The 142,657-nt window shown below is 49.7% G+C and overlaps 4 protein-coding genes across 5 annotated transcripts in view; 3 read left to right on the top strand and 1 right to left on the bottom strand.

Annotated features, from left to right (window-relative positions):
• The window catches only part of FAM53B (family with sequence similarity 53 member B), a gene marked incomplete at both ends in the record, with an annotated part of 29,173 nt that extends 668 nt beyond the window's left edge, over positions 1-28,505 (top strand). The window contains 3 exons of the mRNA XM_084264524.1: positions 2,448-2,499; positions 10,287-11,014; positions 28,173-28,505. Of these exons, the coding sequence (XP_084120650.1) occupies positions 2,448-2,499; positions 10,287-11,014; positions 28,173-28,505 (1,113 nt within the window). The remainder of the gene's footprint in view (positions 1-2,447; positions 2,500-10,286; positions 11,015-28,172) is intronic.
• A 4,554-nt stretch (positions 28,506-33,059) lies between these two features.
• LHPP (phospholysine phosphohistidine inorganic pyrophosphate phosphatase) lies at positions 33,060-114,597 on the bottom strand (the record flags this gene model as incomplete). Of its 2 annotated transcripts, XR_014617344.1 has the most annotated exons (8): positions 33,060-33,119; positions 34,432-34,647; positions 86,587-86,678; positions 95,149-95,241; positions 96,395-96,458; positions 99,754-99,907; positions 100,874-101,061; positions 114,482-114,597. XR_014617344.1 is itself a non-coding variant. In XM_084265039.1 (7 exons), 7 exons carry the CDS (start codon positions 114,595-114,597, stop codon positions 34,557-34,559), a joined length of 798 nt encoding a protein of 265 aa, XP_084121165.1. In that variant the 3' UTR covers positions 34,053-34,556. The 2 variants fall into 2 exon arrangements, 1 of the variants encoding a protein (XP_084121165.1); XM_084265039.1 differs by lacking the exon at positions 33,060-33,119 and having other exon boundaries at positions 34,053-34,647.
• Positions 114,598-118,027: 3,430 nt separating this feature from the next.
• Positions 118,028-119,842, top strand: NKX1-2 (NK1 homeobox 2; the record flags this gene model as incomplete). Its single annotated transcript, XM_084265116.1, has 2 exons — positions 118,028-118,259; positions 119,268-119,842. 2 exons carry the CDS (start codon positions 118,028-118,030, stop codon positions 119,840-119,842), a joined length of 807 nt encoding a protein of 268 aa, XP_084121242.1.
• Positions 119,843-132,190: 12,348 nt separating this feature from the next.
• Positions 132,191-142,657, top strand: part of OAT (ornithine aminotransferase) — a 13,863-nt gene continuing 3,396 nt past the window's right edge. The window contains exons 1-7 of the mRNA XM_084264491.1: positions 132,191-132,265; positions 135,261-135,487; positions 136,376-136,600; positions 136,716-136,811; positions 138,516-138,643; positions 140,695-140,817; positions 141,860-141,988. Coding sequence (XP_084120617.1) covers positions 135,289-135,487; positions 136,376-136,600; positions 136,716-136,811; positions 138,516-138,643; positions 140,695-140,817; positions 141,860-141,988 — 900 coding nt within the window. The 5' untranslated portion in view covers positions 132,191-132,265; positions 135,261-135,288. The remainder of the gene's footprint in view (positions 132,266-135,260; positions 135,488-136,375; positions 136,601-136,715; positions 136,812-138,515; positions 138,644-140,694; positions 140,818-141,859; positions 141,989-142,657) is intronic.

The raw sequence follows: 142,657 nt of genomic DNA, 5'->3' as shown, positions 1-142,657 counted from the left end.
GGGTGGGGAACAACCTAAATGATGCTGCAAGGGGTCAGTGAGGTCATAGGGGCTGAGTACTGGGAACTGGTGGGCAATGTGTTGTCTGTGGGCAGGGTCAGACAAGTGAGGGTGGGGTGGTGTGGGATGGTGGAGAGCACCTGAGGAAGCAACGTTGGCCTTGGACATTTGTTCCTCTGTCCTCCAGGAGAGATGGTCGTAGTCCAAGAAGAAATTAAAGCGAAAGGCTGTTCCTCTCAGGGTGTGCTGAGCGCCTCAGATAAGGGTGTACAGGAACACAGCAGGAAGCATCTGGCAGGATTAGCCATAAATGGGCATTTTGAGCATAAAGGAAATATAAACACCAAAGTTTGAGGATGCTGAACTGTCCAGCCAGGCTTCCCAGGCCAGACAGCACAGTGTGCCAGGGTGGAGGCAGGCAGCCCTGGCAGCGCGCAGCAGGGAAGAAGGTGAGCAAGTCAGAGGCAGGATTAAATTTTGGCTTAAAAGGGTGACATTTGGAAAGGAAGGGTATCAATACATCAGAAAAACATCCTTCCTTTAGTCTTGGCTCCTACCAGGAAGGCAGCATCTCCTGTGACCTCTGCTCGGGGTGGCAAGGTGGGAGCCCCAGCATCCGACACCGGCTGTGCCCCAGGAGGTGTGCGGGGCAGGCGGAGGGGAACTTGGTGCAGAGAGGTGGAGGAGAAGTAGTTTCTGCTAATACTACTACAGGAAGGGATGGAGCCCCGGGCTGTCCCATGGCAGGCAGCAGAGGTGTGGAGCTGTAATGTGAAACTTTGCCCTTTCGTGCTTGTCAGGTGCCTCCCACAGCTCTGGGGTTGGGTCAGTAGTGCAATGATAGTCCTGCTGACACAAGTCCAATTGCTGGGTTGTCCAGGCTGTTAAATTGGACAAGGTGTTCTCAAGATGTCTAATCTACCAAAGAAGGCAAGAGGTTTTCCATTGACTTCATGGGAAAAGTTAAAAAGTAAAACCTGAAGGGAATAAATGCCTGAGCAGAGGGACAGTAGCACCTACCCACGCCTGATGGGCTCGTTTGCTTCTCTTCCCAGCTTGGCCTTGAGACAAAATTCTTACAAAATGACAATTATAGTCAATAGGAGACATATGTCACCTAAAGGTGTCCCTCCCCTTGTGGCATTTGCGGGCAGTAGCTGGTCTCCAGGGCTGGCACACAGATGTGGCTTGCACATCTGCTGCCTGTCCTTGCTGTCTCCTCATGACTTCTACTGCCACTTCAGAAGGTGGGGCTTGACAGAAAGAAATAGCCTGACCTCACATAGAAAAGCAGCACATGCTCCTAAGAAGGTGACCAACCCTTCTTTACCTTCTCCCCATCTGCACCCCATTGCTGATTTCTGCCTCCACACCCACCTGTATCCATTACTTACAATACTCTGTATATAAAGTGAGATCCTTTCACTGGAGTGCTCTGTACAGGCAGGTGCCAGCAGTTGGTACATCATCATTAGTAGTAGTATTACTATTATTATTAGTGTTATTAAGTGAGCAGACACTGTGTAAAACATGGATCAGGAGAGGATATGTGAACATGGTGGCCTAACACCAGATAAAACTCAGCACAAATGAATGGGGAGGTCATGCTGGTGCTTCCCATGGTGATGTAAAGCCAAGGTCAGCTGGGATGGTGTTGCCAGGAAAGGTGCTTCAGAAGCAGAATATGGATGTTTTTGGGGGGAGAATAAAAGAACAATTAGTATGAAAGTGTGTTTTTTTGCTGATGTAGCTGAAATGGCATGTAGCTGCAGATGACATTGATTTATTGGATATAAAACTGTCCATGCCCATTTTTAGAAGTTTGATGATGTCTCTTACTCTGTCAAGAGCAAAATTCTTGGGGGGAAAAAAAAATAGAGAGTGCAAAAAGCATCCAGGGTTATTTTGTACCCATAAAGTGGCCTTTTTCCTATTTGTAGTGCAAGTCAGCACAATCTGAACACGGACTCTCCAGAAGCGCTGGGGTGAGGACGCCTTGCCTGAGAAACACACACTATATATAAAAAAATTAGTAAATAGCTGCTTTTTACCAGGATGGGGGGGCTTTAATGGGCTTGGATGGGGTTCAGATACCTCTGCTGCTGCTTTCTGGCCCAATCCAGAATCACTGCTGAATTGCAACTCCTGGTTTAGTTTCTCCAGTGTTTCGGGTCCTAGAGCTGGGGACCTTGCTGCAGCTCTCCCCGTGGGTGCAGGAGCCATGATCTGCAAGCTCAGCCCTCCACACCAACTCTCTGCAAAGTTTAATTAAATTTGATTTCACTGAGGGAAGGTGACGGTGTCTGTCCCCATGGTCCCCCTGAAACAGGACAGCCGTGGGCACCCAAGGCTCTCCTTCCCACCGGGTGCTGCATGGTTTTGCAGGGTGGTTTCTAGTGCCCTGGTTGAGTCTGGGAGAAGTGAATAGTTTTTCTGGTTGTTTGCAGCACACTCCAAAGATGAGTCAAGGACCTACCCTCTTCTCTTGTGGCGTGATGGGTAAGTAACAGAAGCTTCTGTTTACTCCACCTCTGCTCCTGCTTCCTTGTAGCGATGGGCAGGAAGATGTCTTGACTTGCAGGATCTCTTCAGAAATTGCTCCTCTGCAGACCCTGCTGCAGGTATTCACCCACTTGCCCTTGAGCTGGGATGGAGCAGCACCCACCACACCACCTACTAGTAGTGGCCATCACGCCCATGCCACCCTCCTCTTCAGCAGTTGTCCTGCCCTTGTTGCCATTACTGAATTAATTAATTGCTTATCTCCTTTCCCCTCCCCTTTGATATATTTCCTTATTTTTAGAGTCACTCATACAGTTGAGATTATTAGTGTTTTGGGTCTGAGACTGGGTTTGAGTGTCCAGCCCATGGTCTTGATTGTTTGCATGGTGCAAGGAATCAATATCAGTATTATAGCTTAAATGATCTACCACATGACATGTGTTTGGACAGCCCTCAGACAATAAGGAAAATGTGTGGGGTTTTTGTTTGTTGGGTTTTTTTGCCTTTGACAATAACCAAGGTCAGGGATGTTTAGTATCTTTCATGTCAGAGGTTGTCAGTTTTGATGCTGAGCGGCCACCAAAATTGATGGGGGCTTGGTGCCTTGGCTGGTGGGCCTGAAAAAGGGATAGTGCTGAAGGATGTGCTGTACTGTTGTGCTCTTTGGGTTTTGTTTGGGGTTGGGGCCAGTCACTAGGCAAAGTCTCAAAACTCAATTAAAATTGTAGGTCAAGTTTGAGCCAGGCTACTTGGTATGAAAGCCAATACTTCACAGACAAAGAGGCTGCTCCTTTTCTTCATGGACGCAACACTCATTAGTGTTAATGGGAGCTGAGCACAGGCATTGAGGGGAGATATTTCCCAAGCCCTCTGATAACTCCAGCCACTTGGAGTGGTGGGGGAAGATGGAAAGCATTTGGATTTTTCCAGATGAAAGACACAAGCTTCAAAGTCAAGAAGGTGTAGAGATGGCCCGTTTCTCCTGCCTGTCAAACATGAGGGAGGGACAAAGAAACCCAATCAGATGGTTTTGTCTTGCACTGTGGCACTGTCAGGCTCTTCAGATATTAAGAGTCTATGCCTAATTGAAAAGCAGCTTGTAATTGAAAAGTGCTTTTACAAAGCATCTTCATAGTGCTGCACTGGTCCTCCTCAGCTGCCAAATTACCCTCTTTCCAAGGGAACAAAGTCTCACCTCCTTGACCACAGCTTGCCTTTGTCACGCTCAGTCAAGAGAATACAGGCTCTCCAAGATGCAAGGGTGTTGGATGCCTTGGGTTTAATTTTCTCAGTGTCTCCAAATGTGGGCTGTGATCAGAGACCATTCCAATATCAAAACTTGCTTGACCTTTAGAAGATGTCCCGTGGTTTAAGTGGTAGTGAATGTGAAACTGGGGGAATATTTCCAGTCCAAGGGCCGAATCTTTGTTGGTGAACACTGAGATAAATGGACACAGTGAAGTTTGGACTGGCAGTGCAGCCAATGGGAGGCAAAGTCCCCTGTCTGATGTTGGAGGAGTGGAAGGAAGTTAGCTGAATTTTCTGAGGTTTGTTTTCAGAAGAGACTGAGGGTCCTCCCAGTTGCCTCTGGGATGATGACGGCTTTGGGCAGGAAGGCAGCCTGTAGCTGGTTCCTTTGGCTGTGTGATAGTGGTGCAGAGGGAAGCTCAGCTTCTGCCAGGCTACTGTGGAGACCATCATCTGAATCCTGGATCTTCCCATGGGCATTGGCTCAGGAGTGTTTATCTCCAGGAAGGAGAAGGAAGAAGTTGGTCAGAGCCTCAGGGGGTGCATAACACACCATGACCAAGCATCCCAGGATGCAAGCCCAGGGTCCTGCTTACCTGTGGTGTAATGTGGGGAAAAAGAGTCAACTAAAGTCCACGTTTTATGTGTAGATACCTCATAAGGTCCTAAACACCATGAGAATCTGAAATTGGATTACAACTTGTAATATCGTGATATATGAGTAAATGTTATTGAAGACTCGATATGTTGGATGATGCAGCATTAGATCCGCTTCTCAAGGTGCCCTCAATAATCTGCTGATTTTGAGATTGACAAGAAACACTCCTGCCAGTGTGGTGGCACTAAAAGATTGGGTTTGTCTTTATGTAGCTCTTCGCTGGGAAGCAGATTAAAGACGCAACGCCTGAAACTATACACGCAGCGATTTCTTTTCCCCCTCCTTCTTGATGGGCCCTTGAAACTCCTGGGAGCACAAGAACTGTCTAGTTGTTGGATAGACATCATTTGTCTGGAAAACAAACCAGTGTTTGTCCTTGTAGAGCAGGGTGATGGATGAAGCGTGCAGGCCTGCTCGTCCTTCGGCACGCTCCTCCAGCAGCGTGGTTTGGCACTGCCCAGCAGCACCACCAGTCTGGGAGGCGAGTGTACTGGGGAGGTTGCAGCCTTGGGTCTCGCCCTTGCACACCTCTTACTTGGAGGTGGCTTTTCTCTCTGCATGGGCAACGGAGGACAGCCAAGGAGCCAGAACAAAGGCAGGTCGACAGGGGGTGATGCTCCTTGATTGCATTCCTAAAGTAGGATTGCAGGGTGGTTTTGGAAAGCTGTTGGTGTAGGATAGCATCTCGGTGCAAACAGAGAGGGAAAAAGCCGCCCAGGGAAAGCCAACGAGGCGTAGCTGGAGCTGGGAGGCCTCGCCAGAGGATCATGTTGAAGAGCAGGGCACGTTTTGCTGTAGAGGTGGGGAATTTCCCTGCCCTGGTTGGGCTTTTGGCACAAGGAGCCCACAGCCCCCGGGGTGTTTGTTCTCCAGCAGTAGGTTTTGGGGGCTGTTGTTTTCCCGTTGAAGCGCAGCCCCCGCCGCATTGTGTTTTAATCTTGTTTGTGTGATGGGAGGGCTCTGTGGCACTGCTGTCAGCTAATTACAACCATTAAATTTGTTCCACATTTAGAAATCATCTCTTGAACATAAACAGGGAAGAGTGGAAAAATGCAGACTGCCTTTCCCCCCCCCCACCCCCCTCCCCGTGCCTGGAGACCAGGAGACCAAAATTCAAGCTTGAACAACACAGGGAAAAGAGAGAATTGGATGCGCCCCCGTGTGAAGAGAAATGTTTGGGTTAGGATCCAAACAGAATTTTCCCTGCCAAAAAGGAGAAGAAAAATTGATTGAAAGCCCCTAATTGCTTTACAAGTTGCCGTAATAAATTATGTATTAATGTAAATTATTTCACGGGGAAAGAACGTAGAGGCAACTTGAGCAGAAGGGTCATGCATTATGTATCAAAAAGGAGCTGTAAAAATATGATAGCAGCACATTTGTGTCGCTGTAGTTAAAAGTTGTGTCAGCCTTGGGATTTTACACCCTCCTCCGTGGTTACGAAGGTGGTCGTTACAATTTACTCCCTGTCACCAGAGGAGCACGGCACTCCTGCTCCTGCAACCCTCCTGCAGCTCCAAGGTACCTGGTGTGTCCGTGTGCTGCTCCTGCAAAGCCTGGAGCTCAGAGATTGGGAACCTGATGCTCTGAGGATGGATCCCATTCTCCGTGGGGCTGTGCAGACCCTTTGGGTATGTTTGGAGTACAGCAACCCTCTCCTTGATTTTTTTTTGGGGTGTGACTTCAGCCTGGGAGTGCTCCATGCCCTGGACCACTGGTCTTGTTTGATGTGGTGAAGGTTACACAGGACAGATGGATGTTGTAAGGGTTTGTGTTCACTCTTTAAAGTGAAGGCCTTGGTTTTGCCTGAAAGGGAATTTAGGGATAGATAGCGGTGCTGATGGTGGCTGAGCCTGCTCTCCATGGTCCCAGGGTGGGTTGAGCCCTCCTCACGTGCAGGCAGCTTCTGGTTTGTCTCTGGAGGTAGGAGAAGGGGGGAAAACAATCCAGGTGAGGACTGCCCAGCAGACAGGGCCTGGGACGAGCGGGGTCTGGCTGGAGCTGGTTGCCCATTGAGTCCTGCCAGCGTGTCCCGGCGCGGCGCTCGCCCTGTGCCTGCAGCAGTGACCGCTCTTCTCCCACACCCCGAAAGCTCCAACGGTTTGACACCCACCATCCCCCCACCAATGCACCCCTGGCAGGGCTGTGCCCCCCACCCTGGGGTCAGTGACACCAAACATGCCAAGAGGGTGGTGGGGAGGCGTGCGGGCTGGGGAGGGGGGTTGGGGAGGGGCTCAGATAGCTCTCTCCAGGGTTGAATTAGGGCTGACTATCTCAGCCTTGCTTGGGAGAGCAGAAATAGCTCAGGTTTGGGTCCCACTGGGGCTGGGCATCCTGAGAGCTTGCGGCTGTAACCTGAATTTCATGTGCTTCGCACCAGCCTGAGTTTCTTCCTGCTTCATGCATGGTTTGCTGGAGGGCTCAGGCTCCTGCTGCTGGGGCCAGAGAGGGCAGGACAAGAAATTCAGTCCTCCCTGAGCTGCAGATAACACCCCTCTGAGTCCTGGGAGCCCAATTTCACAACCAGAGAGATGCCAAAAAATTCAGTCCGTGTTGCCTCGCCCTGGAAATGCAGATTTGCAGATTGAAACGCCTCGGAAGAGAGTTGCTGGGCGTGCTCATCGGGTGACTTGAAGTGTTTAGCTTGGCTGGTTTTATGTTAAGATCCAAAAGCTCCAGATGCTGTTTCATCCTAGGACACTGTCAGCCAAGAAGGACCTGGTTAACCAAGGGAAGAGTTCCTTGTAGCCCCACTTAGATCATGCTCTGGTTGTAAATGTTCTCCTGTCTTTTTTCCAATAGGCAAAGGAGCACTTCCCAATGAAGCAGCTCACTTGAGAACTGAGGGGCTTTCTCAGGGTGGGTTTTATCCTGGAACATGCTACTGCCTCAGGGTAAACCCAGTTGAGGTTCATCATTTAAGAAAGTTAATACACACTTAACTGCAGTAGTATTAATGGCTCCACTGCAATTATTGTTATCACAGAATCACAGGACATTAGGAGTTGGAAGGGACCTGGAAAGATGATCTAGTCCAAGCCCCCAGCCAGAGCAGGGGCACCCAGACTAAATTGCACAGGAACACATCCAGGGAGGGTTTGAATGTCTCCAGAGAAGGAGACTCCTCAACCACTCTGGGCAGTGTGTTCCAGGGCTCCGACACCCTCAGAGTGAGAAAGTTCCTCCTTATATTCCCATGGAACTTCCTCTGCTCCAGTTTGCACCCATTGCCCCTTGTCCTATCACTGCCATCGCTGAGAAGAGCCTGGATCCATCCTCCTGGATGTCATTCTCAAGTCATCCATGGAACAGAAACCTGGCTGGTGCTCCTCTGTAGGGCTTTCCTGAGTCCTTTAATTACACCCTCAGCCTTTAGACCACCCTGCTTTCAATTTAGTTTGGGGTGAACTGTTTTCTTTCTGCACTGAAAACAAACCCCCAAACCAAATGCAAAACATTTTCTGGGTTACCCAATAGCTTTAGGACAGGTCAGTGGTGCTCAGGGGTTTGGGGGAGCCAGGTTGGACCAGGGTCCCCTCCCTGCCCTGCCAAAAACCCAACTCCCCCAGTGCAAGGGGGAAAGCCAACAGCCCCAAGCTGGTGCTGGGGGTAACGGTGCCATTACCCATCTCTTTGTGAGGTCTGGAAGATTTATAGCTGTGCTGAAGCAGTGTGTGGGGAGGGGTGGGGGTTTGAAAGAGGAAGGTGTCCCGTATCCTCCTCACCAAGGCCTTTTGCACAACGTGATGTCTCCAGCTGGAGGATGGTGGCAGCTTGCCATGAAAAATCAGCTTCTATTTCTGTTCCTTTTGTCTGCTGACCCGACCTGAGGAACCTCTCTGCTGGCAGCATGATATGGGGAGGGAAGTGTATGTGTGGGGGGAAATAATAAAGATCTAAACATAGATGTTGTTATTTAGTGCAGGTTTCTCACTTTTCGTTGTGTTTGTTAAAATGAGGACAGCAACAGTTAAAGTGCTGTGTGGTTATGGATTGCAGAGTTGTTTGTGGCCAGAGCTGTTCCAGCACCAGCTGGATGCAGGGAGGAACAGGAAAACTGGCCAAGGGTGGTGTAGGGAGCCCCAAATCTGACCTCCCTGGTTGAAACCAAGCACAGGTTGGAAAGGGGTTTTTTTTTTTTGCACCGTTTCATCTTGCCTGTCAGGCTGGTACCTACAGCTGTGGGCTGGGGGATGGCTTTTAATTCAGCCTTCAGTTGCCCCCAGTGGAAAAAAACCCCAAAACCCCTAAAAATTCTTGCCTGATTTAGATATGATCATGTGAAACTTGGCAGCGCCGGTGAGCTAGCACCGCTGCGCTTCTGCTTGCAGACAAAAACAGTCCCCAGCCACGCTCTGTTGGGTGATGACTTTTTTCCATTGCACACCCAGTGGGGTTGTCCTACCATGGTTTTCCTGTTGAGTGTTGAACGGTGTAGCTGCAGAAAGCCCCAGTTGCCTGTGCTGGGGAGCCAAACCTCGATGATGCTCTTTGTTTTCTTCTTTCATAGCAAGACTGAGTACAGGAATGATAGCATCACGCTTAATCCTCTCTTTCGACACAGTCACCAGTGGGATTTTTGACTGCAGCTGTAGCCAGGTTTGCAGTCTTTCATAGCTCTAGACATTTCAGCCCACAGGCTTTGGAGGCATGGGGGTCTTGGGGCTTTACCCAGGCACTGTGAAACCCATCTGATAAAAGGAATATCTTTATTCTGACCCCAAACCAACGCAACAGGTCACCAACCTGGAAGCCAAATTTGCAGGGAGAACAAATTCCTGTTGTACACAAGTGAGAGAGGCAGAAAATGTTTAAAAAGGTGTATTTAAAAAAAAAAAAAGGGAGGAATTCATTAAGCAATTTATTCCTTTAAATAAATGCTTTGATGTGTTCATTACAGACATGCAAACAGTTTGCTGTGCTAGGTACAGCTGGGATTTTCAAGGCGACCCCAAAATGATGCTCAGCCCAGGTTGCCTCAGAAGAGTAGGAGGGTGTAGGTACCTGCTGTCTCATAGCACGTTCCCCTCTGCAGGTAGCTGGGTGGGGTTTACCTGGGCCACAACCCCCAGCTGGCCTCTGGTTTGGGGGATGGAGGGGAGATGGGCTTTCACAACAGAGAGACTGAAGAACTGCATCTTTCAAAGAACTGCTGTAGGTTTTATCTGTTATAGCATCAGCCATCTCAGAGCTTGTTTTGTGCACCACAAGAAGCTTTCGTCTTTGGTTAGTGTGGGAGAGATGCTCAGAGCCTCCGTGGGGATAAGTTGGTCTCACTGGAGCGATGCTGCTTTAGCAGCAGCTGGGAGCAGGACAGCCCTGTGGCTGTTGGGATGGGGTTTGGTTTTCCACAGTCTTTCCTGACCTTGTTTGGATTTCCATGCCATGACAGGCAGATCAATGCCCTTTCTGTTAGGGCCATCCCAACTGCTACCCCATCTCCCTCCTGCTGTATTGTCCTCCAAGGTCCATCTTGCCCTGTCTACAGCTTTGTGCTCTCCCCTTCCAGTTTTTGGGAACATCTCAGGCAGTTGTTGATCATGGAGCCTAGGACAAACTACCTGCATCTCAGGCATGATTTATCATGGAGAGAAGGTATCTCAGCATTCAAAGGCGTGTTTTTCTCTCCTTCCCTTAGCAGTTTCGCTCCTGCTGCGATTATCATTTTGTCTCTCCCCATCTACACCACAGCAACCATTCTGCTGGCAGTTTGGAAAACCATATTCCAAGAGTTAATTAATTTGTGCTGGAAAATGCCCCATATGCTACTCTTGTTGTTTATGGACGTAGAAAGCGAATCGCCGCATTAATTAACGCTAATGCCTGTGCATGTGTGTTGTAGTTTGGTTTTCCCCCCCTCTTCTCCTTTCTGAACCAGAAAATGACAGATGGAGAGATCTCAGCAGGAAATGTCCACTTCAGCTCGAGCAGCCGGGCGCCAGCATCTGGGACTGCTTGTCGGACAAGGGCGAGGAGGGCTCGCGTTGGCCGAGGGAGACGGCCGGCACCTGCTTCGTCACCAACCTGATCAAAGACCTCAGCCTCAGCGACCCCCACGGCAACCCCGCCGCCCCCCCCAGCAAGCGCCAGTGCCGCTCCCTCTCGTTTTCGGATGAGATGTCCGGCTGCGGCACCTCCTGGAGACCCTTAGGCTCCAAGGTTTGGACCCCAGTCGAGAAGCGGCGGTGTTACAGCGGGGGGAGCGTGCAGCGCTACTCCAACGGCTTTGCCACCATGCAGAGGAGCTCGAGCTTTAGCCTGCCCTCGCGGTCCAACCCCCTCTCCTGTGAGCACCCCACCCTCAGCAGCCGCCTCGGATGCCAGCCAAGGAAGTTCTCCACTGGTGGGCACGGAGGAGACCGAGTGGACATGCAGAGGTCCCTCTCCTGCTCTCACGACCACTTCTCCTCCTCCTCGGAGTACTGCCCGCCCTCGGCAAGCAGCACCCCTGCCTCCACACCGGAGCTGGGGCGACGGGCCGGCGGGCTCTCCCGAAGCCGCTCGCAGCCCTGCGTCCTGAATGACAAAAAGGTTGGGGTCAAGCGACGGAGACCAGAGGAGGTTCAGGAGCAACGGCCCTCGCTGGACCTCGCCAAGATGACCCAGGTAAGTGCCGTCCCCACGGGGACCCTGCAGTGAGGTGACGCTGTTCTCTGCTTTGTGAGAAGATCCTTTAGCATCCTCTGTGGCACACAGGGTAAAGTGAGTGTTCTGGGGAAGCGCATCCCTCTGTCCCAGCTGGAAACCTGTTCCCCTCCAAGTGGATTTCTTTAATGAATTCCCACATTTCTCTTCTGCACCCAGAATCCACTGTGGTGGTGGTTCCTTCTGGTACATGGTTGAAACAGGAAAACATTAAACCCCATGTTTTTGGGTACTGGGGAGAGGAGCCCTGAGTGTGCCATGAGGAGGGGAAGGCAGGACCCCACGGCATTGCGCCCTGGCTCTCTCAGGAGCCGGATTCATACCACCACAGGCTGCACTTGCGCTTAGGCTCTGTAATTTTCCACTCTGGAGATGTTATCATGTTTCATTTTCAGTTGCAAACGCAGAGGACAACCTCCCTCTTCAATCTGCCACATGAAGGCAGATAACAGATCTGAAGTGTGAGTCGGGGAGCATTTTGCTCCCCTGAACCTCTCCCTGCGAGACCCAGTGACTGGACTTTAGCGAGAGGCTGTGTAACAGGACAGCACAGGGAGCGTTTCCACCTCATGCTCATAAAATTCTTCATTCTGTAGTTTTACCATTCGACATTTCCCACATCAATCACTTACAGCTGTAAAGTCAACAGCCCCACCAGCTCTGTGTGGGATGGAGATCATGGGGAGGGCTCTGAAGACCTCAGGGCTCTCGCTGTGGGAGTAGGGGGTTCTCCCTGGCCACCTCCCAGGGTTTGGGTTCAATGCCATCATCTGCTGTGCCATGCTGCTTGGCTCCATCAGAAGAGGGGTGGCCAGCAGGGACAGGGAGGGGATTGTCCCTCTCTGCTCTGCCCTCATGAGGCCCCAGCTGGAGTCCTGTGTCCAGAGCTGGGGCCCCAGTACAAGAAAGATGTGGGGCTGTTGGAGAGGGTTCAGAGGAGCCACAGAGATGATCAGAGGGCTGGAGCAGCTCCCCTAGGAAGAGAGGCTGAGGGAGCTGGGCTTGTTCAGCCAGGAGAAGAGCAGGCTGTGGGGGGACCTCACTGCAGCCTGCCAGTCCCTGAAGGGAGCAGAGAAACAGGAGGGGAATCAGCTTTTTAAAAGGTTAGATAATGGCAGGACAAGGGGGATGGAGGGAAGCTGAAGGAGGGAAGGTTTAAATTAGATATTAGGGGGAAATTCTTTCCAGAGAGAGTGGTGAGGGGCTGGAACAGATTGCCCAGAGAGGTGGTGGGTGCCACATCCCTGGGGGTGTTTAAGAACAGGCTGGATGGGGCCCTGGGCAACCTTGTGTAGCTCCAGGCCTGGAGGTTGGTGGCCCTGCCTGTGGCAGGGGATTAGAACTCTGTGACCCTTGGGGTCCCTTCCAACCCAGACCAGTCTGGGATTCTGTGTTTCATCCCAGAGGTGACCATGTTGGGAATGTCTCCCTATGTTTCTTCATACATGCAAGGTGTCCCAGCACGCTCCATTGTGTTGTTCACAGGGAAATCTCTGGCAGCATTTTGCAGGGTGGGATAGAGAAACAGCCATGGGGTTTCTCCCCTTGCTGTTCCCCAGCAGGATGACATCTGATGCTGTACGTGTGCTTTCCCCTCTCACAAGAACATGGTGTTTTACGGCATCTCATGCTTGGCAGTGCAGCATGCAGGAGTGCAGTGGTGTCGGAGGGAGAGATTAACTTCTCCTCCTCCAGAGGAGCTCAGAGGGTAGGAAGGGTGAGGGCGTCACGTGTTTGGGTGATTGCAGGGATAGAACACAAAGCATTGCTCCTGCCTTTTGATAAACCATGCCAGTAACTTCTAATGTGCTAAGCTTATTTTATTAGCTAATAAGCTGAATGTGCCATAAATCCAGGTTACATGTGTTATTGTATTTTACTGTCTGCAAGCTGGAGTAGCACAGTTTTCCTCTCTTAATTCTCTCCTTGGTTGCTTCATCCCTATGTGTGGTGTCCCACCAGCCTGTGCAGGAGTTTCCCAGCAAGCCAAGGGCTGTGAAAGACCCAAACTGCCTGAAAACTGGCAGCAGGGAGAGCGAGGTGACCCCTTTACTACCTGTCTTCCCAGGCACAGAGCCCACGAGCTGCTGCCGTGGGGAGGGGACAAAGGGAACTGTCCCCGGATCAGTGTCAGACCACAGAAGCAATGCAAAGTGATAGCCACGTCCCCCAGCTTGCTCAGAAAGTGGCTTCATTCCCAGGTGGTTCCTCACTTTAAACCCATCATGTTAAAGCTCCTTTTGCCACCAGACACTGATGACCGTGGTTTTCCTTGTCTCCATCAGTAACCCACCAGTATGGGAGGAGGTTCACAGCCATGGAAATGGGCTGACCAGGCAGAAAGCCAAGGAAAGAGGGGGAGCGATGCAGCTCCGAGCACGGGCACCGGGGCTGGGGAATGGGTTTGGTTGCCCACTGGGGTGTTTGCTTGCTGTGACCTGTGGTTTGGTCTCGCAAGGCTGAACATTCCCATTGTTATCCCGTTGTATCCCCCTGGACACGCTGCTCAGCACCTCAGGAGGAAGTGAGGTGATGATCCTCAAGACCTTTTGGGATGAGACCAAAGTGTTGACTGAGTTGCAGGGCCTTGGTATGACGGATCAGTGCACGTGTGCCCCAGCTGCATCTGCTGGAGGGCTCACTGCTGAGCAAAGGGAGGAGATCAAAGGAACAGGACTATTTTTATTCTCCTGGCTATTCTGAGAGCCTGCATGATGCTTACCCTCTCCGAGCAGCCCTTGTGCCGTGGTAAGATGAATGTTTCAGCAGCACTGGGAGGGCAGAGCAGAAGTCATCTGCTCTTCTTAGCTCATCGCTTCGTGCTCGGCGAGCTTGCAGGGGCACCAAAGGAGAGCACAGAGGAGCAGGGAGTGATCTTCCCTAGGCAACAGCCACGGCAGGCTCCAAGGCTTTGATCCCCCAGTAAAAGATTTCATGAGTTTATCTTTGCAAATGGCAATTAGCCTTTTTTTCCCTTTTTTATTTTTTCCCCCAAGGTTCCTTGTGATTTTGTGCTCTTAACTTGCCAGCCTTTGCAAACAAAGGCCATGGAGGGGTCCAGCAGGTTGGGCAGGCCCCCAGATGGACCACACTGGTGGGGATGCTGTCTCAGCACAGCACCGAGTGGATGGGGCTTCATGTCCAGCTGATCTTGCTGCCAGTGCAGGGGAATAAAGGCTTGCAGCAGGGCCAGCAAGGCCTCTATTGCAGCACTTCTTTCACCCTTGTGAAGCTTCAGATGCTCCTTCCGGCTCCCTTTGTGCCTATCAGGGGTTTAACACTGGTGTTAGCTCATCTTGAGCCCTTCCAGGTCCCTGATGAGATCTGCAAGAGGCTTTGCAGGCACAGCATGGCCATGAGCTTGGCTTGGCCTGTTCTCTGAGGAACTGGCCAGCCAACTGGGATCACATCCTGCAATTCTCAGCCCACCTCTTTGGGTTGGCCTCGGCCCCAGTGAAACATGGACTCTAAATGAGAGCAACCCCAACGGCCAAGTCCCCACCTGAGCTCCTCTGCTGGATGGCTCTCTGCCCCATGTCCCCTTGGCGAGGACTTTCTGGGGGATGGGGCTGCAAGGATGTGGCAAAAGGATCTAACAAATCTCAGCATCTGGCTGTTGGACTTATGTCAGGGGCTCCAGGAAGGATGCAGGTACTTTTTGTAGTGATGTAGGAGGTTCATGCCATGGATGGGGAAGGAGGAGAGTGCCTGGGCTCTGGTTTCCACGGTTGTCAGGGTGGTTCATTGTCTGTGAGAACCGATACCGTGAGGGAAGGGTCCCAAAGCCCTGTGCTGTGACACCCCAGCACTGTAGGAATGGGGAAGGGATTTCCTGGTGCAGCATCTCCTCCAATGCCAGTGGCAGTGAGAGCAGTGGGCACCCTCTCTCCCATCCCCTCCTCACCAGGCTGGGTGGCCAGGGACAGTGCCAAACGCTCTGCGGTTGCTAGCACAACCAACCAACAACACCATCACTGAGGAGCTCCACAACTGGCATCCAGCCCAAGATACATCCCATGGAGCATCCTGCGTTTCCCGGGAGAAATCCCAGCCAGGTTTGGGCAGGCATGGCAGTGGGTGGATCCTCTATCAGTGAAGCGTGGCTGGGTTTGGGGTACAAAGGCTGGAGCAGAGTAGGGAGAAGGCAAAGCCTGGAGTCGTGTGAGGGCCAGGGGGTTTTGTAGCTATTGGGTTATGGAAAGCAGCCCTGGCAGGCTGCTCTGTGCGTGGGAGGACTGGCACAGAGGGACGAGCAGGATTAGGCAAGTTATGGTGAGCATTCTTGCCTTTGGTGGGGCGGGCTCTTGGGGTGTGGGGGCACGGCCAGAGCCCTGCCCAGATGTGAACGCAGCGAAAAACCAGCTACTTCCACATGGTCAGTGGGAGACGGGGGTTAAACATGCTAGAGAAACCCCCACGGGTTTGCTTGCTGCTTTTAATGCCTGTCTAGGAGCTGGACTGGAAAGTGAGGGGATTCCAGATGAAGAGCTGAAATGATGACAGGGTGTCTGTGTAGCTGCACATGTCCTCTAGCTTGGTTTTATATGGGATAGAAATGGCTTGTGTGGTCTTCACAGAATCATCAAAGCAAAGGAGAGCCAGTGTTCAGACTGGGCTTTCCAGTGAGACCTCAAAGCATTCCCTTTACAGACTGGGAAACTGAGGCACAGGGCACGCCATGAGTCCCTGGGTGCTAACAGCAGAGCTGGGGACTGAGCTTGGGGTGCCAGGTGCTGGATTAGCATCTGGCTCTGGCAGTGGATCGGTTAATTTTTTGCTGGTAACCACATGTGTTTCTAGGCCTGAATCGTGGTACCATAATCAAAATCAAAATAATGTGACCTGGAAGAAATGTTTTGTTCCTACCAGGAGTGATATTTAGGCCAGGAGGGAGGGGAAGAGGCCACTCCTGGAAGCAATTACATAGCCACATAACTGGGCTAGTTAAGGAAGAGACCTAAATGTCAAAGTTCTGCTGGGAGGGAAAATACTTGTGAAAACATTGCCTTTAATTCCTCACAGTCCTGGGTTTGTTTCTACTCTCTGCACTTCCCGTAGCTCAGAGAGGGGAGGTGAGCCCTTATCGCTCCTCCTCTTATTTTTACTCACGTGGCACCAAACCAAAGATGCTTCAACTTTGGGCAGAAACCAAACCATGAATGCAGTTGTCGTTGAAATAGCAACAAATTTTTATAAGCCCCAGCACCATGAAAATCCTTCTGCTCATTTTAAATTCACACCAACGCTCCACTTTGTGCCTCTTCCACCTTCAAATGGGTATAAACCTGGTGGGTGGCACTCAAGCAAACGGGTGATGATGATGAGGTGTCATTTAATTGTCCCCAGTGTCCAGGTGAGATGCAAAGAGGCCAGGTTCTCAAGGAGGGTTTGGGTACCTGGGGTGCTGCCTCGCATCTCCGACCACCCCTGCACCCCTTAAAATGAGGGCATCACATGTCTCATTTTGGAGCAGGGCTTGGGCTTGCTTTTCAACTCTTTTTTCCTCTTTCCATGAGAAGCACAATCCTAAGGGGGGCAACATCCAACCCTTGGAACCCCGGTAGATATTCTGGCAGCATGTTAATTAATCTCATGGCGATGTGGTCATCTTCCTAGGCACAGTGCTCATGGTTTTGCAGCTCTGGGGATGGTGACCAGGATGTCATAAGAAATGGTCAGGATTGAATTTTTCCATGAACTGGAAGGTTTCTCAAGGAGACAATGTTCTTTTTTTCTGATGTGGTTGCACCTAAAAAATATGGGAGATGAGCAATGTCACAAGGGTGGTGGACTGGGTGGCTGGCCTCTTGGCTGGGCTGATTTTGGCAGGAATGGGTGGTTTCACCCTTTGTGAGGCGCTAGGAAAACCTGGCTGGGTGTAGTAAGTGAGAAAAAATTGATTTTCCTAAAAGAAAAAGAGATGCCAGAGGTGCTGTGTGGTGGAGAGACACCTGCTTGGTTTTCCTCTCCCATGGCCCGGTGCAATTCTTCTCCACTGGGGAGTGACCTGTGTGGTGACCCAGGGACTTGCCATCTCCCACCTCTGTGTCTGCTGCTTTCCGACATCCCCATGTCAACATTCCCTACAGGATTTGGAGTGTTCTGTGCCCAAACACCTCACAGCAGCAGCAACGCTGGTTTCGGTGGCTCGGCCTAGTCGTCTACGCTGAGCCAAGCCACAGGCCAAGGCTGGTGCTGGCGCATGTGTGCTGGCTGAGCAGATTGCCTCCCTTCACACAGGCTCTGGGGAGCTGCAAGGGTGACACAACAAGTCTGTCACGCTGCCATTTGAATTTGAAATCATCCCCAGCAATGGCAACGTGGGGCCTTCGCTATCTCTGGCCTGTTCTGTTTCCTGCCCTGTTACTGAGAGGTTTTAATTGGTGTTAACACACACCCAGCACGGCTCTCCTCTTTGCAGACTTTTTCAAAGTGAAACATTTATATATCTGTGTCTAAAATATAACTTCTTTATATATGTATTTGTTCAAGCCCAGCCACGCTCCCTGCAGGACTAACCAGGGGTTAGGCCCGGCTGGGAACGGAGGATGGTCTTGCAGGGGGTGGCACCATTTCTGATGGCTCCACAAGGTTTGGGATTCTCCAGGAGCTTTCAAAGCATTTGAAGAGCTACATCTCTCCTAACAAGCACTGTGCTACTGATGTCTTCTCCTGAGTTTTCTTTAACATGTGTTTCCTTCCCTGTGAAGGTTGTAACCATGGACACTGAGAAGTCTCAGACCAGCTGGTAAACTACTCCTCCATCAAGCTCCTTAGTGTATGGGACACAAAGTAGTTGCTATAGAACAAATAAGGCAATTAAAATACAATATGTCCTGGCATCTCCCCAGGGTTATGGAGAGCTTCCTGTGGTTATGAATTCCCCATAAATAGCTATCTGCCCTGTGGATGGGCTCTGAAGGGGATGAGAGGGGACACCAGCAGTGGCAGTGAGGATGAAGGACTGGGTGTGCTTGGTCAGGTAGAGTTATAGAGAAGTCTCTGTGCCTGAAAGACTCCTGCTATGGGGAGGGTGCTGAGATACTGGAGCTGGGTACAATGGGACTATTCATGTGGTGTTCTGGCTGCTGTAGAGAGACAGAACCATTCATGGGGTGACTTCACGTCCTCTGAGGAGCACATGCCTTCGCAGGATGGAGTCATCTGCACTGGGAATCACGAGGGCGTCCTCCTGAAATGTGGATGGGTGGTTCTTGAGTTTTCCTGGGTTAAAATCAACTTCAGCCTGTGCTGGAGATCCAGAGGAGCAGGGTGTGTAATGCTTTCAGTGCTTGGGAGCCAGGCTGTCCCTTGCCTTGTCTTACACCCAAACTAGGCAATAATGGCAGTTTCCATGAGGATTCGTGCACGGAGGAGCTCATATGCTCCCAAAACCAAAGTAAACAACCCACCAGCTTGGAAATGTTTCAGGCTGGCCTTCACACTGAGTGGGGACAAGTTTTAAACTGCAGGATGGGAGAAGCGACTTCTCCTCTCTGATCCCCCAGCTTTTTCCTCGAGGGATAACATTCTCTGAATTTCCACATGAGAAGGTTTTCCTGCTTAAATTTTGGCAACTTTCAGGCTTGCTGGTGGGGGTAAGGAGGGACAGCACCGATCTCAGTCAGCATCGGTACCCACTCGAGCCAAGCAGCAAATATTGCCAAAAGGTAGTGACAGGAGAAAAACAGGAGGTTTTAAATTCCAGACGTATCCCAGGAAATAGTTTGCTATTGATGTCATTTCTGAGATGGATTCCAGCTTCCAAGCTCCAGTGTTTTTTAAATAAACACGACTGAGAGCCTGCAAATGTCAATTTGTGGCTTGGTGGGAAAAAGCCTTCAGTTTGGGATCAAAAGAAAATAACTCTGTCCAGAGGGTGCAGAGGACCTTGGACACTGGCTGGATTTAACTTTGGTCAGAATATTACACATCCCACCATCGTTATTCATTGCCCTGGTATTCTTTTTATTTAAAAACACAAGTAGTTGAAGAAATTCAAGTCAAAGTTGGAAATCAGGTTCTTAATGATGTTTACTCCTGGGATGAACTGTTAATGTGGGTTTTTTTACCTCCCTGTTCCTTCAGCAAACAAGTCTCCCTGTGCATTGAAGTTCAGTGAACCTTGTCTTGGCTGGTGTCTCTAGGGCAGGGGAGAGAAAGCAGCACTCCTTGAGGTTGCCCACTGGTGCAAGTCCATGTTTTGTTGCCAGGGAGGATGCTCCTATGCTGTGAGGAAATTCACCCCTGAAATATTTCTGTTGCTTTCAGAGGTGTTTTGCATCAATATGGAGATGGGTGCTTTATATAGATATAAATATCTATAAATATATATAAAAATAAAAAATAATATGGTTCCAGTGTGCAGAGGGCAATATGTTAAGAGGAATGGATTATTTTGAAGTTATGGTGCCGGACTGGACCTTGTATGAGTCAGCTCCATTCCTGCCTCCTCTGCAAATGTCCTTCAAGCAGAGTTTCCCTGCCTCAGTTTCCCACATGGAAAAATGAAGGCAATGCATTCTTTTTTCACCCACTCCCATTCAAAAGCTCCTGAGGCCATGCCAGCTCGGGTGGGATGTAATTTGGGTGCTTCCCATGGCAATAAAACCTTGCTCCAAGCACTGGGCCATAGTGGTGTCAGAAGTAGCAGGCAAAAAGCGACCCATCTCCCTATAAAAGGCGGGTTGGTTGGTGCAGCTCTGGAGTGACCATTTCAGGCAAGGTACTTTGGTATCATTAGAGGACACTCGTAGGAGGTGATTTATGGTGCCAGGCTCTATTTTCATTACCTGACAGAGCTTTTAATAGCAATAATGTGTAATGCAAGGACACCCATTGTTTTGATTCTGCAGTTGAAGCGGTCCCGTCTGCCCCAGTTAGAAGTTTGTGACTCACCAAACACAATGGGCTGAAAATAAATTCTGCTGTGGAAGCAGAAACAGGCCACGACCAGGGATGTGGGCGTTTCAGCAATAAAATCACTTTTCCAGCTTGGGCTAGGGCTTGTGTGTATGGATGGGCTCCTCCATCAGCATCCCTTGGCTGGGTGGAGCGGGTCTGAGCGCTGAAGAGCTCTGTGGTACTCAGGACCATGCCCTCCCACCTCCTGATCCATCACACTGCGGGGTCCAGGGTTGGGGAGGGTCGGGTGTTGTGCCCTTTTTCTTGCTCACATGGGAGGACAGGGCCAGGAACACAAACAAAGCTTGGCAGTGTCTGTCCCAAACACAGACAAAATCCAATTGTATCCCAAAGATGCACATCTGATTCACCGCCGGTTGTTTAACCCTCCGGTCCCTGGGCTTGTGCACTACATGGACCCAAAGAACAGCTTTTAGAAAGCAGAGACTCAGACTCAAATGAATCAACATGCTCAACAGGGGCAGACAAAAGCATTGGTTCATGCTGCTTTTAAAACAAAGCACCCAAACCCCAGCACCCCAGGAGATGTCCAGGCTTGCTGTTCCCACCCATGGTTCAGGTGGTGGGTGCAGTGGCAGCAGGTTTTGCAGAGGGTGGTTGGGTTTTTCTCCCCTCTGAGGTGCTTCATGGGTCACACTTTCTGCCAGAGGATTCTGGAGGCATTCAAAGGATGGAGCAGGGTGCAGATTTTGCATCTGTGGCTTAGCCCAGTGCAGTGGTGGGAATGGCACCTCTGGGCACGAGGCAACCAGGCTGTGGCATCCTGGGCAGCCGGCAGTTTTGTAGAAAGTATTATTTTTCAATGCAGAATTTTAGTAGTAATGGTCAGAAGTTACTTGGGAGAGGCTGAGGGAGCTGGGCTGGTTCAGCCTGGAGAAGAGAAGGCTGCTGGGGGATCTCATTGCAGCCTGCCAGTCCCTGAAGGGAGCAGAGAAACAGGAGGGGAATCAGCTTGTTAAAAGGGTAGAGACTGGCAGGACGGGGGGGAATGGAATGAAGCTGAAGGAAGGTTTAGATGAGATATTGGGGGAGACTCTCACAGATGCCTTTTTATTTAAGATTTTCAATCAGAGAGTTTTTTGGAAGCTTGGTGTTAGTTTTTATAAGGTCTTGCCTTATAACTTGGGGCCCGGAGTGACAATAACATGATAGAAATGTTACTTCTCTGCTAAATATGATGCAAACAGGGGCAAAGTTCTCAAAAAAATTGGTTTTAAAAAAGAATAGAATATTACGGTTTTGTGATGTTTCACCCTAACTTGGGACAAGTCAAATCACCAGTATCTCTGAGTGTTGTCAAAGCTGAGCTGCAGCTCTGGGGACGAGCCAGGTTCAGGCTCACCCATGGCATCCCAGTAACATGACCAGGAGAGCCACCCGGCTCTGACACCACTGTCTCCTCATCCCTCAGCAGCACTGAGCATGTCAGGGTGCTCCAGAGATGCTCTTGCTGCAGCCCCTCGGGATGCAGAGGAGAGGTGGGGAGGCTGTGAAAGGCCAGGCACAGGAAGGGTGGGCAACCTGGGAAGAAAGAAATAGACAGTAATGGCTTGTGAGGTCACCTAATGACCTGTCTGAGCAAAATGGGTTTCTCCAGCTCATAGCCAAGGGCTCAGTGTCTGTTAGGGCAGGAAATGAGGATTTCCTCCAATTCTGGTTATGAATGGGAATGGATGGGGAGGCTGCGCTGGGTCCAAGTCCCTCTGTGTGGGATGCAGCACATGGGTGGGATGGCTGAGCCCTGGGCAGCGTCTCTGATTCCATTCATGGCTGTGCCTGCTCTATCAGGAATCCCTGTGATTTCTGGGATTCACAGAATCACAGAACTATAGGGATTGGAAGGGAGCTCCAAAGCTCATCGAGTCCAACCCCCTGCCAAAGCAGGGTCCCTAGGACAGAGATTCACCTCTCCAGCAGCTCCCTGGGGCTCTGTAGCACTGGGGGGTTCCTGACAGTGAGTCATATAATAGGTTTTTCTTTTGGGGAACCCACTACAAATCCTTACTGTTAGCTAGAGAGCTCCAAAGACAACAGCAAAACTGTGGGTAAAACCAAATTAACCCTACAGGACCCAAACGCAGCACTGGTATTAGTGACTTAAAGCCTCCCTCTTGCCTTCCTTTTGTGGTTGTTCTGTTTAATACTGTGGTGTAAAGTGACTCAGTAGGGTAATAGATAATTTCTGAGCTGTTTTTCACACCAAACAGAGTAAAAGCAAAATGATCTGGTAAGCTGTAGGCTTTCCAAGCACCATCTAAGTGCAGGTGCCTGTTGTTGCAAAGTCAGGATCGGGGCTGTGGAAATATTCCTCTTCCTGAGTGGCTGAGAAGGGGAAGAGCTGGGCAAGCAGACCCCGAAAACAAGGGCAACATCATGGTACCCCCTGGGAGCAGCGCAGAGAGCCAGCACCCCCTGCTAGGGCACCCCCCCCCCCAGCTGGTAACATGCAACTGTGCTGCAGCCCTTGGCCAAGCTCCTGAGATGCTCCCTGTGGTTTGAAAGAGGAGATGTGATTACCCCAGCCTCAGGACTGGGCAGTCCCTGAAGCACATCTTCCTCTGCCCAGCTCCCTCCTCCTCTCCTTTCCTCCCCTTCCCACTCACCTGGAAAAACTCAGGAGCACCAGCCTGGGGTGGAGTTGGAGGATATTATGAGTGCCTTGAAAGAGTGGGGAGAGCAATGGATGCGTGTGTGTGACAGCAGCTGCTACGGGGATGCTCTGCAGAGCTTTAAAACCCACAGAAACCCATGTCCCAGGAAACCCATGTCCCAGGCAAACCATTTCCCAGGCTCAGGCACCCAGCAGCACGGATGAACAGCACTTTTCCATGACACCAACACCAGGTAGGACTTAGCCGTGATGCAAACCACCAAGGTGTCAGACCCCAGCCTGGGCTGAAGGCATTTTGACAGGAGATATTTGCCTCAGAGCGTGATTGAAACCCCAGCTGGGCAGAGAGGCTGCTGGAGGAGGGGACATTGCTGCACGAGCAGCGCTGCTGGCTGCCCGCTTCCCCCTTTCCTTCTGACACCGGGTTATTTTCAGCTTTCTGGAGCAACTGTAGCCCAGTGTGCTCAGGGGAGGTGATGACAGCTCAGTAGGTAGGGCTGGTGGTGCTGACAGCTTGTAGCTTTCCACCTTCCTCAGGAAAATCGTGGCCATCACCTACCTGGCAGGCTGGGGCAGGGGGGAAAGCAAGTGTTGGAGTGAAAGCGGTGCTCCTCGTGGTCCTGCTCCTGTTTGTTCCAGCACAGCCACTGTGTTTGCAGAGACGTGTTGCAGGGAGAAGCTCATGACTGGGTGTTTTTATGAGGGGAAGAGTTACACGAAACAGTGTCGCTGAGGGATCTCTCCAGCTTGCTTGCTGGAGGAGCTGCCAGCATCCAGCCCCTGGTCCCTGCAAGGACACAGTGCAATGGGAGGAAAAGACCTGTGGAAACAGAGGGATTTGGGACATGAGTCAGCTCCTTCTCAAGCTTTTAACATTGGTCCCTGCACAGTGCAGAGCATCCCAAGAGACCTGAGGGAAGGAGATGTGGCCTGAGCTTGGTCACCACCACACAAGGGCTTTGTTCTGGAGGTCAGCAGGTGGCCCTGTGACTTGTTCTGGGTGGCTAAGGGTCTCTCATTTGTGTCTTTTGATGAGTTTTCAGGCACTTGCTTTAGTCACAGCTCCTTTTCTTCCTCTCCCTGGCAGCTGGATCGCTGCAGCTTTGAGGAGGGGGGGTGGTGGAGATAAATGGGCTCCTCACATGGTCGGAAACAGGTTATTGTGGTTGGGAGCAAACGGTGTTTTGGGTGGAAGGTGCGTTACAGATGGGCACTGGGTGAAGTCAGGGTGGTCACAAGCATCTCCCAAAAGCCACCAGTGTCAGCTCCAGAGGGTGCCTGGGGTTCCTAGGGTTTCCTTGAGAGCAGCAGCGTTGGAGATGCCCGGTAGCCCGTCCAGGCTGGCGCTGAAGGACAAGGCTGTGGAGAGGCTCCGAGGGGGCCCAGGGCTGCCTGGCCATGAGGAACAAGCGCCGCATTGTGCCACCAAACTGCTCTTTGGCCGGTATCAATAGAGGGCTTGACTGGCCCGTTTGTGCCAGCTCAGCACTTCAGCACATGCTGAGTTCACCCAATAAATAAAAAAGTGAGTGAAATCCTCTGCATGGGTTGGAAACAGGCGCTGCATTGACAGCGGCGCCTGATCCACCGCTGCTCCCCAGCCAGCACGGGTGCTGCTGGCTCGGTGTGCACCATCCCAGGGGGTCCCTTCCCCACAGCATTCACCCACCCCCCCTTTGCAGCGCTGACCCCGGCTGCACGGTGGCTGTTCCCCCTCCCACACTCTGGGAAGGTGAGGTGTGGGGTTTGCAGCAGCCAGTGGCTGTGAAAACTTGCTTCAGAGGGAAAGCTGCATCAGAGGGAGTGCCTCTGCCCGGCACCCACACGTGGCCTTCTCCCTGAGCAGCCACAGCAGCCCTGGGAGCAACAGGACCTTCAGAAAGGTGGTTCTGTCCTCTGACAGGGGAGGTGAAAATATTACCTGGTAAAAATATTACCTGGCCTGACTCAGGGCTGTTCGTGGAAAGCGCTGGGTTGTGGGATGTGTGGACTGAGCAGGCAGAATGAGGCTGCTAGCTTGATTCTCTTGCCAAAGTCCAATGAAATCCATCATTTCCCTGAAAGCCAAGTACTCTTATGGCTGTTCTCTGAGATGTGTCCAAGCTTGGACATGCTTTTTGTTTGGATGGGAAGAGTGTTCCATGGAGCTGTTCAGTTGCTCCCCAGGTTGTATCCTCCTTCATCCATCACGACAGGCATCCTCACCACCATCTCATCCCAGCATCTCCCATCCTCACAGGATGCTCTAGCCCACCTGCAGCAGCCAATCCTTCCTGCACCTTCCAAACTCAGGGAAACACCACAGCCAGGAGATGAGCTCAATTAGCAGCAAGGAGAAAAATTAACCTTCTGGGAAGTGCCAGAGTTTTGTTTGTAGAAGGGATTTGCATTTCTGAGAGGGCTGTTGACTTTCAGGAGGCTTCAGCTTTCAAGTGCCTAAAGCACTGTTGAAAATACTCATTTTTTTTTTTTATTAAGTGCTTAGAAAATATTTCTCCTGTGTCCTGGGGCTTTCTCCAAGTGCAGCAGTAATTGTGAGTTGTCCATTAACTACAGTGGGTGGATGGATCTCTGCGTGGAGCTGTTAGTGCATCCAGCACCGAGAAGACAAGGCGGTGTGGAGAGGCACAGCTCGTGTTCAGAAAACAGGGGAAGGGTGATGTGGGGACTGGGTGCAGTGGCATTTTTAGAGGACAAACGTCTGCTTTTTCAGGCAGGCTTGGGGCTTGTGGGGTTCTGGAAGGTTTCAGAGACTGAAGGCCATGTGAAATGTAGCTTGGGCAGGGTCCAACTTCCTCCTCGGGCAGCAGGAGCTTCTCCTTTCAGACATGGCAGCCTCTGCATCCATTGTCTCCTCTGTGTGCCACTGAGCCCAGCGCCTGACACATCTCAGCAGCGTGTGGTCGGTGGGGACCTCTGATTTCTTAAGAAATTATTGGAGTCTGAAGGAGGTGGGACTTTGACCTGCATCCCTTCAGGGGGTAATTACCCTCTCGTGGGGTGATCTTGCTTCATTTACAGTCTGGGGTATGTTCTTTTGGCAGAGCTGCTCCCAGCTTTACCTGGATTTGAAAGTAAAAAAAGACCTCAAGCAAACGTGGATAAAAATTCCCTGGGAATGCCAGCGGGGGTGTTTGGAGCAGGCTTGTGTCTCCAGGGTGTGTTTGGTCCCCAGTCGTGCTGCAGCAGGCGCAGGCAGCAGCCCTGGCAGCTTATGATCGAGGCTCTGTGGGTACCAATGGTGTGTTGGGTGCCCCAGCTTCAGCCTGGCCCAGGCTCCTGGGAAGGGTGTGATGGAAACACCCCCCTGGGTATGATAAGTAAGTGCCAGAGACCCAAGGATCTCTCCTACACCCTTCTGCTCACCCCAGGCAGCCCAGCATCCCCGGCAGTTTAATGACACTCACATAACCTATGTGGAACAGGTGATGAGCTTTGCAGCTCTCAGAAATCTGTAGCAGCACCCCAGGGTGTGTTGTTTGGACACACAGTACCCCCCCATGGCCCCGCTGGCTGTCTCCTAAACCCCACTCAGTCCCAAACTCTTCCTTGGAAGTCACCTCATCTGGACTCACCAACTCCCTACTGCTCTGGGCTCTCACAGAGCTGCTGGCATCTGTCTCTGCAGATTTAACCCTACCAGAAACCTTGGAAGGACTTCTTCATGGTGAGGGTGAGGGAGCCCTGGGACAGGCTGCCCAGGGGGTGTGGAGTCTCCTTCTCTGGAGATATTCCAGCCCCATCTGAACACCGACCTGTGTGCCCTATCCTAGGGACCCTGCTCTGGCAGGGGGGTTGGACCTCATAATCTCTGGAGGTCCCTTCCAACCCCTGTGATTCTGTGGTTGGTCAGGAAAATCCTGACCAATGCCAGATGCCCGTGAATCCTCTGGGGAATCCATCCCCCCAGATCCATATTTCCACCAAGATGAGCTACCCATAACTTACTACAGAGTGTAGCTTTTCTCCTTTAGAGCAGTTTCTCCTTATGTGCCAGTCTCCTGCAGCCTACAGACAAACCAGAAGCCACGTGCCCATGCGTCAGCCTTCTCATCACGGAGCTTTCAGCTGACACCAAAAAAAGCCTCCTCCAAGCCAGGGATCTTTAAAAGTGTGTGTGGGGGGTCTCCTAACCCAGCACCCCGCTTCCTCACAGATATGCTTTGGGGTTCACACTGCATGTAGCTCCCCGGTCAGGACAGGAGATGTCAGGAGGATGGGAGCACTGACACTCGAGTGCTCATTCACATCAACTTACTGCTGTGGTTTCAGAGGACTTGGGGGTGTAGATTGGGTGGGCATCTTCAGCTAGCAAGGGGGCTGCCTTGCCCCCATGTGTTTGTTGGAGGTGTATTCGGGGTGGGACATGGCTGGGCCTGGTGCCTGGGAAGTGAACTGACCCTTGCAGGCTCGCTTTGCACGCTGGCTCTGGGGAGAGGCTTGCGGGAAAGGCTGAGATGCTTCCCGGGCTTCTCCTGCAGCCAGTGGGATGGCCATGTTATTCCCATTGGCATTTGGTAGTTAGGATTTAGTTTGCTCTTTCAGCAAGCACCCCGGGTCACAGGCATGCCCTGTCTGGTAGGCACATCTGTGGTCTGATGGCATCTTGGTGAGGCTGCATCTGCTCTCCTCAGAAGGGCTCCTCAGCACTGCTGGAGCTTGAAGCTGTTTGGAAGGCCATGACAGCACAGAAACTGAACCACACTTCTGGCCCAGGCAGCCAGGCGTGGAGCCTCTTCGCTGGAGAGGCGAGGGACAGAGCACTGAGCTCGCCCTGTCACTGGGGAGGGCAGCCACGAGCCATCATGGTACACGAGATCCAGCTGCTTCAAGGAGGGGCTGAAGTGTCTCTGAGCTGGCTTAGCTCGTGGAGCTGCTGGAAACGCTCATTTACATCTGGCAGAACAGCCCTGTACTGCTGGGAGGGGCGCAGGATGGAGTTGGGGGGGGTTCACCTGTATTGGGCTGGGGGGGTGTTGGTGGTGCTGTCACCTGTTGTGAGGGCAGGGAGCACATCATGTGAGGAGTGGCTGGGGGTGTTCAGCCTGGAGAAGAGGAGGCTGAGGGGAGACCTTGTCACCACCTCCACTGACCTGACAGGAGGGTGCAGAGAGGTGGGTGATGGTCTCTTCAGCCAGGGGACAGGAGATGGGACAAGGGGAAATGGGCTCAAGCTGCACCAGGGCAGAGTCAGCTCAGATGTGAGGGGAAAGTTCTTCCCTGGCAGAGTTGTGGGGCTGTGGCACAGGCTGCCCAGGGAGGGGGCTGAGTCCCCATCCCTGGGTGTGTTTAACAGAGGGGAGATGAGGTGCTCAGGGATCTGGTTTAGCACAGGACAGGAGTGGTTGGACTCGATGCTCTTAAAGGTCTTTTCCAACCTAGGGATTCTGTCAGGAGCTGCCCCAGAGAGGTCAGGCTTCACAGGCAGCTACAAGCTTGGCGTTTCATTCCTGCTGGGATGTGGGGGTTCAAGGGGACTCTCAGCTCATCTGGTGTAACTTCCAGCCCTTCAGCACTTCAGGATACCCTCTGGTCCCTGCTCCCCGTCCTGTCTCAGCTCCCTCTTTCCCCTTGCCTTCGCAGAACCGACAGACTTTCAACAGCCTTACCTGCCTTAGCGCCGCGGCCAACGACGGCACCCAGCGGCTCTCCGGCCCTCAGCCATGGACCACAGCCCCCCGCTCCCCGGAGGTGATGCCGGGCAGGACCCCAGCCTGCACCCCGGTACCGGAACCGCCGCGCTCACGGGCCGACGAGGGTCGGGCCAGCAAGGATGACCTCTCCTGCGAGGAGGAGGAGGAGGGGGGCGTCGGGAAGGAGGAGGACAGGGCAGCGTGGCGGAGCAGTGGGATGGGTGCTGAGAGCCTCTTCCAGCTGGACGGCGAGTTAGATATCGAGCAGATAGAAAACAACTGAGGAGGGAGCAGGTCCTCTTGCCCCGGGGGGTCGGGGAGGGGGCTGCCAGCAGAGCCGTGGAGGGCTCCCTGCTGCCAGCACAAGGTTTGTGGGGGTCCTGCCTCTGCTCCCCTCCTGCCAGCCAGAGGGGCCGAAGCAGCTTTGCCAAAATTTCATCAGGTATTTAGAGTAATTCGTGTGCGTGCGTGTGTAAACCTTGACGTTCTTCGTTAACTACTGTAGCCAGACATCAGCTAGTCGGAGGAAACTGCCTGTCCGACTGGGGAAACCAGGCACAGGGATCACCAAAAAAACCCACCCCCCCAGTGCGTTTGGTTAGTCAGGGGCTTTTGGTCCAAGGGGTTGGCTCCCCTGGGGCCAGCCCTGCTCCCCTGGGGCCAGCCACGCTGCCCTGGGATCAGCCATGCCCCCCCTGGGGTGAACCACGATCCCCTGGCTCCCACCCGCGCTTCTTTGCGAGGGGATGCACAAGAAGCAGCCACCACCTGTGGGACTGGAAACAGTGTTGGGGGGGAGACCAGACCCCTGAGATGTGCTGGCTGGTGGCTGCGGGGGTGGCTGTGACTCCTATGCCTCAGCCTGCGTGGGCCCAGCACCACTTACCACCCCCTCCCCCAGCCCCAGCACCCCTCGCTCCCCGTGTCCCTGGCAGTGCCGTGAGAAGGAAATCACAAGTGAAGTGTTTCACTTATATTTACTAATGGTAAGAGCTGGATTTTTTTTTGTTTAAACTCTTTTTTGGGTTTTAATTTGAACATTTTCCTTTTTCCCATGAGGAATTAAAGGGACACTCTCCCCCCACCCCAGCCTGCACAGCTCCAATGCAGGGTGGCACCCACAGCAGTGCTCAGCAGGCGCTGCCCAAGGATGCTCCAATGCCTTTCTTCCCTATTATTTTTTCCCTTCCCAGTCCCCTCTCTCAAACCATGGGGAAAAAGCCCCGAACCCTCTCAGCTCTGCCCTCACTTGGGTTCCCAGCACCCAGCTTTGAGCAGGGCTGGGCCATTTCCCCACGGCTGTGCCCTCTTCGCTTCCCCAGGCACGGCTCCCACCCTCTTCTTGTCACCCTGTCTTACTGTGAAGGGGCCAAGGGACACTGTGGGGTTACTTGACAAAAAAGATCAGCTGGAGAAAGGCTGAAAATATCCCGGTAGCAGCACTGAAAGCTTCTCCTCTGCCTGTGCCAGTCTCAAGCACAGATGAAAGGGGTGACCGTGACGTTTGTACGATATGAATTCTCTTGGGGAAAAATAAGCTGTCCTCTTGCTAACAAGTTTAGAAGGACATGTGTTATTCCCCCTCCCCTCCCACTTTTGGGGCTTGTTCTTTGTTTAATTCTCTAGGAAAGCTGTACAAGTGGCTCCCAGCACCTTCTGCAGGCTCCTGCAAGCTCGGGGTTTACTTCCTGAGCGCTGCAAAGGTGAGAAAGAAAAGAAAAACCAAGAAGAAAAGTCATTGATACCAACAGCCATGGGAAATGTGACACTTTTAACAGGGTTTGGCATTCTCCTTGGCAAAAATGTCTGAAGTCCATAACACAGAAGGGGCTGAGAGCTGCTGGTACAGGTTGTATTCATCATTTCTGGTTATGTTAGTGCACTTTTTTCTGCGGTGGATTGGGATGCATGTGGCATCTCCCATCACAGTGGAACCCATCAGCTGTTATATAGCTTTATCCCTGTCCTGGCACCACAGCAGCCACGGCTGCTCCCTCCGGGCCGGGTGCTGGCAGGCAGGGCCAGCCCCAAGTATTTGGGGAAGGGATGACAGGGATGTCTTTTCATTTTTGGGGAACCCTCCAGCTCTTTTAAAGTGTTGCTCGATGCAGCGTTTAAAAGGAGGACACATCCTGGCTCCGTTTTTATCCCCCCTGTAGTGGAAGACGCTGCCTGTCGCAGACATTTCCAGCCACGGTTTTTGGCTTCGAGTCTTCCTGATGCTCAATACCCCTTCCCACCCCTTCACCCCTCTTCCCTGAGGTGTCCCCCCCTTTTGGGGTGCACCGCTCCCGCTGGCCACAGCCACTTCCTCAGCTGCCAGCTCCTGACTGACCGAAAAAAAGGGCAAATTCACCCAAATCCATGTCTGGCTGCTGCCGCAGAGCTCCGGGCTGGGCTCTGGCGTGGGCATCACCGGGGCTGTAATTCCGAAGGGCTCCTGTTTTCTTTCCAAGGGCTGCTACCGGTGCCACGCCAACCCCCCCCTACCCTGACAGGACTGGTGACCAAGGGACCGCTCCCCAGCTGTGCTCGACGTAGCCGTAGCATTCAGTTTACATACAGCACAACCCCTTTGCCTTACTAAAGACACTCCTCCGACGAGTCGTGGCCTTACACTGGGCACGTTAGCGTAGGCACAGACTACGGTCAGCGGCGGTTTTGCGGCCACGGTGGTGCTCTGCTGGGTATCTGGTTGTTGGGTTTGTATGATTTCATGTACTACTTCTCAGTTTAAGAAAGCCTTACTTTTTTTAAATGATTTTTTTTTTTTAATTTTAATTTTTTTTTCCTGTCTCTCTTTCTCTCTCTCTCTCTCTGTAGAGGTAAAACATTTGTGGATTTATATATATATAAATATATATATAAATAAAGTAATTAAAAATATTAAATATAATATAGTATGTGCCTCAGATTCAGGGGACATCCTGGTGATTGTAAAGTCAGAAGTGGCGTTGCTCCCCGGCATCAGGAGATCTGTACCCTTATACCCACAGCGGGGGGCATCCCCTACCTACCCCCTCTCCCCCCAACCTGGGGTCCTGCTCTGGGTTTGTCAAGGACTTCACCCATTATTACCCAGATGCTTTGGTTAAACCCCCTCAAATCCACCCCCTGCCCACCCTCAGCAAATTCCTGCCGGCTGCCAGAATGTGGTAATTAAAGTAATATGCAGATAAGGGATGTTGCTCCTTGCTAAGGAGCTAAACCAGGCTCCTTGTTGTGGCTGGGTCAGAGCATGACCCGGTGTGGCCAGCAGCTGTTTTGGGATGACAGCAAGCAGTGGCAGCACCCAGAAGGGTTCAGCAGTGCTTGTCCTGGGAAGTAAAAAGGATTTTAATAGGAAAAGTCTTAGCAGGCTCTTCGAGCCTGTTCTATGGGAGATTACCTTTAAAAATAAAAGGCAAAAGGAAGTAGTTGTAAAATAGATTGTGATTTTTTTTTCCACGTTCTAGTGTAGCCTATCTGGCTGATGAAGTTGTGTTTCAAGTGCATTGTTTGAAAAGCTCCTGGCTGAACAGGCTAACAGACTTACGTAGGGCGTGTGTAGGAGTGTAGCAGCGCTTTGCAGCGGCCACGGGCCGGATGGTCGAGGAATCAAAGGAAGAGGATGGCCAAAACCCATGAAATCATAGAAGAAAAACACAAACAGAAAAGGAAAAACAAACAAAAAAAAGCCTTCTGAAGCTTCAACCTGTAGTAGCCAAGTCTCGCTGGCAGTTGCACAAGCGCGGCGGGACGCGCGTGGCCCTGGGGAGGGGCTGCCTGAGGTGCCCCCACCCCAGGGTGGGCGAGGAGGCCGCCCGCTCGTCCCCCCTCCATGACTCGATTGCACTAGAGCAGCTCAGTCTCAGGAAATCGCTTGTTACTTTTACTGTGTAAATAAAGCTTCCTGGTTCAACAACCCCCGGCCCGCGTCTCGCCTCTCTGTGCTCGTCCTGGGGTTGGTGTGGGGACACCCAGAAATAAGGGAGGGGGGTGGGCAAGCCCCTGCTTGGGAAGCTCCATGGGGGTGTCTGTGTTGGAAGCAGGATGGGTGTCTGGCTGTGCCAGAAGAACAGGCAGCTTGTGGTGTTCACATAAAGGCAGACACACTGCATCCCATCGCCGTGGGGGGTCAATTTCCATGCTGCCCCCTCCCCAGCCCAGTGCTGGTGGTTATTGAGCTGTGGAGCAGCCCGAACAGCAATCAACATTTCAGTGCCAAGCAGCACCTCATGCTTTGTGTCTGGGGACAAGAGGTAACATCCCATCCCTTGAAATTAAATCTAAACCTGAGCAAGGGCAGAGCCACAGCAGGGTGAGGGCACATGGGTGTTAAATAAATTTGGGGGAGGAGCAGGGCGAGGGTAGATGGGTGTTAAATACATTCTTAGGGGTTCAGGGTCAGGGCAGATGGGTGTTAAATAAATTCTTAGGGGTTCAGGGTGATGGTAGGTAGGTGTTAGTTAAATTCTGGGGGGAGCAGGGTGATCATCTCCCTCCAGCCTTTGTAAAGCAGAGAGGAAAAGGGCTGCGCTTCCTCAAGCGAACAAACGGTTTCAAAAGTTTCATGACAGATGGCAGGATGTTTATCTGCTGAAACTCGATCAGATCAAGGTGGTAGGCTGGGTATAATAGAACAAAAAAAAAAGGAAGAATTGCAGGATAAAAAAGATTCTGGGTGATCTGTCACAGCCCTAACGCTGGGCCAGGGTTTGTGGCATCCCTCACGTGTGCACGGGGTGCGGTACACTCTGGCTGAACTGCTGCACAGAGGATAAGATGATACAAAAACAGCCCCCAACAAAAATCACACCAAGGTCATTTTCCCAGATGTGGTTTATTTTGTTAGAATTCAGTTCCTAGCCCTCTGTCCCCAAGGGGTGCTGTGCAGCTCAGCAGCCAGTCGGTAGCTCTGAAAAACAAGGGTTTCCAGCACTCACTGGCTGCTCCAGGAACAGGGAGCATCACTTCAGTGTCCTTCAGGGACCAGGGGCATCTTCTGCTACTGGGAGTACTGGAAGTGTAGCTGGAATCACTGTTTACCTCCCACTTGCAGACATGGAGAGCAGTAGCTCCTTGTGGACAGTGGCCAGAGCTCACTGCTCCAGTGTACATCCATGTAAATATATGGAGCACAGATGTACCCTTCCTTGGTCCCACAAGAGGCTTGAAGCAAGTTAAAGCCCCCCCCCCCAAAAATGTCTTGTTCCACTTGCTTGAAGCACAAAGTCTTGCCCAAAACCCAAAGGGATGCACAACTGCTGACAGGGGACTTATTCAATAAAGGGGTGACCCCTGCAAAGCCAGCAAGTGCTGGTGAAGGTGGGCACCCTGCATCCTTCCAGGGCACAGAGCAGTTCTCCCCCCATCCCCACCATGAGCAGCAGAGCCATGGGTGCTCCCAGGGCTGCCCTGAAAAGCTGGGGGGGTGTGAGGGAAGGGAAAACCCCTGGGATGTGCTGGAGTGCTGTGGTGCCCAGTGGCAGGCAGCGGCTCGTTTAGCCATGCCTGCTTACTGCAGATGGGGGTGGGTTTGGTACCCAGGAGAATTAAGGGCTGGGAAGGAAAGTGAGCAGCTCTGGGGGTTCACAGCAGGGCCACGTGTGCTGCTGCATCAGCCCATGATGTTCAACACACAACGTTCCCACTGTGTGGCCAGGATTTTAAGGGGCAGGGGTAGGAAACCTGTGGTGCCCCGACAGCCTGTGAGATCCCCCCCATGGAGAGAAGGAAAGGCCCATCAGTCCCATCACCCTCACCAGCTGATTCCAGCCAGGGAAAAGCATTTCAGATCCTGTAACCATCACAGAACATGCAACCAATGTCACTGAACACGACAAACGGGCCAGATCCTCAAGACAAGGTTTATTCCCAACAGGTCAGTGTGGTTATTCCATAATGAGCTGCAGCACTACTGGTTCCCCAAGCACTAGCCCAGAGTGGTGCCAAACAGGAGCAAAGCCTGGCAGAAGTGGGGTTACCAGCTTGCCAAGGGCACAGGGACTGCCCCCTCCCCAGGGTTTTCATGCAGCCCATAGCAAGAGGTGCACAGGGGACCCCACAGAGCAGGGCTAGGCCAGCAGACCCCAGCCCAGGGCTTGGTGGCCTCCATCACCCCTCAAGGACACTCCCCATCCCATCTCAAGCACCCCAAAAGGCAGAGAAAGGGTGAGTTAGACAGCAAAGCGTGTCTGCAAAGGGGTGCCAGGTCCCCTGCTTCCCACCTGGGCATCTCTGGGCTGGGTCCTTGGTGTGAGCAGAGTTTAACAGCTGGAGGTGGGAGAGGAGGAGACAACCTCGTGGAGGGACCTCAGCCCTCCTCCTCCCTCCTTTCAGCCCTTCATGGGCCCTACAGCTGCTGCAGGATAATGTCAACCGCTTCGGCGAGGTTGTTGACGTACGCGTCGGGCTTCACGTGGGGGTGGTTTTCATCACAAGGCCTGTGAAGGAGACAGACAGACACAGCTCAGCAAGGACAGACTCCCAGCCAGGTCCCATGTCCCCAGCTGTCCAGCTGTTGCCATGCTCACCAAGCCCAGAGCGTTACTGAGGTGGCCCCAGTCGGGGCACCCTCGGGTGAGCCTGGCTCACGCCTTCCTCCCTTTTCCCAAAAGCCCAGGTGCCAGGAGCCAGACAGGAGAGATCTGTGCCATACAACCTCCAGGCAAGCCCAAGGTGCCAGAGGATGGGTCCTTGTTCTACCACCCATCCCAGATTTCCCTGGGGAAGTTTGGGCTTTTTTCCCCCCAGGATAAACACCCAGTTACAGAGAGTTTTAAGACCCCCTGAAGCAGAGCACTGTGCTCTGCAGCTCAGCAGCTCAGCATGGATGTCTGGGTGTCAGAGCTCCCAGGACAGGGCCATGGGGCAAGGGTGAGAACTTCAGCCAGGAGCAGATGTGGTTCTCACAGTTCCAGCTCAGCTTCCCTTCCAGTGACTGTGACCCCTTCTGCATGGCACTGCAGCAGACATCACGACAGCAGGTCACAGAACTGACAATGAAAGTTTCTGTCCAGGACTTTTCCCTTTCATTTTCCATAAATAAATGAGAAAAAAAAAATAAACCTAAGACTATCTTTAATTTGCTGGTTGAAGAATAGACTTGCACTGAGCTCACTTCAAGACAAACTCCTCCTGATGACTGTTGGGTTTTTTTTCCATGGGACTCTGGTTGCAGGGAAGAACATAAATCAAAACAGAAAATTCTACTCTGCAGCTGAATACTGAGCTGTCAGCAGCCTTGGCCAGTGTACAGACTCACTGGTGAAAAACCAACTCCAGCCCTGGGAAACATTCCCCACAGTAAAGCAGGAGACCCTGGAGCGGTTCAGCACCGTGGTCTGGATACAAAAGGACTGTTTTCCATCCCAAGCTGTGAGATGTGGAGCTTCATTTCTGCGTCACCTTTTGGTGGCCACCTTGCTGGTACATGAAGCAGTTGGAGAAGGGAGTGGCTTAGCACAGGGACCCTCTGAGATCTGGAGTGGTCCTTCTTGGTCCCTAATGTTAGTTCAGGACAATGGCAGGAGAGGACATTCTCCAAAAGCAAGAGCCACCCAAACTTATCCATGCCTTACAACACAAAGACAGGGAATATCTTTAGCATCATGCAACTCAGGCAGAGGTCTTGAGCCTCCACAGCTACTCACATCCATCAAATCACCCTCAGGAGATGACTAAACATCCTCCTCTCCCAGGGACCATTCATCACTGCCAGGGCTGCAGAAGCCCAGCAGCTATCTATGGCCCCACGTGCTCTGATCCTCCGCCCATACTAGACTGGTTAGTTCAGATCAATGCTTTAGCCAGAGACATCAAGGGAGCAGCAGGGTGCTGCAGAAAACTGGCTCTGCAATTTTAACCCTTCACTCAGTCGCTTGGAAGGAGAAGCTCCAGCACCATATCAAGGCTCCTGACCAGTGATGGCTGCCTCCTGAAGTGTAAACCCAAATCCCAGATCACAAGGGGCTGTGAAAAATCAGCTCCTGTAAGAATTAGAAGGTTCCCCTTACTGTCTGAGTCAGATTTCCACCTGGATAGGTCTGTTCCAACAAGCTACGTTCCCCACTAGACTCAGCTGTCAGGAATGGTCTGGAGCTGACAGCCTGTAACTTGCTGCAGTGGCTCACCCACATGCAGAGGAACATCTGTGAGGGATGAAAGGATCTACACCAGCTTGCAAAGCCCCTCACAGGAACTACTAGGAGTCTTTAAATCAAACAGAGCCAAATAACTACCCACCAGAGAGAGCATTGCTAGGGACAGTGTAAGAGGATGCAGCTTAACCCACAGCCTTTGGGTAAATCCCTTCCTTCCCCACACCGGCTGGGATTCTGGGTTATCCTGGGGGTTGGGGTGGGCAGCAGGCACTGCTTGCAGCTGGCTCTGAACGATGCTCTCGCCAAGGACCTATTCCTCCTGGAGCTGCAGGAGGAAAACGGGGTGCAGAGGTGCCCTGTGGAGCCAAATGTCCCACCAGAAACAAGGAGGGGGTGTCTGAGCAGCAAACCCTCACGTCACGCTGTCCTGGGAAGCTTCACGTAGGGGTTGGAAGGACTTTCCCAGCGCCTCACGTGCGCTGGGTTTCAACAAAACATGCGGAGAACAGAAAGGAAACAGCTGGGCTGCTGCCTGGACAAAATGTTTAGCAGATTAAAGTCTTGAGCAGAGGTAGCCGACGTGGAGAGTCACGGCCACAGGGATGGAAACAGCCCCAGAATCCAGCTTAGCTCGAGACCTGCCAAGACTTGACTTCAGAGAACAGGCGCAGATGGAGCCCGATCAACACGTGATGAGCACCCCAGGTTAAAATTAGCTCAGCACCGTTCTTTCAAACCAGGGACGGGCAGGAAAAACACCAGGCAGGGCCAGAGCAAGGCAAAGGAGTGAATTTGGAAGAGACAAATGATCTGACATTCCAGCAGACAGAGCTGCAGCCCCTTGGCCAACCTCATCTGCAGTGCCGCACGTCCCACCAACGCTGACCTGCCCAGCAGCCTGGCTTTCTGGGAGACAGCACACCCCACCCCAGCACCCCTTCCTCTGTTTTGCACGAGGGACCTCCCTGTGTCACCACACAGAATAACAGTAGGAGTTGGAAGGGGCCTCCAGAGATCATTGAGTCCAACCCCCTGCCAAAGCAGGGTCCCTAGGACAGGGCACAGAGGTCGGTGTCCAGACAGGGCTGGAATCTCTCCAGAGAAGGAGACTCCACACCCCCTGGGCAGCCTGTCCCAGGGCTCCCTCACCCTCACTGGGAAGAAGTTGTTCCCCAGATTGGTGTGGAACTCCCTGTGCTCCAACGTGAGGCCGTTGTCCCTTCTACATTGCTGCAGAAGCCTCTAGAGACATCCTTGCCCTGCCATCCCCATGCCTGCAAGAGCTCCAGGAAATCAACCCCCCCATTGGAGACTCCCAGCAACCTCCGCCGCTCTTCCCTTGCCTCCCAGAACTGTGTGCACAGCTAATTGTGCTTAATTGCAGCTCATTTAAATTGACACATCCACAAACAGGTAGAAATTAACAGCCAAACTGTTTGCTAACAGAGGAAGGAAGCCCGTGGGCTCACCTCTTAATCATTCCCCTTTATGTGTGCAGTTTTAACTGAGGGGAACAAACCCCCTTCAGTACAACACTTCTCCAGGAGATGCACCTATACATGCAGGGAAATACTAAGATTGAGGGGAGAAGCTGTGACCTTTCTGCATAGGTTACCTTAAAATAAAGCCCAAAGCTTAGCAAACTGTCCCAAATAGTCTCAGGATCTTTTGTTTTTTGGAATTTCAATGCACTTCCTGGGGTGAACACCTACTTTGCAACCACACTTGTGCTCCAAATGACATTTAGAGGGTTGTGGTAATTTGTTTGGCTGGATGGTGGTGCTCTGCATACGAACTCAGGCCCCTGATTACAGAAATAAGTGCTTAGAAGAGCATGCTGAGAGCACAGGCAGGGCTAAAATAGGTACATGGGGGAGTGCTTGGTGTCCCTGCTACAGTTTGCTCCAGCAGGTTGTCTCCCAGGTCTTTTTAGGCTGGCACTGGCCAAGATCTGGTGCAGGACTTCACATTGAGGAGCAAGGAAGAGGCTGGAAATGGCAAATGCAGCTGCAGATGTGAAGATTCAGGGAGGACAAGTGGGGCTTTGTCACAATCCAGACATAAAAGGAGCAGAGGTGTCCAGGACGGATCACAAACTGGAGGCTGCAGCAACAAACCTCCATGGATATTACAGCTAAAGCTTGGGAGAGGATTAACACCAACATTTCCAACGCTTCTCCTTCCAGGCATAACCTTAACTTGCAGCTGGTGTGAGTAATCCCTTGAATAATCCCAATTCCTGCCATGCCTGCAGGATGCACCACGCCGCCCGGCCGCTGAGCGCGGAACGCTGAGGAAGCCGATGACGCAGGCAGCTCTTTTCCCCCCACCCATCCCTATTTATCTTCTCTCTCAGGAAATACAGTGCATGTGAACGTGCCAGATTAAGAGCTTCAGAGACTAGAAGTGCTGAAAGCCTTTGTCCAGGCTGCAGACAGGACACGTGTGGGTGCAGCTGAAGCAAGAGACAAGGCGTGAAGAAGTGCAGGACGGGGATGGGAGGGGCGATGCAAAGGGCTGTCGTCGGGACAGAGGATGCTGCTGGCTAAATGCTCTCGTGTGATTACACCAGAGCAAAAGGGTTTATTAGAAGCAACTTCTTTTCCCACCCATCTCATGCAAAAAACACACTGGAATGTCAAGCTGGGTTGAACCTTCAGAGCAGAGGAGCGGTGTTCAGGCATCTGGGCAGCAGTTTTTCCTTGTCAAAAGCAGAGTTCACTCTCCTCTTGTAAAGAAAAAGCAGTTCAGCAGCATCCCAGCATGGGAAGTGTGCCTACCAGCGTTATGGTGGAGGAGAGGGAGCAACACACTGGGCTGTCCTGGTTTTGGACTGGTTCCCAGCCAGATTGTTCCTCAACTCATTTGTCTTGGGCACAGCTGGTGTTGCAGGGAGAGATGAAACCTGGTGGCCATCAGGATGGTGAAACACTCGGCTGGCCCCACACAGGGCTCTGGTCCCTTCTTCTCAGCCTGTGCTGAAGGCAGAGAGTGGGCTCTGAGCTGGGACTTATTGTGGTCCCAACAGTTAGGTCATCATGGCTCAACAGCCAGTACTGCTCCACGCTTGGGATGCTGGATACTTGATCAGAACTCCTCAGGGAAGACTCAGGTGGAAGGGGGGGTACTGCTGCCATCCTTAGCCTCATGGAAACAGCATTAACTCACCTCATGGAGCCCAGGTGTGATGTAAAGGAAATACTGATGATACCTGTGCCACAAATCCTGTTAGCCCAGCTGACAGAGCTAGAAGAAACAAACATTTGAGAACAGAATGAGAAGCCTCTGCAGCAGTGCACCTCTGCTCCTTGGTCACCCAGGTGTCCCCCATCACGCTGCCCCAGCCCCATTTCACCCAGCACTGACTGTCCAAAACCAAGACACTGTGCCCTGAATCCAACATCCTCTCTGGGATCCTCCTTCTCAGGATGGACACGTCCCTCTGAGGGGAAAGGCGAGGGTATTCATCCCATGTTCATCCCATCTTCTCAGGTAACAAAGAAATGTAGGATAGGATAGGATAGGAAACATCCTCTGGAAGTGGGTTTTTTCCCTACCAACAACTTTAAAAATATCTGACAAGCTCATACCCAGTTCTCTGACAGCCAGGGTTAGGTGCAAAGAGTCTGGTCTAACTTTTAGACAAAGCTCCCAGAGATAGATCCTACCTCTTTGCATTCCTGCAGCTGGTGAGCACGTGCTGGAAGTGACCCCTATATGCCAGGCACCTTGGTGTAAGCACAACGGCCCCCAGGGCTGGATGGGGAGGGGGTGTGCCGGGGGGGGGGATCAGCAGCTCTGCCCTGTACATGCCTACTGCTGCAATGCAAGTACAGCACAGCTGTTTTCAATAGAAACAAGGCTCCTTCTCCCCTTGGAAAGTTAAACACACATTTGCTGCTTGCTGAGAAAACCTGAGACCGGCCCCTGCTCTGCCAAACGATCTGGTCTAACGGGGTGTTTGCAGGCACAGTGAGACTCTGCTCTGCCTGCCTGGATTCATTACTGATGACCCGTGTGGCTTTGCCAAATGACCTCACTCAATTCAGTAGAAAATAATTTTTAACACCCCTGAGCAAGAATTTGGACACAAAAGTATTCTCTTTGTGTGTGTGTGTGTGTGCAAACAGATGTGCACCTTCAGTGTGAGAGGTGCCTCAGCATCCCCGTTACCGGGGCTGAATGTGACACCAGAGTGGGAAGGGTGAATTTCAAGGGCTGAGTGTGAAGCTCAGTGGTGCTCAGGCATCATACTCTGTCAGGTGCCTTTAAAGGCCTTAACCTAAGAGAACATGCCACTGCTTTTCCTTTAATATGTTGCTTACAGAATCCATGTGGAATGTGTAAAACAAACGCTGGCTTCTGCATTTGCACAGCGCTGCGTGCAGAGGTGAGGTGGGTCTGGACACTGGCAAGAGAGCAGCTCTGCAGACTGTAAAAGAAAGAATCATGGAATGGTCTGGGTTGGAAGGGACCCCAAGGGTCACAGAATTCCAACCCCCTGCCACAGGCAGGGCCACCAACCTCCAGGCCTGGAGCTACACAAGGTTGCCCAGGGCCCCATCCAACCTGGCCTTGAACACCCCCAGGGATGGGGCATCCACCACCTCTCTGGGCAGCCTGTTCCAGCCCCTCACCACTCTCTCTGTAAAAAACTTTCCCCTAATATCTCATCTAAACCTTCCCTCCTTTAGCTTCCACCCATTCCCCATCGTTCTGACATTATCTACCCCTTTAACAAGCTGATTCCCCTCCTGTTTCTATGAAGTCTTCATTTCAGGTTCCAAAGGCTGTTTGGAGAAGCTCAGTTCAGCCACGGTTACACTGGCAGCGTCACCCTCCGAAGACATCCAAAGATATAGTGTTAAAAGCCCATTTCTCACCAAACAAGAATCTGAGCTACCCTAACAACCACAGTGTTTGTCTTCAGGTGGTGCTCACCAAAAATCAGTCTCTGTTTTAAAGGGTGATGAAAGTATGGGAGTATCTGTGCCACTCCCAGGAAACCCAAGCGGATGGGCAGGCGTGCAACCAGCTCTCCTTCTGAAGGGCAGGAAGAGCTGCTTCAGGCACGTGCTGGGAGCCAGCACCTCCCCACTTCAAAACCTCTCTCAAGTGAGGAGCCAAAAACACACCTACATTGGTGAAGCAAGGCATGGTCTACATCTTATGAGGAGGGGCTGAGGGAGCTGGGGTTGCTTAGTCTGGAGAAAAGGAGACTGAGGGGAGAACTCATCACTCTCTACAACTACCTAAAAGGTGGCTGTAGTGAGGTGGGGGCCGGTCTCTTCTCCCTGGGAGCCAGTGACAGGACAAGGGGAAACAGTCTGAAGTTGCAACAGGGGAAGTTTAGGCTGGATATCAGGAAAAAATTCTTTGCTGAAAGGGTTGTTAGATATTGGCCCAGGCTGCCCAGGGAGGTGGTCAGATCACCATCACTGGAGGGGTTTAAAAGAAGAGCAGATGTTGTACTTGGTGACATGGTCTAGTGTAGGAGCTAGTAGGGCTGGATAGACTGTTTGACTCGATGATCTTGAAGGTGTTTTCCAACTGAAACCATCCAATGATTCTGTAATTCTTCAGCTACAGATTTGCTTAGCCCAGGCAAGGCAACAACATGGTGATGCAGCAACCCCAGCACAGCAGGACTCTGACTCTCTGACTTCTCTTCCCAGACCAGACAGGACTATTACATCCAGCCTCACTGTGCTCAGGGATGTCTCAAACTCACCTGCTTCTACACATGCTCATGCTTTCAACTGATACAACGAAAGGGAATATGTTTTTGAACTAACCAGCAAGAGTTTGGCCCAAATTTTGAGTCAGTGCATTATTTCTGCCTTCTGAAAAAGCTCAGAGCCACCTGAGCACACAGGTCCTACCCAAATAACTCAGGGGTTCTCCTTGGAAACCACTGTGCCTTTTAAAGCATAAACCTTGCTAGTTATTCCAAATCATGGCTTGTTTGCTTAAACCACTCTGTAAATTAGATCTTCACAACCAGGATGTCTGCATGCTGTGAACGTGCCAAGCTTTGCATCCTTGCCCAGAGTGCCAAGGAGATGAGATGTCACTTGCCCAGGAAAAATTTCCACCTAATACCCACAAACCTACACACTACATCATCTTCTTTTAAATAACAAATTTCCATGGGTTACTCTGGACTCTTTCCAGCCTTTGCCAATAGGATGGCCTGAGATAGGAAACTTCTGTGCACATCACCCAACAGCATCTCTTGCTGGTCCTCTGGCACACGAGTCCCCAAAGGTGGCAGCCCACAGAGCTCTTCATTGTTCAGAGCCTGTGTCAGTGGCTCAGAAGGAAAGCTGAACAGCAACTTGCTTGTCATTCTGGTTGAGTGATGAGAAAGCCAAACCCCACCTGCAGCTGAGCAGGTAACAAAGTGAGCCTTGTGCCACATGCCCAAAGCCTCTGGGCAATGTTATGGGGCTGCTGGGGAGCGAGCTCCTCAATCCAGCAGCAGCAAGAAGCCCACATTGCACCCCTTTTGGTTCTTTAATTAGCAATGGTGATCCTAGGCTAGGCTGCCTCCCCCCAGAGAAATGCAGGATTGTGGTTCACAAAGGTGGGAAGCTGTTCAGAGAATGCTGACATGCTGCCTTCATCTGAGTCTCCAGAGCTCTTGGGAAGCTCAGCAGGAAACATGCAGCCTTGGAAACACACTCACTGCAGCCGTGCAGGGAGCCAGCAGGGACGGCCACAGCATCTTCCTTCCCCTCCTGGCTCTCTTCCTCCTCATCCTCAGGCAGGACATGGGAGGGAGCGCTGGGCTGAGGGAAGCCAGCTAGCACATTTCTCAACGTGTCAAACCACATCTACGTTTGTGCTTAAGAATGGATTAGGGGAAGTATGCTAAACTAACATTGTTAGTGTGAGGATTAAATCCCCAGTGCTCCTGGCACTCAGCCCTCTGCTTGGGCCAGGAGAACAGTCCGAGGTTTATACCCACTTCCTTCCAGCTCTGAGTTCCAGCTCCTGGGATGAAGGCTGCTGGTCTGTCCGACCTGGTTGCGTGCTACAGCACACGTTTAGTGCAGACTCAGCACACAGCCCCTGGCCCCACTGAAGTCTTCCAAGAGTTTTGTTAAATACTTAGTCCCAGTCAAGTCAAGGGGGATTTTTGGTCTATGTGGTCAAATAAATAATCCCTAATTTGAAACAACTGACTGATGAGCGCTGGGGCTTGAGCAGGAAAGCATTCAGGATGCTTGGTTTCAGCTTGGGGTGTTGCAGCCCATAAGCTCTGCATAGGTGAAGTGTGTGTCTGTTCCACAGGTGCCCAGGCACCACTTCCACATACTGTCTCCACCTCCAAATCCCTTCTCTACAAATCCCTTCTCTACATTAGGCTGTGTGGGACACTGTCCACGGCTGTTTCTTGCTGGCTGGTACTCACACGTGCACAGCCTGAAACCACAACATCCCCCAGGACCCTGACACTCAGAACAGCAGCACCACGCACCACCACAGCCATCACTTTGTTTTCAGACTATGCCACATTCATCCTCATAAGTCTAAGATGGTTTCTGAGTCTCCATGAGCTCCAAGACCTCAAAAACAAAGATCAGACTATGCAGTGCTCAGAAGAGCTGTGAATAGAAGGGGGCCCAGGAGGGATGGCATCTCCACCTCCAGTGCAACACAGGATGAAGGGTTTTTCCATTGCAGGTGTTCTACCTCTCCCAAGAGAAAACTGGAAGAGTCTGCAAGTCATGGAGGAGCACTAGAAAGGGCCTGAGAGACCTAGCAGGGCTGTAGCAGCACCTCAGTTTCCACTGCTGTACTACCTGCTCAGGGACAGTACTCCACACTTCTCAGGATCAGACAAAACTCAGTACATTTCTTAAACATTAAACCAATAAACAAACCATATAGGTATAAAACAGAGGAGAAAAACCCCAAATAAACAAGAGCACTGGCTTGGAGACTGTTTCACCTTCTTGCTATCTGTAGTTTTTGCTTCTGTCTGAGCATTTCTGCTGAGACCAGTTTCCTCTCTTTGCATCAGCTTCCAGTAAAGATCAGCCCTTCAGAGAATGGGAGGCCCATAATACTGGTTTTAGCTGTGGAGCAGCTGCTGCTGCAGCCCAACCTGGCTTGAAATGAAGTTTACTTACTTAGAGTGCCTGATACCTCTGCAAAAATCTCCTACTTGAAATACTTCAAAGGGTCACTTTGTACTGGAGGTGGACCAGCCAGGAAGACAACACTCCCTGTGCATATTGCTAAATTCTCACAAGGCATTTTAGGGTGGAGACACTTGCCTACAAAGTTAAGAACAACCCAACAAGCCTAAAGCCTTTCAAATTGCACTCATGCCAGCACAAAGCAATCTGTGGAGGGCTAATCAATCCTTCCTGCTGGTTCTTCCTGGTCTACAGTACCTGGAAATGTTGGCTCAGGGGTGCATGCTATGTGGGGACCTTAAGTACAGTAAGTATAATGAAGGAATGTTTGAAACAAGAATATGACATGTGTTTGGTATAACCTATGCAATACTCTGCAGGTTTTATGAGTGCATGTATCTGAAGTTAATAACTCACTAATACAGGTTGAAGATGCCCTACAGTGACCTAATACAACAGTGGGACAGGACATTATTAATTAACCCTCTTGTTTGCAGCTGAACAATATTCACATCCAAATACACGTACAAAAATCTTCCACTCCCAAACACAAGGTATTTCCTCCTCCAACCCCCAAGCCCCACCTGGGTCTCCCTTCTAGAACTTCTTGCATTTTTCAACATCACTTTAAATTAAAGAAAAAGGAAAAGATGCACATGCCCCTAAAAGAGCTACAACCCGGTGCCTGCAGGGAGAAGACACTGGTGGGAGCCACTTTCCTCCACATCCCCTCAAAGTCCAAGCCCTGACTCATAACAAAGTCAGGTGTGAAATCCTCTTATGGGGCACATCACTTGGAGCTAACTCCAACCCAGGCTGAAGAATCTCAGCACAAAGAAAAAGCACTAAAAAAAACCCCCACTGCCCAGGCATCCTTCTGCTGCAAAATCTCACAAAATATTGATTCAGCTTCCAAAGAGAAGGCTAAAACCCTCAGGCTGTGCAAATCCTAAACCCCACAGGTCTGGCAAGCTGCCTCCTGCATGACCCTTCACTTTGGTTAGGCTTCAAGAAGTCGTTTTCAAACCTTCCCCTGGTGGAGATCTCCAACACTGAGGTAAACCCCAAGTAAAACCATCTCTACCTTAAAATGCCAAAGCAGGGTCCCTAGGACAGGTCACACAGGTCAGCATCCAGAGGGGTCTGGAATATCTCCAGAGAAGGAGACTCCATCCTCCCGACACAACATGCCCGCAGAGACGTTTGTGGAACACGTCTGATGCTGCCAAGGGCTTTGTTTCCCCCCTACACCTCCTTCCCTGAGTGTAAAGAGCTGCAAGTGAAAAGTCTGGGTCCTCAGAGGGAGCCCTGGCTTTTATCAGATGGTAACGATGAGTACATCATGAAATCATTTAATACTTCTCATTAAACGCATTGCTGGAGAGGAGGCCTGGCTTACAGACGGGCCGCCGGGGGTATGAATAAGCTGCACTTTGCTTGTGACACAGCTGGTCAAGAGAATTAATGTTTTGTTTTCCATAACCTTTGTACCCTCCTTCCTCTGCTGCTATGGCACAGCTCAAGGCACGTAACGGGATTGCTCCCGGGAAGAGGACGCGCACCCCAATGCCTCACAAGGCCTCAACCCTTGAGTTGAGGAAGCAGCAGGCTCCCCAAACCCAGCCTGGCCCTCCAACCTCCCCCAAAGCATCTCCTTCACACACAGATGCACCTCCCCGTTTCCAAACAGAACCCTGAAGTGCTGAGAGGCAGAGCCGCCTCCTTTGCACGTGTGCTGGACGCGCTGCTGGGAACAGCATATCCTGGGAAGATCAGGTCCAAGAAACACTGATATATTTAGCCCTGCTGCATAACTTTCCAGCTCTAAGAGCCCAGCACTCCCTCTTCTTTTGTGCCCAGGGAATAGGACAAAAGCCACTCAAACCAGACGAACATCTGTCTTTGAGGGGGGAGAGGAAACACGAGGCCACCACGACACAGGGCAGTGGCCAGAGGCACCTTTTAAGGCTGATATTAACCTAATCCTAAGCAAACATTTCATCAGTTGCACTATGTTCTTTCCAAAAGACCTTTTAGTCCCAGCACAAGGTGTTCACTGTGCATGCTGGCTGAGGGGAAAATTTCAAGGTAGGCAGATGCTGAGGGAGCTTAAGAGAGGGTCGATTTGACCTAGGAGAGAGAGAGAGAAGGGCTTTGCAATCATATGGCTCACATCAGGCATGACAATTTTGTAAGCTTCTCCATAGAAGCTTAAGCAAGTTTTCATTGCTGCAAGAAACATCCTTGTGCACCTGATAACTTTACACAACTGCAGACCATGTCACAAAAAGGCAGCAGGGAGCTTGCAGAGCCAGGGAGGTGCACATGAGCACTTGTATCGCACGGGTATTAGAACACAGCATCTTAAAATCGAGGAGGAAGACCCAGTTTCAGTTTAGTTTACTCACAGCAAGCCCCTTCAGGTAGCTTTTATGAAGTGTAGATAGAATCAAAGAATTGTTTTGGTTGGAAAAGACCTTTAAGCAGATGCCACTTCTGACAGCTGCTCTTGGGATTGGACCTGATGATCTCTCGAGGTCCCTTCCCACCCCTATGATTCTGTGATTAAGGCCATCAAGTCCAACCTTTCTTCCCAACAACCAATTCCAGTGACCATATCTATTTCTTCTCTGGCTTAGACCAAGAAACCTCTTACCAAAACAACAATTTTTCACATATCTGTAATGCACAAGGCTATAAAGTAACTGCAAGAAGACATTCACAGGCATGAGGACTCCAAGCACAGAGACCAAGCAGAACAAAACAATATGAAAATCACCTCCAACAACAGCAGGAAATGCCTGATCTCTCTTCAGACTAATATTTTAACATCTCCACAGACACACAGCCCCAGCATGGGCACAGCCCTGCACATATTCCAGGCATTAGCTTTGCACACAGGCTCACAATCCGCCTACAACCAAGCCTTAGCTATCATCAAGCTCAGTTTAGCCACTAAGAATCCAAGCCCAAAGAAATTAAGAGCATTTCCTTGGGAGGCAACACAGATTTTGGCAACTGCTACTGAGCTTTTAAACATTTGAAAGCAATTGCTAAATGCACAAAGAACCTGGAATCGAGGAGAAGTTTCCCCAGGTTGGAGAGCAGTGTTGGTCTCCAGTCCAACAGCTATGGAAAAGTCAGGCTCAGGGTAACATGTCCTACACATATGTCAGCTCCATCCCCAAAACACAGATGCACGCAGACACATGTATGCATTAGCATTTCTGGTACTCATTTGTGTGTCTGTTTCTCTGTAGAAGAAGAAAGATTTATATTCAGTTATCTTCCTTTAAGCTCATACATAGAGCAGGAAGATGACTTACTTCAGGAAAACATCACTGGACTAATTTCTGGGGTGTATTTATTCATAAGACAAACTTTAGCTAGGTCTGGTGATGGATTAAGATGAATCTGACCTAATGACTCTGGTTCTCCTCTCCTACTAGTTCCTGCCTTGATAATTAAGAGGCATTTAATTATTTCTTGGAATTTAGTTATGCAAAAAATGTATCAATTATGCAGAGGTCATTAACTTCAGGGTTTCCACTGAGCCACACTGGCTCCACGGTTGATGTTGAGCTGATGCAGCTCTGAATCTCATTTTTCTTGGTATGAACCAGCATTTCATTTCATTACTGTTTGGGTTTGTAGGAAAGACTGGGAAGGGAGGACACAGAGAACTGACTTCTGCCTCTGCCGCTGGCCTGGTGTCTGACCTCAGGTACATCACTTTGCCTTGTACCTGAAACATGAGAGCAACAATACTTTGTGTAAGCACTTGGAAACTTCTTTATGACAAAGCCAGCTACAGAAGAGTGATGTGTTTCCAGTCCCTCCACGATTAAATGGGGATAAGATTCAGCAATGGATGAATCTGTGTCCAAGCCCTGAAGCAGGGGCCGGAGGATGGCTCAGTCACAAATTGTTTGGGATGATGCCCTGGCCAGCTGGGAGTTGCAAGTGGGTTTTGGCACTGACTTCAAGAACAGCAGAGCTTTACCTTCCACATTGCAGGGCCCCATCTGTAATCCAGAAATAATGGGATTTCTGTCTTTCCATTCCCTCTCTCCAGAACAGGTTTTGTGTTCTTCAGGCAGAGACTGTCTTATCTGAGCTGTTAAACTCAGTGTCTGTAGGAACCCAGAGGAATTACTGAAAGGCAGTGAAGCACTTTGAGTGACAAGACCAGCAGTAAGATGAAGAAGAGTGAGAAACCAGGAGGGTGAAGATGTCTGTGACTCAGCACTGAGCCCTTTTGGGCTGGAGCAGTCATCTGCAGGGCACACAGTGTGGGCACAGCAGCTTCACTGCTAAATTTGTCCATAAAACATGGGCCAAATTCTGGTCTCTACTACATATCAGTAGCTTCCTTTGACTTGAGTGGGAACCAATTCCACACAGCTGAGAGCAGGACTTGTCCCTTAATGCAGAATGCCTTGTACATGAACAAGAGAGGGAGGAAGAGACCTCTGAGACAAGCATTACAGAAATATTTGTGGCCTTTCTACCACCAATGCCAAGAACACAACTGATAAAAAACCCTGGAGCTGATCTCTGCCTCATCACTGGATTTGTGCTTGCATGCAGTTGGAAATCTGGGTTGTTCCCTTATGCACAGAGTTATTACTACATGTACACAGGAAAGCAATGGCCCTGCCTTCCTTCGAGTGCACCAAGTCTTGGGTCTGCAGAGCAGAGCCAACTGCTCGGCTCCATGTAGCAGTCATGGCAGCCCCACAACAGACTTTGGAATCAAAACCCAAAGATTTGTGCTTGGCATGTTTAATGGAGCCTTTGTGACCTCTCACAAGCCTATATTGCAATTTCAATGTGTATATAGCAGAGGAAACCCACCTGGCCTTCAACTACCAGGGACCTGGGCATGAAAAGCAGTGTGATGATGAAAGCAAGCTCTGAGCATCACCTCAGCATGCTCCAAGTCCCCCTTTCCCACCATTTGCAGGTACTCTCAACGTTCTGAGATGCTTTAGAGATGTCTGAAGCATCAGGATGACAATCACACAAGTTCTTCTTCTCTCCTTCCCTCTGGTTCACCTATTCCTGTGCAAACCCTTGGGCCAGCAACAAATTGGCTAGTTCCCCTCTGGACAGGGGGATGGGAGCAGCTACTCCTGAGAGCAAGCACTTACAGTCATCACCCCCAAGGAACTGAGCTGCTGCCAGGAATCAAAGGTAGCCAGCCGCTCCTTCCTTACTGTAAATATTTTGCAGGCAGTAATTACAGCCTGTTTCAATCCTCCACCCTGGAAAAAGCTCGCTGTTCCTTAAGCCAGAGGCAATCAAACTGTTACTGACTGCTTCTTCCAACACCTCCAGCTTCCCTTTGGAGTCCTTCTGGAGATCCCCTCCTTCTGGCATCCAAAGGACCATGACCAGCAGCCTGACAGTCAGGGAGGGAGGCGGTGGCTTTGGCTAACGAGATGTCCAACCCATGGGGACAACTGAACCCCAATAAGCAGATGCCTCAAAGAGTTAAACCAGAGTTCTGCTAACACTTAAGCATTACAAGCCTTTCCAGTTAAAATAAACTATTCAGGAGATGTCATCCTCCCATCAGCACCAGCTGAGCTACACTCTAGTAGTGCTGGGCGCTGAAAGTGTTCTGTCACAGTATCAGTGATCTCAAGGCTGCAAGACGAAGAAGGGGGAACACAAACACGCTGAGGAACATGAAACACTCAGCTGCTTTCTCTTAATGGCCATGAAACACATGCTGCCCAAGGCAGAGGAGAGATCAGGGATGTTGATTATGTTTCAGAGGAGTAAACCAAACAGAAATAACATGTCGACTTCAGGAATTGCAGGACTCTTTATCTTCCCCCTCTCTGCCCAACAGGTAACTCACCCATCAACTCCCACTGTCTTCAGTCTTATTTACCACAAATGTATCCACACTGCAACACCACTAGATTTTTCCAGGCATAAGCAGGAACCAGAATCTGCCCTCAAGGTTGCACCAGTATATAACTACAGAATGGATAGCCACCTGCTCCATGTCTCCAGGAATAATAAAAGAAGGGAGCCTTTCTCTCTGCCCCAGATGTTACATACCTGCCCACTGACCCATATATTCATTTATTTATCCAAATCACATACCACATGCAGAAAACAAATGTAACCAGAGACATCCAGAAGCAACTAGAGGAAATCAGAACTGAGCACAACACATAGGAGAATGTTGCATGAGTTCAATGCCTGCAATGCCCAAATTGCCCATGTACCTACAGCATGGACAATGGCTACAATGGTACTCTGGGGCATGACAATGAAAGTCTTGCTTGTGCTTGTAGACACCTGGTTTGCTTTGAGAGGCACACAATACTGAGGATGAAACTGTTCCATCTCTGTGGCTTAAATTGTCTTCCACAGTCAAACCTCCCTCCCTTCTCAGCATGGGTGGAGATCAAGAGTAAAGGATCCTTGATTAAGACAACTCATAACCCTTCCTTCTGCCTCTGCAGAGCTCTTACACACCCCAGTCACATGCCTCTGGCCAACCCCTCCTTCCTCCCATCCCCATTTCTGTCCCAGAACACAGATGAGAAAAAGAGAACCAAGTTTCCCACAAGAAAGGCAACCCCAAGAGAAGGGCCTTTTCTCCTACCAGACAGGGGAGATGAGCTCCTGGGCATATGAGCTGTTGGGGAACAGCTCCATTCTTCCACAAAGAAGAACAACTTTAACCCCAAAATTCCCTGCCTACAGCAGCCCCTGGTTCTGACTTTAACTAAATGGGAAGGAGACACAATGAGAGCAAATTGCTCTTGATTGGCTCTTGCCAATCAAAGGATGGAAAAGGGGTGGGCATATGGGTGATCCTGGGCCTCTTCCAGAAGCACTGGTGTCAGGCACACAAAGGGGCGCTTGGAAACCCAGCTTCTGAGGAGCAACCACCACCTGTGCCTGCTCTTGTCCTGCAAACAGGAACAGCTGTGAACACCAGGGTAGCAGCAGCTCACTAAGTCTGTTTTGCTCTTAGGTGTAACTCGATAAGGTTAATTGAGGGTGTTTTGCTAACGGGTAAAGACAGGCTGAGAACTAAGTACGCGGTGGCTGCTCAAGCCAATAAGGCAGCGTGGGGAAGAGGGAGAAAGGGCTGAGATTTGGCAGGGTGTATGGAAAAAATGAAGACTCGTGTTCATTGCTCAGAGGTAAAGAGGAGCAGGAGGCGTGAAAGAGCTCTGGATGCCTGCAAAACACTCCCACCATTCACCCGGCATCTCCTCGGGACTTGAAAGAATTCCGCCGAGCAAAAAAATGCTGCGGTCAGTGATGAGTGGGCTGGGTGGCTGAAGAGCAGCAAAGGAAACCCGTCCTGCGTGCCCAGGCTGGAATGAAGGAAATTCAAGTGCAAATATACTCAAGTATCGCTTGCAGAAGTCGAGTCCCCTGGGGAGAGGCAGAATGGACTCATGCCAATGCGGTGGTTTCTTGGGAGTTAAGCATGTGCCCAGAGTTGAACCGAGTGATGCCACCAACACCAGGGTGCCGAAGCCTGCATGTGCACTTGAACTACAAGCCCAGCTCACAGAATCACAAGGTTGGGAAAGACCTTTAAGATTGAGTCCAACCATTCCTGTCCTGTGCTAAACCAGATCCCTGAGCACCTCATCTCCCCTCTGTTAAACACACCCAGGGGTGGGGACTCAACCCCTTCCCTGGGCAGCCAGAAGGCGATGCTCTCCACTGTGTAAAAAGACAAGAAGAGCAGCACCCTGCCATAACCCCATGGCTGCTTCCATTTTGATTTATGACTATTTCCTCAGCTGTAAAACAGCTTAGCTCCACTCAACTACAGCAGGCAGGTTTCATCCACCACGTGTTGGTGTCTCAGAAGCTTGGACACGTCGAGGATGAGCCAGCCCCATGGTCAGCGACAGCGCGCTCCGTAAAGGACGCGCTGGAGAGCCGCCCTCCGACAGCAATCCATCATCCAGAGGGGAATGTGGAGGATACAAGTGTAGGCTGGAAGTCAGCTATTGTGTGGAGGAACCTACAGCGAGGGAACACTTGGAATAAGGGTAATGAGGAAAACAGGAAGCCTGAGCCTGTTTGTCCAAGGCCAGGGATTGTAATAGTGCCTATCTCTGCAGAAGTGGACATTCCTGCGGGACTGTCATGTGCCGTGGGGAGGAACATCTGGAGAAGCATCTTCCTTTGGACAGGCTGCCCAGGGGGTTGTGGAGTCGTCTTCTTTGGAGATATTCCAGAGCCTTCTGGACACCAACCTGTGTGACCTGTCCTAGGGACCCTGCTTTGGCAGGGGGTTGGACTCAATGATCTCTGGAGGCCCCTTCCAACCCCTACATTTCTGTGATACCTGGGAGGGTGGGGAACTTTCATCCCATTAAGTGTGAGATGAGTGGAGCACTAGGATGGAGAAGCAGAGCCAGGGTGAGGATAGGGGGCAGTGGGGAAAGCCAGCTGCCAGTTCTGGCAGTGGTGCTGCCTGAGGTATCAGAAGGTCATTTCCCTTATGTGCCTCCCAGGGAAAAACAGTTTGTTTTCTGACATTCAAGAAATATTAACTAAATTACTTTCCAGAACTACTAAACTAAACTACAGAACTACTAACTAAACTACTTTCCAGAAGTACCAAGTGATGGATCAGTACTGAGATCTGCTGTGAAGGATTAATTCTGTGAAGGACCTGGGCTTGGTTACGGTTACAATACTTCCAACAGCAGGAGCTGTGCTCTTTTAAGTGCAGTTTTTACCATGCATAAAACTAAGCCGCTGAAGTACTGATCTCCTGGGGAAAAGAGCTTTTCTGGGTACCCTCCAGAAAGCTGCTCCTCTGCCATGTTGTATTACCTCTGCTCACTACAGCGGTCCCGCTCCTTCCCTGGGAGGATGGAGTCAGCTCTAGGTATCACCAGACATGGTGTGTGTTAGTTTGGGCACTGGAGGAAAAAGAAACCAGCAGCCAGAGGTTCAAAAACACGGTGACCATGTGAATACTGAATGTGGGCCCCACCCAGAGCAGCTTGGGTGTTTGTGGAGACATCCTGAGGTGGCTGCATTAGGAATGAGTAGCCTCTAATGCAGGACATGGGTTTGTGAGAAGAGGAAAGCCAGGGCTGTTGAGCCTCCTTCCTTCCCTCAGCAGCCTCCAGATCACCTTTGGGCTCCTGGCACTGAAGGTGAGAGCATGATCAAAGAGGTGGGCTGGGGGGGCCTGGGGGTTTTATCTGTCCCTGGAAAGCACATGTCAGGAATAAAAAGGATGGGTGGGAAGATGACTGACAGCTATGGAAGCAGCAGGATTCAGAAGTATCAGCAAAGCTGGGGTCAGGGCCCAGCCTGCTCTGGCTAAGCCCTGTTTTTAGTTTAAACCCCTAAAATCAGCCAATCCCCTGGAGACTCTCTCAGGCCAGATTTCTGGATGGTATGAAACACTCTGACCCTCTTCAAGCCCCCCATGTGATGGCTGCATCAGTGACTGGGAGGGTCCCCAGCGCACACTGGGGACAGCCAGACCTAGGTGAGTGCTCCACAACCCCAGGAGATTTTGGGGTAACACCAGCCTGGCTGTCACCCTCCCACACTCCTGCCCCTGCCTGGGGAGCTAACAGCATGCAAAGCCCTTCCCCTGGGGGGCAGGTGATGCTCTGAGCATGAGGCGTGTGAAGCTATCGACACAGGAAGGGTTAAGGTAGCTGCAGTCCAAGGCTTGTTTACCCTGCACATTAGAGAGGGATAGTTTGCTGTGAACAGCTGATCAATATCTCCCAGCTGCCAGTTTAATCAGGATTAAGCGAGCAGCTATTAATTTTGCTCTTTTCCAACAACATTTAGCCACCGTGTGAAAATGTTTCCTCTATCACAAACAAATTAACTTCAGGATCATCTATCTGGGTGTTTGAAAGGGGCTTAAAAAAAACCCAAAACACCAACCCAAACGCTAACGAGAGGAGCCAAGGCCAATAATCTGGCTTTAATTAGAAGTTTTCCAGCAGATGAGTGGCTCACAGGAGAAGGATGAAGCAGCAGTGGGGGTGTTTGCTCAGAGCCAAGGCGTGCTTGCCCGGTGTGTGGAGCCAGGTGTCGAGACGAAGGCTGGATGGACACCTTGCAAAGTCATTTATGAAGACTTCAGGTGTGCAAACACAGCACCATGCAAGAATGGGGAGTGGCAACCATGTCCTCAATGCTCCTTCCCATGCCATGGGGGCTCCAAGGCCAATGGCAGAGCAGTGCCCAGGAGCAGACACCTCCCCGCTCTGACAGTATGAGGCCAGACGCAGAGGTGTCACCATGGCAGGAGAGGTTTGACTCCTCAGGAAAGCTCTTTTACTCCTAACGAGGCAAGACCTGCAGCCCTGGAGTGTCCATCCTCTCAGGAAATATCTTAAATTGGTGCAGTTGGTGACTTACCCACTGGCACCGAGTGTTTATACCCATGCAAACTGCTTCCCTTCTGACATGCATCCACCTTTGGCGAGGGGTGGCCGGCGGCCACTCAGCACAGCATGCAGCTACACATGGAAACACACTGAAGTAATTCAGTGTGGACTGTGCCAGAGCTCTTTGGGACTGAACTCCCCAGGCTAGAGATGACAGATGCTCGCAGATCCACAAACAAACAGCAGCACGACAGCCCTAAAGAGCTGGTTTGTCCTCTTTGCCCTAAAAACTACCTTATTTTCACTCATGGTGTGATGTGTGGAGGAAGACGATGCATCCTAGGAAGAAGGGAAGCAGGACACACAGAAGCCCAGCCCTGAGATTCATAAAAGCCCTCTCTCTTGGCTATTCTGCCCATTGCAAAGGCACCAGAAGTCCTCTGAAGAAAGAATGACAGACAGGATGGACTTTCTTTCCAGGCTTCCTCTGAAATCACACTTGGCAGGACAGCCCCAGCCTGTTGAAAGAGCATGGGAATGTGCGTGGCAAGGGCTGCTCTCATGTTGGAGCTCTCTTGGTTTTTCTAAGCCATCTGGGCTCTGGTTTAGCTTGTGGAATAAGTCCCCATAAGTCCCAAATGTTAAACCCTTCCAGTTAACAGCAGTGGGAAAGGGCCTTTGCCACCATAAAAGAAAAGTCACACGGTCCTTTCCTGTTCCCCAGACCCCCCCGACTCCACCGCCTCATCTAGCTGGAAAACTTCAGCTACTATTTCCCATCTGCTGGAAAAGGACCGAGAGACTCGGTGCAGGCAGAGCTCAGGCAGCTGATGAGTTTCCCAGCACTGGGTTATACAACTCTTCCTCAGGCCAGCCTTGCAAGGCAGAGCTTGAAACGATGGCGTCCTCCATCCATCCATCCCTGAACCTAAAATCCTACCTGGATTAAGTTTACCATCACCATGCCCAAGTGGCAATGATGAGCAGCCTTAGACTAAATGACCCCAATACAAACATCATCTGCTGCAAATCCCTCATCATTTATATAGCTCCAAAGCTTCATGAGATGTATGGACATCTCTCTCCTTTCTCTGTGTGGACTCAGAGAGGTCCCTGAAGAAGGACCTGGCCAGGCATTGGACCAGGCTGCCCACAGACGTGGTGGAGTCACCATCCCTGGAGGTATTCAAAAAACATGTAGATGTGGCATTCCAGGACATGATTTAGTTGACATGGTGGTGTTGGACAGATGGTTGGACTTGATGGAGGTTTTATCCAACCATAAAGATCATTCTAAGAGGGGAAAAACGTTGAGGGTGGCTTGCCATCTGGTGTGAATTCTGACTGCTCAGTTGGCTACATAAGCCACAAAGATGTGGCCATAGGGTGGAACTGCATGTCATTCTTGGTGACAAGTCCTTTCAGAGCAAACCTCAAAAGTCTTTCATTCCACTCTGGTCTGCACAAAGCATGGATGAACTGCAAGGCAACATTCCACTTGGATTAACAGATGTGGGGCACTGGGCCTTCACCCTCCCCACTTGTCATCATAGAATCATAGAATGGCATGGGGTGGAAGGGACCCCAAGGATCACACAGTTCCAACCCCCCTGCCACAGGCAGGGCCACCAACCTCCAGGCCTACACAAGGTTGATTCTGTGATCTTTGAGAGTTTTACAGACATTAGGGAGCTGAATGTCCTGGTGGGATGGACAGGCTGGGATGAACAGGCTGGGATATCCATTAGGGCAGGTTTAAAAGCCCCAACGACTCATTTGTTTTATTGAAAGGGAAACTGAGGCCTAGTGGGAACGGAGCCAACTTTTCCTAATGTGAACGCCTGATGTAAGGCAACTCATCTGCTTGAAGAAATTATGTAGAGGTGTTTTTTTTTTCCTCCTGTTTTTTTGAGCAGATTAAAGTATTACAAGGCTGATCCCCTTCCAGACAGCTTGGTTGGCCACATTATCTTTCGGCACTTGGATTTTTCCCACAAAAAACCACCATCAGTGTATTGGAGCACATGAGCCTGCATGTGTGCTCACACACACAGAGCCTGGAAAACAGCACCACCACGTATTACCCACAAAAATAAAACTTCTCTTTGAATATTAAAGCTTTTTACATAAAATACCTACTTACTACTGCGTAATTAAAAAAAAAAACCCTCTGCAACTTTAATGCCTATTGCCCTCGATCATGTGGAAGTGAGAGAGAACAAAATCATTAGGAGCTGAATTATTCTGCTAGCCTATTATCATAGAGTAATCTTATTAAAGAAAATTCATGCTGGTGTAGCCTCTTATCTTCACCACTTACAGAAAAGCCATGTGGAGTATTCCTGAGCGCACAGGGATAATGAAATTATAGTGAATTATAGGGCCTGTGTATGGGAAAAAGAGCCTAACTCTGTCCCTTTGAGGAGGGTGGGGGGTGCTGATTCCTCTCAGGGAGGCACAGCCAGCGCTACCCAGTCGCAGAGTATAAAGGGGCTATTCATTATTATCTGCAGACAGGCGATGGTGGGGAAGATCTCGGGGCTGCCAGTGCAGAAAGGCACAGCGTGCTGCCACGGCTGGGCCTGCAGCCAGTGTTGCGCGTTGGCGTCAAGGCCTTCAAGGCCTTGCGTCGCGTTGCTCAGCGTCGTGCACGCCTGGAGCCCTGTGCCCAGTGATCCCTTCCCCACGCTGCTGGTCCCAGGCTGATGAGCTGTTTCAGTGCATCACTTGGAGAGCTCCCTCTCCGTGACCATCCCCACAACGGATCCCGCTTGGCTGATGGCACTAATTGAATTCAGAGCTGTTGTGAACTCGTGCTAATTGGCGGGGAGGGTAGTGACCATTGCTCCGGCTTCCCCGCGGCTCGCCCACTAGCTGCTGCTGTCCCTGTGAGGTTTGGCTGGGCTACAGCAGGGTGCTGCACCAAAGCGGGGCCAAAGCAAGGTGTCATTAGATACAGGGGAACAGCCCTGCAGCTCAGGAGGCCAATGGGATCCTGGGCTCCATCAAAAGAGGACAGCAGGGACAGGGAGGGGATTGTCCCTCTCTGCTCTGCCCTCCTGAGGCCCCAGCTGGAGTCCTGTGTCCAGAGCTGGGGCCCCAATACAAGAAAGATGTGGAACTGTTGGAGAGTGTTCAGGGGAGCCACAAAGATGCTCAGAGGGCTGGAGCAGCTCCCCTAGGAAGAGAGGCTGGGCTTGTTCAGCCTGGAGAAGAGAAGGCTGTGGGGGGACCTCACTGCAGCCTGCCAGTCCCTGAAGGGAGCAGAGAAACAGGAGGGGAATCAGTTTGTTAAAAGGGTAGACAATGGCAGGACAAGGGGGATAGAGTAAAGCTGAAGGAGGGAAGGTTTAGATGAGATATTAGGGGGAAGGTTCTTTACAGAGAGAGCGGTGAGGGCCTTGTGTAGCTCCAGGCCTGGAGGTTGGTGGCCCTGCTTGTGTCAGGGGGTTGGAACTCTCTGATCCTTGGGGTCCATTCCAGCCCAGCCCAGCCTATGATTCTACTGCTCCACTTTCTACCAAAAACCCACTGTGCACATCTAGCCAGAGCTGGCCACACCATCATGGTCTGGACCAGCCCACCACAATGATTGTAAAGCCTCATCCAGGGGCTCCATCTTTGAGGAGAGCAACTCTGGGGTTTGGGGGTCTTTGGTCCATCTGGTGTCTTTCCTAACCAACCTCTACAAATGGAGTTTAGCCGATGATGAGTTAGGGGTGTACAATATAAGCTTGTAACCTGATTTAAAGATCAGCAGCCTAAGGAAGAAAGGCCTCACTTCCCTCCTCACCCGCTGTGAAGGACAAGCACGCAATTAAAAGTTTTCTGTGAATGTTAATTACAGTGGACTTACTTGGCTAATGACCAATTGATCTTTTGATTGTATTAAGTTTATAAGTGTAAATAACTTAACTGAAGTATGGATTACAATCTTGTTCTAATTAAAGCAAAACCCTTTAGCCATCAGAAAGGGTTCCAATGGCTGCTTGGGGTCAAACTGTTGAAAATATTCATGTGTTGTCTGTGGCCTACAGCACCTAATTAGATTCTTCATCCAAGAGGAATTCACATTACCTCATACCATGCGTCCAGATAAGACATTCTTGCGCACTCAGAAATAGCTGGAGCAGAAATCTGGACTGTCACTTCCATGCTATTCCTCCTCAGCCCTCCAGTTCTACATATTGACTCCCCCCGGCCCCTCTGATCCAGTGGCTCAGGGAAGACGTGAGGAAAACTTGTGTTTCTGAAGCGCTCAGTGCAAACACATTTTGTAAGAGCCCCTCACTGCCCTTTTGGGCACAGAGCGTGGGGAGACCATCATTATCTTGCAACAGCTTGATAGAGAGCACACAACACACATTGCTACTGGCAGCCATGGGGAGAAACCTTCATACATCAGTCGTGGCCAAGCAAAGCTCTGATCAGAAGAGGGAAGCAGAGCTGAGGAGAGCAGAGGGTTCAAGTGCCAGGAGTCCTGGGGGTCAGGACTGAGAGGGGAAGGGTTTGAATCTCTTGTCTGTGTCGGGCTCCAGCTCTGGCTCTCTCCTTTGCAGCTCCAGGAGCGACTGACCTACTTAAATCCAACTTTTTAATGCCAAATGAAGAGGACATTGGAACAGGACATTCTTCCTGGAAAGCTCTGGAGTTAATTTCTTCCACTCCTTTGGCAGCACCTGTTTCTGCTCTTCTGTAAGACAAAGCACACAGCCCTTTCCTTTTTTCCTGGATGCTGCCCGAGGCAGGAGAAAGCTCTTTGCTGTAGGTGATGTCTCCATCCAGATCCTACCAGAAGCAACATGTTTGCACAGTCAAAATGTCACTGCTCCTGAGGCCTCTCCAACCACCAAGAACCTACTTTAAAATACCTGTGACCCCTTTTCTCCCAGTCACAACCTTTGCCTGTCTCCAGTAACCCTTCCTACAAGAGCTTCTAAGCCCCATGGAGATGCTTGGAAGAGCACAGAGGAAATGCAAACTTTCCTCTGAAGGGGAGCAACGTCCCAAAACCACTGGGCAGCCTTGGCTAGTTAAAGCATCAATGCTGCTGGTGCATCATTTATTTCAATTTGGTGCCAGGGCTTGCTTTTTGAGAAACAGCCCCACCAATGTCGTTGCTCCAGGTATCTCCAGCGTGGTCAGGCCAGGCACACTGCTGGACACCCAGCCACTCGCTCCAGCAGAGGTGTGTCAGGCTGGAGTGAAGCTGGTGGAGAGAAGCTGCTCTCTAACCTGGCTTTCCCTGGACAGACAGATGGAGCTGCAGGGAGAGCTGGAAACATGCAGCTCTCTTCTGGTCTCCTGGCCAGGAGGAACAGTGGAGAAGCTCTTGTGAGAGCGGCAGTTCCTCAACGGCAGAGCTGGGGGAAAACACGCAAGCTCAGGAAGAGCTTGTGGTTGTGAGCCAAGGTGTTGCAAAGCAGGCTAAGAGGTGACACTCAGACCTGTCTGAACAAAAGGCTTCCTGCCATCAAAGTACCTCTCTCAGGTCACACCTGCAGCAAACCATGCTCCACACAGTCATGCAGTGACGCCTCGCCTCCAGCACACCACGGCTGCAACAAGGCTGATGGTGCAAGCCCTTCCAGTCCTGGTGTCACAGCACCTACCTGTCACCCACAGCCATACCCATACATCTTCCCCCAGACTGTGATACCACAGCTCATGAGTGTTTTTATGACCATTCTGGTCACCTCTCTCAACTCGAATCGGTGCCTGTACAGGGAGTGTGGGATCAGCAGAGTTCTCCTCAGCCACCCTGCCATTGCAGCATCACGGCATCTGTGAGAGTTTCAGTTCCCAGATGACCTCATTTTGGACAGCCTTAACTGGATGTTTTAACCCAGTTAGTAACTGGTGTTTACAGAATCACAGAGTCATTAAGGTTAGAAAAGACCTCCAAGATCATCTAGTCCAACTCTCCCCCTACCACCTGTATTACTCACTAAGTACCTACACTAAGTAGGTACACTAAGTAGGTACACTAAGTACCTACACTAAGGTCCCTAAGTACCTCATCCAACCTTTCCTTGCACACCCCTGGGGACGGTGACTCCACCACCTCCCTGGGAGACCCATCCCAGTGCCCAACCGCTCTTTCAGAGAAGGAATTTCTCCTCATTTCTGACCTGAACCTCCCCAGCACAACTCACAGCCATCCCCTCTTGTCCTGTTGCTGGTCAGCTGTGAGAAGAGGCTGAGCCCAGCTCCCCACAGCCTCCTGTCAGGGAGTTGGAGAGAGCAATGAGGTCTCCCTGAGCCTCCTCTTCTCCAGGCTAAACAGTCCCAGCTCCCTCAGCCATTTATCATGAGACTTGTGTTCCAGCCCCTTCCCCAGGTTCATGCCCCTCTCTGGACACGCTCCAGGGCCTCGATGTCCTTCTTGGTCCTTTGGGGCCCGAACCAGAACCCAGTACTCGAGGTGTGGCCTCACCAGCACTGAGCACAGTGGGATGATCACCTCCCTGGTCCTGCTGGCCATGCTCTTCCTGATACAAGCCACGATGCTGCTAGCCTTCTCAGCTACCCAGGCACACTGCTGACTCATGTTCAGGCAGGTGTCAACAACACCCTCAGATTCTTTTCCTCTGTATACCCAGAATACCAAGTCCTCAGCTGTGCACATCTGTCTGTGCATTTATAGAGGGAGGAGAGTTTACACCACAAATTGATTTAAAAACACTTGACTGGACTAAAAGTCCACGGCAGAGTGGGTTTGAGCCCAGTGAGGGCTCATCGCCTTTGAGAAGAGAGCTCCCCAACCGACTGACCAAGTTGAAGACAACACTGAGGGGAATACTACAGGGAGTAAACCTAATTACATACCTATTAGGTTGCCAGGAGCTGGAGGGACCAAAGATGTTATAAGGTGAACACATCAGCAGAAGATAACATCGCTCACGCTGGCAGCCCCAGTGAGGAGCCAGCCTGCAGCCAGAAGCAGCCACATCCAAACAACTACACAACAAACTAGTTTCAGGTTTTTAGCAAATTCATTGAGAAATAAAGGTGAGTTTAAGGAGAAGATGATTCAATCTAATCTGAGGACAAAGACAAGACTTCAAGCCAGCGATGGTCAGAAATGGAAGTGCCCAGCATCTGTTGGGAAGCACAGACACAAAAAGTCCAGCTGCTCCATCAGAGACAGGTCTGAACTGCCCCACGCAGAGGTCCAGCCCCCATATAGTGCTTTGACTTTGAAATGCCATTGCCAGGAGCAGAGGGAGAGGAGAAGAACGCTGCCCATGGGGTGCACCTCCAGGCACAGGCTGGGGTGACCCTTGCTGCAGGGATGGGAAGAAGGCTGGGAGTGAGGGTACAAAGCAGTGACCACTCTGCCTCGTAACGCAGAAAACAAACACACCAAAGACCTTCAGAGAGATAAAGCTGCTGGTGGAGTAGAGGGAGACCGTCCCCTCCCTGTCCCTGCTGGCCACCCCTCTGCTGATGGAGCCCAGGATCCCATTGCCCTTCCGAGCTGCAAGAGCACACTGCTGGCTCATGTTAGGTTTCTTGCCCACCAGAACCCCCAGGTCCTTCTCAGTAGGGCTGCTCTCCAGGAGCTCTTCTCCCAGCCTATATATCTATCTGTGATTCCTCCAGCCCAAGGGCCAGACCTTACACTTTGCAGTGTTGAACCTCATTAAGCTCGCCCATGCCCACCTTTCCAGCCTGTCAAGATCCCTCTGGATGGCTTCCTTTCCTTCCTGGCTGTACCCAGGCATGCGTGTACCGGGGCACTGGCAAACAACAGCAGGCAAGAAGAAAGGAAACACTGGCTTAACACCTCCCTTTCCTGGGCTCGTTCCCTTCTGGGATGGAAAAGAAGCCTCAGATGCAGGTCAGCCCTGTTTTGGTGTGTTCAAACATTGCCAAATAACCCCGGTGAGGACTAGGGAAGTTGGCAGGCATGTGACTGCAGGAGCATGCTGCAGTGGAACCACCTGAAGCGACATGATTTACTGAGAAAACTAAGCTGGGTGCTCTTCCAAAAGCCAGAGATTTGGCTCCAGAGGGTTTCGTGCAAGAAATCCCATTAGTGATAGGATTTACATGTGGAGATGAGGAGAGGTAAGTCGGGGTTAAGGAAAAGATAACATGGATACAACTTCACTGGCCCCAGCTAATTCTCCGCTGGTTTTTGTAGGAGCAGAGTAACAAGGGGTACTCAAAAGGGGGTAACACACCCATCTCATGGGTAAGACTGTCTGCTTTCTGAACATCAACATCCCCAGGAAGCACAGCGGGTAGCAGGGATGGGCACTCAACAACTCTGTTTCCAGGCTCGGCCGCTTCCCTGGGACCTTTCTCGGCCTTTCTCAGTGTTTAACAGAACTGCAGCAACCATGGGTGGATGTTTGCACAGCTCCATAAACTAGATATTTCATGAAAAAGCAAAAGAAAAACAAAACAAAGAAAAGGAAATCCACTTTAGCTGAGATAACCCGAACCTGGTCATGTGTACCTAGCCAAAAGGCATCAGGATGCATCTCACAAGGCTAAAACAAGCTCCTCTTTCCCAAGAGCATCAAGTCTCTGTGAAACAGGAAGGGGACCTGATGTTTCTTGTACTAAACCCATGAAATTAAATGTTATTTTTGAAAAGTTTATATAAAGCTCAGTGAGTAGGATGATGCCAGGCCCTGAGAACAACCTTCTGACATTTCATAACGCACACAAGGAGGGAGGTGTAAGCTCTCTGAGCACAGCTCTGACATAACCCCATCCTCATGTGTCCTTGTCCCTGGGACAGCCAGCACAGAGCTCTCAATGTCCCGTCATGAACCACCTGGATCTGAACCACCTCCTGCCCCTCACTGAACTTCCCTGGCACAGCCACAGTGGAAACTTTTGTGTAAATCTCTGTAACAACTGAAATACAGATGAGGTTGCTCAAATTAGCTTGTAAAACCAGCATCCTCCCAGGGCCCAGCATTCCAGCCAGGTAATGTGCTGCCTTTACTGAAATAAACAGGTGAATTTTCCAGACTTCCCTGAACTCAATGGCCAAACCTCATGAGAAAGCATCCAAATCATTTTCTGAGCCAAACAAGACTCACTCACTGCCCTTACCTAGCCCTGGCACAAAGCCCTTCTGGCTTCATATACACACTGGCAGCGTGGAAACCAGATGAGGGTAACTCAAACTGGAGCTGCTGTTGATCAGCTTCCCCATGGCTTTTGCAGAGCTTGGTCTCTTTTCAGCTCTTCCTATCAGACAGGCTTTGCCCTGTGCCTGGGACAAGGCTTCTCCGCAGCGATGGAGAGGATCCCCCTTCTCCCTGTCCCCAGCCAGCCCCTGGCTCCCTGAAAAAGGGGAACAGAACGTGTTGTTGCATGACTAAAAATGGTGAATTGGCCAGGAAGAATTATTTATTTATCTCTTCATTCCTCAGTGCATGCAAAGCCAAATTCTGTGTGTCTCCTGGGGCTGCATGCGGGAGCCGAGGGCTGTGGACCGCTCACTTGGGTGAAGTCCCTGGGTATTGTCTGGTGGGTGATTTTATTGTGCAGAAAAACCTTCTCAAAGCTGCAAATGAGGAATATGTTTGGGATAGAGGGTTTGCCATACTTAAGAGTGAGACTTCAGGTGCCTGCCAAACCTTTATGTGTCATGTTATAAGGTGTCATCTGGAGAGGTCCTCTGATCTTCCATTTCAAGCAGCCTTTTTCAAGCACTCAGCCTTTCAGCTCTGGCAACCAAAGATAACACCTGAATGGTCCCAGGCCTCTGATCTGTTCTTGAGAAGCATCAGGTTGATTTTCTTTCAACTTCATTCCTCTATTCCCCATTCTTCTGTTCTTTTCTTCTTGGCTGCACCTTGAGTTCTGTGTCCAGTTCTGGGCTCCTCACCATAAGAAGGACATTGAGATCCTGGAGTGAGTCCAGAGAAGGGCAACCAGGCTGGGGAAGGGGCTGGAGGGGGAAGGGGCTCTGAGGAGCAGCTGAGGGAGCTGGGAGTGTTCAGCCTGGAGAAGAGGAGGCTGAGGGGAGACCTTTCCCCACCTACACTGACCTGCCAGGAGGGTGCAGAGAGGTGGGCGATGGTCTCTTCAGCCAGGGGACAGGAGATGGGACAAGGGGCAATGGGCTCAAGCTGCCCCAGGGCAGGGTCAGCTCAGATGTGAGGGGAAAGTTCTTCCCTGGCAGAGTTGTGGGGCTGTGGAACAGGCTGCCCAGGGAGGGGGCTGAGTCACTGACCCTGGGTGTGTTTAACAGACGGGTAAATGAGGTGCATTCTGTGATTCTGTGATTCCCATGATGCCTGTTCCCCAAGCTCTGCTCCCCTCATTCCCAGGGAACAGGATAACCAGTGACTGGCACCTTTCCTCATTTTTCCCTGGGAAGAAAACCCCTCCCTGGCACTGCAGCATGGTGTGACCCCAGGGCAACACTGTGGTACCATCACACCTGGAGAACATGGTCCTGCTTCACCCTTGTGAAAAGGGGTGTAGTCGCTGCTGTTGGTGGATTTGCACCCTCTTACATCCTGGACCAAGTTTGTGCCTTAAAACTTGTGCTAAATTTCCAGTGATTCCCTCCTTCAGGTCCAGCAGAACAACGACCTCCAACTACTACCAGGTCTATTCACCCTTTAGAAAGAAAGAAGGGGAAAGATGATGGGATGCCTTTAATCTAAAGGGCAGGGAGCAGGTAGAAAAACAGGCCCCAAGTTGGCCTGTGACCTGAGTCACGTCATTTAGCTCCCAGGAGAAAGGAAAGCAATCTACATCTTACTGCTTTTAAAGGTGCAGATGCTTTAAGGAGCTGGTTTTTATACTGAGGAATGGTTGATCCAACGCCCCTTGGGAAACGGGATTGCTGGGAAACAGATGGGGAGCCAGGTCGGGAGGAGGAACTCGCTGTCTTTGATGCCATCTACTGGAAAGGTGGCTCCACGACCTGGGACCTGCTGGAGACCAAAGAAGTACAGCTTGCTTTGATGGAGAGCTGGATGCTGCAAGTGGGATGCAGGCTCGAAAAGGCTGCCGGGCCAAAGTGATGCTCTGCAGCACCCACAGATGCAGTGGGACCTCCAACCATGCAACTGAGGTTTTCAGGAGCATCATGTGCTGGTTCCACAAACTCACAGGTGTCTACAGAAACCACGTGGGAAGGTAGAGCCCAAGAAATGAGTATGGAAGAGGAGGGCATGGAAGAGGGAGTCCCTGTCTGTTAATCCACAGATTATGGCCTCCTGGGAGGGGAGAGGAGGGGCAGAGCAGCTGTTTAAGGGAGAAAGATCTCCCTTCACTTCCAGCTACAGCCCAGGGCAGTTGCTAGTCTCTGAAGTCAGACAAGCTGGGCTGCTGCCCACGAATGACAAGAGAAGCAAGATCTGGACAGTATGTCTGAAATCCCTAGGACTTTCCCATCAGGATGGACCAACTTCAAGTCGCTGCACAACCAGGGTTTCCTCCCCACTCAGTGCACCAGGCAGGCTCATTACAGGAAAAACAAAGCTTATTTATTTGCTTACTCCACATTTCAGTTTTTTCTGGTGCTGAAGCTGTTTAACCCTAACATGCTGGTCAGATGCAACAGCCCTGGCACCGTCTGCAGTGCCCAAATTACTCAAGGATGCTTTCCACAGCCACTCTGCAAGACATAGAAACAGCACTGGGGTGCTTCTTTGAGTCCTAGCTATTTTAGGAAGGTGTTAAAACCCATTCTTAATCTCCTCGTTGGATTATTCAGGGATTTTTTTTATGACACTTCTTTAAGAATCCCAGCAGATAAAATCAAGACTGGCCTAGGTTTGGTTTTGGGGTTTTTTTTTCCCTGTCCCAGTAATTACCATTTACAGACAGAAAATCCCTGCCAAGCATCCCAACTACACGGCATGTGCTGGCTCGGGATGCAGAGCCAGCGTTGACTTGGAAAGCAGGGCTGGCAACCTCAGCATAAAGGACACTTCTCCCACGCTGTCTTCTGAAACGAGCTTGACAAGATAGCAACAGCTGCATGGCTTTTGGAGACAGTGGCCTGTCTTTCTCTCTAAGAGCCTGGCTGCTCTAGGGCGGTCTGTACCCTGCTCAGCGTGCTGTGCCTTTGGAAAGGTCCTCTTCTGTGGGAAAGATGTGGAGAAGAAAGAGAGCAAAGGACCTAGGTGCCCAGGGGAAGTGGTGACAGGGATGGCACTGGTGTACTTTTGGCATGGGTGAGGCCACACCTTGAGTGCTGGGTCCAGTTCTGGGCCCCTCACCATAAGAAGGTCCTGAAGCATGTCCAGAGAAGGGCAACCAGGCTGGGGAAGGGGCTGGAGGGCAAATCCTCTGAGGAGCGGCTGAGGGAGCTGGGGGTGTTCAGCCTGGAGAAGAGGAGGCTGAGGGGAGACCTTATCACTGCCTACACTGACCTGCCAGGAGGGTGCAGAGGTGTGACAGGAGATGGAACAAGGGGAAATGGCCTCAAGCTGCCCCAGGGCAGGGTCAGCTCAGATGGGAGGGAAAAGTTCTTCCCTGGCAGAGTTGTGGGGCTGTGGCACAGGCTGCCCAGGGAGGGGGCTGAGTCCCCACCCCTGGGTGTGTTTAACAGAGGGGAGATGAGGTGCTCAGGGATCTGGTTTAGCACAGGACAGGAACGGTTGGACTCAATGATCTTAAAGGTCTTTTCCAACCTTGTGATTCTGTGATGGCAAACACCATGGAGCTGGTATGCATGCTGCAAACTCAACAGATAAACCAAGAGGACAAACTTTTCTTGAATCTCCTGTAATTACACAAAACTTCCACGCTGCTTGTGAGGGCAGCGGCCTGAACAAGACAGAGGAGAAGCCTAAGCTGCCAGCAGATCTTCCTATTTCCCCATTGCCTGCATTTCCAAGCCAACAGCTACACAGTCCAACCAGCTGGCCCAGGCATTACCATGGCAGTAGGTTGTTCTTTATTGCTGTTTGTTGCTTGGACACAGCTTGGACATAGATTGGAATCAAGAGTTTCCAAAGGGGGGGGGGGGGAAAGGGAGAAAGTCATTTATTTGGAAATAAAAACCCTTAAAGCAACACTGATGTTAGGATCTCATTTGGGATCTGTGTGAGAGGTGTAACCCCAAAGCCAGGAAGGACCCACCTCCACAGAGGTCACCCATTGCTGGTTGGGGGCTCATTCTGCAGCTTGCAGGGTGACTCTCTGCTGGGGGCTCCTTGAAGGGACATCGCAGGGCTCAGCATCCCCAGGCAGAAGCGGGAGCCCACTGGGACCCACCCCAGCACATCCCTGCTCCTGCTCAGTCCCAGGCTTCAGCAGGGACCTGCAGCGAGCTGGGTCTCACAACAGCCCCATCAACACACAATTACATCTTCTTAACTCCCAGCACGGAGTGAAGTGTAAGAAGAAAACAAGACAGACAGATAAAGAAACAAATCAAGAGAGGAATCTGGGGCAAAGAGGCTGAGAAGGAAAAACAAATGAGGAAAAGGAAAGGATGAGGTTGGCCAAGGGGAAAGAAAAGGCAGATTGGGTGTGTTCTGTTCAGGGGGCTGCACATCTCTCTAACAGGTTATGCTGCCTCCAGGCATTCCCTGGGCATCTGCCATGGAGACCTGGGCTGGTTCTCCACACAGACGAGCGGGATGGATTACATTCTATCGCACTCCGAAGGATTCCTATAGGCATATGTCCTGTACATTTACAACACAGAGATCTGGCCAAACTCCCTGCAGAGTAATTGCTACAGAGAACCATTGTTTTACTGCCTGCCTCATCAGCCTTCTCAGAGTTTCCTACAAAGATAGCAGCTCCTGGATTCACTTGGCAATCAGCCACTTTTCCCAATGACAGCTGCCTGGGATGGAGCTAACTGGCTGACACAGCACTGGATAGGGATCTAGCCCTCACCTTCCAGGCAGCAACACTCAGGCAAGACAGTGATGTTCCGGGTTCCTTTTGAGTTCTTGCCACCTTCTGCCATTTCAGTGGCTGGTCCCATCAACGCTGCCTGCCAGGTTGCCTTGGTGGAGAAGAGGGATGGCTGGTAATCGAGTTAAAGAGCACTGAAAGGTCAGGGTTCCCTCCCTACACCTTTCCTCAAGCTTGCAGCACGGCCTCCTGCCCCAGATAATGTCAGGAGGGCCAGTACAGCTTGTAACTGAGGTACCATGGGATTACAGCATCCAGCTTGGAAGCTCCCGGTTTTTCTTGGGAAGGGAGATGTCCTCAATCTGAAAGGGACTGTGTGGTGAACGGCTCAGCTGCCAGTAGCAAGGAGGTCCCTGCTCAGCACCTGCAACCTGTGCAGAAGAGGATCTGGGAAGGGCAGAACACGTGTGGGCACAACGCCAGCATCACAGAGGGGGTGGAGAGAAGTTTTCAATTGCCCTGGTTTGCCTAGAGCCACCCAGGAATGATTTCTGTCCCTCACAACAAGGGTGCACGATGCTGGGTGCTGCCTGAGAGCAGGCAGCCAGCAGCATGTTGGCGTCAGGAGGCAGCTGGAGCTGCAGGCACTGCTGGAGGGCTAGTTCTCCTCCTCCTCTGCCCTGGTGAGGCAGCCTCTGGAATATTGGGTCCAGTTCTGGGCCCCTCAGTTCAAAAAGGGCAAGAAACTACTCGGAAGAGCCCAGCACAGGGCCATCAAGATGATGTAGGGAGTGGAACACCTTCCTTATGAGGAGAGGCTGAGGGAGCTGGGGCTCTTTACCCTGGAGAAGAGGAGACTGAGGGGTGACCTTATTAATGTTTATATATATGTAAAGGGCTAGAGTCAGGAGGACAGAGCCAGGCTCTTCTCAGGGATGGCAGCAATAGGACAAGGGGTAGCGGGTGCAGCTGGAGCAGAGGAAGTTCCATGGGAATGTAAGGAGGAACTTTTTCATTGTGAGGGTGATGGAGCACTGGGACAGGCTGCCCAGAGAGGTTGTGGAGTCTCCTTCTCTGAAGACATTCAAATCCACCTGGATGTGTTCCTGTGTGATTTAGTCTGGGTGCTCCTGCTCTGGCAGGGAGGTTGGACTAGATGATCTTTCAAGGTCCCTTCCAACTCCTAACATTCTGTGATTCTGTGTACACCCCAACTGATCCTGGCAGGAAGAACACCCATGCTCAGGCAGGGACAGAGGTCTCCTCCTAGGTCCTTTAACAACCAAGATTTGGGCTGCTCACTAAAACCCCTGCTTGAGCCTCCCAAGGCCGAGTCACCCTGCATGACAGCTCAGTCACCCACAGCCAGGCTGGGACAGTCATTGGGACGGTACCACAGGAGCTGAGCTGGGAACAGCAAAACCACTTATCCATTCCCATCAGATCCAGTCGCTCTTTTGGATCCAGGAAGCATCTGCCTGGATGTAAGGAGGCTCTGCATTATTATTCAGCACGGGTGAGTGTGAAACGTTTATATGGCAAACTCCTCTGCTTCCTCTTAATTGTCCGTTTCGTTTGGTAACAGGCTGTGCTTTGGCAGCGACAAAGCCCTTGAGAACGGCCATATTAGTACACAAGTCTGGGGGAGGAGGGTGCCAGAAGAAGCAATTTTGAGCTGAATAATGAACACTGCAGCTGGAACAGAGTCTAAGGCACTGGAGGTTACTCCACACCCCCACCCCCCTCCTTCTGTGATCCATCCTATTTAACGTCTCCTGTAACATGCTGCACGCATCTTTCTGAGAGCCTCTTAGAGGAACTTCAGAGGAATCCTGTGTTTGCACAACAAGGAAAGCACTCTCCCAAAACATGGGGAGGATCACTGCAGCTTTTTCTGTAGCTGAAAGCGATCCCAGGTTCTGCCTCTTGTGACTGGGGCATTTTAAAAGTACTAAAACAAAACCCCAGGAAGAAAGCGACACATGTGGGATTTGCAAGACCTTTTGCAGTGATTCAGCAGCAATGGGAAAGGCTCCCACCAGCTCCTGACAGAGAGGGACCAGACCTGCACGTGGCTCTCCAGCCCAGCGAAGCTGCCACGTCCACAACCACACCGGAGCTGCTGCACAGCTGGCAGCACAAGGGAGAAGCCACTCCTAAACCCAGCCCTCGCTGCCACATACCCGGCCTCTGTGATCTCTGCCCATGCTGCAGCAGGAAACTGGTGAGCTACAAAGCCCTGGGGAAGTTGCTTTGATTTCTTAACACCTGGAGCTGGTGCTGGCTTTGTGGTTCAACAAGCTGCTACAAAGGGTTGACTGGAGCAGAGCTGGCACTAAGTGTGGGGGGTGGTGGTACATTTTGTGTTGCTGTCCCACTGTTTTCCTATCACAAGGATTTCTTCCTTCACTTCACAGCTCCCAGGCTAAAAAAAGCACTGGTTTCCCCTAATAAAACACTAATCCCATATCGATTTGACACCTTACCCAAACTCTTCAGGACTCAGATGTATGCAAAAGGAGTCAGCCAGGTAGGGATGGCAGCACAGGAGCTGGGAGCACGGGACTGTAAAGACAACCAGGGCACTGAGGCTTCTCAAAAACCTCATTCAAACCCATCCTCTCCTCCAGCCTCCCCCATTATCTGACCCTTGTGGCCTTCCCAGTGATGGTGCAGCAGTTACCAGTGACAATGTGCCCCTCCTGCATGATCACATAGGAAGGCGCAGCACGTGAGAGCCGCCACTCCAGCTCAGACAGGCAGCGTGGCCTCATTGTGCATTTTGCTTTCAACAGTGGCCAGGTTCTGCCAGTGGTTTAGGAAAACGTAGGAGATTTTATATTAGAATTTGCACCCCGAAGGAGAAATTGCCTTTTAAATTTTATTAGTGAGAATTTGGCTCGTGTCTTGAAGCACAAAGGCTTATGCTGCTACCGAACCCCTTGGACTGTAACCCTGACTCGGAAGGACTCAAAAGGAATTTTCATTTTGCCTTCTTTGGACCAACATTTTCATCTTCCAGCACTTATTGTTTGGGTTTGGTGTGTGCTGGGAACAACTCTAAAATCCCACCGAGCTTTGGAGTTGAAGGGAGGATCGAGGCTATGCATTTTAACTGCTGTGAGGCACGCTGGACTGGAAACACCAGGTACTCCCAGGGTAAGGAAAGAGTACATATCCAGCCAAAAGGCAGCTCAACTCATAAAGCCACAAATGCAGGCAGGCTCAGCAATTACCAACTTGCTACAAAAAAGACCAGCAACAATTATTAAACCCCAGTTTGGGCACTTTCTCCTAATATTAAACAGTGGCAGCAAAAGGGCTTCAAGGCCCACACCTCTGCTCCTGTGCCTGCCTTCACTTCCACAGATTCCAGGTAACTTCTCTTTTTCAGCAAGCCCTGTGTTGTCCCAAAGGGATTCTCCCTCTTGTACTGCTATTTCACAGCTTCTAGCAGAGTTCTTTGGTTTCAGTAAGGTCCTAGGACAGGTGAAAACCGTGGCTTGGCCTAGGGAAGCTGCACTTGCTCCCACGACCTTCCCTGCACAGGGAATTCCTGACTGCGTATTGCCTCTCCTTACATGCGGGAGAAAACCCCATGGATAGGCCAGGGTGAAGATCAAAACAGGCATTTCCTCAAGTGGGGGTGGAAGGAGCTTTGGGGAAGAGAAGGGTTTCGACTGACTCCAGCTAATGTCTGGCCTGTGCCTCCCTCTGCTCCCATCTGCACTCTCAGTTCCCACGGCCTCGGCGCAGTGACGGTGAGAACAACCAGAGCAGCCCAACAGGCTGCACAGATGAACTCCCAAGTATTTAGATTACTGAACTGCACCTCCATAAATCCAGCCGATCCTCTGCCACAGGAAAGGGGCCGGGGTGTTAAATAAACAGGCAGTAAATTTCAGAGGCTGTGGTAAAGTTAGCATTGTCGTTACTTTTCCATTCTGAGAAGACTAATCTTGGTTATAATTATCCCAGCTACATCCAGCCTTTTCAATAGCTCGTGCACTGATAAATGAAGCATTCGCTCTCCCAAACACCCCTCCCACCCCTCATGTGTGTGATGTGTTCCAAATGAACAGAGAAACCATTTCTTTTTTGCTTTTACACTTGCTAACCTATTTCCAGGTGGGCTAGAGCACCAGCAGAGCTACACCAATTTATTTCACTCCTCATAGCAGGTGAGGATCCAGCCCCTTATTTTTAAACTCTAAAATAACTTATACAGGTGATCTTCCCCAAGCAGCGTCCTGTAAATGAGTGAAGAAAGAAAAAAAACCCACCAGATAAACACAAAAGACAGTAATTGCACAAATCACTTTGGTCAGGAAGGCATGTGCCTGCCAGCTCCTGGGAAAAGCCTCTTTAATTAGGCTGATTTAAATGCAGACAGGTTTGGGGGTTTCTGTCTTGTTCTTTCATTCTTTCAACTGAGGTCTTTGTACAAGCAGGAGCTGGACTCGGAGTCCTCAGCCAAAACCTGTCCTTTTGCTTCACTAATGGGTGCTGGGACAGAGGAAAGAGCAACCTCTGCAGAGCCCATGTGAGCCAGCCCAAAGGAGACCGGCACCTCCAAGGCCTGATGAAGGGAGACAGGGATGCTTCTGAGATGGAAAAGGCCACAGAATCACAGAATCACAGAACCATAGGGGTTGGAAGGGACCTCCAGAGATCATCGAGTCCAACCCCCCTGCCAAAGCAGGGTCCCTAGGACAGGGCACACAGGTCGGCGTCCAGACGGGGCTGGAATATCTCCAGAGAAGGAGACTCCAGCCCCTTCCCCAGCCTGGTTGCCCTTCTCTGGACTCACTCAAGGACCAAAATGCCTTCCTTATGGTGAGAAGCCCAGAACTGGACACAGCACTTGAGGTGCAGCCTCACCAATGCCGAGTACAGGGGCACAATCACCTCCCTAAATGTGTCCTGGCACACTCAAGGCCATGTCTGCTGCATGTCATGGGGAGATGAGGTCTCAGTGTGAGTGTTTCATACAGATCCACTCCTTGGGGCAAACTACAGTTAAATTCACGCTGTAACGGTCTTTTAACACGTAGGATTTCTATCCAAGGATTATTTAACAACTTGAGCTATGTGCAGCAGTGCTGGTGATCACTGTGTATCTGCCAGCACCTCCGGCTGTCATCTCACAGCCCCCGAGCCCGCTCCCTCTTCCTGGCTAAGTCCTCTGCTCCCATCTCCAACTGTGTGTGTGGAAGTACAGGATGGCTGCCTAGGGACATGTTTTCAAACAGATGCACCTTTAAAAGCTTATGCACATAAACATGCAGCTTTGTCCAACACGACTGCATCACAAAGCTCAGGGACTGTTGAGAGCAGGGCGATCAGTCATGCCAAAAAACCTGCAGGAAGGGACTTTTCAAAGCAAAAGTCCATTTGAAGCCAACTCCCCACTTCTCTACATAGTTTAAAGATGACAAGGAAGTCAAGTGTTTGCTAGAACATCTCAACCAGCAAGGAAAAATAAAGAGCTCTGTCTGCAAGAATAAAACCCATCTCCTCCAGCACGTGCCCCGCATTCATTTACGTCGGCTCCATTAGTGCCCTGTGGAGTAGCTGACCTACAGCAGGACTGGCATCCCCAAGATTTATTCCAGCTGGTTTGGTCCCTGCCTTTCATAGGGTTACTCCAGTTGGGCTGTATTTAAACAGCATCAGGGATCAGGAGCTAAAACGTTTCCCAGTCTAGCTGCAACAGGTTTGTCTCTCAGAGAGGCTTTGAGCTTTCACATGGGTAAAACACAGAAAAACTTTACCCCAGCATGGGGAGACAGTTCCTGACCCTACCTGGGCTCTCATCCCTCAGCTGATGCCAATAAAACACCTTTGCAACCGCAGCCTGGTTCAGTTCCCAGCAGACAGCCAGAAATATCCCCGTGCTTAGTCAGAGAAGTCCTACCCAGAGGCTGACGTGGTGCAGAACAGCTCGCCCGCGCCTGTTGCTGCGGCAGATGTCTGTGAACTGGCTTGTCTGTGGGAAGAGTTTCACTCCTGAGATGATCCAAGAGCGTGAAACCCCCTGAGAAGGGCTGGCATGCCTCAACACTTCTCTCAGCCTCTCAGCAAATCAATCAGTTTAATCTCAGACTAGACACTGATGTGGTACAATTCTCCTTTCAGTTGGTGGTGGTTTAAAGCGCTCAGCAGCAGGCATAAAAGCAGCTCCTGACATCGTGTTTACACAGCAACAGCAGGGTTTTTCAGCTTCATTTGGGACTCAGAGACCAAACACTGCTTATGGTTGTGCTTTAGGCATCTCTGCTGTAACAGCATTATAAATATGTAACGAGAATTTAAAAGGCAGAAGGAAAATCGATAATGGAGACACCTCATCCAGACAGCAGGCTTAGCTCTCACCACCTGAACAGCTGGGATTTCCAGCGTGCACTCACTGACACTGAAGTAAAGGTGTCCTTGTTCCAGGATGAGCACAGGAGTCACCTGCAGCACCCAGAGGGAAAAAGACATCAAGTTGCAGAGGAAAGCTGCCTTACCACAGTTCTTACACACCATCATTATAAAGGAGACAAAGAATCTTAGCACAGAAGTATGAGGAGCTTGGGTCGAGCAACTGGGAACTACAGCAACAACAGCAAGGTCAGCCAGGCTACTAGAGCACAGATTTTGGGCAATTCCCTGAAGGTTGGCCTGGGCAAAGCTGCTTTCAAATATCAGAGAGCTGAGAGGAAGGAGGGTCATCAGTACCTGGCCAGTACCTGGCCATCTGAGATGCTTCCATGGCCACCATGGGCAGTATGGGGTCTGATCAATGTTTGTAAAGATCTGAAGTGTGGGACACAGGGGGACATGGGCAGCATCTTCTCAGTGTCTGTAGGGACAGGACAAGGGGCAATGGCTGCAAGTTGGAGCACAGGGAGTTCCACGCCAATCTGGGGAAGAACTTCTTGCTGATGAGGGTGAGGGAGCCCTGGGACAGGCTGCCCAGGGGGTGTGGAGTCTCCTTCTCTGGAGACATTCAAGACCCAATCGGACACTGACCTCTGTGACCTGTCCTAGGGACCCTGCTTTGGCAGGGGGTTGGACCTGATGATCTCTGGAGGTCCCTTCCAACCCCTACAGCTCTGTGATTCTGTGAATCCACACACTCACAAGCCTTAATCATGTTGATTCAAACCAGAACTGTGACTGATACCACCAGATATCTCTGGGAGGGCTGATGGTCAGAACCTTGACTGTAGCTCAATATCTTTTAGCACATCTGAACGGAAACAAAACTGTCCTATTTACGGAACAGGCTCTGTCTGCATGGGGCCTTTTTGGCTCCTACCATCGAGTTACGCACAGGCAACACTCCCAAAACCCTTTTCCAACATGCAGCTCCTTCTCCTTTAGCTCTTTCCTTCCTCATTCCCTTCTCCCCCCGAAACTCAAGGCCACGGCAAACGTGCCGCCTGATTATCCGCTGACACACGCACTTAGCACTCCTGTGCAGAAAGCAACAGATCTGGAAGCTTTTCCAACTTCCCCTCCAGATGATGTCACCCTGGGTGGGTGCCAGGCTGGGTTATGAGTTCAAAAACCTTCACTTCAGGGTCAGACATCCTCTTATTTTTAGGCCCAGTCTCAGTGTCACTCAGCCAAGAGCTGAAGAGTTCACCTTATTCAAGTGCAAATGCCTGCTGGGTTTGGAACTGGGCCTGGCTTTGTGGCAGGTGAAGGGGTTCTGCAGCACAGGAACCCCTTTTAAAGGCAGGCAGCAGCGACTTTGAGCTCGGCACGATGCTCTGGTGGTTCATGCCAAGATGAAAAGCTGTTTCAAACTCCCACCCTCCACAAACTGCAACTGCACATCCAAAACCCTGGGCCTGAATTCGATCTGGCACCGCGGAGCACTGCTGGCTGCGTCCTGCCCCACGTAGCCCGCTGGAAATTTGCACGGTGGGAAACAGACCCCTTCCAGTACAAACTGGGAACTGGCAGCATCTCAGAGGATATGGAGAGGGATGGGGAAGCTGCTGTGCAGCTGCAGGGTACGAAGTGCAGGGTGTTGGGCAGCCTATGGCCTGGCAGCTAACTGGCTCTGCTAACTCCATCACCTAGCCCTGCACTGCTGCACTCCCCCTACCCCACCCCCAAATTCCCACCAGCAGGAATACCTCTTTGCATTAACCTCCCTACTTGCAGCACGTGGTGATAAGGTGTCCTCTCAGCCTCTTCTTCTGCAGGCTGAACACTCCCAGCTCCCTCAGCCGCTCCTCCTATCATTTGCCCTCCAGCCCCTTCCCCAGCCTGGTTGCCCTTCTCTGGACACACTCCAGGACCACAATGTCCTTCTTATGGTGAGGAGCCACTCAACCAAGTGTTAGACCCAGCTGGTCACATTTTAGACCCATCCAGAGTTCAGAAAAAAACCAAGAAGCAGCTTTTGAGACAAGCTGCAGGTTGACACGAAGAGCGACAGCGCGTGTGGCAGCTGCGGCCAGCAGCCAGTCAGGCCCTGCTGGGCCCTGTTCCCCACAGCCCCGGGGCCCATCGCTGGTTTTAGGAAGGTGACGACTCGAGTCAGAAGATGTGACACAGGACGCAGCCCCCGTGCAGCAGCTCCAGCCCCGCGCGCCCAACCAGCTCGTCTTTCGGCAGCCTGCGAGCGCAGGGCTGAGGCGTAACCAGACACACTGTTGACAATGACTGAAAAACCACAGACAAGTAAGAATTGTAATCGTTTCAAGGGTGAAGTGTGAACATGAGTCACGTCCCCGCGGGGGCTGCGAGCTGCCGTCGTGCCCTCGTGAAGAGCACTGCCCGGCGCTGGCAGGGGAGCGCTGCTCCTCACCCAAAGCCCTCTCCTCACTCAGGCTCCTTCTCCTGCCTGCAGTACACCAGCACTCACATGGAAAGCTGTTGGAGTTTCCCAGCGCTCGACAAAGACATGAAGCTGGCAGTGCTGGGTGTTTTATTTTTACCTCACGGCGAGTCGCATGGTGCTGCTGATGGGGATGAAAAGCAGCCACCAGCCCAGGCTCAGCAGAAGCAGCTGGAGGGGTGGCAGTCCCTGTGTCCTGCAGCATCTCCCTCGGCCTGAGCAGGCTGGCAGCCCCGCTCCCATGCACCTCTGCAAAGCCCCGTCTCCATCACCTCTGCAGCCAATGGATAAGCCTGGAGCAGGGCCCCTGGTATGGCTCTGGGACCACCTACTGCGGCTGGTGGTCCTCTGAGCGTATCCCACCTCCAAGCACCCAGCTCCCCCTGCAGAGCTGCGTGCCCAAGCTGTCAGCAATACAAACACAGGGCCCTGCACTGCATCTCAAGAGCAGAAAACACGCTGGGGACTAGGCAGCCACTCTGGGTTTGCTGGTTAAACCCACTCATAGAGGGGAAAAAAACACCCCTGAATGTCTCTAGCTAAGGCTGTGGGTGTCCCTCCAGCACCCACGGGCCATGCAGGGCAGTGTTAAAACGTGAATGCTCAGCTGGCTTGTGCTCTCAGGGTGCTGGCACAAGGCAAGGCTCCCACACCGCGGCTCCCAAGCGTGTTCACAGCGCCAGCAGGAGCCCCAGCCAGGAGATTAAATTTCAGATACTGAACCATTTGCTCCGAGGGAGTTACATCGGCAGCTGACTTGGCCTGCCTCCCTCTTGTTTGCTTCCCTCTCCCTCTGAAAACAAGGCTCTGCTTGGGTTTTATCAATCCCAAACAGCCTCTCCCCTTCCGCCACGGTCCCCGTGCTGCTTGCTGAGAGCGCTCCTTGCACCCAGAGAGAGCTGGGATGACATTTAACTACAGGAAAGCAAAGAGCAAGAAGATGCAGAGAAGAGGAACCTGGGTTTTGAAAAAAAGGAAATCCCTAGTGAAACCACAATTGTGCAGCTGTCCCAGCTCTGCCATTGCTGCAGCACATTTCAACGTGCTCATTAGCATTTTTATGGAGATAAAGTAGTTAGAGATGGGTAAGGTATTCATCATCCCCACCAAAGGTTGAACCAGCTAATATCGCTAGGAATTCTGCAAGGGATGAGTGTTGGGAAACACCACGGTGCTTGGCCAGCTCCTGGGACTGCTTTGCTGTGGAATTTTTCTCCTGGAGCTAAAGAAAGGCCCCTGAAGATACAAATAGAGCTAGAGGTGGGTCTGCCCCACGGGGACAGGAGGCTCTGGGGGAGGCCACGGGTGTCTGCAGTGATGCTGGGTGCTGTGTGGGAGAGGAACATGCTCTGTGGAAACCCTGGGAAGCCCCTGAGCTGCCTCCTTTCAGGCAGTCCAGCCTCCAGCACCTCAGCCCACGAACTAAATGTCTGTGGGGAGGAGAGGGACACAACCGCGATGGACAAGCGACTCTGGTGTCACCATGGTACCAACACATCGAGGCACCAGAGCAAAAGAGAAGGAAAACAAAACAGCCATTAACTGTGGCTGCCTTTCAGAGAAGGGTCTGGAAGAAGCTCAGCCCCACACATCAAACCCACCCAGCCGTGTGCTCTCCCTGGTCCCACTGCCTCTTGCTTCTAGTAGCAGATGCTGGTACCACCTCCTCCTCTCCCAGCCCTGCTTGGGCAGGGGAGAAATGGAAGCGCTTAAGGCAGCTGTCTCTTCAACTGCCCTCCTCGTGTGGATGTGAAGCAAGAGGGGAAGCAAAACTGCAGCACAGGCTGATGTGGTCACTACCCTCTTCATTTGCAAAATGCAAATTGCTTCCTAGCCCAAGAGCTTTGAGATGTGACAGCTGATTAGAGCAGGACTGCCAAGAAAAAGTCGGTCATCAGACAGGTACAGAGCAGAACCAGCGAAGCTGCTGGGTAATGCTGCATTTCCTCACTGACCCAACATGCTCCTCCCGTCATTGCCCTTGCACCCATCACAGGCTGATCTCTTTTTGGATATTCACAGAAGCCCATGAGCATTTGTCCAGCAGCCACCATGGCTGTGTCCACAGCACACGTGGCTTCCTCTGGCTTTATTATGGTACCAAGAAATAAATTAACTCACTAATAACCCCCCCCCCCCCCCCCCAAGCTCCCACTTCTTTTTGGGACTAAAGGTAAGTAAATTTACACATTAGCTACAACACAGCAGAGCTCTCTAATCCCCCTTGCTCCTTTCAGGTGTGTTTTAGCTCAGGTGTAATATGCATGGGAAGGGAAGGGAGAGGGGAGGGGAGGAGAGGAGAGGAGAGGAGAGGAGAGGAGAGGAGAGGAGAGGAGAGGAGAGGAGAGGAGAGGAGAGGAGAGGAGAGGAGAGGAGAGGAGAGGAGAGGAGAGGAGAGGAGAGGAGAGGAGAGGAGAGGAGAGGAGAGGAGAGGAGAGGAGAGGAGAGGAGAGGAGAGGAGAGGAGAGGAGAGGAGAGGAGAGGAGAGGAGAGGAGAGGAGAGGAGAGGAGAGGAGAGGAGAGGAGAGGAGAGGAGAGGGGAGGAGGAGGGGAGAAAGGAAGAGAGGAGAGGGAAGGGAAATTAGTTGGAAGGGACTTAGAACAATTACCTAGTCCTAATAGCATTTCTAATGTAAAACAGTAACTTTACTGGAAAGTAAACACTTGGCTATGTTCAGTTAAGCAAACAAATACTCAAGATGGACAAAAGATGATTCTTTAGAGTCAGAGGGCAGAACCTTCTGCTTCCCACCTTCACCACATACAGTTACCAGCATAATGTGTTCCCGACAGGATTCACTATTGTATCGTGACTGGAGATACCCTCATGCTGCAAGGATGGTTCTGTTATACACCACACTACAGCAGCAAGAACTGAAACCTTCCCACAGGCCACTCGTTCCTAAAGCACCAGATAGTAAAACTGGTAATTTCTGTGTCTGGATATTTGAATGTACTGGGGAAATTTAAGGCTGTTGTCAGATCAGTGTGTGTGCTGAGGCACTGCAGTGTTTGCTCTGAACTTCCTCTCCAAAGCTGGTTCAAAGATTAAAGTAACCAAATTGTGGTCAAGAAAATGATAAACACATGTGAGGATCCTCACATGGACAGAGCAAACTGTGATTTGAAGGTGCAATAAATGGTGAGTAAGATTGAGCTGTAGCACTGACCACGATCATAGATCACAGGGGTTGGAAGGGACCTCCAGAGATCATCAGGTCCAACCCCCTGCCAAAGCAGGGTCCCTAGGACAGGTCGCACAGGTCGGTGTCCAGACGGGGCTGGAATCTCTCCAGAGAAGGAGACTCCACACCCCCTGGGCAGCCTGTCCCAGGGCTCCCTCACCCTCACTGGGTAAAAGTTCTTCCCCATGTTGGTGTGGAACTTCCTGTGCTCCAACTTGCAGCCATCACCCCTTGTCCTGTCCCCACAGACACTGAAAAGGGGCTGCCCATGGTCCCCTGCATCCCATACTTAAGATATTTATAAACATTAATAAGGTCCCCCCTTAGTCTTTTCTCCAGGCTGAACAGCCCCAGCTCACTCAGCCTTTCCTCACAGGGGAGATGCTCCAGGCCCTTCATCATCTCTGTAGCCTCCTCTGGAGTCTCTCCAGGAGATCCCTGTCCTTTTTATCCCAGGGAGCCCAGAACTGGACACAACGCTCCAGGTGGGGCCTGAGCAGGGCAGAGCAGAGGGGGAGGATCCCCTCCTGTGACCTGCTATCACACTGAAAACTGACCTGCTGACACTGGGCTTTAATAAACGGTGCTTAAGATGTGAACAAACATGGATTATAACACAGGGTTCTACAGGGTAAATACAGGTTGGAAGACTTCCCATTTAATTCTTGAAGCAGGCTTAATTATCAGGATGGTGAGGCCATCAAAAAACGCCTCAGGTCCTGTCCCAGCACAAAGGCCTGCTGGGCCTCATCACACACTCCTGCTCTGCCCCACCAAGGCCCAGGAGATGAGAACAAGCTAATAAAAGCCTTTGTCTGGGCTGTGGTTAGTAACGCAGCGAGCAAGACAGCGAGGGTGGAGGGCTTGCTGCTCCTCTGTGGAGCAGTGAGACGTGACTGCTGCTTTGCAGGAGGTGTCAGGAGCTTTCACTTACTGCCACAGCAGCAGTTGTGAACTTATCCATGTGTGGAAATCAATATTTTCTTGGGGTTTTTTTTAAAGAATAACTTTATAACTGCATTTAAGAGGTTATGGCAAAGACCCACCCTGTTTTTCTCAATCCTTACTCAAGTTGGTGAAGTCTTTTCCTCTGTCACAACTATCTGGCTGGATCACATCTGGATTTTCCTCCTGGTGAGCTGATCTCCTATAAATCCCTACAAATTCTACGTGTTTTCTTCAATCAGGTAAGAGGAACAGATCACAGGCCACTTTATTAAGAAAGTCCAGATAATTATTCTCAGAGGATAATTATAAAGTTGGGAAAGTGAAGGGAAAGTAACTTGACCCAGTTCTCCAGGAGAACAGTGGCAGAGCTGGAGAGAAACAGCAGCTCTCATTGGCCTCAATCCTTTTTATCCTGGGGTATCCTTTATGTCCGTAACGAGGGAGCTCAGGGGTGCTGCAGCATCAGCTGTGGCTGTGAGATAAATCCCTAATCAAACCAAGAAGACCTCATTGGCACTTGAGGGGGATGAACACATATTGCCAGGCTCTGAAACCATTTCAGAGCCCACAGGTGAGCAATGGATACCACTGCCATGCATACTCTTGGTTACCACCACTTGCCAACGATGGGAAGTTCTTTACTTATAAACCAAGACCTGTAAGTAACACCAAGGAGTAAGGGATAGGCAATTCTTCTGTCCTGCCAAGAACTACCTGCAAATGGATGCACTGATGCACCTGGAAGCTGTTCCTGACCTGATGTGGAGACAGTTGGAAAGGCCTGAAGGTAATTTTTCTCTGCACATCACAAAGAGGAACGAGGATATTATGCAGCACCACAGAATCAATAGTTATTGTGGAAATTATTGGTTTGATGTCAAGGCCAATTAGCTGTGAGGGGAATTAGTACATCCCCTGTGCAGGAAGACAAGTACATGTTCTTCCCTACATGGGAAAGGTGTTGGCTACCAAGGGCGTCCACAAAGGTGAGCATGGAAACTTCATCATCAGAGTCAGGTTTCCCAACGCTGAGAAGCCTGACACCAGACCAGAGTCTGCAGTGAGGTCCAGGGATGAAGTGAGAGAGGCCAAACCTGCAGAGCAGCCTGACCCCTCTGCATTCACATGGGAAGGGCTACACTTGGCTGACCCAGCTGTGGGAGAACCATGCTGGCTTAAAACACCATCCTATCCCAACACCTTTCCAGTATTGCCCTGACTTGCACCAACATGAGCTATGTGCCATGTTAAAGCTAGGACTGATTACATTTCATGGACTCATCTACTCCATGAACAGTTTGGCTGCTGAAAAAGAGATTTCAGCATTTGAGCTTAAGTCCTGCTGGAGGACTAAGTCATTCAGAGGAGACAGGTGTAGATGCAGGGGTGAGGAACATGCCAAGCTTGTCATGCTGGAGGAAATCAGTAGCACAAATTTTATTAAACTTTAAAGATCCAAAAGAAGAGAGACAAAGGAATAATTTTCAGGACCTCCATGCAAGGTGGAGTAAAACTGAATGGTTTTGCCACAGCCTAATCCACACTTTGAATCTCACCCTGGGAGTAGCTGACATGGGAAAAGACCTTGCAGAGGCCAGGAGGGTGAGAGCCCAGGGCAGGAGGCAGCTCTGAGGCTCCATGCACACCCTTCCTGCTTCTCCCCTGGACCTTGTCTCGCCTGCCAAGCCAGCCACCCCCACCCTGCATTCACAAAACCAGTTCCTCAGTTCAGCAGGGAGCTGGCATCCCCCACCACCATCACTGCACAACCACCACCACAGAGAAAAGCTCCTGCAAGACTGTGGGCTCAAGTTAGCTTCCTGTACCTGGCTGAGGGCTGCCTGCCCTGCAGAAGACCTGTCCACCCCTATCTACTGCTGAAACCTCTGCATCAGCAGATGAATAGATTCCTTCCATAAAAGGCATTCAGGGTGAAGAGGATGTCTTCTTCTATCTCATGAAGGCCAGGAAGATGCACTGAGTTGCTCTGCAGCCTGCAATCTGCATGCAATCACCTAACTCCCTCTGAAATACAATAAACATTACAGCAAACCTCAACCCCTGTGCCACCTTTGGCACCACGGAGCAGAACCCTTGGTGGCAGCAGACCCCCAAGACGTTCATGTAAAGCAGCACTGACCCCTGAAAGAAGGAGAGCTGCCCTGTGCACACCCTTGCACTGGAGGTGATGATGTCTGCTAGTCAGGGGCAGCACTTAGGTGAGAGCACAGAGCTCCCACAGAGCAACAACACGCTGATGCTGGGGTAACTTGTGCATGTCATGTCCACATACCCAGCAGGAAGCTGTGAGATGCCCCTGCAAGAGCTCCTCGGGGTTGTTCCTCAGTTATATTGTATTCCCAAAGCAGCCCTGCTGAAGTGAGACCCCGTTGCTGGGGTGGGAATGGAAAAACCACTCATGGTTGCAGATAAGCAGAGACAACTCAACGGGGGTGAGCGCCCCTGTCCCCAGCTGCAAGGCTCTCTCTCCTTACTGGGAGCTGTGGAAATCCTGCCTCCCCAACACCCGGCAGCCACAACAAAACCCCCCTTCCCCTTTGTAATCTGCACTAGTTTATAGCAAAACCAGCCTCAGCTTTCGAAGAGGTCCCGAGCTGGGGCTGACACTGGAGTCAATGTACTAACGGTGCCATCCAGAGGTACCTGGGTGTAGCACACCGCTCCGTGTCCAAGCGCTGCCGTACCAGCAACACAAGACCTACATGTAATCTTGTATATATATATATCTCAGGCTTTAAACCAGCCATGAAATAATTACATTTTTCATTCCTTTTGTCCATCACCTTTCATCCACTTGGGGTTTCCCTGCCCCTCAATCCTCACTGTGTGGTTGGATTGTCCACGTCCACTAAATCAGTCATTCCTAAAAATATACACATCTCTGACCTCCCTTGGCAAACAAGAGCTATTTCATTTGACTTGCAACTAACACCAGGACTGGCACCCCATGCTGGGTTTAGAGAGATGTGTCCCCCCCCCATATTTCACCTCCATACAATATGATTTCACACAGCAGCAACCACACACCCCGAAACATCTCAAACAGCTGATGAGCCCCTCTCAGCTGGGAAATGATGACTCCAACTCGATGCAGGAACATGTTTCTGCAGCATATGACCATATATTTTACAGCCATGACCAGCATATGACCAACATATTACCATACATATATATGACCATACATTACACATGTGTGTATATGCTTTACATCAGTTGCCTGAAGAGTTTGGATGCAGCATCACCTGTGACATGCTTTATAATGGGTGAAACACATCAGAGGAGATAGTTGTTCATAGCAAAGGTCTAATTTACCTCTGTGTGCAGAGGTACCTCCCTCACTGACACCCCTGCTACCTGTGTGATGCTAAGATGTGGGATCACAGAGTGATCCTGTTAATATCAGAGGAAAATCAACCCTCACATCTTTATTTTTCTCCCTTTAGGAAATGAATGGGATTAAAGAGACAACAGATGAATAATCCCAACAGCATGAACTATATACTGGCTTTTTTAATCTTTGGGATTTTTTTGAGCTTTGCTTAGATAGATAACTCATTTTGAGATGCAGTATCTCAAAGATGCAAAAACACACACAGCACAATGTGCTTGTATCCATCTCTTTTTTCCTCCACAAGTGCCACTCACTGCAGTATCAGTCCATTAGAACTAAGGCACTGGGCATCCTTTTATCACCTCCCACGAACTACAAGGAAAGCTGAGAAACAGATTGACTTGAAAACTAACAGAGTAACTTTCCTGATAGCCTATGGCAAGCACTGTTCTCACTTGCTGCATCCCTCCCCAAAAAGAGTACCCTTCTTTTGCAGTCGTGGTATTTGGAAATCAAGAAGGAAACTGTAAACATGTAAATCCTGTCAAACGACAGATGGTGTTGCTGAACCATGCCTACTACAAAGAGGCATGGCTGTGGTTAAGAGGAGATGGTTAAGAGGAGATGGAAGTGTTATGGAATCCAAATGTTGAATGTCAATGTCTGCACTGCATTTGGGGAGTCACCTTGAGCTGCCCTCAAACCTAACCTGGCCTGGGCATCACATGGTGGCTTTGTTTTCCACCAGTCAACCCTGGATTGTGCTCTGAGGGTGTCTGCACTGAGGTCTCCTGGCAGCAGCTGCAGGGAGGCAGCTCTTGGCTCAGGGAAATCACAGGAGACACCTGCATGGAGAAGGGTTTGGAGGGTCATTTGAAAGAGGTGAGTGAGCCTGGGGAAGCCTGGTAAGAGGAGAAGTGGAGAGCAGCTCTCACATTCCAAGCACTTCAGTGCTGAATGCGTGTCTGGAGGAAGCAGCAGACATATGGAGTCCTTCATAGAGCTGTGAGATACGACCCACAGAGATCACCCAGTCGACACTCTAATTCTGCAGCCTTAACCTTGCTAGAAGCTTCAAACACATCTTACACCAAGTGTACAACACTTCCATGCAGCAGCAGCAAGATAACCCACCCCAAAACAAACCCCAAGGAACACACCAGCTCCAGGCATGGTGATGGAAAAAACAGAGTGGCAGTTTAACAGAAAATACTTCTTCCCAAGATCAAAGACAATGTGTCTTCCTCTCCCTGCCACTTTCTTACACCCAGTGTTTTCCCAAAACATGTTGTGTGAATGAAAATGGCATCATCCACCCAAGGCTAACTGCTGCACAAGGAGGCATCTGTTCAAACCACAGTGTATGTTGGTGGGAAAACTGATCCACCAGCAGGAAAAGGACTGGAAAGGCATGGAAAAAAATCCAGTCTTGTGCAGTCAGTTTGAACACCCACCCACCCACCAGGTTCTGAGCAATTTTCTTTCAGTAATTAACATGTTTGATAAGGAAATTAGAGCAGGGTGTCATTGGGCAGCAAGATAAACATGGAAAAAAGTCATGACTGACATTTATCTCCCCTTTTTCCCCCCCGATTTCCCCCGTGGATGTGTGGGGTGTAGGGTGTGCACTGACCTGTACTTCCCTGTCCTCACTTGTAGAGCTCTCATACCGCACCGCTGGGCACCTCCAACATCATTCACAATATCGTCCCCGATCATGACGGCCTGTCAGAGCAGGGAGAGGGGCTGGCGTCAGGGGAAGCTGGTTTCTGCCACGCATCACACTCCTCTGACATAACAAACAGCTTGATCTGATGTTCAACGCCGCCATCAGACAAATTAAACAAGATAATATTGTCATCCTATTGATTAAAAGTCACCCTACCTTGAGTGCAATTCATGCTGCAGCTCCTCGAGCAACGGACTAGCGCGGCACACCTCTGTCCAGCGTGCAATCCATCACAGAGAGGGAAGTGATGTGGCACACAGTTCAAAGGAAATGTTGAATTTTAAGGAGTTAGGCCTGTTCTGTTCCTAAAGACCCATTTATGCCATGCTCCAAGCTGTTTAAATCAAGCTTAACTTGCTATTCTAAAAGCTGGTCAAAAACTTGTGGTCACTGGGACGTGTCTCTTTGCGGAGTTGGATCCAACCTAATTGTCAGGTTGATGCAGGAATTTGGGAAATCCCTGTAAAATCAAATCCCTTTGGTTTTGCACACTGGGACATGATGGTAAATCACAGAACCACAGAATCACAGGGGTTGGAAGGGACCTCCAGAGATCATCAAGTCCAACCCCCCTGCCAAAGCAGGGTCCCTAGGACAGGTTGCACAGGGAGGTGTCCAGACAGGGCTGGAATCTCTCCAGAGAAGGAGACTCCACACCCCCTGGGCAGCCTGTCCCAGGGCTCCCTCACCCTCACTGTGAAGTTCTTCTGCATATTGGTGTGGAACTTCCTGTGCTCCAACTTGAGCCCATCGCCCCTTGTCCTGTCCCCACAGACATTGAGAAGAGGCTGCCCATGTCCCCCTGTGTCCCACACTTCACATATTGATAAACATTGATCAGATCCCCTCTCAGCCTTCTTTTCTCCAGGCTGAACAGCCCCAGCCCACTCAGCCTTTCCTCATAGGGGAGATCCTCCAGGTCCTTAATCATCTTTGTAGCCTCCTCTGGACTCTCTCCAGGAGATTCCTGTCTTTTTTATCCCAGGTCACCTAAGTCTATGCAAACACTAATAAACTCAACTGACTTCCAAACAAATGAAACTGGGAAAAGACCTTCTGGAGGGGGCAGGATTCATGTGAGTGTCTGATGATGACATGCAGAACACAGGCTGCCTCCCTCCCTCCCTAAAGTCCTTCATTAAAGTGTTTCTTTCCTTACTAAAGGAATTGCTTTTGTGGTTTGTGTGGTTTGAGGTTTTTTCTAGAGTCTGCCACGACGGGTCCTTGTCCCACATGTGGGGTGGGGAGGTCAAAAGGCATGTTTGCAAGGGGACCAGGACTGTAGGTTTAAGGACAAAACCCTATAGAGGGTCTGTGCTGCAGGTGCCATTCCAGCAAATAAACCCCTCTCCTTCCTTTGCCTGGACATGGAAGTGTCTCTCTTTAACACAGTGTGCAACTGTCCCAGAGCCAGTTTGTCTTGTGTCTCCCACACCTCAGTCCCCACTCTGGAAGCAGTCTGCAGGGCAGGACTACATCATACCTACTGAAGACATCAAAAAATACCAAAGCTCCAGAACCACTTTCATTAATCATCTAATTGCAACAGAATCTTCTCCCACTTATTTCACAGCACGTAAAGGAGCTCTCAGGATACAGAATCAGAGAATCATAGAACATGTAAGGTTGGAAGGGAACTTCAGAGACCATCTAGTCCAACCCCCTGCAGTGAGCTGGGACATCTTCACCAGATGAGGTTGCTCCCTAAAGCCCTGGGTGAACAGATGATTTTCTGAGAGCATTCATAAACCAAACCAAGCTACAAACACACCTGTCTGGAACAGCTGATAGAAAACTAAATCACCTTTTGAGTAACACATCAGGTGTGGGGGCAAGATTATATATAGCAGTTACCAGCCCAGTCTATCTTGCACAGTGGTTTAAAATCCTGATTGCATGAGGGATGATCATCATCCCATGATGAGAGGTCCTTCAAGGAGCAGAGAAACATAAGGTCTCGTGACCTTAGGGAGGGAGCAGCAGATGGGGTTGGGACAGGTGGTTCTGCCTTCCCAGTTCTGCCAGATGATGGAGGGCTCAGTCTCTTTCATCCTTTCATTACTGAACCATTTTCCTTATCCACTCTGCTCACAGAGTGCCTGTGTTCCTAATAAGATACCTTCCCATGGAGACAGTTCACCTTTCCTTATCATTCCTCAAAACAAGCAATCCAGCACGAGATGAGGAGAAAATGATGGGTTGATTTTAAATAATTGATAAACTGAAGACATACACACAGATGAGGAAACAAAACAATCCCACAGCAGCATGCAGAGGTGCAAAGAGCCTGGCAGCACCACGTCCAAACAACCACCATGACCCATTCCCACCCACGCCACTCTGAGACAGCTAATTGTTCTCAACCACCAGCTTTAACAGTTTCTAATTCCCTCTTCTTATAAAACTCCTTCCAAAAACCTCCCCAGGTTTCAGAGGGGGGACAGGGAACAGCTGTGGAGCAGACCTGCCCTCTGATCCCCGCACACCCTGACCCCAGACATTCGGGATGAGATTTCTCAACTACAGCCTGATTTCAGTCCTAGGTTCTAAAAAGCCTAAAAACAAATTTCCCCTGAAAAAGAAAGGGGGGAAGGGCAGTGGGGCAGCCCACCAAGCACACCTTTCCTCACCAGGGCTGGATTTTACCCCATCCAGGGAAGTATTCCTGCGAGATGCTGGGCGAGTGCCGCCGCAGATGAGCAGCGATGCCTGTCCAGGCCAGCTTGTGGCATACGCATACAAAAATGTACTCCAGCCCCCTGGGGATCTCACAGATTTACTATCGGTGAAGGGCAATAATCACTAAAGGAGGAGCAATTATTCCCAAATCATTTAGGATTTAAAAAATCATTGGCAAGAAGATAGAGGTCAAGAGGTGCGCTGTCAAGGGAAATAAAAAAACTCTACCTGTCAAACCTGGGTTTAACTTCCTCTCTGACTGCAATATGGTAAGAAGAGAGAGAAAGATATAAAACTGAAAGGTCACATACCCACTGAAAGCAAGAATTAAAAGATCCCCGTTCGTGTTCACATCTTACACAGGGATCACACTGTTAAGCTGTTCAATTATTCCATGGAAGTCACTTTTTTAAGACTGGTTTAAAATTTACTAAAAAGAAGGGGGAAAAAAAATCCCCCTCTCTGGTTTTAATACAAATCAGCAAACAATTCAAATAGGCATAATTTATATTTTCCTAAAGCATACAGCAGGTGAGAGGTGGGGTGTGTGGTCGTACACATGTAGTAAATAAAGCCAAAGCTGAGTCCCCATCAGACTCAACCTGTGATAATGGAGGAGGTGAACATGACCTCCAAGAATTTGGAGCTGGGAAGGCACAAAGTAATCCCTGCTGGATGAAGGTCTGTGGCACAGAAATCACTGGCATGGGCAGCATCTTACTGGTGGTGTCTGGTCCACAGAGAGGAGGGAAGTGGGGACCAACTACTCGTAGCCACAGAAGTAGGCAACACCCATGAGCCTTGAGAGATGCTTCAGAGGGTGATGAGTAGGAACCTCGGCTCTCTATTGCCTGCAGAGTTTTAGCATTCACTAAAATCACAGGAAAATGTTCAAGCAGGAAAGGAATGAGGCAGAAAGACAACAGCCCCTGTACCACGGGGCCGTGCTCCTGCTGCGACGCAGCGGTCCCTAGGACAAGCTTGGGCACAGTGCTTTGAGCCTGCAGCCTGCAGAGGATGCAGACAAAGGGATGCAAGGAAGGAAGCACATGAACCTCAACAGAGCATTTAACCCTAAGCAGATTTTTGCTATAGGTTTAACAACCTTAATCAAGCTAAATATGCCAGGGACACGAGGAAACAAAGCTTATATAAATCTGGATTAATGCCCTAAACCTCTTTTTACAAGAAATACGATGGATTTGCTTTTCTCCCTGTTCTCCCTGGCCCAGCTGGTGAGCTCCTAGGCTTCAGGATCCCATATTACTGTTAATTAATGTTTCTATCTTGGAACTACCAGCCATGCAGACATTAAAGACACGAAAGGCATCGCACGTGGCCTCTGACCTGGCAGAAACTATACACCAAGCCAGGTGAAACACAGGAACAGGGTAAAGCTCCAGGGCAGGTTCCCAAGGGCTGCAGGGCCCGATAGGTTTCAGTGAGCTCTCAGCAGGACTCGAAGCTTGAAACTTCACTTGGCCACTTCACCCTTCTTTCTGAGGTGGGAAATCTTCCCCCTCCTTGTCATGGCCAGGCAGCACGGAGGGGATGCCAGCACGGTGACAGGTCCTCTGTGCCACTCTGGGGGTGACCTCCCTCTGCTCTCACGCACCACTAACTCCCACCTGAGACTTGCAGGTGGCAGCAATGGGAATCAGTTAACTGCCAGTAGTTTATGCACTCCAGTATGACCTGCTGTAACTCCCATTAAAGCAGGACAATTTGCTACAGAGAGAACTTTTTATGATTATATAAAACTACCAGAACCTTAACATTATCCAGGCTTTATTGTAAAGCTGTAAAAATCATCCACTGTTACAGCTGCCTTGAAACACATGAATTAGGCATTTCGGTAACCTTTAAGATGTGTTATTCTTTGTCGTATTACTGAATCATAAGATAGGTCTGGTTACCTCTAAGAGGTTTAAATTTCCAATCTATTAAAGTAATACCAGCAATCTGTTATTTCTAGGCCATTGAGGAAAGGTTAAAATGAAAATTGGCCATCGGGGAGTTCCTCCTATTCTAGGGTTGGAAACGTCTCAGCAGCAGAAGGCAAAGGCAGGGTCTTCAGCAAGAAGCAGTTATCAAGGGAAACGACTGGTGATAACTTTATTGATTAAAGCAGCTTGAGAAATGTAAGATTTGCTGCTGCTTAGAATGACTGCAGCGAGCCAGCTTGATTAAAAAGGTACCTCTCATTAAAAAGGCAGGAGGAGGAACATTGTGCTCTGTTTTCGAAAGCGCAGCTCGTCCAAGAGGGCTTCATGATGGGATGGATGAAATGCATGCCACAGGTGGAATAAATTATCAGCTGACGTTTTCTAGGAGCAAAGGCAGGTAAAACCAGCCCTTGCCATGGCATTACAACTGCAGAGAAGTTAATTCAGGAGACAGGCTACACCGTGACACGGTGCGTTGCCATGGGACTCACTGAACTGCACATACAGAGTTTTTACGATTATATGTGATGAATGAAACCAAACTGCAAATCCTTCTCCAGTGAAGTCCCAAGGTCAAGCACTCAAAAGTGAGGAAATTATGTCAGAATAAGGTAGTTTGCTGGGATTTGTTCCTCTGCATGTGCATCATGATCCACGTTTCACTCCAGCAGCACAGGGTATCTTCCACAGCCCCAGCACGGAGTGACCGGTGCCACTGCACAGTGTTATCTGCTGTGCTCCTCTCTGTCAGGCACACCCTCCCTCCATCTCAAACCTCTCTGAATACACCTAGAGACTAGATGTATGACTACACCAAGCAGATGGCATTTAACACTAGAAACTGTACAGAAAAACATGTGTTTCCAAATAGAAAGTTAGTCACTAGCAGCACTATGAATAGCAGAGTAGTCATCTCTGCTGGGGACTACTACTGCTTTTCCCTACCCAAAACATGTCCTCCTCACTGAGGCTCATCCTATGGGACCATTTGCTGGCTTCCTGATGCATTCAATGCAATTTTTTTTTTCCCTAGAGCAAAGTTTTTGAGCCAGAAGTCCTGGTGTCCTGTTGCACCCCTGTAACAACACCCTCCCTCAGTGCCAGGGGCTGACAGGGTCTTGGCACAGTGTAAAACATGACACAGGAGGACAACCCCACCATCCTGCCTATGGAAAAGGCAATACCATGACTTAAGGATAGAAATCCCAAAAAGAGCTTTTCCCTCCTTCACACTCCTTGTTTCTCATAGAAGAGAAAGGAAGCACAAAGCTTCCTGCATCTCATTTAGACCAACAGCATCCCAGGGCTGAGCTCTTTGAGATGTGGTTTTGCTCTTTGTCCTTTATCCCAGCTATGTTCTCCTCAGGTGCCACTCTGTGTCTGACATGGGTCTTTTGGTTTGTTGGGTGAACAGACTGAATAATTGCTGTGGCTGTACCTGGGATATTACATTCAGGATGAGCTACCTTGTTACTGGGAAGACATTGACAAACCAAAGGGAAGAGGGTTAGGGTGCAGAGGGACCGATTCAAATTCACAGAGCAAGCTGCTGAGAGCTAAACACAGAGGTTTTGGTAAGAGATGACTTCTGTAATGATGACAAGTCATGGGTAATTGGAGGGAGAATATATCCCAGAAAGCAAGCAGCTATTTTGGTTGTTACCCAGAGTAAAACTGGAAATAAGGAGCTGCAGTTTAAAAGGGGAGCATCCTGGTGAAGCTCAGAAAAAGCTGCCTGCCCACAAGATCTGCTGGGCTGTGAACACTGTCCCAAGGGTGCTTACAGAAGCCCTGGGTGTTTGGCTCACTGAAAACTACTCTGGACAAAACATTAATAAACGTGAAGCAGTGAACACTCACGGATGGGGAAGGAGATGGATTAGATGGCCTGCTAGGTCTTTTCCATCTCCCCACTCTATAATAAAGTAAAACCCAAGCACATACTGAATTACAGGGCCATAATTTCATCTCCAGGCTCTCGGGACCTACAAGCCACCCAAACTTCACTCCTGTTGTTTATATTGTCACCAAACCCCCCTGATGGAATTATTACCTTGTAATTCACTGCTGTCTGTGAGTCATCTCATACTCATCCTTATGTCCTGTGTGACATAACAACAAATCAATAAAGAGGATCTGGGCACAACTACAGAGAGGGGAAGAAAGGGGCTGCACTAAGTAAGCATCACCCAGTCGGTGATGCTGATGAATCCACTAACACAGGAGGAGTTTGGGGGTCAATCAGTGCTTCTCATTCACTTAAATTTGAAAGTATTTTACTTCTGCCTTTCCTTTTTACTAAAAAAAAATAGGTAGCCAGTGTGACACCAAAGGAAATACCTAACATTGGCTGCAATTCCACTACGCTGCAGCCTCCAGTCACCAGGGAGCCTGCCTGGTGCTGGGGAACTTCTCAGCTTGTGAGGATGTTGTCCATGCCTCCCCAGGAACACTATTGCATTGTTACCTTTAGCTTTTGAGTAAAGGGATGTTAGTTTGAACTGTATGGTCTGGGAGGAAGGTGAATAAGAAAGCACAGCACAATGCTACAAGTAGGAGAAACCGCAGGAGAGAATGGAGGGATTGGATGGAAGACAAGAAGTTGAGTAGAGGTATGGATGGCACAGACAGGAATGGAAAGGGAAATAGGAGGCACTGAAAAAGAACCCTCAAAAAAAAGCCTGTCAGGAGGGTAACCAGTACACACTGGTCCCCATTTGGTAGCATCTACCCTATGTCTGTCAGCCCTCCTTTGTCTGCTTCACTTTCTTTGGTTGAATGGTGCCCTGGTTTTGGCTGGGACAGGGTTAACTTTCTTCCCAGCAGCTGGTGTAGCTGTGTTTAGGATGAGAACAATGTTGATGACACACTGATGGGTGTTGCTGGGCGATGTTTACACCAAATGAAGAGCTTTTCAGCTTCTCACACCACCCCACACCCCAGGCTGAGGCTGCGCAAGGAGCTGGGAGGGGACATGGCCAGGACAGCTGATGTCCACTGGCCAAAGGGGTAGATATTCCATTCCATAGGGATACTCCATACCATATGGAGTCATAACTGGGGGGAACCTGGCTGGGGACTGGGATTGCAGCTCGGGAACTGGCTGGGTATCGGTGGTCTGCAGGGGGTGAGCAGTTGTGCTGTGCATCTCTTGTTGTGCAGGGTCTGTTACTATTATCACCATCATCACCATCATCTTCTTCCCTTTCTGTTACATTAAACTGTCCTTGTCTCAACCCACAACTTTTACTTTTTTCCCCAGTTCAGAGAGCAGGGAGGGAGTGAAGGGCTGTGTGGATGTTTTAGCTGCCTCCTGGGCTAAACCACAACAAATGGGTCAACATGGAAGAATTTCTGTACTGAAAGGGCTGTCAGGCATCAGAACAGGCTGCCCAGGAAGGTGGTGGAGTCACCATCCCTGGAGGGGTTTAGAAAGTGTGTGGATGTTGTGCTTGAGGACATGGTCTAGAGGTGGGCTGGGCAGGGTTAGGCTGTGGTTGGACTAGATGATCTAAAGGGTCTCTTCCAACCCAGATGATTCTATGATTCTATGGGGGGTGTTTCTCTCTAGAAACATTTTTTTAACAATTTTTCTTTCCCCTTATAAAAAAAAAAATTAATCAGAGGATCCTGAATATAAATATTTCTTTGCACCATATGTAACACCAAGGATCAGGAACAAAATACAGGCATGTCCACCCAGAGGTGTACCCACCTCCTCCTGGCCACAACTGCTTCCAGAACTTTCTGGGAAAGACAGAAACCAACAAAACCCCACAACCAACCCACCAAATACAAACAATCAGTGGGCATAACTAGGTGGCACAATCAGAAACCTTACCTGCTCTGCTGGAACTCCCATTTCTGCTAAGGCTGACTCAAAAAACCTTTTTGCTGGCTTTCCCACTACCTCAGCTTGAACATCACAGGCATACTGGAAAAAAAATAGAGAGAGAAGGACATAGAAAAAGGCTGATGAGAAAAGGATTTCTTCAACTCGAGTCAGTTGTGTAAAAAGTATGTGATTATTGATTTTTGGACTTAAATTACATAACGGATTAGTGGGTGAAGGTGGATATTGGAGAATATGGATAACATGAATGTTAAATGTTCCCTGGAAGGAGAGAAAGTCCTCCTGAAACAACCAAGTTATAAACCATGAGAGCAGCCTCAGACCCAGTGCCACTCATTTCTGTAAGAGCATCATTCTTAAAGAAATAGAGAAGATTGTTTATATGAAAGTGCTGGGTTTCTTCAACCTCCTGGCATATTTTTCATGATTCAAGTAACCAGCCAGCTCTGAAAAATGTTATTTTCCTCCAACCAAATATGAGTACTGTGCTAAGAAATGTGTTTCTAGCTTGTTCCTGGACAACTAGAAGCCTGAGTTTATCTGGGAGACAAAAGCTTTCCCCTAAACTCACATAGATACAGAAGAATGTGCTGCAAGCATACATCATATCCACGAGCTTCTTTGCTTGTACACTGCCCTACTTTGCTTTATTCTTATTTTTTAATACCTCTGCAAGCCTATAAAAGGAGGAATAATGATTCTTTCACCCTTAGGTTGGCTTATCTTTTGGGTTCCAGCTCTGCACAGACTTAATCAGGCTTAAAACCAGGATTGCACTTAAGTACCTTGCTGAATGAAGGTCTTTTGCTGGAAACTGTTAAGGGTGAGGGCTGTGTTAACAACATTACACCAAACATTAAAATGGACTTTAGGTTTCCTTGGGTATCTTGCAGAGAACATTCTCTGTTTTTCTTTTCTGACTCCTCCTTGCAAGGGCCTCACTTCCAATGAAGGTATCACAGTGGCAAAAGTTCACAGAAAAAAATGAACAAGGCCAGAAAAAATAAAAAAAATAATAATAATAATAATAATAATAATAATAATAATAATAATAATAATAATAATAATAATAATAATAATATCTATCAGTCTTTAGAATGCAGCAAATGAGTTTCAAGCTGTGGAAACTTCCTCCACCAAGGTGAGTAATTACAGAAGACAACCCATATTTATACCAGTTACTCTTTTAACAAGGTGCACAGAGTGAGTAAGCATAATGCAAGCCATAAAATACCTCTAATGCCTTCATATATGCTCCCACATCAAGTTTCAGACCATCAGTTTCTTTATAGTAGCGTCTGGAAATGAAAGTGATAAAGTTCCAATGAAGTGGCAGTTAAATCCAAAGAAACCACATTTTATTATTTCTGTGCCTAAATAGATGTCCATATGGCTGCAGCAAAAAGTCAAGTCATCAGAAACTCTGGAGCCTTAATTTAACACCAGGAATGAAGCAAAGGACAGGCTCAGGACTGTGCAACGCTGGGGAAAAGACCTCAGGCCCATCTGGCATCTGGGACACAACTCCACTGGTTCAAAGGGATTTTAACACTCCTACATCAAGGATGAACTTGGCCTCTTATTTTATTGCACAGAGAACTAGCTGCTTGCAGAGGGCAGTATCATAGAATCCCAGACTGGTCTGGGTTGGAAGGGACCCCAAGGGTCACAGAGCTCCAACCCCCTGCCACAGGCAGGGACACCAACCTCCAGGCCTGGAGCTACACAAGGTTGCCCAGGGCCCCATCCAACCTGGCCTTGAACACCCCCAGGGATGGGGCACCCACCACCTCTCTGGGCAGCCTGTTCCAGCCCCTCACCACTCTCTCTGTAAAGAACTTCCCCCTAATATCCAATTTAACCCTTCCTTAGTTCCACTGCTCTTCCTTTAATCAGCGATGGAGAGCCCATGGTAGATACAAGGTGAGGGCTGGCACCAACCAGCAGCTGTAACACCGTGTATCTGGACAGGGACCAGTTGACCATCACTGCTTGAAACCCAGGACCCTGTTTATCAGGACTAAGAAAGCCCTCCAAGCTAAATTTTGCTTCTTCTAAAGATGTTCCTATTGCCACAGAGCTCATGGGATTTGTTAGCACCTTGACAGTGCTTTCTCTGGACTGGCGATTCACCCTAGCACAGGTCTTCCAAGATCTCCTGACCAGAGCAAAGACAGGTTTCTGTATGACAGGGGAAAAAAAAAGGCAGGATGAGCAGTCAGTTAAGATTTTATGCCTTTTCCTTCTGCCATTTTCCATTATTCAGCACAGCCTCCCTTTAAAATGACCACTTGACCTTTGCTAGAGCAGCCATTAACCTTCCATAGTCTGGCGTAAACAGCTTAATTTTCTGACAGTGGCATGACAGAAGAAATTACAAAGCCAATTCCCACTCTCAGCCCAAAACAGATGCTAAATGTAAATCACTCCATTTTCAGGAGGAGGGCATTCTGCTTCAGTGACTCTGACTCTTATCCTTTTCTATGAATTGAAGGAAAACTTCAACCAAAAATCAACCTCCTTGCCCAAGGTAGGCACCTCCTGAAGGTCCACCCAACCACACTGATTCTGCATGTTGAAGCCAAAGTTGGCTTGTGGATGGGTTTTGCATCAACAAGGCTTCTCTAATTAGGTGAACAACCCATCCAATTCATAGTTTCCCTTCTTTGAGTCCAAGAACTTGCCTACCAGGGTAACTCATTCAAAACTCACATTCAACAGCATCTAAAGGATTAGTTGTAAAATATATATATATATATAAAATATGCTCATGATGGAAACTGGTCTCAGCATAGAAACATTTGGTATTTTAAAATGAAAAATAACCTTTCAAAAAATAACAGCAGGTCTGTTTTAGAGCTGTGTCTGCAACAACAAGTGACCAAATAAATATATACTTTCATCCACATGAGAGGTATACAGGCATTTCTGCAACCCTCACATTGCAAATCTTAAAGGTTGATTCTATATTTCCTTTTGAAAGTCAGTATTGTGTTAAGAGAAAAGGTGGCTGTTTTACCTACATTAGCCATTATGCTGTTGGATCAACGTTTTCTCCTTCTAACTGAGAAACAGCAAAGATTTTCTGCTCCTGTTGTAGGATCAGAGCATGTGAGTGGCCAGTGCAGCAACACAATGGATTTAACTGCTCCTTCCTGCTGATAAGTTCTGCCCTGCTGGATCAATAACCCACAAAGTAAGAAGGGTTTTCATGTCCATTAGGGGCTATTGAACCACTGAAAAAAAGTTGTCACTACAGTTTTCTCAAGCTGGACAGACACAGTCCCTTTGAAGCCCATATGTTGCACAACAGATTAGGGTAACTCCTTCAAGGCCATTGGGATTTGGCATTATTCAGCACTGGCACTGATAACATACAGTCTAAACCCTCTAGAATACATCTAACTAAATAGTTTTTAGGAAATCATTGAAATTCCCTGCCTGGATTTTTTCCTGCATGTGAAAAGAGGAGGTTGATATTTTCCTTTAATAATTAAAAATACCTTTTGATATTCAAATTAGCAAACCAACTGATCTATCAGTTGAAAAGCAGGGTTGTGTTTGTAGGTGTCTGTCATACACACCAGCCCAGCTGTTTCTCAGTACATCCCTCAGATCTTCTCAGCCACCACGCTCAGGGCCAGAGGAACATCCCTCCCCATCCCTGATATACTTCAGGTAGAGTTCACACATTGCAGCTGCTTTCATGAAACACTGGGGGTTCTATGTTAGTAAATAAAAACTCTTTTGGCTTCTTATTCCTCATGTAGAGCAATTCTCAAGCCACCTGCATGGAAGTGCTCCCTTACCCATGGTGTTTTCATACAGAGAAATCAGCCTGTAGAGATGCTGATGCCAACTTCTAGAGATGGTGTCTTTAAATACCACTCAAATGGCATAGAGTATTGATGGTCACACAAGCCATTAGCCACAGCCAGTACCACATCTCAGCCACTATGAATGTGGGCAGGATTCAAAGCTGGAAGGAAGAAACCTGGCTGACTGTGGGGTGAAGCTGAGAATGTTGTGACCACCTGATCCTCCTCACCATTAGTAACTTTAGGATGCTGGAAGATCAAACAGCATCATCAATCCACAGCAACAACCTGTTATCCAAGCATGGCCTGTTGGATTTTTGAATTTTGGTCTGTTTGGGGTTTCTTTCACTACTAAAACCCATTTCTTTTCAGTTCAGGCAGGAGCACGTGGCTACAGGCAGCAGTTACACCAACAGTTCTCATCTCTGAGATGTTGCAGGGACAAAGACAAAAAGACAAGCAGTGCTTAGAACCCTACTGGCCTCTTGCAATGCTCACACACATAAAATCCAAACTCTCCATTATGTCTACGGGGTTTTTAAGAGGCTCTCAGTGCAACAAAAGCCCTTTTCACAAGTTAGGTGACTGTATTACAGACTGAGGATCCTTCATTGATCGATGCCTGAACAAATCAGGCCAGACACAGATTAACTGCTTGAAAGGTGGTAGTGTGAATATGCCCACACTGGTATCTGGCCTCCATTAAGCACAAAGATAATGGAGAAAATTAAAACCTGTTGAGACTAAAGGAAGAAATAACCAGTACTGAGCTCACCCTCTTCCAAGGGAGATCAAAACAGGCTTCTCCATCCCGATGAGAACGCGGAACGCTTCGTTAAGGTTTGCATAGGTGAAGTTTTCTGCTGCATCTCCGATGACCACACAGTTTGGGTTGGTTTTATCAATCTCAGCAAATTCAGGGACAAGATCTACAGAAGGAGGAAAGAAAAAAGTAAAATCCCCCAAACCCCTCACTCCTTGAGATCCCTGTGGAACTGATCATTTTCCCCAGCTTTGTGTTTCCCATCATCCATTCCTCAAAATATTTAAAAAAAAAATCCATGTCCACTGTTCTTCAGACCCCTTCCATTCCCACCTGGATCCTGCTGGTCTTCTGTCCTACAACAAAGAGTGACATAAATCATTTCCTACCCCTGCCTTAGCTCTTGCCACCCATGTCTTGGTTAGATCTTAGCTCATTATATCCAGGCCCCTAGACCTGAGACAAACTCCTAGGAAGCTGAATGAAAATCCCAGAATCACAGAATCACAGACTGGTCTGGGTTGGAAGGGACCCCAAGGATCATAGAGTTCCAACCCCCCTGCCACAGGCAGGGACACCAACCTCCAGGCCTGGAGCTACACAAGGTTGCCCAGGGCCCCATCCAACCTGGCCTTGAACACCCCCAGGGATGGGGCATCCACCCCCTCTCTGGGCAGCCTGTTCCAGCCCCTCACCACTCTCTCTGGAAAGAACTTCCCCAAATACAGTGAGGGCAGGATCCACCTCCTTTCTCCATACCCATACTCTACAGAAGAAAATACACTTAAAATCTCTGTTGTGATAACAAAGACAATGCAACACCCTGCACAAGACCCCACCTCTCTCCTAGGCTCTTCTTAAGCAGCAGACCCCTCTGTGTGCTTGCTGATCCCCAGCACAACCCTGTGCATCCCCTGTACCACAGCCACGACTCACATCTCACTCAGGCCAGACCACTAAGCTTTATTCCAGAATCTCAGGAGTAAGGAAAAAGTTTTTCCTTGTAGGAAAACAACAGCTGGGAGCTCTTTCTCCCTGCAAGCTATGGGACTTCACTGCTGTATCACTAATGCCCCTATCCCTTCAGGCTGTCCCTCTACATGTCCCAGCATCTGCTGGAGCTTTGTCCCACCGTTGTGCACGAGCAAGTGTGGCCTCAAGCTGCGCTCCTTCAGAAGGTGGCAGGCTGCTGGAGCTGGGGCAGTGACTTCAGCCACAGAGATGTCAAAGCCCATGCCCTGCAGCTTCTTCACAAACTTCTCCCGGGTCGCCTGGGTTTCGTTGGTGCAGAACCGCAGCTGCAGCCCGGCTGCTTTGATCCTGTGGAGTGAAAGCAGTGGGGAGGTTAACTGGATGTAGAAGAGGAGCTAAAGGGCATCAGCTTTGCTGTCCCACACCTAAGCTGGGTAACTACACTGAACATGCAAAGATGAAATGCCAGAGCAAGGAGCAGGACCTCTTAGTGTGACCACACACGCCTCAGTAGGGACTCTGGGCACAAGCACCGTGGTTTCCACATGCAGAGCCTCTGCCAGAGCATGTAACCAGCCGTCTGTCAGCATTAGCAGAGAGCTAAGCTGAGCATGGCAGCACAGTGATGCTCGCTGTCCCCACATACTGCAGCCCAGCCAGCACACACTCCCACACAAAAACCCCAAATCCAGTTCTTTATCGTTAAGCCAGACCATGGATGAGGACACAGGTGAGCTGACAGCACTGCACCACCCACCCCAGGTACGGTACCAGGTGTGATAACAGCAGCTATCAGTATTTCAACGTGGATTTTCATCTTTCCACCTACTTATTACCTGTTGCAGGGGTGTGCTGGAGGTAACAGCAAGGCTTTGCACTTCTGCAAGTGCCAGGTCAGAAGCCAGCTACTGGCATCATGCTAAGAGAATGATGCTTTTCTTAACAAAGAATCGTATCACAGAATCCCAGACTGGTCTGGGTTGGAAAGGACCCCAAGGGTCACAGAGCTCCAACCCCCTGCCACAGGCAGGGCCACCAACCTCCAGGCCTGGAGCTACACAAGGCTGCCCAGGGCCCCATCCAACCTGGCCTTGAACACCTCCAGGGATGGGGCACCCACCACCTCTCTGGGCAGCCTGTACCAGCCCCTCACCACTCTCTCTGTAAAAAACTTCCCCCTAATATCTTATCTAAACCTTCCCTCCTTTAGCTTTAATCCATTCCTCCTTCTCCTGCCATTATCTACCCTTTTAACAAGCTGATTCCCCTCCTGTTCCTCTGCTCCCTTCAGGGACTGGCAGGCTGCAATGAGGTCCCCCCACAGCCTTCTCTTCTCCAGGCTGAACCAGCCCACAGGGGTGGTTTCAGTCTCATTTTGTTATTTAATCTCTCACAAAACACCTGTGCTGGCACTTGGTGGGTAATCCTCAAAAAGACGGTACTTCAACCGATTCCCAAGGGAATCTGTTCCTTCTCCAGGGAAGAAGACATGGCCCTGAGTACCCAGAGCCAAGGACATGGTTCCTGTGGATCAGTACTCTGCAAACTCAGGTGAGTCCTTTCCCTCTGAGCGCCTTTGTTTCCCAACCCAAGCTGTGGTGTCTTACTGGGGACATCACAAAAAGGCCTCTTCTCCATGGACAAGTTGTCAGCTACCAGGAGAACCAATGTATTTCAAAGTGGCCAAGGAAAATCAGAAGCATTTAAAACATGTCACATTGAAAAAAAATAATCAAAATAGCCAAAGGGACTGTCACTCAGCTCTGCAAATACATTAAAATGCCTAATTTTTGTCAGTTTTAGGGTGAATTTGTACATGATTTTTGTACATAGTTAACTCTGAGGACCTGAGCTCATACAGGTTCAGATAGCTGGGTAAGTTTGGGATGAAACTTATAAATTCTTATTAAAAATTATCACTTTTCTTTGTGTCAGGATGAAAAAGGACTTTGATTCAAAGAGGAAAGCCCCAAACTGACTCTCGAGACAACAAAACGTTCTGGGTTCCCTTTCTAGGGAAGATGACCCCAAGTGCTGGGGGTAAACACCAAAACCACCTCGAGGTAATGTATCTGATGATGAACTTTCACAGAATCACAGGACTGTAGGGGTTGGAAGGGACCTCCAGAGATCACCAGGTCCAACCCCCCTCCCAGAGCAGGGTCCCTAGGACAGGTCACACAGGTCGGTGTCCAGACGGGGCTGGAATCTCTCCAGAGAAGGAGACTCCACACCCCCTGGGCAGCCTGTCCCAGGGCTCCCTCACCCTCACTGGGTAAAAGTTCTTCCCCAGATTGGTGTGGAACTCCCTGTGCTCCAACTTGCAGCCATTGCCCCTTGTCCTGTCCCCACAGACACTGAAAAGGGGCTGCCCATTCCCCCTGCATCCCATACTTAAGATATTTATAAACATTCATAAGGTCCCCCCTTAGTCTTCTTTTCTCCAGGCTGAACAGCCCCAGCTCACTCAGCCTTTCCTCACAGGGGAGATGCTCCAGCCCCTTCATCATCTCCGTAGCCTCCTCTGGACTCTCTCCAGGAGATCCCTGTCTTTTTTATCCCAGGGAGCCCAGAACTGGACACAACAATCCAGGTGGGGCCTGACCAGGGCAGAATCCACCAAAGGATTCTTAGAAACCCAGTACTGACCAAGAAAGCCCCTTCAGCTCGTTAAAACTGCACGCCGGCGTCGCCTTCGATAACACAGGTGATTCATTTCTTTCTTATTATTTGTCTTTCCTAATCATAGGTATGTGAATTATCAATTACACTTAGTGGTTAATTGCCCTTCATAAAGATAGCTTTTCTATTTTAAATTAGGCAGTTAATATATTGTAACTAATAGCATCCACTTGTACGTTATAAATATATCTTCATTGATTGGAGCAGCGAATGGGAGACTCACTCACAAGTTAATGAAGCAATTGAGTGAAGAAGTGCAGGGTGTACCCAGGGAATAATTATCGTTAATGAATTATGATGTGACCTTCTCAGAACAATGAACAATCGGTGTGACAGTGGGATGACAGTATTCCACATCTGTTATTCGAACCACGGCTTTTGGCTGTGGTTAAAAAGCAAAGCAGTGCAATTTGGGCACTTAACAAACTTCAACAGCCTGTGCCAGGGTTAGGAAAATCCAACTCTGAATGCAAAGCCTACGTGCACATTCTCAGGACAAAAATCCTGGCACACATCACTCCCTGGATGTAGGCATTTGTTGAACAGGAATCTAGTTTTTCCTTACCTAAAGGTCAAGGAAATGAGTCCAGGAACACTAACCACAGCCAGACAACTGTGCCCTCCCAGGTGCAAGCAAAGATCTGCCTTGCCCAGTCTACAAACTTAACTTTTTTTCTCAGAATTTCAGATGAACGGCACCAAAACAGGAGCAGTCTGGACACACTGTGGTCTGCTTCACGCCTTCGTGGCTGCCAGCAATTCCCACCCTCAGCAGATGAGCTCAGTAGATGCTTCCTATCAGGTGAGGTCTACAAAGAGTTAGGCCAAGCTGGTCAGAAAATGGGAATCCTCTGGTGAAACGTGAAAAGGACTCTCAAAACCAACTACAAAATTACCTTTTCAGCCAAAAGCTACCTTGTCCTTCCAAGCCAGCACCTCTGCAAGGCCCCTCTGCCAGCTCTCTGCCACATCCTTGTGCGATACAGTCACACTCAGTGGTATGTGTATGACTGTACACACACCAGGATGAGCCCACTCCTCGATGCTCAACGTGGGGACCAGCAGCAGAGCCTGCAGGCCAGCACACACTGGCAGACACCTTAGTAACTCAGAGCTTAAAGAAGCAGCGGGAGCTTTTAGCAACTGTTCTCCATGTGGGAAGGGAAATCCTGGCTCCTCTTGTGTGAGAGGAAAACTCTCCTTCAGTTTTCATGTTTGGGTCTGGCAGAGGGAGGAATTGAAAGAGATGGATTGAAGGTCTCTGATGGGTGAAGTGCTTCACAGGGAGAGTCTGTACTGCACAGGGAGCACTGCTGGGAGCTGCCCAGCTTAATGGGAAACCTCGAGCTGCCGAGCAGACCCACCACTCTCCACATTTAAAGGAGGTCGTGCAGAGGGAGTTAACCACTGCCAGCAAGCGTAGGGGTGTGAGGAGAAGAATAAAGAGCTAAATTTGTGATGTGATGCCTTCTAAGATAAGGAGTGAGGGATTAGACACCTGCAAGTACAGAAGAATGAGGCGACAGCAGATGAAATGCACAACATCATAGGTTTTATCAAGATCTGCAGCCTGTTACAGATGTATCAGCATCTGTATTACAGAAGCACAGGCACACCCAGGACACCCAGGGCTTCAGCCAACCTCCAGATGCTGTGGCTGTGATAAAGATCCCAGTCAGACTCCAGAAGCACCCGGAATCGATCCCGACCAGAGCGTGAGGTGAGCACAGGGACAGGCAGCACTGTGCTCCACGCTGCGGGGCTCGGTGTGCTCCAGGCAGCTGGGGACCCCCCGAGGCTGCCTCTGGCTCCCCGTGTGGGGCCGTTAACAGGCTCACTGTCGGATTCCAACGTGACTGCTCACATCACTCCTAATGCCTGTGAGCAGGAACAGGGGAACTCAAACTTCACCTGACTGCAAGCAGCTTCCCACCTTTTGGCTGTCACAAATGGCTAAAAGCATCTCTGCTGCACAAGAAACCCAGGGGTGGCCCTTTCGGAAGGGAGGGCAGAGCGTGCAGGGCACGGGGAGCAGATGAGCAGCTCACTCACACCCCTCCAGCGCTGACCATTGCAGAAGAACCTTCCAAGCCCAAAATCATCCATGGGAAGTTCAGATGAGCTGGGAGCTAATACACCAACAGGTGGGGAAGGAGAGTTTCTCTAAGCCTTAAACCCTCTCCGGACCAAAGCAACCGCTCAGGTGCCCAAACAAAGCCCTCAATCTAGAACTGGGGCGCCCACCCAGCTCCGGGCACGCCGTGAGCACCCGTGTGTGGGAGAGAGGGAAAGGAGGTTTTTCATTTCAGCCCTGAGCTGCCCCTCACGCTACGGCAGCTCTCTGAACTGACCTTTACCTCGTCCTGCCGGAGCAGGACACGACGCTGAGTGACAATGTCCCACAATGCAATTACCGTGCGTCAGATGAGCCGGTCCCTTACAAATCACCTCGAACTTTACACATCTGCTGGCTGTCAGCATCTGCCAGGCTCACTCACCCGAAAATAATGAAAAAAATCCCTCTCATTATTGTTCCATAACAGGTAAAGTGTTAGGACAATTATTAGACATCCTGACTGACCTTGTGCAGACTTAGCCAACTGCCCTTGCCAACCTTTACGGGCACCCTTTGGGCAAATAAAAGATATAAAACTGTTCTTTTAGGTGATGTAAAGTTTGTGACACTGGTAATAAAAGGAATGGCCACGGGATCTAGGCTGGAAGCCATCACTCCTTCTTAAATTCACATTGTCCTGCACATGGCAGAGGCAACTAAGGACACTGGGTTAGGTTAAACTTCAGCCTTTGACCACTCTCTTTGGCAGGGAAGGTTTTTCCTAATGCAGGAGCAGGAGGAACGTCCTGCCCACAGCCAGCAGGTCCTGTGCAGCCAGGCAGGGGGACAGAAAGCAAAACCCTAGAAGAGGCAACAAGCTTGAGTGGTGGTGACCGTCCAACACCAACTTCAGCGGGGTTTGGAAGAACACTGGCTATGAGATTTCTAGAACCAGCTTTTCACCCTGATTTTGTTTTTATTTTTAAGGGGTTTTATTTATTTTTTAATTTAAAAGAAAATGAAGCCACTAAGCACTTGTGCTATTTGACTCTTTTGCACCAGTGGGCAAATACCAGTGTGTTTCAGTGTAAACTTGAGAGCACACTGCCTCTGAAACACAAGGAAACAACAGTACTGGAGAGTTATCTACCTGCAACAAAGCAATGCAGTAAAGCCAGGACTTGTGCAGCAATGCCACCCTCCCACCTGGGCAAGGCTAACGTCTGCTTATTGTCCTCTGCAAGGGGGCTGGTACAACATGGATGGAGATGAAACCGAGCCCAGAAGAAACCTAATGGTCAAAAGTTGAAATGACTTGCTTCATTTCAAGGTCAACACAGGAAAAAAAGAGTTGGAAAAGGTCAGAAATCTATATTTATCTTTTTCAGCTTGCCTGGCTGATGGGGGAACCACGGCACATGATGGGGCTTCAGCCACCATCTACAAAGCCCACTCAAAATGATGAATTAAAATGGGGTTTGCAGCAAGAGATCAGGACCAGCCCTCACCAGTCTGCATAGCGATGGGCAAAATCTCATCCAGACCCCAAAAAGGGTGGGGGATCAGGGCAAAGGGAGGTATCAAAATCTTCTGTGTCTTCAGACACTGCTGGCTAGCCAGCCATGGGACGTTTTTCTGTTGCCCACAAAAGCCTCCCTGGCTGGCCGTGCTGCTGCCAAGGAATAATTCACCAACCCAAACTATTCTTTCAGAAGTCTGGGGGAGGCCAGGTATAAGAGCCCCCATACACCCTTAGCTCACACAGTCAGCATTTCCAGCACAAGCCTCCCCCAGTTCCACTGAAATACCCAATCTCCCCCTGTTTTCCTCAGTGGGGGCAAGATCAGAGGTCTGTGGATGAACCCCCACTCATGCTACTGTGAGACAGCGACCTTGGCTGGCTTTCTGGTTGTTCCTTCTCTATCCTGGTACAAAGCTTTCCGTTCCTCTGCTTTCTTCCATCCTCAGAGTACACCCAAGCTGCTAAAATCCTGCTGTTGCATCTCCGATGCTGCCTTTCTCCCCTGATCTCCTGGAGTTTCCATTCACTGATGTCCTGTCATTGGTCCTGAGTTCAGGTGAGCTAATTAAGACTCCCATTCTCTGGTGGTCCTGCTTTCTGCTCCATCTAGCAAGGCTGGCCTGACAAATCCTTCCGTACAGCACTTTTCGGCCCCGTTCCCCCTTGAATTCTTGTGCCTGAAACTCATCTCTACATCTGCTACCTCACGAGCACAATTTCCTCCCCAGCCCCATATGGCTCACCTCTCTCTATATATAGAAGTGGGTAATTTGGAGGGGATCCAAAAGAGGGGTTGAAAAAGGGATTAAAAAATAGGAGGGCATTACTTTTGAACAGGAATGAAGGCAAATTAACAAATTAACAGGCACAGATGAAGGAGCTGCAAGAAGAAAGGCCAATGTTATTTAAGGGTGGGCAAGGGTGAGGTAAGAAAAGGTACCACTATGATGCTAAAGGCCCTAGAAACTCCACTTTGAGATGCTGCTTGACACCAAAAACTGATACATCGCTGAACTGTTGTTCAAAGTAAACTTTAAAAACATAGCAACACCTTTATTTAGGTATTTCAATCATCCTGAATCCCTTCAGAGGTAGGAATAAATACTGGAGCTTGCCCACCAAAGCAAGCACAAAGCCTGTCCTGCCCTGAATGTTCTATCAAGGCTGCCTCTCCCCAGCACATCCAGTACAGCTGGGTACCAGAAGTGCTGAGCACAACACCGGATACCATCAATCACATCCCACCTGCCTGAACAGAAGGGGAGACAACAGACACATCTACAGGTTTGTAGAGAGCAATAAGCCACAACTGTGAAATCTAGAATTAAGTTTTTAATAAAAAACATACAGTTTGGTTTTTTACATGAATCTTCAGAAAGCAAGCACAAAGCAGGGAAACAATTCTGGTCCATTCTGTTCAGTACCAAGAGGCATTTAAATGCTGCAGATTACAAAGTCAGCTTAAATATCACACCTAGCAGTCCCAGACTTCAACCACAGGAACTGAACCAGGGCTTCTCACCTTGTCTTGCAGTGGCTACCCAATTGTTAGACCACAGAAACACGGTACTGAGCACGATTCAAACACTCGGGTGTATTCTGCAACAGAAGTAGACTCCAGTAAACTTTAAATACTTGGGAACTATCTATTCTGGAGCCATCAGGGAAAAAAATCTGAACTTTGGGGGTTCAGTTTTCATGAACAGGTCTGGAATACATTTACTTGCATTAAGCAAACCATTTGAATGGACAATATAATGAACAGCTTTCATTCTGTACTTAAAGAAGCTGGGGTATTTTACCTCTGAAGCTGTAACTATTCCGTTCAAATTTCAGTCAAAACCAAGGTAATCTTTGTCATTGTTGAATCCTTTGTATACAAACAGCTCCTATTTGTAAATAACAAATTCTATTTCTTGGAAGAAGAAAGCCAAAAGGTTTCAATTAGCCTGTTTTATAGAGAAAGAGTTCCCTCCCATGTGCTCTGTTTACCTACTGTAGAAAGTATTGTAGTATTTAATTGCAATAGTTCAAAGCCTGAGCTGCATTCCAACAGACACTGTGTGGTTTTAATCTGGAAGCAACTGGCATCAGTTGCAAAGTCAGCGTGGAATCAGAGTGGCAATCCTGCTGAGGACACACCAGGAATTCTGACTCGATTCCAAGATTCCAGGCTGTATTCACCACACATGAAAGATGGGGGGGAATTGCTACAGCAGAGGTAAGCGGCAACAAGCCCCAAGTTCGAAAGCACAGGGATTCATCAGCACTTCTCCAAGGTAGTGGGTGAACAGGTACTGCTAGGTAGTAGGTATCACTGTAGTATCTTCTATTGTTCTTTACTAGCAAGTAGTTGTACAGCACGTAGTCGTGAGGATGGACTGCAAGCAGGTCAAGACACTAAAGGTCAGTGATGTTTCAATTCCAGAAGTGTAAGCACTTCTGTGATGCAGAGCTTTTTAAAATAAGAATGAACACTGCTGATTAGGAAAGCAAATACTGGTTGGGAAGGTCCTCTGCTCTCAGAAAACTGAGGCCACAGCTAATGTTACAGCCTAGAGTGGAGCTGGGACAGCTCTGCACCCACTGAGGATCAGCTCCAGGGTCTCTTTCTGGCTCTGCCAGCTGTGTGACTGCGCCGAGCTGCTTCATCATCTTCCTGTGTCTCTGCTGCTTCAGGCCGGGCGGGTTACAACAAAGCTTCCCCTCTCCTTGTTGCACCCAGGCTTTCAGATGGCTCTTTGGAGACTCAACAACTGTCCAACCAAACTCCCCAGCACGCTGAATTGCTTTACGGTTCCAGTTCCGCTTGTTCACCTCACAATCTTCGCCTTGTTAAGGCTCTCTGGGTATTGTATTTCACCAGGACTGCCCAGCTGCTCCCCAGCCTCCCTGCTCCCCAGATTTCCGTTGCTCATTTAAAGGACTCTGTAGAAAAAGTTGTACTCACAGATGCACCATACTGGCCAAACAACAGGATGTTGTAAATGTCCAACCACTGTGTGCTTTTCATATGGATATGCTAAGGGGCACGCTATCAGCACCCAGCTGTAAATGCAAATAGCAGAGCAGAGGCTGAGCATCTTTTATGGATGTTTAACCACCTTCTGTCTTGTAAGGGACCAGCTCCCTGCTATTTGCTAAGATAAAAAGGGAACAGCTCACCTCGTGTCAATGCTGTGTATATCAATTAAGACAATAAGGGCACGGTGCAGGGGTGCTGTTAAGGCTGGCTCCAGAAGAAGCCTTGAAGTCACCGATGGGCTTTCTGATCTGCCCTCCAGCCTTCATCAGTTAACCACGCACACTCTGAAGAGATGTGTTGTATTTATCTCTGCCAGAAGGATTTTTTTAAAAACTGCAATAAACATACATCACAGCAAACTAAACAACCACGAAATGTTATGGGCTGAAAGTTCTGATGGCCCAAATTATCTTACCAAGCTGCTTTTGGGTCTTCTAGTTATTCATCACTCCGATATCCTCATCTAAATTTAACAGTAACAGTGGCTGATGGATTTAATGACGCTCCTGGCACCCTGGCTTCTGGGACAAACCTGGGGTGTCAGTGTCAGTGTCCTCAGGCACATGGGTGTCTGCCATAGTCCAACTGAGTGACAGAAAGGGTCCAGAGTCACCTTATCCTTACTTGAGTGCTGAAGGAGGAGAAATACTTCTGTGCTTCATCCTTTTGGCCTCCGATTCAGCAATTCCCCTTCAGTGCATTCTGAATCCAAAGACACTTCACAGGTAAAATTTATTAGAGGTGCAGGTACATCAGCTCAGCTGTAACACTGAGCCTTTCATCACAAGTTACACCAACTTGGATAGCAACTACTGCTGCTTTCCTCAGGAGGGTGTCTATGGCACTAGGAAGTCGCTACTGAACGTCATCATGGTCAGGATGCTCCAGTGTCCATCAGCTTCTTTGGTCATGTTTCTGCTCCATCTGACTGTTGTGCTGGCTGAAAACAAACAAGAGAGACCCACACTCCTGCAGCCACCATAAATATTAAAAGGCTCAAATTCTGCCAGCAGAAATTGCACTGCTACTCTCTCAACTACCTACTCAAAGAACCTCACAGCAGAATTTGGCTGAAAACAAGAAAAAAAACGACAAGCAAATATAGTTTTAAGGGGTCGAAACGGCTTCAGTCATATGAAACCAACTGCAAACAGAAATGTTTGCTTATGGTTTTTATTGGTGTGTACTATATGTTGTTACACGAAGTTAATTGCTGTAATAGTGTGGGAGATGATGTAGCAAGACAACATGAAGAGAACAGGTCAGCTGTCATATTATGAGAGTCAGGATCTGCAGGGTGAATTAGCAAAATGGTCTTTAACACTCCTCTTGGACATATGCAGAGACTAGAGAGATTTTAGACATCTCTTTTACCAGAAGATCATATCAATTTGAATTGGTTATAGAGTTCCTAGCTATCCCCAATTATGACTTTTTAATTGATACAAAAATGAATTCATTAAAAAAAGAGCTGCTTTTAGCCCTAATCCATCTGCTTGAAACCACCGAGCTGTACTAAGACGCAGACACAAATATTAATGACCAACTGGCAATAGGATAATGAGTCAATAAAGATTTTAAATGGCGTGAGCTAGAACAATTACCAACCTAATAGGCAGATAAATAAGGCTACTTGACTTTACCCAAGGAAAATGATTATTCTTAACCACTTACACTGAATGACCTGAACAAAATGTTTTGGGGTTGGGGTTTTTTTTTAACTTCCAGGCACTTTCCCATCCTCATTTCTGCTGTCCCCAGTTTCCACAGGCACCGCTTCTCCATTGCTTACTGATACAGAACTCTGAGCCTACACAGCTAAGGACAACCATCAGGTACCCAGCACGCTCCCTAGGAACCAAGGAGCATGGAGCAGCAGGGAAGCCCCACGGCAGCCCACGCAGCGTGTCACGTCCCCACGCAGCACGATGGACGTGGCTGCACCGCACAGTCCCTGGCAGATGCTCACTAGATCCCGCCCAAACAGCATCTCCAATCCCTCCCTGAAGACCCCTGCAGCCCCCTCCAGACAAGCAGACAGGTCAGATTAGCCACAGAAACCCCTAACGACGAACAAGGGTTTAGACATTCCCAGTATTTCAAGAGAAAGACCCTAATATCTTACATTTAGCCCACGGCCAGCGTTTTACTCTTGGTTCATCGGCTTATTTCTGACATTGCCCTAAGTTAAATCACAGTTTACGTTGCCTCTTACAGGAGGCTTCAGCAAATGCAGCAACAGAAGTTGTTAAATAGATAAATAGATAAATAAATAACAGCCTGCAAGCCGATGGAAAATGGAGTTTAAAAACTTAGGAGAAAAAACCCAAACTAAATCAAAACGTCAAAAGCATCTGGGTGACGACAACACAGATTTTATTGAATCTGTCCTGGCTTCTAGAGGAATGATCTGATCACCAACAGAAAGGATGTAGCTGTTATTTATGTCTGTTTTGGCCGTGCCCGGAGGCCCCAGCTACGGTCTGGGCTGCCCTGAGCTTCACGCGGCACAAACTCAGCGTACGGGATGGTCCCGGCAGAAAGTGCCAGGTGGCAGGAATGAGAGGAGGGTGGGAAGATGTGTTCTCCTGGAAGATGGAGAGCAGGAGAAGACTCTCCTTCACTGACAGACCAGCAGGCACAGGCATCAGCCTCAGTGGGAAGCAACATTACCAGGAATCACAGAATCACAAGGTTGGAAAATACCTTTGAGATCATCCAGTCCAACTGTTCCCGTCCTGTGCTAAACCAGATCCCTGAGCACCTCATCTCCCCTCTGTCAAACACACCCAGGGGTGGGGACTCAGCCCCCTCCCTGGGCAGCCTGTGCCACAGCCCCACAACTCTGCCAGGGAAGAACTTTCCCCTCCCATCTGATCTGACCCTGCCCTGGGGCAGCTTGAGCCCATTGCCCCTTGTCCCATCTCCTGTCCCCTGGCTGAAGAGACCATTGCCCACCTCTCTGCACCCTCCTGGCAGGTCATTGTAGGACGATCTGAGCAAGACAAGAAGGATGGAAACAAGTCATACGTGACCCCACAGAAAAAAACATGTGCCACAGGAACTTCAACACTATGTCTTTATAAAAGCTACTTTTCCCTCTGCCTGATTTCACCAGATTCCCTTGGAGTGCTGCTCCCTGCAGCTGGCTGGGGCCAGCTGAGCACCACAAATGGGCCAAGAGCTTCGACAAACCTTAAACTTGCTTGAAACACTGTTTCCTGACAGCACTGGAGACCCTGATCCTGCAGACAAAACCAGACGACTCATCTGATGACACTTTATGTATGTATGGTTCCACCAACATTTAGGCACGGATTTAACTACACTCACAGGATTAACTTTAGCAATTTTGATATTTCTTCCTGAGTATTTCCTGTCTCGATAAAGCACTCGGCACATGTGTGTCCACACTGGGTGGCCCCAGAGGACAGAAGCCACCTGGATCTGGATTTTCTGCAGAGTGTCTGTGAAACACCACATAGTGACAAAGGGCTCTTCTGGAAACCCCAGACCTGCTCCAGTGGGGCAGACCTACAGATCAATACCTGTCTTTAAACACTGACATCCCTGTAGCCATTGCTCTCGCCTGGCCACATCCTGCTCCTCTGGTCAAGCGGGGCTGATGCTGATACAATCAAGTTGACCTAGTTAGTTAAGTTAAATAAATTCAATATCAGCCTGTTTAACAGCAGTCAAGTAACTGGAGGTGTTCAAGGCCAGGTTGGATGGGGCCCTGGGCAGCCTTGTGTAGCTCCAGGCCTGGAGGTTGGTGTCCCTGCCTGTGGCAGGGGGGTTGGAACTCTGTGATCCTTGGGGTCCCTTCCAACCCAGACCAGTCTGTGATTCTATGATTCTATGAACTGGCCAGGGCAGCACTTGGCTTTTGAGTCCCTTAACCTGGGCAATGATTAACCTCAAGCTGTTTCTGCCGGCTGGCAAGTTCTCGGCAGGAAATCCCTGCTGATCCCACAGGGAAGGGGGACGGTTGGCAGAAGCGTCCCCCTGGTGCCGGCAGTATTTTACAGCTGATGCCCGGGGGGATGCACCAGGCCTCATGTGCATTGCCCGCTGCTGCGAGACATGCCCCAGGGGCACTAAACACAGTGGTGCACCCCACTGCTCCAGGGGAACGGTAGATCCCCAGACTCATCGGGCTCCCCCACAGCTTAAATAAGCCTGAAAAATACCGAGATAAACCCAAACTCCCGCCCCGTCCCACTCCACCCTGCGCAGCACAGGAGGGTGTTGCTCCAAACCCCGACCCTCGCTGCCCTTTGGGTGCATCCCCAAAGCCCAGGGCCGGCCCCACACTGCACGTTTCGGGGTGCCAAGCCCGCATCGCCAAGCTCTGGGGTGCCGCCCCCCCCACACACACACCCCGGCCGGCCCCTCACGCCGCCGGCCCCGCCTCGGGCCTCCTCCTCCTCCTCCTGCCCCGACCTGGGGGAAGCCCAAGCCGGGCCCTGCCCCCGGCACCCACCTGCGCACCGCCTCCACCGAGCCGGCGATGGGCACCCCGCCGTCCCCGCCGCTGTCGTACAGGACCCCGCTGATATCCAGCAGCAGCCCCCGCACCGCCCGCGCCCAGGCCGCCATCTCTCTCCTCTGCCGCCCGCCCCGCCGGGCCGCGGGCGCTGCCGGGAAATGCAGTGCGGGCCGCGGGGAGCCCGCGTTAGCCCGCAGCCGCCGGCAGCCCGCCCGCCTCCCCACACCCCCCCCCCCCCCGCACCGCCCCTGCTTCCAGACATTAACCCATCGGTTTGGTGCAAAGACCCGGGCACACGGACACTGCTGGGTTCTCCCAGGCGACTGCAGAGCGTCTTCAACAGCACAGCAAGTGCCCTGGAGTCTCCATCTGTCCGTCTGACAGCTCCTCTCACCGGTGCCTCCAGCAGTGCCCGCGCCCGAGCTGCCCGCTGCCAGCAGCCCCCGCCAGCCAAGCTGCCTCGGCCGTGACAAGCCAGCCGAGGGCTCCTTCCCCGCACCACAGACACCATCCGCTCCCTCGGACACCATCTCCCTGGGGAAGAAAACCTCCACCCTCTGAAACACGCATGGCACCCTGCTTGGGTGGCTTTGGTCGTTCCTGGGAGGGCTGCGGACCCGACACCTTCACAGGAGCATCCCGGCGCAGACCTTCCCAAAATGACACGCTTGGCATGTTCCCCTCCTGCAGTTTCCCCTGGGGATGGGAGCACAGTGGGGTGTCCATCGGTGCCAGGGTGGATTCCCGCCCCGCTTCCCCAGCTGTCGCTGGGCTCAGGTTTGCCATGCCCTGATCTGCAACCCAACATCACCCTGGGTGCCTCTGCGGGTCTGCAGAGGCTGAAGTGGGGCAGGATTCGGCCCTTGGGCACTGCACCCAGCAGCCTGAGGAGACCCGTGTCAGCTGAGCCCGGCCTCAATGGTATCTTCTCATCCGTGCCAGCGCTTCATCTAGACAACCAAGGAAAGAAACCCATAAAGAACTGAGCTGATCCCCTCTGTCTTACAACCGCGGATAAGATTTTATCACCTGCGTTTCAGCCTCGCAGATAATACTGTTTTCTCCCTCAATAAAGTCCAAATACTTTTTTTATTCCTAATGCTATCAATACCGTGCCACAACTCCTAGAATATATAAGGAGCTGCGGTGGAATTATAGTCCACTTTGTTTTAAAGAAAGCAGAGGGGCCTTGGCAGCATTGATTTGCATCACCACTCCTGGAATAGCCTCTGGCTTCTCCTTAAAGATAATATCTAAACTGTGAAATTCATTAAATAGACCCAGAAATGGATCGGGTTATTTAAAACAACATCACTAATGGCACAATATCTCAGCTGTCTCCACCGATAGCGAACATTGTCTTGGATAGTGTTATCAGTCCAGGACACCCGCTATGAATATTGATCCACAGCTTGTTACAGCCATCACTTGCCGTCAGGACAGGTCAGGGTTGAAACCCACCTAGCATCAAAGCAATTTAAAGACAGCACTCGGGCTGAATTTTAATGCTTCAGCTGGGAAACGGGACCAACCTCAGGCTGCTAAAATTAATCCACGAATGTGTGTTTTTTTTGTATGTGCCTTCCTACGTGTGTGTGAGCCTGCAGGGTGGTGCGCACGCACATGTTAAGCTGATGGTATCTGAAGACGTCTGCTAGCTCAGGGATGGATCCCAACACTACAGTTTACCTCCTCGTCAGACACAACAGGAGTATTTCATGTCTCACATGGATCAGATAAGATTTCCTTTTTTTTTCCTTGGCTTCCCAACACAAAAACCCCAGCGCTTGCCAGAGTTCTTAAAACAGGGTGAGTCATACACCTATTTACCGTGTCACGATACCGGGGATTTCTCCACATGCTTTGCAAGTAGTGTTGTGCCCCAAAAGGAATCATGTTTCAAAACCATTCATGGGATCTGCCTTAACACTTCACATCTGTTGTCTTTATTTGACCTCGCCTCTGCTATGTGCTGTCCAGCACCTGCAACTGCTCCTCTCCCCTCCTTCTCCTTCTTCGGCACTTCAGGGAACTTCAGCTACACAAGCACCACGTAACCAGCACGCAGCAGTGTTTTCCAGTTCACCACCGCCTTCATTGTCATGCACGGTGCATCCCCAAAACAAAGCTTAATCCATCCGAAGCTCTAGAGTGGGAACTCCTCAGGACAGAGCTGCCTTCTCTTCCAGATGTGTGTGGTATCGCAGCCAGTGCCAAACAGGCTCTGGGACACTGCCACCACCTAATTAACAGTAACAATTACTTGTAATCATATCGCCCTGCACATCTTCATCTCGTTTTCCTGCTCTCACATCACCTTAAAGCCTATGCCTGTGCATCTCTGCTGAGTCTGAGACACCCGTGAAGAGGAGGGCTGTGGTCTGCACCTCTAAAAGCAGGTGGAGTAGTGGATTCCCACCAAGGGCTGCCTTCTCTGGCTGAAGGGTGCCCCTTCGCCTGCACCTTGGCCTGATCCATGGACCACCAAAACACAGGGATGCTAAGGAGAGGGGACAGCACCTCGCAACAGATACAGACACGCAGAAATACATCGCTAGCAAGGTTTTAATAAGCACGGTTGGGTAGAAGTGGTGGGGGGACTGAGGGACTGATGCAGGGTGGAGAGGCTCCATGCTGTTGCCTACCCTGTCCCACTTAGACGTATGAACAGACAACAAAGCGTTTTGGCTCGAGGCGAGGAGGGTTAGTTTGGGGGCTGCTCAGTGGGGCAGGTAATCCCCCAGCACAGGCGTGCCTCAGTTTCCCTGCTTATATACTGGGAACACTGTGAATACCAGTGAGATGCAGGAGTCAGGGTCAACCCTTGGCCCTGAGTCTGAACCAGACTGACTCAGAGGTGCCCCAAAAATGAGAAGCTGCTCATCACCTCCCCAGGACCAGGCAGCAGCTTTGCAGCTGAAACAGAGGGACTGCAAGCCCAGAGCCCCCGGGTCAGCAGAGGGGTGTGGGAGCGGCCCCTCCCCTCCGGGTCCCTCTGAGACACGAGGCTGGCCCCGCTGGACCGTCACCGACCCTGGGGAGATGCAGGTGGATCAGTGAGGGCTGGAGGATGCCGGAGGAGGTGTCTCCGGGCCCCGGGGGACAGCCACTGCCATGTGCAATCTCATCCCCGAGCCTCCCCGGGTGATGGTGGAGGTCCCGGGTCTGGTGCCAGGGCTCCAGTTCCCACCCCCCCGCCCCCAACCCAACCCAACGCGGGGCAGGTAACGGCAAAGCCCCGTCGCCGGGAGGTTGGGATGAAGGGATGCGGCCGCTGCGCCCCCGCGGAGCCAGCGCGGCGGGGAGGGGGGCGCGGGGGCGGCGTGCCAATGGCTGCGCTGCCCCCTCCTCTGCCCCCACCCCGCCGCCGGCCCCTCCGCCCTCCCCGTCCGACCCTCCTCCCAGCCACTCACTCCGCGCCGCCAGCGCCGAGGCGTGCGGCTCGGGAGGCGGCCCGGCTCCGCACCCCGCGTAGCTTTTCCGCCGGCTCCGCGCTGGGAGCCAGCAGGTCTCCGGGAAAGCGCGGAGGGTGGGGGTGGGATGCCGGAATGCCCGGACCGCGGGGCCAAGGCGGCCCCCATCCATCATAAAATCTCCTTCTCCATCTTAGACATCCTGGATCCCCAGAAATTCAGCAGGAGACGCGAACCAGCCGCGGGGAGCTGGGGCAGCACCCCCCGCTCGGGCGAGCGGGAGAAAAGTTTGGGAAGAGTTGAAGTAGGAAAGGACGCTGCTGCTCCCGGCAGCGGGAGGAATAAACTAGAGGCACATGGTAGGAACGCGCTCGAGTTTCTCCGGCCGGCGCTGGCGGGGCGAACAGGTGGAGGCGCCGGCAGACGGGACCCCCCCACCCTCCCCCTCCTCACCTTCCCCCTGGCCCCACGGGATGCGCTCCCCGTGCGGGGCTCCCGCAGGACGCCGTAACGGGCAGCGCGGGGGACGGGGCGGGCGGTTTAAGTCTCGATGATGCAAAGGGAGAAGTTTTGGGCGTCCCGTGTAGTGCCGCTCCGGCTCTTGGCGTCCGGGGGCATCCCAGGGTGTGCCGCTGCTCCGGATCCGGCTCTAGCCAGGGCATCGCTCGGGAGATTCTTCCCCCAGCACAGCTGCCCCTGGGGGCTTCTTTTCCCTGGGGCGGGAGGGCTCGGCGGGCCCGCACCCCCCCCCCCCCCCCCCCTCCGACCGGCAGCGGGACGGCCGGCTGGGTAATTGCTCAGCCCGTCCCCACCGGAGGATGCCTGAGCTCCCGTTGATCGATATCCTATTACCGACTCCCGCCTATCTCCTGCCCGCAGCTTGCAGGTGCCCACTTCAAACCTCCTTCCCCCGGCCTGATCCTAATATTGTTCGATTAAAACTTACCTTTAATAGATGACATCTATCGATCTGGCCCTCGCAAATCTGAAACTCCATTAGCGCGGGGATGGGGAGGGGGGGAGAGGGGGAGGGGATTTATTTCGCTTCAGAAGGGGACTTTAATAACTTCTTTTTTAATTGGTAAGAAATCCATATCGACGCCTGCCCGCTCCGCGCCGCGGACGCGAGGGGACAGCGGGGAGCGCGGAGGGGCTCCCGCACGGCGGGCGGGGCGGGTTATTCCTCTCATTTTGTTTTAACGATTGCCCTTATTTTGCTCGCGTCGGGGAAGGGGGCCGCGGGAGAAGACGAGCCGGGTTTCGAGGGGCGGCTGGGCGCCGGGTGAGGGGCGGGAGGAGGGTGCGCGGGCGCTCCCCCCCACACACCTCTACGCGTCCCCCTGACGAGCGCTGCCATCTCCCCATAGATGCGCACAGCCCGGCGGAGAGCGGCGCGGAGCCAGCGGGGCGGGAGCGCGACGAGGACGGCTCGCCCGGGGCAGACACCCAGCCAGCTGCACGCCCGCCCGGTCCGGAGGAGCCGGGCTCGCCGCGGGGCGCCAGGCGGCGGCGGGCCGAGGCGGGGTGCGGGAAGCCGCGGCGGGCGCGGACAGCCTTCACCTACGAGCAGCTGGTGGCCCTGGAGAACAAGTTCCGGGCTACGCGGTACCTGTCGGTCTGCGAGCGGCTCAGCCTGGCGCTCTCCCTCAGCCTCACCGAGACGCAGGTGAAGATCTGGTTCCAGAACCGACGCACCAAGTGGAAGAAGCAGCACCCGGGAGCCGACGGGGCGGCCCCCGCCGCATCCCCCGTGGCGGCGCCGGGCGGCGGCGGCAGCCCCAGCCCGCCGGGCCCCGCCGCTCTGCCCTTCCAGACTTTCCCTTCTTACGCCGCCGCCAACGTCCTCGTCCCGCCGGCCGCCCCCTTCCCGCTGGGCGGCGGCTCCTTCGCGCCTTTCCTCGGCCCCGCGTACCTCGGCCCCTTCTACGCCCCGCACCTCTGAGGCGGGCGGAGCCGCCGGGCGCAGGGGCGGCGGGCCGCTCCCGGACCGGGGGAGGGGGTTGAGTTCCCCGGGCCGCCCGGGAGCCAGACACGATCCTCGGCGCTTGTGTCCAGCCGGGGCACGACATCTTCGCTTTTGGGGGTTGCATGGCGATTTGAAGTGTAAGAAAGCCGAGTTTTCTCTCGTCGCAGCAGCATGTTTAAGGTGTATACTTGGACAGAGAGAACAAAAGAACCCCGCGGTACCCGCTGGATTTTATTACGGCATTTGAGATGTAATTATAGGCGCTGGAGGTGGGAAAAGTAACCCTCTTAGTAGCCTGACGCTAAGTCCCTCCAGATTCTTCTCCGAGCTCCTTTCTATACCGCTCCTCGTGTCCGTCTGGCTTGCCAGCACACGTCCCAGACCTCGGGAGCTGTGGCACTTGTTACTACTGCTGTTACCCTGACGTTGGTGCTCGCCAGCGAAGAACTCTCCAAACTCTCCTCTCCTGAGTGCGGGACTCGGTTGTGCCCTGTTTGACCCACATTTTGTGACTGTTTCTGACTCCTGACCTATAAACCACCAGGTATCTTACCTGGAAGAGAAGCTTTCTCCAAGAAGGTGTAGGAAAAGGCAGCTCTGTGTCATCAGGCGGCGAGTGGGAAAGCTACCTGGTCAGTAGGAAACCAGTCAGTTGCCAGTGACTCCCCTCGGCCTTTCTTTCCAGTTCATTCCCAATGACTTCAAAGGGTTGGGATGAGATGTCTAAAGATCATTCCTTTCGCAGAGAACAGTTGTTCTTGTAATAACACAGCATTAGGGCCAAATGAGGCAGAAAGGGAAACATAAATCACAGAAAATGATTACAATATTCATTCCTTTAAAAAAAACGGGGCGTTTGTGGTAGAAAATAAGTAAAAACACAGAATTTCCAGCATGCCAAGACCTATTTTCCATAACAGAGAAACACATGCTTTTTGTTTCTTGCTTTTCTGGAGCATTTGTTAGAAAGGGAAAAATAATCACATTTCATCTTCATCGTTACAAGCACCGGAATGAAACGAAATTTTAGCTGGGGGCTTATCCCTCCCTGAACGGATGGGAAGTAATTGGTTTAAAAAAAATCTGTCTCATGCAGTTTCACAAATTATTACAACAACGCTGCTCAAGACTGCATCCCCTCAGTCTCTGATGATGCTTTAAACTACATGTTGGCTCTCCAACCAAAAAACTTAGCTCATAAATCCTATCTAGCTCTTCTTGTGTTTGTCTAAATAAAAGAGGGTTTGTTTTTTTAAATTATTCCGTGTTTAATTGGGTTTAATTGTACTCAAATAAAATGGTGTTTGCTTTGGGGACTGCTTCACTGCTGGGTGGGAATCTTGACAGCACCCCATGACACGTGGCAGCGGCTGTGGGTAGTACCCCACCTTCTCCAGGCCAGGTGTGAGAAGGGGCCTCATGGGACACCCCTCTCCAATGGAAATCTTCCTGACTTCCAGCTCTGCAGGGAGTGAAGGTGTGAAACCCTCAGGGCTGGGCTTGGGGAACGGTGGCTGCGTGTGTCTGCCAGGCTGGTGGGCAGCCTAACCAGAATTGCCTGCAGTTGCCTTTCCACACCAAGAGGTGTTTGGTGTCGCCTCTGTTGTTCCTGTAGCTGTAACCATACATGAGGTTCTCCTGCACTCATGGTTCTGGAAGCCATAACTACTGCTCAAATGTATTTACTTGCAAGTTAATGAAAATTTTAACTGAAATTTGAGTTAGGTTGGAGTTACAGAAGACAGGGTCCTTACATGCACACATCCAGAGCTGCCTTGCTTCCTGAAGTCGCAGCTGTCAGAGCCCTCAGGATGCTGCTGTCACTTAAAGGGCTGCCTGAAGTCAAGAGCTCGAGCCTTGCAGGAAGAGAAAGGCATTCTAGCAGGCTCACATAGTCCATTTTCCCTGCCTTGAGTAAGGACTGACTAGACCTAAATCCTCCTGGCTTATTTGTGGCTTTCTCCTTGTGATTGTCATCACTGTGCATGCAAAAAATGATTCTTGGTTTCATTTGGCTGTTGCTCCAGGACACAAACGGTGGTCACCTGTGGTCCATACTGAAATGCTTGATGGAAAAAAAGCCCGGTGCCCTGTCATTTGCCATAGGATTCTCTTCCTTAAGTGTAAATCATAGCAAAACCCAGGGAACATTAAGAATTAAAATAATACAAATAGTATAAATTGTCTGCTCCTTTGAGATGTGGTTTTGCTGTTCGTAACACTTTCCAGTTTTGCCCTTGAGAGAGCGATGTTAGCTTTAGAGGCAATCTGAATACTTGCTTCCTGTGCAAGAAATGCCAGCCCTTTTATCCACCACCTCGTTTAGTCACTTCTGTAGCCCCAAACTCACAAGAATGTTGTGTGGCTAATCTCAGAGAACCTGTCTCCCATGGTTCCCACTTTGTGTGACTTGTGCCTCTGCACAGCATAGCAACGGGGCTGCAGATTTTGCAACACCGACCCCCAGGCCACCAAAGCTTTTTTGGCTAAATGCTTCCAGGGTCTTTGGACAGACCCTTCCCCTCCTGCTTTGTCAAGGGAATGCTGCTTGGGTGACCGGTCTCTTTGGCTTGTGGTTAGGGATGTGGTCACTGGCCACTTGTTAAGGCTGTAATTCAAAAGAGTGCTGGAAATAGCGATTGCTGTCAAACACCACATTGTCCAGATTGTGCTATTCACACTGGTAACACTTTGGGGAACGCCCCGCTGAGTATCCATTATCTCTAACCATTCTGAATACAGATCTGCGCAATATTTTCAAGCACAGGCAGAACCTGACTTTACTCACAGCTGAATACAGATGCTAAAGGGAATCACAAGTAAGTTCCCTGTGTAAAAAGCAAAAGATGCATCTATATTAAATAAAGAGTTTTGAGTTCAAATGCTGTGGAGAGAACTGGAAAGTCGGTACCCTCCTTGTTCCCATCATGTCATCCATAACAGCAGTGTCTGCATTCAGCAGGCATAGACAGCCAGGTTTCAGACTGCCCAAACTCCTGGTAGCTCCTGGGTTGTGCAGTCCCAGGTACAGTTTTGCTTATGCTCTCTTCATTTCCATTCCAGAACGTGATGTGGGAGCTGGGGCTTGAAATCTCACCTCCAGCAATGGCAAATACTTGGTGCTTCACAGGCTGGAAAGAAAGCACATGCTGCGCCTCAGCTGTAGAAAGGGAAAGCTCTTAATGCATGCAGTGTTCCCCTCTGCACAAAACTCGTACCTTCTCTCTGCAGAGACAATGTTACTGGTCCAAGAACCACTTTGGAAATCAACTTCATTTAATCTGACAATGAAAGAAGTGCATGGGTGAACACCCTGGTGTTCACCTAACTCGGTTAGGGAAATGGTAGAAATGTCCATTTCACTAGACTTTCAGATTTGTATTTAAAAAACCCAACCTCATAGAGTGGGGTTTGCAAAGTCTGAAGAATACACAAATACAATGAGGAACAAAAGAGAAGATATATTCATTGAAATGTCAGTGACCAAGCATTTTTTGTGAGGAAAACCAGTGTGATTTGTTGTGTAATACAAGACTGGAAAATTATACTGGAGTCTATTCCTTCCCTCCCCCATTATTATTTGCTAGAACACCTGTAGTAAGCCATGTGCTATCTATACACAGGCTCCTGAGCTGGAGATAGAATCCCCTGTTTTCCACCCGTGGACTTTTTCCTTCCTGAGATTACGTAGGACCACTTAGAGAGGCAGGGATGGCCCAAGAAAAGAAGCAGAGACCTCCACAGTCGTTTACCACTCCCTCCTCCTGGCAGAACAGTTCTTTCAGGAGGAGCATGACCCCGGATTTTTGTTGGCTGTGTGGAGCATGTAAGCCTCACCTCCTGATGGCAGCACAGGTTGTATTTATGTCCAGAGGTCCGTAACGGTCTCTTCTGGCAGAAGTCCTCTGGGACACCCACACCCACCGTGTTGTGCGGATCAGCTGATGTGTGGGTGATGCAGACACCAAGGTTTGCTGTGCCTGTTCCCCCAGGCAGCCGTCACTGGACTGAACTCGCTCCTTGCTCTGTGAAGGTGTCGCCTGGGCAGATCTGCAGTAGGGAACGTCCCAGATGTTTCACAATCCCCAGGTTCCAACCAGCAGTTTTTCTGTAGGATACACGTGAAGCAGACCGAGTCCTTTTTAAAGACGTGGATATCTAATCCTACATCATATTAGAACAGCAGGTATGTGCAAACCCAGGCGTGGTATATACTCAGTCCAACAGCTAGACCCTCTTTATTGTTCACCTCATTTCATAACAGCCAGCAGACACCATCTTTGGAAACCTGCCAGTTCCATACCACGTTCAGAAAAGCAATGAAAGTCAAGGTACCCATGTGTTTATCAAAGGCCTCACAAAATCTAACAGCTGATCTATTAAATGCCTCATCAGCCGGCTAAGTGGTCAGGCAACTGTGGGATGATTGAGAAGCGTTGCTTGGGTCCCATATACTGGTCAGGAATGAGATCAAAGTCTGATCTTCAGCAGCTTTACAACTCGCAGGCAGACGAGACGTCTAGAAAAATATTTGGTGGGCGAGATCCTCCTGAGGGAAAATTGATAGTAGGGTTCTTGCATCACTAGACCTCAACACATTTTTTTGTGTTCCAGTATGACCCCGAATCAGCTGGAGTCACCTTGAGCAGATCTTCACTGCACTTTCTTGACATAGAAAACTCATGTTCTGGGCTCCGTTTCTGGTAGTGTAGTCATTAAAAGGTTTCTTAGAAGATAATGATGGGTGCAACTAATTTAGGAGGTGCATGCTACAGGTTTGCTTTAGCCTCTCAGTTGGCTTCTTTGCTGCTTTATTCACAGGAGCGGTTTTGTGGTTGCTGTGATTCATGTAGCCTGTAGCAACACTGCCTATCCTTACCACCGTGGCACGAACATTAAAATCAATTTCTCTTAGATTTTCCCATCCCAGCACTGAAGAGTTCCCAAGCTAGCTTCTTTCTCAAGCTGATCATCTCATTTTCTGTGTTTCGTGTAACACCACATGAAAAACATAATTAGAATGTGGGATTCCATGGGGCTTAGGCACGTTGTAACGCTGCAGAGGGATTTCAGCAGTCTTCAAGATTCAGGCTCTGCCACTGAGCAGCCTCTGACATGCTGAAATACTTTCAGAGACGCCAGGTCTATGGACAAGATCAATATAAATAAAAGATTTTGCTCCTTCCTACACATTTGTTATGGTCACTTTGATCATGGAAGTTGTTTTACTGCTACTGTGTAAAGAGCCTTAAACATTTATTTCAAAAAGGAGAGAATATAGAGAGACTTTGCAAAATGGGAACCTTAAAAGGTGTCAGGGTTGGTATCTGTGGCTCTTTAAGCATCTGACATAACAAACTGAGAGTCAGGTGAGTTGAAAGCTTGTCCTCTCAGGTTAGGTCAATTCCAAAATGATGTCCCAACATCCAGTACCTCTTGTTCAGTGTTTGTGGGTAGCCACCACACTGATGCCTTTTCTTATCATTCAGCCCCTTCCACTGAATGTCACTGAGAGCTACAGGTGTTGGGGAATTCCAGAAATGCTGCATTTCCCTGAAGCTGCTAGAGAAGAGACTTGGTTTGAAGGAATGATAAAGGAGATGCAGAGAGCAAAGAATGGATCAAACCCTTCACTAGTTTATTTGTCCCTTCTAAGGAACAGCTGTGTGTTTAGGAGATCATTTCTGTCACGATCTTTCTGCTCTCTGAAGATCTTACTTCCTTTTGGCAATATGCTCACCAGATTTCTGATGAGCATATTGAGAAACTGATGAATCAGTTTCACAAATTTTGAAATAGTGATTGTAAACCAAACTCTTTTAAAACAGTAGGTTTTAAAGCAGAGTTTTTTTGTCTTAAAATGAATCACAGAATCACAGAACTGTAGGAGTTGGAAGGGACCTCCAGAGCCCATGGGGTCCAACCCCCTGCCAAAGCAGGGTCCCTAGGACAGGACACACAGGTCAGTGTCCAGATGGGGCTGGAATCTCTCCAGAGAAGGAGACTCCACACCCCCGGGGCAGCCTGTCCCAATGCTCATGGTATCAAGAAAGCCCATAATTTTCTGAATTCCCTGGTATACTAGAAAATCTAAAATGGGTTTAAAGTCCTGAATGGGGAAGTTCAGGAGCTGACACCACGTCATTCCAAGGTAATGACAAGTGGCAGATGGTGCAAGAGGTGACCCTGCTAATCTTTCACTGCAATGATGCCAAGTTAAAGTCTGACCTGGCCAAAGCATTATGTAAGTTCTTTGCTTTCAGGCTACAGTAGCCCTGAGCAGATGAGCGCTCACCATTTAGCAAGATTAGCAATCTTTGCTACAGCAATGTCAAACGCTTCAACAGCAGGGCTGGCAGGGATGTGCCCTGGTAGGATTTTGAGAAGAGCTTCCCAGCTCCTGAGATAAAGTGTATCCAGATGTTCAGTGCTCAGCCTGGAGATTAACCACATTGACAAGGTATTTATACTTGTTACACGGTTAGATCTATTTATGTTCATTTTCTGTGTGCTCTCCTGACAGTTACCGTTACCATCTGGGTCAGATTTTGAAAGTCTGGAGAGCAGGTATAGTAGTCATCTTTTCCAGAAACCACTGTCCTAATAAAATCCAAGGGTGAAGAATGGAATTTAGGAAGCAGAAGGTCTGTAGAATCCAAATCAAAATACATTTGTACAAGGAAGAAGCAAGCTCACACATGAGGCACTTGAAAGCCTGAAATTCAAACTGACTTCGTCTCATTCTGATTTTCCTTGGATTTTATTTTACTGTTTCTGATGTTCATGCTAGAAGATGCCATTTATCAGCATCCTCTGGATTCTCAGACTCCTGCCCACTTTCTGCTCTCATGGATCTCACAGTTGTATCCATGAGGATGCTGGAATGGCAGGTGCACTGCTCTCAGAGTTGCCCCTGTGTTCTGACACATACTGTTGCAAAATATTCTGACTGAAGTTTCTTGTGCTGCAAGAAATGTCTTAATGTCCTATTCTTCTGTCAGTAAATAAACAGAGGAACACAAACATGGGCCATGGCAAAGCAATTTTTCTACATAAGGCAGCATCAACAGTCAGCGTGAACTTGGACTCTCATTGATCAAAGACTGAAGTTCCTAGGTAGAAAATCCCTGTGTCCATTGGCATCTTATCACCAGAGTGATTCAGCACCTTCATCTTCTTGGGTCTTTCCCAGACAGAGGTTTCCAAATAGGAGATGTCTGCTATGGAAAAGTCTTACTCCAGGGTAGGTTTGGTGTTAACACCTGATGCTTTCCAACAGCAGGCAAGCTTAGAAACGTTACACAACCTGTGTCCTCACCTTCATGTTACAAGAGTCCCATGGCTACGTACTGTTATCTTGTCAGTCCTTGATGAGAGAGGCCACAAACATCTGCAAGGCTGGCCCGTAGAGTACGTGGCACTGGGCTGACAGTGGAGCTCTCCAGGACAACGTGCTGACTGCTAGGTTTGCCTTAAAATCTGCCTTTGGCTCGGAGAGGCGTAGTATTTTTTTGCTGAGTGGCAGCACAGTTTCAACAAAAGGGTGAAGACTCCTCTTGTGGCTTTCCTAGAGATGGAAGAGGGGTGGGACTGTCTTCCTGCCAGCACGGTAGACTTGTGTTGGTTTTAGCTAATTATGAACTTGTACCTTGAGCCTCATGACTTGGATGAGCTCCACATCCAACCTGCTGACTGCTCTGTCTCTTGCTCTGAGGTGAGGAGCTCTTCCTCTGAGCTGAGTAAGAAACTACCATTGAATGATTGAACGCTGGTGCCATGTTCCTAAACATCGGCTGTCAAGGCACTTTGGACACTTACTGAAGCAGACCTAAGCCAGTGTTAAGCTCCAGAAAGGGAGCTGCAACCCTGCCACTGCTGCAGTGCCTTCAGCAGCTCCCACAAGCAGCACCTTTGTCCCAGGAGCACACAGGGCTTGTGCAGCTGTACTGACTCAGGAGGCCAAGTCTGTAATTCCCTGGTAGTGGCTCTACCTCCAAATAATCAGAGTTACTGGGATGCAATTCCTCAGTCTCTTCACATGCCTAATTCCCGACGACTTCAGCGAGCATTTCTGCCAGAGACAGAGCTGCAGAATTACTCCTAACAACTGGCATGACTTAACTTGTTCCTTCTTATAACTTTATGGTTTACTTACATGTCACACTGTATTTTCTGGCGAAGCAGAATGAATATAATAACCCTCTTTCCTCAAGTAGGTCAAGATTTTCTTCTTTTCTGCAGGGCAAATTACTGTAAAATGTGAAAATTTTATGCCTTCTGTTTTTCATGTTTGGTTACTGTCACGTGGAGTCTTTTAGGTAGCTACAGGTAACTAAAGAGTACACATTAAGCTTCTGTTTTCCTTTTTTAAAATCACAGGAAATACTGCATCTAGCTGAGAGCAACTGCTTTAAGATCTGTGGTAATATCTACCATCATGCACAATGGGAACAATTTAGAATTCCAACTTGATAGCATTTAAAGAAGAAAAGTGGATATTTTCTGTGTCGTGATTGTAAGTGCCAAAAAAAGGAGGAGGAAAAGAAAGAGAGCCATGACAGGACTGCACTGATCCTGTATAAAACTGTGATCAAGCTTACATTAAGTAGAGGTTTGAAGTCATTCTCTTCTCCAGTGAGTTATTTCATACTAGTAATTTTTTAATCTCAGAAACGGTACACAACAGCTTTAAAAGACTGGTTGATGTGCAGCATCTGTACATTCCATATTACGTCTGTATTTCAGCACATAAACCTTTTTTCTTCTTCTTTCAGGCCTTGCAGAATCCAAAAGAAAGCAAGCCCTTCCTTGCTTGAGGGTTATTTGTTTGGTTGGTTTTGGAACCAACCTTTCAGGCAGGAATCTGCAGTGTTTACTGCTGCTTTCCTGGGAGTGATGCTGGATGCCTGGCTTCTGAAACCACCTCTCGGGGCAGTACAGGCTCTGGCTCCATGTGGCAGCATAGCCAAGATACGGCACTTCAGCAGTGGATCTTCATTGCCTTTAGTTGGCATTCCTTAATCTTTCAGATGTGTATTTTCCTCATAAGATATGTGCTATTTAATCCTTTGGGCAAGTTCTGTCCTTTCTACGTTTTTTTGCTTCCTCTGAAAAACGCATGGCTGGAGGAATCTAAACCAATTGGAAGTGTCCTTGTGAAAAGCAGCATTTAAAGGCAGGTAAAAGGCTGCTCTTGAGGCTTGAACTTACTGTCCTGGTTCTGGCCAGGCCAGAGTCAACCTCCCCCAGCAGCCAGCTCAGGTAAGCTGAGTTATCCCAGGTGAGCTGGGTTAGCCCAGGCTGTTTCCACCCCACCAGACATCCCTCCCCCATAAAAGGGGCTGGTTAGGGAGGGGGCTCTTGTGTGCCTCCAGGGCAGTCTGAGTGTGACTAGGGTGTCTGGTCCTTGCATCATGCAGCACTCTATTATCACTGGGTCACTAAGATACTCTGTGTTATCACTGGGTGTAAGTGAATTTTACTATTGTCCTCCTTTCACGGTGCTTTTTGTCAGTAAACTGTCTGTATCCCAACCCATAGAGGCTCCACCTATTTCTCAACTGGGAGTGAGTGAGCAGGGTGTGGTGCTCAGCCGCTGCTTGGGGCTGAACCACCCCAGTCCTTTTTGGCACCAGCGTGGTGCTCAAAGGGTTGGGTTAACGGTACATCTGACCCAGTTGTGTTAAAAAGCTAAGATAAATGTTTATCATGTTGCAGCTAGGATGTTTTGCTTGTTCACCTGGCTTTGGCATGAGAACCTACACCCACTTTAGGGAGTCCTTGCCTAGCTGTTTATCACCTTGGCTAAGGGAGCCAGGTCTCCAATTCTGTTATACTGTGTGATACTAACTTATGATGAGATCATCTGTGTCTGTCAGCCTCAGAAGGTATCTACATGTGGCATTTCTGTAATTTCCAACTATTGGGCAATGTTTCTTAGCATTGTTTAATAATCAAACTCAATTCATGGGGAAGATGGGAGGCATGCTTCCTCCTCTTTTTCCTTCAGGCTTGTTACAACAGCCTGAGGGCTGTATTGAGAGCTTTGACTATCCCTGGGATGTTCAGACCAGTATATGTTTCTTTCTCACTCTCCTAAATGTCTTACTGGCCTTAACGTGTTACCAGCCACTGTTTCAATAATATTGCCAAGAGATCTTCCCTGGGGCTGGAAGGGTTGGGGTGGCATGGTGCATGGGAGTGAACAAGTGGCCTGTGGTGCTCAGCCACTGCTTGGGGCTGAACCACCACACTTCCTCAGGAAAATCCCACTGATCTCATGGGTGGTGAATCCTGGGCCATGTCTAACAAAACCATTGAATACATGCATGACAAACCAAATCATGTGTCTTTTTTTCCTTACAGGGATGAACTGGGACCAAGTATAATACTCAAAACAGATGGGTCATGGCTTATTTTCAGCCTTAAAATTGTAGGCTTTTCACACACACACACACACACACACACACACTCAAATGATGCCTTTAACTAGAAGTAAAGGGCTTTCAGGAGCTCTTAGGTAATAACTGCTTCTGGGCATAAGAAACTCATCACAGCACAACTCAGTATTCACCCAACAGGCATGACTGTGAAATGTTTTGCAGTTTAGCACCTAAGGCACAGCTTTTTGGTGGTTCATGCACTCAGCTCTGATGGCAGTTGCAGGGCACTGCTCGTTGGCAGAATTCGGCTAGTCAGAGACATATTAGCAAACCAAGCCTTAGTGTATGTGTATTTATAAAGAGCACAGTATCATCTGTCCCACGCCCAACCCTCACAGCATCAAGCTCACTGCACACTGGGAAAACGTTCTCTGAGGGCGTTGTTCTCCAAAGGCGTGAGCAATGCTGCTCCCTGCCATCCAAGGTTTGAGCAATTTGGTTAGATGATGTGATAAGATTCAGGAATATTTTCAAATGGAGGGTTGCTTTAGTGCCAGGAACATGCACTGTCAGCCTAGAATACGGTGCTTTCTTCATGGAAAAAATAAACTCGTTTTCCAGCATCGATAAACTTGTCAGATCAATTTATAGACTAAAACCCATGAGGCGCCCAGAAGTCACTGCTGCCAAGACTGAGGTTTTTAGGTCATCATCGTACCCCTTGTGAGGTGGGTAAGAGTGAAATACTCTCAGTGCTTTTATTTTGGATTAAAACTAGTATGTACCTCCCTGTTCCTTGTAAATGTCCAGATTTTCTGGTTACAAAATGCTCTCCAAGCTTAGCCTGGGGAAAGGTCAAGGTTGTGCCAGCTTGTTTCAGCCTGCCCCTGCTCAGCTGCCGGCTCCCAGCTCAAAGCTCTGTGTTAAGAGCATGCCAGGTCCCTGGCAGCAGACCTCACTCCCGACACACCTCCCTGCTTCCCTCCAAAGGCAGCAGGGTGTGAAGGCCGGGGCTCTGCCAATGCCACGCTGTCGGCAGAGACCAGCACCCTGTTCCTGGCACAGTACCAGGCCGGAGGAACTGTGAGGCAAGGCAGCTCATTCTCCATGTGGGCTGCAAACTGTTGGCACAGGAGCCACACAAGGGATTAATTAGCAAACTTAATGAATGCCTATTAGTTTCTGTACACTGCAGACTACTGGGTATAAAACGATACAGAATAAGCTTGTGCTCGGCTCTTAGGAAGAGGATTGGCTTCTGCTATCACCACAATAGCACTTCTCATACCCCACCAGGGTAGGACGGACCTGCAGTGCTCACATGGTGACCGGCTGTCACCTCCAGGCAGGAGAGACCCCGGTCACCCCACAAACATTCCATTTCCACCAATTTCTTCCCCACCGACGCTTCTCCGTGCCCGCCCTTTTCTACAGGAGCTGCCCAGGGCGAGGACAGCCACAAGGGCAGACCGGCAGTGCTGAGGAGCCGGTTGGGCAGCGATGCGCGGAGGGAGGCTGGTCGGCTCCGCCCGTGGAACTAGAGCCTTCAGCCCGCCGATGGGAGGATTTCTACGGCTGCAAAAACCGGCCTCGAAGCCCAATTCGGGGCGGCCCCGGCCCGAGGCAAAGCCTGAGGCGGCGAGAGGCGCGGGCGACCGCCCTGAGGGAAAGGCGCGAACGCCCGCCCAGGCGGACCCGTGGCGCACGGGTGTGCCCGCGCCCCGTTCTGATTGGCCGAGCGCGAGGGTGTACTCGCTAATCGGGAGCGGCCCGGCCAATGGGAGGCGGCCGTGGATGGGCGGGCCGGTGCCGCCAGGCGGTTAGCGGGGCAGCGGGGGGTGGAGGCGGTCAATCAGCGGCAGTAGCCAATCGGCGCGGGCGGAGGCGAGTCAGTCAGCCGGGCAGGGGCGTGGCGCGCAGCGGAGCGAGGAGCGGTGACAGCTGCCGCCGGCCGCCTCCGCCTCTTCGCCGCGGGCTCCGGGCCGACAAGCAGCAGCAGCAATAGCAGCGGTGGCAGGTACGGCGCGGCGGGGGGGGGCCCGGCTTGGGCCCGCGGGGGCTCTTCCTGCCTCCCGCGCTACCGTGGGGACGCTTTACCCCTCGTTCCGGCCGTTGGCTGCGCGGGCGAGGCCGGCTGTGCAGGCGAGGCCACGGCAGGCCCTGTCGCCGCGGGAGGCGTTGGGCTGCCCCATGGCGGCTGCTGCCTCCCGTGACGGGACTCTGGCATGGTCAGACCCGCTGTGGGGCTGCCCGCCCGCCCCGGGCGCTCTCGGTGTGCGGGGAGCCGGGGATGTGGCAGCCTCTCCCCGAGGGGTGAGCGGGCCGGGCAGCCACAGTCAGCTTTCCCCTCGGTGCCCCTCGTCAGCCCGGCTCCCGTGCGTGGCGGTGGCCCGAGGATGCCGTCTGCCTTGGCAGCGGCCTCGCCCTTGGCCGGGGGATGGAGAGAGGAGGCCGGTCGTTGACCGCTGGGTTTCCTGCGCTGGCTTATCTGCCGCTCCAGGGCCTGAACGCTGCCTGATGCGGTGCCCGTCTGCAGAGGGAGTTTGGCATATCCAGGCTGATCCCCCTCCCGCTGTAGCTCGTCCTCTGCAGCGCTCACCCCCTTCGCATTCAGCCTGCAAAGGCTGCAGCGTCCACAGCTGCTTCTGTGCTGCATCAACATGGACCCGGCGGTTTTTCCTGTATTTACTGACATATGTGGTTTACCTGTGGCTGTGTACCAGCCTGCGCCGGGGATTGGGGCCACACAACCAGTGACTTGACCGGTGAGGTCTGCAGACGCAGTGCTTTTGCTCAACAGTTGAGCGAAGTCGTTCCAGTACGTCTTACAGCTGTGCTCTGAGCAGCTTTTCTGTTCTGATGCAAGACCTTTTCCACTTGATGAAACGCCCTAGCTTCTGGTTCTGGTACTGCATGCTGCAGGGCATGATCATTTCTCACTTCCTCAGTTGGTAATATTTGTTTGTTTTTTTTTTCTTTCCCTTACTGTGCCCTTCCTCTTTCCTGAATTTTCTGTTCATCTTCTCATACCGATCATCAAACAGGTTTTTTTCCCTTTTAAAATCCAGATGCATCCATAATACTCAGCTCTGCTCTGTGTAATCATCTCCCACACCTCAGCTAAAATGTTGTGGCCTCACTAGCATGGTTTGCAGGGCATTTCCCCTCAGGGAAGCCAAAACCCTTTTAAAAATTTCTGAGGAAGATTTTTACAGCCTGAAAGAAGAACCTCAAATCAGTGATTTGTAATTCTTCACACAGAAAGGTAGCGCTCTCATACAGGGCAGATGAAAGTTTCATTTCTTTACAGCTTTCATTTCAGCAATGTCTGGAAAAGCTCCAAAAATACAGAAGCTTGGGGAAGGAATTTGCTGCTCTGCCATGGAGGTGTGCCAGGGGCCAGGATGTTACAGACCAATTAAACTTGAGGAGTTATGCAAGTTGTAGTTTTTAGTGGTGCAGCTGAGCTGAGTTTGAGTCAATTTTCTTTACACAGAGAAGTGTTTGTCTTTTTAATTTGAAAAAAAATATTTGAATAACTGTCTTGCATTGTAAGTATTAACACAGACAGCTAATATTTAACGGCACTGATGATAGCTGGTAAAATGCCCAGAGCTGAGAAGCAGTCGCTCATCTCTGGCCAGAATGGAGACTATTGACTCTTCCAAAAGACTTGGATGGCCTGGTGGATTTCAGTAGATGCTGAGAAGTGAGGAGCAGCAATGTAATACCTGAGAAGCCTGATGAAAGAAATGCCTGTCTGTTCAGGGTGACACATCCAGTGTGCAGACCTTTTCCAATACAAAGTTAGAATAAATCAATGACTTAATATTTCCATCCCTGCAAGCAGCCTGAAATAAACAGCACCCTTCTGTAGACCATCCCTGCATTCTCCTGTTGATATTTAATATATTTTGGATAGGTTTTACAGTAGGCTTCTGTTGGTAGGTAGTGTGGCAGCATCCCTTAGCTCTTCGGATTGCTGTGGAGGCTGCATTTGATAATCAGAGTATTTCTTGTCATCTTTTTGGACTAGTACCTTTAGCCAGTTTATAAACCTGATATTCTTCAAGATTAAAAACTTGAGCTTTGAGAACTTGGTCTTGCTAAGGCAATCATTGTTTCTTTGATGGCTTTCTGCTGTCCCCAGAGCTTGGTGCTGTCAGGAGGGCTTGCTTCAGCTGCTTTTAAAAAGCTGACTTAGTTTCCCCTTCTCTGAGATTGTTACATATCTTTACATTGATGGAGGTGAAGACACAGGGCAGGAATACAGGTGTGTTTGTTGTATAAAATTCTACCCTCAGATTATCCTTAAATGTTAACAGCACAGGCTTTAAGTTTTCAGGGGGAATCAGTGAGTTTTACTAAGAAAATACACAGTGATGTACCATTACATCCCATCTATTTTTTCCAGGTCTTAAAATGCTACTAACAGTGAGTATTTTAGATGCAGGTGGCAATGTTTTAACATCAAGAATGCAATTTATATCAAAAGGTCACATATTCTCCTTCTTAAAGCTGGCCTCAGTTCAATCTAATCTGTTCATCGAATTTCCTAACGTCAGCTAAACATCATTTGGGTCAGGTGCTGCTTTTTCCAGCATTATATTATTTGCTTTCTGATTTTATGACCAGGGTTGGCTTGTGGAAATCTTTGTTAGATGAAAGGGCATTTCAGTAGCACAAGATAAACTTCTCTTACTGCTGTTTATATGGATAAGTCTAGCCACAGTGAAAAGAAGGACCATTTACTGAAAAGCATGACTAGTTCATAGATTTGGCAAGTCACACCTTTTCATCTTCTTTCTGTTAGCCTGAGTGTGTGTTAAAAATAGAAAACAATTCTTCCTTGAAGGTAATATTGTGTCCATTTACAAGCTTTCTTGACTGAACTGGAAAACAGTTGAGGAACCTGTAATCCTGGCAGCAAAACCACTTCGATCACGTCTACACACTTCTTGTGAAGTACTCATAATGCTAATTATTAACTTGTCTGTTTTTTCCTTCCCCAGATCTATAGCAGCACACCTGAAGCCAAGAATGTTTTCCAAGCTAACCCGCTCTCAGAACATTGCTGTTCTCTGTCGAGGTGTCCATGCTTCTCTGACTTCTGCTACCTCAGTTGCTACTAAGAAAACCATTCAGGGGCCCCCATCCTCTGATTACATCTTTGAGCGTGAGGCTAAATATGGTGCCCACAATTACCACCCTCTCCCTGTTGCTCTGGAAAAAGGAAAAGGTAATTTATTTAGGTTTCCCTGAGTGGGGTGGGATCATGGCATAATGATTTTTGACCTTCTGAACCTGTATTTTGAGGGAGATTTAGATAGTTGATGAAGTAAAGACAGCTCGATACTGGTTAGTATTAGTTTTATCAACAGCTGTTATGCCTAAAGCTGTTGATAAAACTCTAATTTCCTTAAAATGATTTATTTAAATTGACATCTAAGTTCTGATAATTCAGAAAACTCAGCAAGAAAGTTTCAGGCAACTCTTTTTTTTTTCTGGTTCCTTGTGAGGAGAGTTTCAACATTACTGTGAACATGAAAATGTGCACTGGGCCCCTGTTTAACAGGTAGTGTGTACTGGTCCTGTATTGTTGCTTAATTTAAATCTACTCTGGTCTTTAAGGGCCTTTTCCACTCAATGGGCTAAATTCTATGGATTCACATTGAAATGTTGTCAGCACAAAGATTCAATAGTGGGTTTTTTATCACTTCATGTTTTGAGAGCTCAAAGCTGTTGAAGTTTTGAGACTATTTGGGTTGTCTTTTTTTTTTTTTTTATGACCTCCAGGTTTTATTCTTAATTGCAAAAGTACTCCCCTTTCTCATCTTTTTAGGGCCCAAACCAGGGACTTGAAGTACTATTCTCATATTATTTACTACCTTAGAGGAGCAGCAGTTTTATATGGAAAATGCTTCATCTCTTTCCTGTACCAGCTTGCTCCTCATGCTCTGTCAACTGATGATTTTCCAGTTAGAGTGCCTTTTGGGTGTGCCCTAGGGAATAGCAAGAATACAGCCTATATTTGCCCAGATTGTACTGTAACTCTTGGCTTAAACCATTTAGTATTGCCTCAGGTTTTCTTTTCTTTTATGTATTTACCATGCCTTTGCTCTTCTAGGTGTTTACGTGTGGGATGTTGAAGGTAGGAAGTACTTTGACTTCCTGAGTGCTTACAGTGCTGTTAATCAAGGCCACTGCCACCCAAAGATTGTCAATGCACTGAAAGCTCAGTCTGAGAAGCTGACCCTGACATCCAGAGCGTTCTACAATGATGTGCTGGGTGAATATGAGGAGTTTGTCACCAAAATGTTCAATTACAACAAAGTTCTTCCAATGAACACAGGTAACATGAATTGCTTTCCATTGTATTTCTTGCCTGTGGGGTTCAATGCTTGTGTAATACTTGGGGCTGCCTGGCTCATGTCCATGTGCGGTAATGCTGGTGCTTTCTGCTTTAGGAGTGGAAGCTGGAGAAACAGCCTGTAAACTGGCTAGGAAGTGGGCATACAGTGTGAAAGGAATTCCAAAATACAAGGCCAAGATTATTTTTGCAGGTATGTTAAATGTTTTGAGGTATTAAGGAAGAAGAGAGCTCTGGTCATGGGCTGTAGCACTCTCTTTCCTCTTGTTGCTGTAGGGATTACTCTGCAGTATTCCCAGTGTTTAATTTTGTGGGGGATCTTTTCTGATCTAAATTATTTTACAATTCTTTGATTTACAAATTGAAATTCATAGTTAAAATTATGGTTTCTAGGATTAGACTGTTGTTTCTTCTTCTGGACATTCTTTGAACAAATATATTTAATGGACAAATATATCTCTCCTTCTGCCTCTTGTGTGTGTATGTGTGTATATATATGTTTTGCTCTTCAGTCAATTAACTTTTACAAATATATCTCTCCTTCTGCCTCTTGTGTGTGTATATATATTTAAATACAAATATATTTAATGGACAAATATATTTAATGGACAAATATATCTCTCCTTCTGCCTCTTGTGTGTGTGTGTATATATATATGTTGTTTTGCTCTTCAGTCAATTAACTTTTACTCAGCACTTTCTCATCTTGAGTAGCTGAGTATACTCTTGATTATTATGATCCCATCTCAGTAACCACAATATTTAATTATGTGCTGGTAGCTGGAACAAAATAACAATTCTATCAGATGCCAGCATTTTGATTTAAAAAAAAAAGCTCTCTTAGGTATTTAGGGTCAGAGCAAAAAAATGGCTTTAAACATCAGTCTACTTGCTGTAGATTGATAGCAAGCCAATAGGAACCTGGAGTGGTAAGGTGGAGACAGTCTGCCCTCAGCAGATAAGGCTGCTCTGCTTCCTGTCATTCAGCCTTGGGGGCTTTGTTTCAGGACACAGAGGATTGCACTAAGGTAACCTTGGGCATGTGACTCAGCAAAGCCTGGCAGGGGTTTTCCTGCTAGGAGACACTGCTGTGGGGAACAGCATAACACTGTGTGCAGTGAGGGTTAGAACGAAGGGGTCACTGCAGCTGGCTACCTCACTAAGAACTGACTGCAGTGTTTCCACCCTCTGCCCTAAGATCAGAGTGACTCAGATTGCTGGGGGAAAGAAGAGGCTTGTAATGCTGTGAAGGTGTTGAACCCTTAATCTTCCTTAGGCTTATTAAGCACCTTATTAGTGATTAGCTGAGAGTATGTTGATTTAACTGAAATACTAAAATCAGTACATCATAGTCCTGGTGATGGTTGGCTCTTAGACATCATTTGAATGTTTCTGTATGAAGTAGTGCCATGCCACAATATTTTTACAAATATCTATGGGTTCTCCTGGAACTTTGAAATGCACAGAAATACGTTTTTATTTAATCTTACTGGCAGCTTTATTTTTAGGACCTAAATTCTGAGTGGTGTTTTTTCCTCCTGCATTTAATGAGTAATATTTATGTAAAAACTCTTGTGTCTTCCTCAAAATGGTGTTGCTTTCCTGAGTTTTCAGTATTTCAGACCACTAGCAAAGCCTATGGAAATTACTTTGTAGACTTGCCAGGTCTTCTAGTATAATTTGATTTCATATTTGATACTTTCTTTTGATTGAGCAACAAAATGCATTTATGACACCAGTGTAAAATGCTAACCATCAGCAGAAGGATGCTGATATGTCAGACAACTCTTAAAAGTATTACCAGATAGAGAGCACAATGCCCTATAAACTGTTCTGGCTCTTAATTTTGTAACAATCCCCTCCCAACCTTTCCCTCCCTTTTTAAATTTGTTTTTTAGCTGGGAACTTCTGGGGCAGAACCATGTCTGCTATCTCCAGTTCTACTGACCCATCCAGCTACGATGGATTTGGCCCCTTTATGCCTGGTTTTGAGGTGATCCCATACAATGACCTACCAGCTCTTGAGGTATTTGTCTCTTTCTTCTTCTGAGGAATCATTTTGCAGTGTTGCTTGGGTAAATAGCAAGGCAGGAAAATCAACAGATTATCCTTTGAAACATGTGCTTTGATGTGAAGATATATGTATGTAAATATATATCATAGAATCCCAGACTGGTCTGGGTTGGAAGGGACCCCAAGGGTCACAGAGCTCCAACCCCCTGCCACAGGCAGGGCCACCAACCTCCAGGCCTGGAGCTACACAAGGTTGCCCAGGGCCCCAGCCAACCTGGCCTTGAACACCCCCAGGGATGGGGCACCCACCCCCTCTCTGGGCAGCCTGTTCCAGCCCCTCACCACTCTCTCTGTAAAGAACTTCCCCCTAATATCCAATTTAAACAACTATATATATAATTATATGTAGGAAATGTCTGTAAATTTTGCTTTGGTTTTGATTTTCAGTTTTGCTTTAGGAGGTAAGAAAACAAACACTTGATGTGTTTCATTTCCCACATCACTGAAATCTTCAGGGTACAGAAGAAGAGCAGATAAATCATCAGGGAATTCAGATCAGTAGGATATATTCCAAAGCCAGGACTTGGGATTCTGAATAGCTTTTAGATTATCTGGATATCTTTCCCTGCTTTTCTCAGGAATGCTGTGCATCCTTAAAACCACACTAGGACAGTGTTTTGGTCAAGCTACTGAAACACTAGTGGTTCTGCTCTTCCCTGGCTCTTCTGAGATGTGTCCTGTCAAGCTGCTGGGGAGATCTGACCTCCATTAGTCTAAAATTTCCCACCCTCATAATGTGAGCTTAGCTATTAAAGGGTTGATGGTGCTTGAGGGCAGCCATAGGGTGCTGGATTTGGGACTTGGAAGGGAAGAGGTTTCCAGCCAAACAGTCCTGAAGTTCTAGGAACATTGGCATTGCCATTTCTCCATCCTCTGGGTACATCATCTTACTGAGTGACAAGTTTATTAGTTCTCTGTGCCTGTTGGATCTGCTTAGCACATGTGACTCAGCTGTGGAGACTGGAGGGTGTGTAGGGTGGAGATGCTTGTCTCACAGGTGAGGGGAAAGAAAGGACTCTGTGTTTTGTAACTGCAGTGTGCAGGGACTGTCTACGAGGGCATGGAGTGATAGGACAAGGGGAATGCTCTTAAGCTAAAGAGGGGGGATTGAGATTGGATATTAGGCAGAAATCCTTCCCTGTGAGTGTGGGGAGGCCCTGGCACAGGGTGCCCAGAGAAGCTGGGGCTGCCCCTGGATCTCTGGCAGGGTTCAAGGTCAGGTTGGATGGGGCTTTGTGCACTCTGAGCTGGTGGGGGTGTCCCTGCCCATGGCAAGGGTAGCACTGGGTGGGCTCTGAGGGCCCTTACCACCTGAACCACTCTGGGATTCTATGAAAACTTACTCAGGTTTGAACCTACATCAGGCTGCCTGTTGTGAAAGCTCTGTAAGGATTCAGTGGCTTTCCACCAACGTTATCAAGGCTCTGAATGGACCCTGGAGACCCGAAACTGAGATCCATGTCCCTCAGACTGATAACTGAATTGTTTGTGGGGCAGTGCTGAGACAAACTGTGGTAAATTCATGCTGGGAATCATTATATCTCTTGAGTCTTGTGGACTCCTAAACCTTTTAGAACTTGATGGTGCAAGGATTTAGCAGTGGACTTTGCTTTAAGGTGACAGAATTGTGCAGGGGAGGCTCCCTTCTTTTCTGTTTGAGGTGGACTGGGGAGGTGTTGAGCAATTGTTTGTCTTGTATGGGGCAACACAAAACTGAGTATATTTCTGCTCTGATTTCTGAACTGAGACTCTGAGTTTGCAGTTTTTAAGCTTTGTAATTTTCCAAGCAAGAACACCAGCTGATTTCTTTTGAAGCAAATAGTGATGGTGGCTTCTGTGTTGGAACTCAAATGGCACTCAGGCCTGTGTGAATATCATCATCATTGTTTGAGCTGGAACACCAGAGTTACAGCTAGGTTCTGCTACATGTTTTCATCTCCCTATTTTTTAAATTTAACTTGAATTGAAGGGTTTTCTTCTTGCCTTTTTATGTCTGTTTTACAGCGGGCCCTCCAGGATCCCAACGTGGCAGCTTTCATGGTTGAACCAATCCAGGGTGAAGCAGGAGTGGTCATTCCTGACAAAGGTTATCTCACCGGAGTGCGGGATCTCTGCACCAAACACCAGGTAAGGAGTTTCCCTAGAACAGGGTGGCTTAAACATTGCACACTGTGTTTACTGGCAGATCTTGTAAGGTCACCCTCATGTGCAAGGTACAGGGCTTCACATGTGATTAAATAAGTTCCTTTTCTTTCAGTGGAATAGGGTTGGGGTACTTCTATTTCATGTCAGGTATTACCAGGAAATACTTCTTAGCAGTGCACATTTTTCACTGCTTCTTACTGCTGTCACTGATTTAGCTTTCTAATTAACCTTCTTGAAACTGCATTTATTTTAAGTTAATTTAACTTTTAGTTTCTTGGGCCAGAAGCCAATTACTACAGTGGTTCTACCATGGCTGTCAAGGCACCTCATTGCTGGAGTGCAAAGCACTAGTGAGAGCTAGTAACAGTAATGGGTCACAGAATGGAGCACTGGAAGGGTGGGAAGGTGTGTTTGTATGCATTTCCATGTCCTTTTGTTGTCTGTGTCCCAATAGAATTCTGATTCTTAATTTGTAAGTCTCTCTATTGACACATAATTAATAAAGTTTACTTCATTATTGCTGCGATACCTTAGAGATACTTTACAACTAGTAGTACGTGACAGCAATGCAGTTTAGGGGAACAAGGTCAAAAGCTTGGATTTAGGTTCTCAGAGTTATTTAGACACTTGTAGGCTGATATCTGAGTTGCTAAAACAGCATTTTTCAGAAGCTTCCAAAGGTCATTGTACAAATGATACATCAGGAGTAAAGTCAGGCAAATCCTAGCTTTTTGGAAATACAGACTTTGATTGGATGGGGTCCAGTCCTGTGTAGACTGTGCCTTACTTAGAGAAGAATACACTAAAGATGTCAGAGAGACATCTTCAATTGTTAGTATTTTTGCATGTCATAGAATATGTAAGCCTCCAGAAGGTTTAGAGGAGGTGAAAATTAGTGTAATGCAGCTGGATGGTCCTTACTTACTGCAAGCAGCTCTGCTACATTGTTGGAACTGAGTTAGGGATGGGAGTGAACATCATTCTCTGTTACATCTGGAGTTTTCTTCTTCTTGTCTTTGTCAAGGTTCTGTTTATTGCTGATGAAATACAGACTGGGTTAGCCAGGACGGGGAAGATGTTGGCTGTTGACCATGAAAATGTGAGACCTGATCTAATTCTTCTTGGCAAGGCCCTTTCTGGTGGCTTATATCCTGTGAGTAACAAAGAAACACAAACAAAGAAATCTGTTGAATGATGATTTTTTTAGGAATCAAAGAAATTCAAATCATTGAATTATGATTTTTAAGGAATGAATTGAAATAATCGAATAATGATTTTTAAAGGGATTAACACTGGAAGTCTGCTACTTGGAAGGCAAGCAAATCTGATGGTTGCTGTGCTTGGAAGTGGGTGTTGAAAAGACTTAACTGTGATTTATGACACATGTAAGTGTCATATGACACAAGAGACACGTAAGACTTGACTTCTTAGTGCAGCAGGTTACAAGACATCATCATCTTTGCCTGATGATTTTTAGGTGTTTTGGCCCTTGTCAATTAATTGAATAAATTTGGTATATCTCTTATTTTCTTCAGTTCGGTGTTATCAGGAAAGTAAGTGTCCAGCAGTCAGCCTTTCATACTGGGGCCACTGGTACTCACTCTGGAGAGTAGTTTATCACAGTCCTGCTGTGATGAATTTCTGGATGGCTTTTGTAGAGGGGAAAAATCACAAATGTTTATTGAAACATATGAAGTTCTTTCTGCAGGACTGGCATGGTTTCATTTGTTTAGCACACCACATGACTGATTTTATCCTCTTTGGAGGGACTTAAATTCCTGCTGATTAGGCTGGAAGTTAAACCTGCCTTGATCTATTTTGG

This window comes from Gallinula chloropus, assembly GCF_964237585.1.
Source record: "Gallinula chloropus genome assembly, chromosome: 5".
Lineage (NCBI taxonomy): Eukaryota > Metazoa > Chordata > Aves > Gruiformes > Rallidae > Gallinula > Gallinula chloropus.
Note: the sequence above shows the minus strand (reverse complement) of the source record. Positions and strands in the feature narration are given on the sequence as shown.